Source organism: Macrosteles quadrilineatus, unplaced genomic scaffold (assembly GCF_028750875.1).
Source record: "Macrosteles quadrilineatus isolate MER2022 unplaced genomic scaffold, UCM_ALF_1.0 Scaffold_2__2_contigs__length_208266976, whole genome shotgun sequence".
In the NCBI taxonomy this organism is placed as follows: Eukaryota; Metazoa; Arthropoda; class Insecta; order Hemiptera; family Cicadellidae; genus Macrosteles; species Macrosteles quadrilineatus.
The window spans coordinates 25264431-25408609 of NW_026542595.1; the positions used below are offsets into that span (position 1 = coordinate 25264431).

The window sequence follows — 144179 nt, forward strand, 5'->3', positions numbered from 1 at the left end:
ATTGATAACTCATTAACTGTTTGAGCTACGGCATTGAAATTCTGTAAAAATGTTAATCTTATAGACCACTATATTTGTGCAAAATGTGAATAAAAATGCTTTACCATTAAAAAATGGCTGATTTTAAAAATATTTTGTAAAATAACGGTTTTTATAGAATTTGAATCAAATATTTTTAAAAGGCACCATTTTTAAATGCTTAAAGATTTTTTATTCATATTTTGCTCTAACATAGTGGTCTATAAGATAAAAATTTTTACAGGATTTCAACGCCACAGCTCAAACAGTTAATGAGTTATGAATATTTTTGTAAAAATCACATACAGAGAGATGGACCGAAAAGGGAATGAGATAGGACACATGTTATATGACATTTTTTTCACCACACTACAATGTTTTTAGCCGTTTCAAAAACGTTTATTTGAGTCAGAAAGCTACTTATTGCTGTCCAGTCCATTCCAGCTGTCATTGTAATTTGTTAACGAGCAGGTTTTTACATCCCTATGGCCGAAAATCAACTGCCCGCTTACTTTCTTAAAACATTAATGCATATTAAACCCCCCTCCTTTGCTGGGGGGTATTCCATACCCCCAGCCCCCCCAGTGACCCCCCCCCCAAAATAAATGTCTAGGACCGCCCTTGCTTCGTCTCGAGCTTTAAAACTATCTCGAGCCAGCAAAACCTCATTTTCGGCCCTAGGTACAAAATGTACTATTGTTTCTTTTGATACGTTGAATAACATGACAAAGTTTGTTGATATGGTTGCAAGACACTCTGTATAAATTATATATCTAATAGAAATTTATATCATCATATTCCTACAGTAAAATTAAATTCACTGATATTTGTTTTTATGTACCATTTATAAAAGTTAAACTAATAAACATTCATAAACTATAAAACAATTTTTTTCATCAAACTGTCTGGAAAACAGCTGCTTTTAGTTCTCTAAATCGTCCACAAAATCATCGTTTTCGGGTAACTTCAAATAGAGGGAACAGAAAAAAAAACATTATATGGGAATTTTTTTGGTTTGCTAACATCTAAATTTGTTCATGCCACATTATAATTTTGTTTGCTAATCAAAGGATATTTTACGTTATGTTTATAAACAACCAAAATGTAAACATTGATGAAGACTTTGTACAACCACAAATTATATGGTCTAATTTTGTAATGATTAGAGGATTATTTCCTAGACAGTATGATGAAAATAGTTGTTCATCAAACAGAAAAAAGTGTGTTTTTGGAACTTATAATAATTGTAAAACATGATTGCCTAGCAAAAAGAGAGCCACTTTTGCTCCTAGTGATGAAAACCACTATTTCTTTAGCATGAACAGGAACCTACAATGGACATTAAATTTGTTTGATGATTTTGAAAGATTTTATATACAGCTTAATTGTCTTGTGTATATCTGCCACATAATTAGTTTAAACTGGTTTTACAACCTTTTAATGACTAGGAGACCTGTCTGTAAACAGCATATTTTACATAGATTGCATGAATATGCCTAACCTATGCATGAATATGAAAATGAGGGTGCCTGGAATGCTGTTATGTATACAGTAGACTCCCTCTTATCCGGACACCTTTTAACCGGACATCGGTTTAACCGGACAACACTCGGCGGGAATGACATCTCTTTAACCAAACAATTTTTATCAGCACATCGGTTTAACTGGACTAGATCGGCAGGAAGTGGGCGGTACTGAAACGACTTTTCTCATGGGAAATATTTGAGACCAGTGATCACAATAACAGAAATACAATGCTCTCCTAAATTTAAGTCAAATATTTGGGTAACTTAACAAGTTTTTTGGGATGTCGGTTTAACTGGAAAACCCGTTATCTGGACTGGCCTCGGTCCCGAGTAGTCTGGATAAGGGGGAGTCTACTGTATAAGTGTACGTCCAACAGTGTAAAAAAAAAAAAAAAAAACATAAATGTCACATATTGTATATTGCAAGGAGTAAGTAGTAACACTTGTTTAACATTAAAGAATTTCATTGCATTTAGCAAAGTATATGTTTGGCAAGTTATAGACAGTGGCGGCGATAGCGGGCCTGGGATCTAAGGGGCCCGCAATTTTTGGGGAAATTTTTTTAGGACACTAGCAAAAAAATTGTTCTGTGTTTTCATTAATACTTTTGGGAGGCTGCGGACCATGTTGGTTTACTTAAAGTCAGGTAAAAATGTTACCTCCGGGTTTCGGTCAGGTCGCTTCAAAATAGGTTTGCTTTGGAAAGTGGTGATTTTTAATAGAGAGTATCGATTTTTGAGCCAACCTTTACAACCGTGATAGAATCGCCCACCTGATTTAAAGATTCACACTTTTGCTGCGACCGCGGATGAGAACATTCATCCGCGGGTGACGATGATGATATCTCCGCAGCCGCGGTAGAAGTTCAATATTTTGCTGTGATTGCGGAAGACGACAATGATGTTCACATGACCGCGGGAGAGTTTCAGGGTTTTGCTAAGATTGCAGAAGACGATATAATTATGTTTCGGTGACCGTGCAAAATATTCAAGATTTGGAAGCTATCCCAGAAGACGATGATGAGGTTTCGTTTACAATGGAAGATATTTAGGATTTTGCCGCAATCACAAGAAATATTGTTTTCTACACGACCGCAGGAGCAGGGTTTGGTTGCAGTCACTATGCAGACAATCATAATTTTTCTGTGACTGCGGGAAATTCAGTCACGATTTTGCCGCGGTCACTGAGAACTATGATATTTCCGTGACCTATGAAGGTATTCAGGATTTTGTCGTGATCATGGAAGACGATGATGACGCCTCGGTGCCTCGGGTGATGCCATGCCAAGTCCAAGTGCAAGCTTAGGTGGAAATACCTGTGATAATATTTATCAAACTTGCAGGGGACCCGCGGGTTCTTATAGCCGCCACTGGTTATAGAGTGTATCTATTGAGAAAAATGTATAAAATAATTGAAGTGTGAGGTTGGAATATGTCTACCTTGGTAGATTTTGATATATTATTGGCAAAAAGACATGAGATACTCATATCCAACAAAAGTGACTGCGTTGACAGGCAGTGACCGTAGTATAATGAGCCAGAAGCCTCTTGCAAACACTCCGAGACCATCTGTACGGTAGCTCTGTACTGCACAGTCCACCATACCTCTGTACTTGGGATGGGTCCGACTATCTGCCTGGATACGAGACTTGATAACATCCAATGGCACTATCACAGCCCAGGACACCATACCTTTAACAACACTCACGCATGTAAACACAGATTTAAATACATGCACAGTACACTCTATCCCTTTGGAATAACTTAGCACTACATTGTATAAACCATCAAAAGTTAAATACAAAAATAAATTAATTTTACTTTATAAAAGGTTTACAAAAAAAGTTTTAGAACCATACAGTATGAATGCAGTACTAGTACTAAAGTGTTCTACTAACAATAAGGTAAATTAGCTTGTGGGTAAAGGGAAGGGGTACCTGTGAATTTTCATGGGGGAAAGCACAAAAATTGTAAAATTTTTTTGGGCGTATTGTTCAAAATTAAAAAGACTATAACTTACTAAATTAAAATTGCAATCCAAATCTTTAAGAGTTTATGTGAAAACCAAATTATTCTGTTTTTAATGGATTTTCATGATAAAATCACCACTTAAAACCAGAATTTAAAAAATGGGAAAATTAAGAAAAACTGGAATATCATATGGATTAGTACCCATACCAAATCTAATCTAAATTGGAGCCCAAGTGCAGTCTGTAGCTCTATACATATCTACACACACACACACACACACACACAAGGACATCACTTCAAAAACAACTTTTTTATGTTAGGGAAGATTTGGCTTAATTTGTTGAGAATGAATATCACAACAACCACCTACACAATTTATTTATGAAGGGAAGGTCTATATATATATAAAACTGATGGCTAGTTTTATTGCTGAATCAACATTATTGTTACCAAGAGACTTTTAATGCTTTTACAAAGAATCATTTGTGAGCAAGCCTATGATATGCAAGCACAGTAAAAAGAAATACCAGTATTCAAATGATCGGTTGATCAACAAGAAGCGTTTTTTTTATGATAAAAAATGTGGCAAAATCATTCAGAATCAGAATACCGGTACTATTAAATTGTATGAAGCAACGTAATTGTTGTAAATAGCATGTTTTTAAAAAAGTGGCAAATTATCATTATCAACTACAGTACTTTGTTTTCAAATCATGAAGATCAAAGTTTAAAAATGAACTACGTTATATGATTTTCTTTTATACATACACTGAATACTGATTGTGGACGGTTACCTGCATTAGCCCCAGCCAACATGATGGCCCAGTGCTGCTTCTCTGATAGCTGCTGACAGCTGAGGGTGTACACCAACATGTAGACTCCTGAAGCTGTCACATCACTACAAACCACCTTTCCATCAAACACCACAGTAACACACTCCTTTGGTGTGTCAGAAAATACCCCCCTAGGTCTAGTCATCTGAGGGACCTGACCTAGGTTTGCAGTAATTTTACAATCATAAGTACTGTAGTTACTAAATTTTTTTTCAAAATGTTAAGATTACACATTTATGTAGTTGGCACAAAAACTCTTAACAACATTTTTCAATTCACTGATTTTGATGTAATTTGGATAAAATGGGTAATCCAACATATTAATACAGACAACCCAACACAAGTAGACTTCTAATTTCATAGTAAAATTTGAAGCTCGTTTTTCAAGTCTAGTTCATGTTGGTGACACTGATCGCTAAAGTCGACAATATTTATTTTCTATTATTTTAGGGTTAGTTTTATGATTAAAGAAAAATGAAAATGCAGTTGGTGCAGACGTAACACCCGAGTTGAAAACACTTCTTTAGACACCTACATCGACATTAAATGGTAAAACTATACAGGGTGTTGAAAATGTCTGGAACCAACATTATATCTGGTGAGTGGTTAAAGAAAAACAACTGATATTTTGTGTACGGATATACTATGGTTTTACCTATCTTTTGGTGCCTTATGAAATTTTTTACCACTTATAGGGAACGTCCTGTGGAGGATGCAGTAAAAAGTTTTAATGGAAGCCTATGGCAAATGATACATCATTTTAAAGGCAATTTTTTTCTGATTAAGGAGCCACAAGTTTCATTTCAAAAGGACCACCCTAGCAAAAATGGCGACTGTTTGAAATTTAAAAACCCACTTATAGGGAACGTCCTGTGGAGGATGCAGTAAAAAGTTTTAATGGAAGCATATGGTAAATGATACATCATTTTAAAGGCCATTTTTTTCTTAGTAAGGAGCCACAAGTTTCATCTCAAAAGGACCACCCTAGCAAAAATGGTGACTGTTTGAAGTTTTTGAAAATAATTGAAAGATGTTGCTATAATTAAATAGCAATGTTTTTAAATTTCAAACAGTCACCATTTTTGCTAGGGTGGTCCTTTTGAGATGAAACTTGTGGCTCCTTACTCAGAAAAAAATGGCCTTCAAAATGATGAATCATTTACCATAGGCTTCCGTTAAAACTTTTTACTGCATCCTCCACAGGACGTTTCCTATAAGTAGGTTTTTAAATTTCAAACAGTCGCCATTTTTGCTAGGGTGGTCCTTTTGAGATGAAACTTGTGGCTCCTTAATCAGAAAAAAATGGCCTTTAAAATGATGTATCATTTGCCATAGGCTTCCGTTAAAACTTTTTACTGCATCCTCCACAGGACGTTTCCTATAAGTAGGTTTTTAAATTTCAAACAGTCGCCATTTTTGCTAGGGTGGTCCTTTTGAGATGAAACTTGTGGCTCCTTACTCAGAAAAAAATGGCCTTTAAAATGATGTATCATTTGCCATAGGCTTCCATTAAAACTTTTTACTGCATCCTCTACAGGACGTTCCCTATAAGTGGTAAAAAATTTCATAAGGCACCAAAAGATAGGTAAAACCATAGTATATCCGTACACAAAATATCAGTTGTTTTTCTTTAACCACTCACCAGATATAATGTTGGTTCCAGACATTTTCAACACCCTGTATATGACTTGCACACAGCCCTAAATGTCGGACTGATTGCCGTTTTTGCGCCAAATTATGTGTTTTAGTGAGCTTTATCACGTTTCTTGACTTTATCTTTTCTTTTAAGAAGGCTCTATATAAAATATAGTATTTTTATAAAGCTCTTAAAACGTCCTACAACTTTTTCAAAGGTTGTTTCTGGTATATTAGACCAATAAAACGATATTAACAAAACATAACACATAAATATTAAAAAATACAGGTTTTTGCAAAATTACAAAAAATGTAATAAACATACAACAAATTTGTAAGCTGAAGAAAGATAGCAGGTAAAGTTATTTTTCAAACAAAAATGTTTGCCCTGATCCGACAAATAGTATGCTAATTACATACTTTAATACTCCCGCCGCAGCAAACCTGCCGACTAAGTGAATTTCCATTTGTCTGAATTAAGTTTCAATTAAACCTAATTAAATAACATTAGGTTTAACGAGTACCTAGGTTTGCTGCTACAAGGAAACTAATAAAGTGTTTTTTTTTATGAAATATTTAATAGCTTAGTACAAAATAAATGAATTATCCAAGTTTGATCAAAATATATCCATAAACAAGCAAACTACAACATTTTACAATATTCTCCATAAGAATAACTTGGGAATTTGAAATATATAATTTTTTTGAATTTTCTCCGTTACCAATAACCTTACAAAACACTTTGAACTAAATTATTTGTTTTTTTAAGCTCTTTAAAAAGGTCTAGAGAGAAATTGGGGAATTTTGTGTTTTCAGGGTCAAAAATGAGAAAAACCAATTTTTACCCCATAAAACCCCGTTCCCATGGTTTGATCATGCTAGTTCGCGAACTCATTCAAGTTTATCCCGCCTTACACCTTTAAACCAAATTTCATCAAAATCGGACAAAAATTACTCAAGTTATCACGTTCACGGACGTATATATATATATATAAATCTATATAAATATAAATATATATAAAAACATATATATATATAAATATATATATATAAACATATATAAAAATTTGAACGAATGGTGTTTTTGGCCTCTGGGGACATCAAAATGAAAAAGTAAATCGGTCCCGGGCGTAGGTCTTACCGTGCCACCTACGGTAATAGCTACTTCCCTATAGGGAAATTCGCTAAAAGAAAGGTCTACCAACCGTCTTAACTGGAGGAAAACATTAACGGATTGACGGGAAAATTCCGGTGTTGGTCTAAACGGCAAACTTAAATTTATAACGCTGCCAATCATGATTAAATAAATAAACAGTACTATTTACTGTTGCGTTTGATTCTAATGGTTTATTCTTGTAAATTTCCTGTCAATTTTTGCTGGTATAAATCCTTACAAATAACCAAAATCCCGCCAAAAAAATCTAGCCCCTTAAAAAATCTTGATGGCGCAAATTGAGCCATCCCCCCTTTTGGGCACCCCTGAGTGGGGCGATTGCCCCGGGCGCCGTGGTCAAGGGGGCGCCGCGGGTGCCACGGCAAAAGTAATACAACAAAATTGAAAAAAAAAATAACTTAGATGTAGGGTACATAACGTATTTTGGAAAGTTATGTATAGCTTAATTTTAAATATTACGTTGTATGCATTTATTGAATAAATATACAGGGTGTCCCGGACCTCTCTACCAAAATGTTAGAGCATTGTCCCTGAGTTAGAAACATATGTAAATACCATATTTAAATTGTCCGGAAGTCCTTATTTACTTACACAGCCATTTTGTTTTTTTCACATATTATTTTTTTCTAAAGAACGGTTTGACATACGAAATTGAAACTTTTCAGGAACATTTATGACAACCAACCAAAGCTAGAAAAAAATTATGAAGATTTTCCAAATTCATAAACAAAATGGTGGCCATTTAAAATTTGGTTTCTTAAATAACTCAAAACCCGTTGATTTTACAAAAATTTTTAATGGCTGCCATTTTGTTTAATGAATTTGGAAAATCTTCATAATTTTTTTCTAGCTTTGGTTGGTTGTCATAAATGTTTGTGCAAAGTTTCAATTTGGTATGTTAAACCATTCCTTAGAAAAAAATAATAAGTAAAAAAAAAAAATGGCGGCTGTGTAAGTAAATAAGGACTTCCGGACAATTTAAATATGGTATTTATTTACATATGTTTCTAACTCAGGAACAATGCTCTAAAATTTTGGTAGAGAGTTCCGGGACACCCTGTATATTACCAGGCATATAATTTTTAAGTAAGTACCGTTTTTCAATTTCTCCGTTCCAGTGCTGCAATTGGCATGTACATTTGTGTTGTGTATTTGCATCTATTGGCAAGCCTGCACTGTAAATTAGGCAACAATCGGCCGTGTTTACTTTTGGTTTCGAGCATTCAAAATGGTAACTCCAATTTAGATTGCCACCAACTGTGAAGTGCGCGCTGTAATTAGATTTTCAAGTGCCAAAGGTGTGAAAGCCATTGAAATTCATTGACAGTGACAGATTAGTGAAGTGTATGTCGAAAATATTATGAGTGACAGAATGGTACTCATCGGATAATGATGGGATCATAAACCGTCTGTTCTCTCTCACTTTTTCATCGACTTTATGCAACAATTCATCAGTAACGACAGATGGCCGTCCAGTGTGTTGTTCATCATGAACATTGGTGGGGCCGTCTTTAGATGCCCTTACCCACTTTTGTACCATCACGTCACTCATAATGTTCTCGCTATACACTTCACTAATCTGTCAATGAATTTCAATGGCTTTCACACCTTTAGCACTTAAAAATCTAATTACAGTGCGTACTTCACAGTTGGCGACAGTATCAATTGGCGGCACCATTTTGAATGCTAGAAACCATATGTAAATACGGCCGATTGTTGTCAAATTTCCGGCGCAGGCTTACCAATAGATGCACATACATACACAGCACAAATGTCTAAAATGCCAATCGCAGCGCTGGAATGGAGAAATTTAAAAACGGTACTTACTTAAAATACCCCTGCCGCAGCAAACCTGCAGACTAAGCGAATTTCCATTTACCTGGCTGGATTTCTAGTAAAATATTCTACTCTGAAAATTGTCAGATTTATTTCCTATTGAAATAACATAAATTTTAATGTGTACCTAGGTTTGCTGCTACAGGGAAGGAATTGAGGTGTATTTTCATTGAAATGTTGATAGCTTAGTATGAAGTAAACAAAATTGCCAAATTTGAATAAAATATATCCATAAACAAGCAAACTACAACAGTTCATTTATTGTCCATAAGAATAACATGGGAATTTTAAATTTAAAGTTTTTTTAATTATCTCCATAACCGTTAGGCATACAACAACGCTTCAATGTACAAGATTATTTCTTTTTCTAAGCTCTACAAAATGAAACATGAAACATGACATGCTGAAACATGAAGTGAAATTCACGATTCAATGAGCTGTTGACGAAAGTAATCTAGTCTTACAATCTACAAAATGGTCTAGAAAGAAATTGTGAAATTTTATGTATTTAGAGTCAAAAATGGGAAAAACCAATTTTTACCCCATAAAACCCCCCATAAACCCCCGTTCCCATAGTCCGATCATGCTGGTTCGCGAACTCGTTTGAATAAACGTAGGTTTACACGTTCCTACCAAATTTCATCAAAATCGGATCATTTTTGCTCAAGTTATCGCGCTAACGGACACATATCTATATATATAAATATATATATGAATATAAATCTATATACAGGGTGGCTGGTCATCAGTGTGACAAAATTTGTTTGGCATAAGCACAAAGTAAATGCAGTGTAATGATGCATATAAAAGGTTCCAAGTCCAAAAATTAGCTTCCCAAAGAATTATTTTATGTTTTTCAAAAATAACTATGTTTTCAAACTTAATACAGCTATTTCTCAATTACCTGTAAATGGATTTGAGTAGACAATGTCATTTTCGTGTTCTACATTAAATTTTGAATAAGAATAATAGAAAATGACGGAGGATCAGTTGTAAAAACTCTATTGTAAATAGATTCAAAGATAAAAATTAAGATGTTTGATAAAAATTTAAAAACATTGGTCTATTGTATTTGTTCACACCCTGTATACAAGAAAGTGGCCGAATACGTTAAAAACTGCGCCATTTTATAAGCTTTCCAACCATATGCTACACTATTGAGGTTTAGATATTCTGTTGTTTGTTTTAGTGGTTTGAATACCAGAAAACAGGGCGTCTTTAACATTTAAAACATAGAAAGCCGGCATGTATTATAAGCAAAAGTTGTCTTTTTGTTTCAGCTTGAACAGTAAAAAAGTTCCGTTTTCTGGTATTCAAACCACTAAAACAAACAACAGAATATCTAAACCTCAACAGTGTAGCATATGGTTGGAAAGCTTATAAAATGGCGCAGTTTTTAACGTATTCGGCCACTTTCTTGTATACAGAGTGTGAACAAATACAATAGACTAATGTTTTTAAATTTTTATCAAACATCTTAGTTTTTATCATTGAATCTATTTACAATGGAGTTTTTACAACTGTACGCAGATGGGAGCGCCATGTAGTTACGGCCTACGCGCTACGTAAACTACACGGCGCTCCCAGCGGTGTGTGCCAGAACCTATGGTAACCGCAGCACGGTTGAGGGTCTATATTTAATTCTTTTTGTCTTATGATAATACGGAGAACGATAAACAATTTTTGAATTGATGTAAGTAAATCATACAATTTAAAACCCAATACACAAAATTAATTCGTCTCAGTAATTTCTTAAAAGTTATAACGAGACAAGTTGAAAAAAAATCCTTTAACTTGCAATTCACGCTTAAGTTATTAAAACTTTACAATGAATCCCTTGAATATAATATTACAGTAGGCAGTTTAGGATGGGTAATAACACAACCTATAAATAAATAAAATTTAATCAACTTTTAACATTCTCTAAAATATTCTTTGCACAAACTCTTTCTAAGAACAAAGTGATATAAAAAATTCATAACTGACAAATATTACTGCGTTAACAGGTATAGATCGTAGAATGATAAGCCAAAAGCCACGGAAGAATACTTGGGGCCCTTCATGTCGGTAACTCTTGACAATGCAATCCCACATGCCTCTGTACTTGGGGTTCGACCTGCTGTCTGCCTGTATACGGGACTTGACCACATCAAACGGCACCACTGTAGCCCAGGACACCACTCCTGCATGCATCATAAACATGCGTGGGTTACAATCACATGCCAAGAATTAATAAAAGTACATTTAATGCCAACAAATGTGAAGGTATGAGCAGTGGCGGATTTACCTACGGTGCCGCCCCTAGGCCCGTCCGGCCGCCCCCCCCTTTGTGTTCTGCGATTGAGGAAAGGTTTCAGCGTAAAAGCAATATTAAACTTCCCGTTGTTGGCATGCTTATTAATGCATTTTCCAGGAAAACACATAGTCACTATATGAGTAGGGCCATGGTGGAAGTAAATAAGGTGTGCTACTGCGCATCGTAGCCGGCTGCAGGTGGTGCGGGGGAGGGGTATCGTGACGTCACCTTGGGGGAAAACATGCCTCGCGACCATATCGAGCAGTAACGCCGCTCTAATAAAATTGTAATTTTTAATAGTAAAACCGATAAAAATTGCTGAAACTTTGCATAGTCTTGGACTATTAACATAGGATGCTTATGATTTAAAATTTATTAATTTATTTGAATTAAAAACCATTCAACCACCGATCAAACTTCAAACTTTTTCATACTAACACAAAAAAGTTAGTCGGCTACCAAATCACGTATTATTTGGTCAGGTTTATGAGACCTGCGGGAAAGGTTCTAATTTAACTGTAGTATCGGTTGGATTTCGATAAAAGAATTACTTTTTTAGCTACGAAGAATTATATCAAGCGGCAACGGAGTGCGCGCTCAGCCGATGCCACCGTTTATTGGATAAAAAGCCCACGCATTTATTATCCAAAACACTGTAGCTATATGTTATAAGGATATACTTTGTATTCTACATTTTAAATTAACACGTTCACTGCTAATGACGCACTTGTGCGTCATAAGTATATTAGCAGATATATAATACATGATGTATATAATTACATAATATATTTTAATCCACAATTTATAGTATAAAATTTATTTAATTAAAGATATATTGTCACTCGATTAACATGATCATGTTAATGTTTATGTTTTTTAGCCATTTATAAAAGTATTACATATCATTAGCAGTGAATGTGTTAAATATGTAATATTAACATGTGAGAGATATAATAAGTTTTATATTAAAATGCGTTGCAACGTCTTCGTTTTTATACAAATTAACTCTCTTTGATAACAGTTGCCATAAAATTCGTAGGATCGGAAATGAATAACATTTCCTTAACCAAAAACATAGTTTATTACATTTTGAAATCTTATAAAAATATTTACGACCTGAAATTAAACATCTAAAAAATTAAACATTTCATCACCTCTGGATTTTTCTAAACTTTTTTAAGTTTCTTTAGAAATTTTCTTTTTTGCCACTAGCAAAATTGCATTGTCTTAGCCTCCTGTTGATTTGTTGAGGAAAACTAAAATATCGCACGTTTGGTTGCGTTTTCTTATTTTTCGAACTATTACAACAACCGTACACTGCACAATGGGGCATTTTTGTAGAAAGATGTGTGCCCTATGGAAAACTGACATCTACTGCAACTCGCGGTGAACACAGAAACGAAAACAAAACAAACAACACGTGATCTTCCCCGCACACACCCCCGCATCCGTGCCAAAGTTGCGACATAGATAACAACCCCAGTGAAATAGGATCCTAGCTGTCGAATTAAACTGGAATATCACATTTTATTATCATGGTATTGCAAGAGTGAAACAATTTTATATTTTAACCTGATTATAAATACAATGTTTAATCACCAACTTATTTTTTAACAGAGTACATTTTATTTTATTTACTACGTTAAATACATTCCTATGCGTTAATGATCATTTATTATTTAAACCACTATTTGCAAACTTTGGTTTTAACTAATCAACAGCGATTTGCAATACTTTAAATGCAATTTGGAAACGTTAACCCTATTCACCGAGGAGACAATATTGTATATTATCTGTGAACTATTACGAAATAACCCATATTCAAACGGGGAAAAACACACTGAAGTCAACCTAACAACAATTTTTCACATAAAAATATAAATACAGGAATACAAATATCAATGATACTATATTCATGAAACTACATTATTTGTTGGATGGCAATGTGTGATTAATACTTGGCAACTGACTCGACTCGCAGCACACGCTCTGATCACGCGCTCATATAACTTAGCATATCTCAGGAAATAACAACTCTAACGGTATATACTTTGAAGGAAAGTTAAATTTGGATCTTTATCTAAAACTTTCCCGCTGGTCAAATGCTTCTAACCAAATAGTACGTGATTTGGTAGCCGACTAACTTTTACATGTTTAGTTTTAAGAAAGACCAAGTATAAAGAGTGATTTCACGCTTAAGTTTTTAACAATTACAAACTATTGTTTCACAACACGCATCGTCCACTTATAATTGATGTCCATGTCAAGTTTCATAATTTTTCCTCAATTCTAACAGTTCAAAATGTTGATGTTAATAGAGCAGTGTCACGCTGAGCTATATACGTGCGCGAAGCGGTTTGCCCCCAAGGTGACGTCACGTCGCGATGTGCAGAACGGTCTCAAACTCGTCCGGCTGAGTAGCACACCTTATTTACTTCCACCATGAGTAGGGCCTACTTTATATTAAGTTGTATTAATAGGTTTTAAGAAAAACATTTTATATTTTGTTGTTGAGACAAGAATAAATATGAATATGAATAGCCTAAATTAATCGCCGAACGCATTGCCGTTCTTGACTAAATTCAATTCAAATGTATTCAGCTTAATTTGGTTTTGTTTTGGTTTTTCTTATAATTTCTATGAAATTATTAATACATATATATATTTGAATTGACGTCATTGAAACGATGACGTCATTACTTAATTCAAACCTTCACCATGGGTAGCGCTCTTAGCGCTTAGCTGTCTGCTAGCCCTGTAGCGAATCAGAATTCCAAATGTGGTACACCCATCGATATATAAACACAATGTTTGTTATATATCGATGGGTACACCAAATGAAAATGGCAAATAGATTTTTAGCGATTGGTTGGAATAAACGTTAAACTGAAAGGATTAAAGTTGTTCGAAGAATGATTGTTTATGTCATCTTATAATATGGAATCGTAATTATATAAATAACAACATATTATATGTAGTTGTAAATCTATCTATCTATCTATAGCTGTAAAATAACTTATTGGTATCCTATTTTTGAATAATTACTAGCGTCTAAATTCTCAGATTTATCTTACGATTAACATATTTTTAGTAATTGAAGTTATTAGGTTGAATAACTCATGATAAACCCTTCACAGGTTTATTCTCTGGCTTATGCACAAGCTGTTGATTCAAAATGATTTAAGATTAGATGATCAAAATAGATTCATGAAATCTGGAACTGCTCAAATTGTGTGGTAAATAAGTCCAAGATAAATGTTGTAATGAATTCTATGATATCTGTAGGCCAACTGGTTTACCAACCGAGAGCCAAGTTTAGTGTCACATCACCTTTTATAACATACAGATTACAGCTATCCTATGACCATGATGAGCTCATACCTCCTTCAGAAAATAAAGTTTTAATCCATAAATGTAATTAAATCATAGAAGATACCAATAAATTATTTTAGACTGATAGAGAAATCAGTAAAGCGTAAAGCTGGAAGTAAGTGATGATGTCATCGTTCCCGCTAAGAGCGCTACCCATGGTGGAAGTAAATATTTACTTCCACCATGGCGCTACCCACTGTGAAGGTTTGAATTAAGTAATATGACGTCATCGTTCCTCCCAGCTCCCCACCACGACTGTTGCTCCGGTGAGCCGACTCGTTGCTCTGAGTATCTAGTATACTAGTATAGTGCTCGCTACTGCTACTCGCAGTCTATATGTCTGCATCTGCACGTCGGGACATGAACGTGAGTCATCTTCACCGATCGATAATCACCTGGCGCCCGCCGCCACGCACGCCGCCCGTAGTCGCGCCGCCCGTCACGTTACCTGCTGCCTGCCGCGGCCAGGCGCCCTTCAACGGCGGGCCCTTCAACAGCTGGCACCCCTAGGCACGTGCCTAGTGTGCCTTATGGTAAATCCGCCACTGGGTAGGAGTTAACAGAGTCAGAAATTTGTTACCAATTTCCTGACAAAAATTCAATCAAAATTGTAAAAGATACTTGTAAATTCTCAATGTTTTACTGTTTTATGTTTTGAATCATGGTTAACTATTTAAAAAGGCTAAATTAATCGTATTCAATATACAAGGGCTCTCTTAAAAGTATCAGACATTTATGAATAAAAGATATGCACATTTGAAAATCTATTTTTACTACACACCTTTTGAAGGTAAACTTAAAGGCTATTTTATTCAGATGCTGATTTACTCAGCATTAAGCCATTTACTGTGACATGCAAGATTTTTTTAAACTACCTATCCTGGAGCTGTCAGGTAGGATATACCAGGTTTGGACTCGAGTTGACAAAGAAAACCCCAATGCATGGTTGCTTCATTCAGCTTTCACTTCCTTAAGTATACTTGTCACAACTTACGGGATTTTTACTTGCAGAGCTAATTTTAAAACCTCTAAACTCTGGCTGGGTACAGAACTAGAAAATATATAAGTGTCCTAGTGCCAGTGGCTGGTTGCATATTGTTGAATAAGGAAAGTTCTGCCACCATGTTAGCAGGGTTCTCCCCCCTTGATGTACCGGACAAACATGCTTCACATGGATAGTGCTTGTAAACATGGTAAAATTTGATTGCCCTATGAATGTAAAACATAGATTTTGTTTGTATAAATAAATGTTACCTACCTTCAATAGTTCGACACTCGATAGTTCGACACTCCTTGTAGTTCGACACGGGCTGAGGCTACCCGTCTAAACATTAGCGATCGATATTTTGTGTTGACACGTACGCCGGTCAATGACCGGGACTAGTTCTTTCCAGTTATCAGAGTGAAAAACAATCAAAGATCAAAGAAGTGATATTTAATGGTTACTATTGTGATGTAAGTTGACTTGAACATTAACACGTTCGCTGCTAAAAATATTTACATGGGTGCTCCTAAACTGTGGCGAGGCCTGGGCAGAGCCCCGGTGGGCTACTGAATCAGCGATCGCTATTGGCATTGAAATATATCAGTAAGATGAATCACCAAAGAGCAGTGGTGAGTGTACTGTGTCACTTCGAGAGTGGACGTAGTTCACTGAAACGACCAAAGGTAGCAGCACTGCCTGGATCAATAACCTGAGAGTCTTTGTAACATGGCTCGATTAGAGAAAATCCCCGAAACTGGGACAAAAGCATTGCCAGGCGGGATTTCACGGGAAATTTTACTACCAACCTAAACTAAAATAAAGCTCGCATTCTTAGCTACGGGAGCGATAAAAGCTGCTAGTACATCGCTCGACTGCTAGTCTCACACTGGTCCCTTTTACTAACAACGACACAGCGTTATACTTTTACAACGCTAGCTCCTGGCGCGCGGTAGGCACGTTGTAGAAATACAACGCCCGTAGCGAAAGTGTTAATTTGTCATTTATTGTTGACTTGAGACTAACGAACAGTGAAATTGTTAAGCTTTTTAGTATTTAATGAATTTGGGTGATTTCTATATAAAACTTGTATTTTTACTTTCCTGTATATTAAACTCCATTTACTCCCTATAGTTTGACATTTTAACACGTTGACGTTTTTTATAGTTGACGCGCCGACTTTACAGGCGCTCCCCAGTGGCGGGCGAAGCCCCGGCGCGCAACCGAATCAGTGAACGCAATTGGCATTCAAATATTTTAGTCTGACGAATCACAAAAGAGCAGTGGTGACTGTGCTGCGTTACCCTGAGAGTGGATGTAGTTCACTGAAACACCCAAAGGTAGCAGCACTGCACGGATCCGTATCCAGTGTCTTTGTAATGTGGGTTGAAGAGAAAAAATCCCCAAAACCGGGACAAAAGCATTGCCAGACAGGATTTTACGGGAAATTTTAGTACCAACCTACACCAAAGTAAAGCTCGTATTCTAAGCTGGCAGGCTGGCAACGATTATAACGTCTCCGTCTGAGGCTAAGCTCACACTGACTCAATATATTTCTGTTGGTCTGGTGCCGACTTTTGTCGGCGCGCGCCACCTGAGAGCTCTGGCGACGCCGACTAAAGTCGGCGCGCGCAGTCACATGTTAATAGTTCGACACCCCTTAAGTCCACAAAGTGTTGAACTATCGAAGTTCTGCTGTAGTACAAAATCAAAATTATGGGATGAGTCAGTAGATTTTTAAACCTTAAGTATTAGTGGAGTGTCCATTGCAGTTTTGATCGTTTGGTTTCTATTTGATTTTAGCTTTTTCAAATGTCAGTTGTTGGTTATTTTCTGTTTTAAATAGATCCCTACGGCTCATTTATAGTTTAGTCTGAGTTACATTTAAATCTGAGTCTACACTAAATACATTTTTTCCCTAATATAAAGTATGTTGTTTATGATGGTAGGTTTATCTTATTATAGGGATCATTGCAGTTAAAATTTGAGTAAAACTACTAATGAATGATAAAAAATGTGCGTGATGTGAGTCTATTAAACAACATTAAAATTAGAATTTATTTTAATACACTCATTACAACTAATTATGTAGTGTTGCAATGCATGTCTTGTTTGTTTCCCAGTAAAAACACCCCCTAGCTAAACAAACAGTATGTATTAGCTTCAGAGATCATACATTTTGAGTAACAAGCAATTATCAAGACTATAATCAAAGATCGAGGCACTATCATGAACATCTCAGATGATTGTGACAAAATTATCCCTTAATAAGAACCTATAAACCAGAACTGGTATTACTAAAACCATTGGTATCATGGCAATTTTTGCAGTACAGTATTATATTTGCAGGCCCCACCAACGTTCATGATGAGCAACGCACTGCGCGGCGTCATTACTTTCCCCAGTACTCAGTGCGTTGCTCATCATGAACGTTGGTGGGGCCGTATTTAAATGTCGTAACCCACTTGCGTACCATTATGTCACTCATAATGTTCTCGCCCTACACTTCACTAATCTGTCGATGATTTACAATGGCTTTCACACTTTTTGCACTTAAAAATCTAATTATAGCGTGTACTTCACAGTCGGCAGCAGTCTCAATTGAATTGGCGGCACCATTTTGAATGCTCGAAACCGGATGTAAGCACGGCCGATTGTTCCTGAATTTCCGTTGCAGGCTTACCAATAGATGAACATACACAGCACAAACGTCCAAAATGCCAATTGCAGCGCTGGAACGGAGAAATTTAAAAACAGTACTTAATTCAAAAACATGCCTCGTATTTCAGTACCTGCATTAGCTCCAGCCATCATGACACACCAGCTCTGATCATTGGCAAGTCGTCTGCAAGTGTCGACGTAAACAACCATGTACACTCCGTACGATCCTACATCACTACAACCAACAAGGTCAACATGTATTGCACCTCAATACCTCAACATATACTGGCAACAAACCATCCAGTGTGGGTGGCTTTTGGAAGATATTAAGTTGATTGGATTTGTCATATTTTTATTGCATTTTAAAATATTATTTATTATATAGATATTAAGTTGTAACTGTAACACTTGACCAGATAGGATTCTGGATAGTGTTTAAACTATTAATATTGGAAATTTTACACATTTTTGACTGTTGACAAACATAAAGAACCCCACTGAATGATTTTGACTAAAATAATTACAAAAGCATTTTAAATTTAATTTTAAACTAAATCAACAGTTTGTACCTGCTACAGCTCCACCCAAAGCTTGACTACAAACTTCCAAATGGTTGGATCTGGAGTGGAGGCAGAGGAACCCTTTGTATGACAGCATATAAAGTCCACAAGCAGGAACCTCCCTTGGACATTGAACCCAACAGCATGCAGGTAAAAGCACAAGCATATAGACTTAAACCAAACATTACTATATACTCAGAAAATCACAACTTCTTTTACCACCATCTGCAGAATCAAGCAATTGGCATGGGGAAAATGTCAAAAAAGATTATAAGGAAAGTAAATTCTTTTAAATTACTTAAACTAGCTATCAATCCCATGCACCTCAACATATTGTATTTTTAATTCAGCTGTGGGTCGCAGAGGGAGGGTTTATGGCCCGGGCCTGTCCCAGGTAGACGAAGGGTCAGGAGACAGTTTGGGTGTAGTGAACATCTTAGCAAATAATTATTTAGGACTAAGAAAAACATTGTAGCCAACTAGAGAGGATAAAGTGATAAATAACTATCAACTTTAAATACAGAACTTACGAGAGGAACTAACTCAGACTTTTAAGCATTTCTGTGGTAAGTTTGAGTTTAAGGTTTAATAGGCTTATAAACAAATATATGTTTGAGTTACATAAAAACTGAATGACTAAAACAAAAAAACATCATTAAAAATACAAAAGTTAGTTAATTTCTCACCGCCAAAGCAGAGGTATCCAGCCCTTGTAGACACCAGGGATGCCTTTCATTTTATATTGGTAGACAAAACATTCCCAAGGATTCCTGAACTTGTGCGATCGTTCAAACACCTTCACTTCTCTTTGTTCTAAATCAAATGAGTTATACAAAATAAATGGTATCAGCAATTTGGGGGGGTGCTGCACTATTTTCTTTAGAATTTTAAGGACGATATACAAACAAATTTCAATCAGAATCGGTTTTATTATAATCCTTTTTTCATAGGTTTGTATGGGAGAATAACAAAGTTTTATAATAACTTTTGAACCCTAATTTTTACAGCAATGGGGATTGCACTATGTTGTTAAGAATTATAAGTACTATCACAAACAAAATAATTTCAATCAAAACCGGCTTTTTATTCAAAAATACAATTTTTTTTCTTATTTTATGGTTTATTTTTCTAAATAGGAAAATAGCATAATTTATAATAACTTTTGAACCGTACTTTTTACAGGAATGGGAGTTCTACCATTTCGTTCATAATTTAGAGGCTACAACATATTAAATTTTTATCAAAATTGTTCAGGCCGTTTTTTAGAAAATCTGATTTTTCAGTTATTTTATGAGGTTTTATGGAAAAATCACCATTAAAAATCAAAATTTCAAAAAATGAAAAAAAAGCCTGGGGATACCATAGATTAGTACCTAACCTACATACCAAATTTCATCAAAATTGGACCACAGGTGTAGTCTGTAGCTCTGTAGTACCTCATTGCCTTCTTGGTCTTAAGTTTATAACCGCTGCCATGTATGATATTGTATGTCATGTGTTTGCCATGTTAATTTTTTTGTTGTAAATAAACATACTTTTACTATGACTTTAGAAACACACTGTGTTGCCATTTTATTCCTAATTATCATAAAAGAATCAATTATAAACAAGTGGTTATTGGACCAGTTTCGCTTTTATTGTAATACATGTTCTCTGTGGCATATTTTGAAAAATTTTAAGGGAAGTGTTTAAAAAATAGTAAATTTCATTGAATGAACACTTAATTTACTATTAATTACTATGATGGGAGACAAAGTTGTATACTCCACATCAGCCCCTGGAATTCTAAGTTAAAAGGGTCAGCCAACTATGCAAGTTGGAAATTTGATATGAAGATGGCTCTTAAGTATGATGGATTGTGAAATTGCATCGAACCACGAAGGACTACTACAGACCCAACCCGCTAACTGTGGATCAGGACAGAGATGAAAGGGCACTCGCCAAGATCACCATGCACCTGGAGGCAGCTCCAACACTACATGTCAGGGAGGTCTTGCTTACGGCCTTGTGCTCTGCCGATCTGGCATTAGCTTCAGGCTGGTTTCTGGCTCCCAGCTCTGCTTGTCGGAGCCCAAAGAAACGCCTTCGGAGTTCTGCGATCACAGGTGTCGACCAATATACTGGCTTCTTCCCATAGCATGCGGAAACTTAGGGCATGGAATGCTCACGCGCCGAAAAAATGAGATGCAGATGTCAAACGTATTTCAAGCTCAAATTCAAACGATTGTTACATCAATTTGAAAGACCAGAGAAGAGCGCTCTCAGTCTACAATGTCAAAAGTAGCTACATTCGAAAACTACAATGCCAAACAAGAAAAGTTTACCTACTTGGAAGAGTCAGTACTTGGAAAGGTAAAAGAAATATGAGCGAATAGAATAGAAGGATGTCCCGTAAACACCGCACACGTTTTTCCAAATGGACTTCATTTGAAATTTCTTAGATTTTCCTTTAAAAAACAGACCATTCCAGTTATTGGGGTGCCGGGTCACTCGGGTCAGATCCACTTTCATGTGATTGCGAGAGTGTGACTGACTTCCAATTTCCAATCTAAATATTGTTTTTATTTTACGTGGTAAAGATAACCTCTTTAATTTATTTATACCTAAGGTTCCGCATTTTGATAAAACTATGTGTTCTTACTTATATATTTATTTTATAAAGTCATTAGTTGAAAGATTTGATATACAAAACAATCCAAATCTATCTTTTGTATGCTATTGAAAAAGTTTTCTTCAAAGCTCTATTGCAAACGGCACTTACAAAATACCAATAATGTGACAAAATAATACGTAGTCTGAAAACAAATGATGATCTGTTTAGATAAATTTTCTTTCTACTAACTATGTTTATTGCTATTTCTAAAATAGCTCAAGTAGCAAGAATGGTTAGCAGTTGACAAACCACACATTCCTCACCGTGAGTTCGTAAATATCGCAATATCGCATGAAACTAGAAATCCAGACACAAACTTTGTGGATATCTAAAGCGATAAAAATTCCGAAATCAGAAAAGTCAACAACATGACAAAAAGTCACGAATGTTCAAAACTTGTATGATTGATAAATTGTTTAAGGGTTCTCTAAATATACGTTAAAATGCAATAACATTGTAAGCTTGTCATATCACTGTAACCTTGCAATTTTTGAAGATTTTTATTCACGCATGTTGACATCAATAAAACCTTTGCTACATTGTTCTCCTTTAGCTTAATTCACACAAGCAACTTGAGAACGTATGTCATCTACCTCTACTATTTGTTTGCGGTCCAGCAAATATGGCTTTAATATTGCAAGCTCTCTGTTATAGAAACCATAAAATCTCTAATGATTGTTTACCTGTCTGAGTCTGCATTTGTGTTTTGATGAGTTCAACAGGACAGTTGACAACGGAGCAGGCAAAGCCTCCGAGACAGCCAGCATACATGATATCCCAATACCACTGAGGGTAGGGTCTCTCCTGGAACCAGCTCATTGTTTGCTCCACTCCACGCAGACTTTGTAGTTCTCGCAATGTATTCCCATACACTCCAAAAAAAATTGAGTTTAATGCCCCTGCCGACAGTAGTGGAAACATCATCCCTTTGTAATAGCCTTTAACCTGGTAAAAGAATTGTATCAACATTGTGTTGGAATTAGAGATTCCATAACATAAATTTATATAAAGCTTTTAATTTGTATATTATAATAGCCCAAGAAAATGGCACTATAGAAGTTCTGACAAAGAAACTTATTTTTTTGTGGATTTCATAACAATAATTGGCATTATCATGTATTCCACAGAAATATGATATGTCTAACTTTCATTGAACCACTTTAACGTGGTCTGAGTTCCTGAGTACAATAAATAAATGTCACTTTGCTTGGTAGGTAAGTACAGTACTCTAGCTATTCTTATATTGTATAAGAAAGCAATTTTCACGATTAACATTGAGTACCTATCTACTTTTATTTAGCCGAGAACACACTTAATAATTTTATGTCAAATGCTTTTAAAACATTTTATAGTAAACATGCACAATGAAATTTCCGCAGTCATTTTTTTTTCAAACTTAGCTGCTACTGTTCAAATTAATATCAAGGTAAAGTCATTCTCTTGATTTGAACTAGATTTTAATAATTATTGTAAATGACAGTTCTATTTTTGTGAATCTTGTTGCAATTTTTATTGTATTGTCAAGACAATTTTTGACTCTTGGTTGCACAAAACGGTTGAATCAAGAAATGAGTTGAATTTGAAATCATACAATGATTTATTACAAATTTGCATAAGCTCTATAAGAATATTCTTCAATATCACTTACTCCTTCATGTTTGTATATAGTTGAAACAATTTTCATAGTACTTGATTTCTCAGGTAATGTCTGTGACCACACTTTTATAGTGTCTAAAGGATGTCCAACTACAAGAGCAAGTATTCCTGGGAAGAAAATAAAAATTAGTAAAAGTGATGTCATTCATACTATTCTACACTTATTACTTCAGAAACACACTTCTTGCTGTATACAGCGTGTATTGTTGTAAATGGGAATGCAGGATGAGTGTAGAATACATTGTGAGGCTGTTTTGTGCCTTTGTTGGATTCAAAATGACTGTTGAGCAACAAAATGAAAACCACTTTACATGGTAATGCTGATCAGACGAAAGCCTTGCAGAGACACAGTTAGGGCATCTTCAAATCCCTGACTACATGTTTCAGAACTTTTTGGAAGTGAGGTCATGTGTAAAAATATTTATACTTTCCTTGTAGGGCCTACTCATATATTTCATTCATATTTTGTAAAATTCGTATTAGGACCATTTCAAACTTTTATATTAATTCCAAGCAAATCAAATCTATAATATTAAAACGAAACAGTGTTTTTTTATTTCACGATTTTGAATCAACCACTCGACGGATTTTCATGATTTTTGTGTTGAAAGAAAGATAATTTGGAGAACTAGGGAATGTCGAAGTTATAATTTTAGTTTAGGGTCCCAGTTTTTTTAGAAATTAAGTTTTAATTTTTTTTTAAGTCTAGCAGCCGAAGCTAAGATTCTAAACTAGCTTTTGGCATAAAATAATTTGCTTAACATAACAGCTGTAAACATTCAGCTTTTGTGTCACAAATTCAGCATTTGGATAAAAATGTAAAGACATACTTAGGGTTGACTTATTTATACTATGTGTAATGCTAAACATTGATACGTTCAATTCTTCTGTAAGAGGATGACAGATTAATTAAATATACACATGTATTTTTTTATAATTACACATATAATATTTAATATATACATAGTAAAATACTAGGATGTTCAAATTATTTTTTAAAGCAATCTTTGTAATCTTCGATTTGTTTTAGAGCAATATAATTTGTTTTAACTAACAGCTGGTTAAATATAAGCTATGGAACTATGAGGTTATTTTATTTACTCTTATTTTGTTATTGATTATAGGAAATAAGTAAGATTAGTAGAGATAATTAGACCACAGTTTAAAATAGTTTAGACCAAAATTAATTAAACCACAGTACAAATCGAGGCTCTGTACACGAGCCTTAATAAAAAAGGATAAATGCAAATTATTTTACTGCTCCACTTTTCAAGGAAAGAATAGAAAAATAAAAAAAATTACATGTTTTAAATTCTTCATTGTAGCTTTTTGTTTACAATTCATGTTTGTCTGCTTTAACTTTGTTTGGATTATGCCCGGAAATATTGATGTCATAAAAAGAAGATCAAGAATAATCCGGAATCACGATTTTAAATTACCACCACAACCTCAGCCGGGTTTTATACAAAGATAAACAAATGGATGACATAGATTGAACACAACGTCAACATTGACCTAGGATACTGCAATTAGACAAACCATCCTTTTATGAAATCGTGTTCAGTTGTCGTTACGTTTGGGGGTGCCTATATCAGCGCCCCCAAACGTGAAAATATCACTTTTATTTAAACTATGAATATATTGTAGTTTAAATTAACTAATATGGGAAATTACGATGTACATTTATTCAATGAGGGTGGGTAATTATCAAGGATAGAACTGATAACGGTATGGATAATAAACATGGACAATTACGTCATTAGCTTTACTAGCGTGTTTACTTTTTATATTCCTGCTACATGTGACCAGTTCTTTTTTTCAAATGAATGTTATTTGAACCAAACAGCTGTTTCAAAACAAACTGTTATTGTTTTTACTTTTCTTTGTTTACACTTATTTATTTAGCAATTAATGCAGTGAAATTGATATAAAGGATAGGTGTGACGATTAGTTTTGATGTTAGGAAACCAAAGTTAAATTATGTGTACTATGAATTTTATTGGATATTATCGTTTTATTTTAGGTCGTTTCTATTCAGACCTACTGGAAATTGTGTATAGTAGTTGTATTGTGGTGATAATATTTATGGAAGAGGCAGGTATGCTATGGAAGGTGGTATCGTTGACTATATACACTTCTCATTTGACTATTACCATTGACTATTGGATACAGAAGTTGTATAAGATAAAGAAATGTTGTATTAATAGTCAAAGCTATTACTCTCTCTGCTGTAGGCTACTTATAATCAGTGTGCGTCTGTGCGAATCGGCTGAAAATCTCACTTCAACGCTTTTCACATCGTAAAAATTGCAGAATTGCTGTTTTTTTTTTTTTTTTAATTATCGGATTTAAAATGCATATCGTATAGGCCTATGATGGAATAAAAACATATTTGGTCACACAACATTTGTTTAAAGATGATTTTTCACATTAAAACTGCAAGAAACTTTGTCTTTATAAGTGTAAACTAGCTGATCTGAATTGTACACGCTTTTAACTGACTACTGAATTCCCGTACGTAGGACCGGCTAACACCTCGTATTAACTTAAATTACAAGGGACATGTAGAATGGCACTGCCAGTAGACAGGAAGTGTCATATTCAAGGTCCCGATGGGAAGTGTCAAATTCAAGGTCCCGACGAGCAGACAACAATACAGTGAACTGCTGATCAAAGTGGCAGCCAATCATAGCATAGAGGGCCAAATGGATCAACTGTGATTGGACACTGTAGACGGGTTTCATTTGAATTATGGTATATCAGAAAAGGAGGGGACAAGAGGAAAAAGATTTGAACAGTGTGGAAGAAGATTTCATAGGCTTAGGACGGGGCCGGATCGAGTAGGTCCCCTTTATTATCTTAGGATCTGTACAATCTGCCACCTAATGATACATCCAAGGCTAAACGACTTCACCAACTCAATCCACGCAGAGAGAAGAGGTTCCATGGCGGTCGTCATCGAGGACCAGTGATCAACCACAAGGTCGTCTGACAACGGAGACAAGGGGAGATCTGGACATCCACAGAACCCACGTGGAACCTCTTCTCTTGGCGTGGTTACCAAACCAACAGTCCACTACCCCACCACCACCCTATTACAATAGAAAACCAGAATAGACCCAAACAACAGACAATCTCAAAATATTACATTTAAACATACAAAGAGGTCTCCTAAACAAAATTGACAGTCTAATGGTTGAGCTCCATACGCATGCACCTGATCTAATCATATCGGAGCATGGACTGAAAGCTGATGAAATAACTGTTGTAAATTAAAATATTAGAGGCTACACTTTGTGTGCCAGCTTCTGTCGAACCCAATATATATGGGGGGGAGTATAGCGCTATTTAGAAAGAATAACCTTAGGACTGAAATAGAAGACTTAAACTTATTCGAGCTGGGTCTCTGCCGGCCAACTGAATTGGAATTTGAAACAATTGCAATCAAAATAAAAATAAAAAAGAACAATATTATCCTATTAGGCACCTACAGATCCCCTGCCTCAAGCACTGATAGCTTCCTCAACAAACTTGAAAATGTTCTGCATTCTTATAGTAAAACTAGAAGCAAAATTGTCATCTTAAAAGGTGACACCAATTTTAATATTCTGAGAGCTGCCAACCCACACGTAAAAGAACTCAACAACTTATTACTTCAACATGGATGCTATGCCTATCCCCTTTTAGCCACACGAGTCACGCCTACTACAGTCACTAGCATTGAACGATGCTAAACAAATATCCAAAGAGCGGACATCAAAGTAAACGCGCATAACAACATGATATCAAACCATCACCTACTAACCTGTGAAATTAATAGTAAATTGGAATACTCTGGTGCTACATACAAATCTGTACGAAGTTATTCAAAACAAAATTTAAATAGACTAAAAAATAAATTGCACAAGACTGATTAGAGCAGTATGACAAAGGAAACAACAATAGACAACACCTACAACAATTTTCTAACAACTTTTCAACTTATTATTGGTTACACCATGCCTAAGACACTAAAGAAGATGTCAACAACAATAAGGAATAATAGGCCTACAGTATTTTGGAATGACATCACCTACACGCTAAGAGACAATCTACAAGAGGCGCAGGATAGATACCAACTCACTGGTCTGATCCAGGATAAAGTAATTTTTTTACAGCACAAGGCAGAATATGTTCGTGATATCATAAATAATAGAAAAATGCAAAATCAAAACAGAATACATAATGCTGATAATAAGAGCAAAAAAATCTGGAATATCATCAATACAAAACCCAATAAAACAACTGCAAGAAAGATCAACATTACCCTTTATATTGACAACGAAACCATCTCCAATCATTACCACATCCGTAATATTTTTAACAAACAATTTGCCCTCTCCACTCCAAACCTGGATAGAACTTCAGATGTAACACAAATACCTGACCACACCAATGAAATACCAGCATTGCATTCCTTTCAGCCCATAATTGAAAAAGAACTGGACAATCTCTTCAAGAGCCTAAAGGCAAATAATTCATCAGGCTTTGACACAATAACAGGCAAAATGTTGAAGTTTTGCCAGGAAGAATTTAGGAAATCAATTAGAATAAATGAGTCAATATTACAGGCCAAAATTCCCAAAAAAACTTAAAATGGCTAAAATTTATCCGATATATAAGAAAGGTGAAGCTAGAGACCCAAACAATTACAGGCCCATTTCTAATCTGCCGGTTATCTCCAAACTTCTAGAGAGAGCAATATACAACCAAATTATCACGCACCTGGAGTCCAACAACCTCCTCTCCGTATGCCAACATGGCTTCAGGAAGACCCTCAGCACCACTACTACAACCTCAAAACTAGTCACTCATATCACCGATATCTGGGAAGAAAGAAAAATGCTCTAGAATCCTCCTTGATCTACAGAAAGCATTCGACACTCTTGATTGGGATATCCTCAGAACTAATCAGATACAGTGGCGGTATTTTTTTTTTTTTTGGGGGGGGGGTCGAGATTATTTTAAGGTTAGATTAATTTAAGTCATTTCAAGTAGACACGCCATGACTTTATCTCAGTTTTGCTACTGTAATTTGCGCTAAATGTGACCTTTACTTCACCAAGATTACTCTGTATCATTAAATTGTTTCATTAAATTATAACAATATATCTATTCAAGCCAAATAGAGAAAATATCTCGAATAAATCAAAAAAACATTGGTCTTGATGTAACAGTGTGTCATTCCATTTGTAAAGACTTATCCGAACCTAAGGAGTCAAATACGCGATTGTGATTATCATATTCAGAGGAGTTTCAACTACTGCATAAGTATTCTTTTGTGCGAATTGCAAAACGTTAACATTTCAGTACAACGTCGAACAGGTGTAAATAACAAACAATAACAATGGCTACCACTGAACTTTTCATTACTCCTCTCCCCTGTCGCCGGTAGATATGCTGGTCTCTAGTGGTCACCGCTGGAAGAGAAGATAGCCAGGTGATGGGCGGAAGCTCGATTTGGACTGAATCAACCCGAACTCGCACAAACTATCACTGTCTGCCAAGGCGATGACTTTGCACACGATTCATGATAAACAATTCATATTAAGTTATGGTACCTATTTTTATTCATATCCATTATTTCAGGGGGAAAGGCCCCCCCTAATATTTGCCCCAGAAATAGCCTATGTCAGCTTGTGCCTTTGATGCAATCCATCCTACATCTTGTCGCTCAAGGATAAAGGGCACAAGTATCAAAAGTAAGTTTTAAGTGTTACCTAGGTTTCGTGGATGCTGCCTAGATCACATATAGACCTACACACCTTCCAGTGTTGTTGACTGAGCCGGTAGCATCGTCCTGTAATCCACCTACTTGGAGGTCAAAAATTGTGAATATTTATAGGCATGCACTGTGGATGCGATAAGTTTACTCCCTTGGTAAGTAAAGTATTCCTGTTCATGTAAAATCTGTTCATAAAATAAAATTATAAATGCCAAAAATTCTAACAAAAGATGTACAGTTAAGAAAAAATGGCATTCAAAGCAAAATCTTTGACAACAAGTTGAAGTTAACGATGAGATTCAAACCAGAGACTTCATGCATATCAGCCGAGCACTATCCACTACACCACGAACACAGATGGCTGTACATCGTATTGTTGTGGTTATGGCGTTCCGGGTCCCCACAACCCGGTGACGTCACTGCCGGACACCTAATCCACGACCGGTTACCGGACGCGTATCCTCAGTGTTTTCAATAACCTTGCAAAGAAATGTGGGCAAAACATTAATATCAGACTCCAACAAATTAAGGCTAATTATCGAATGTTACAAAATTCCAAAACTGTTTTTAGAAAGTTTGGTTTCGGTTGGCTAAGTTTGGTTATTGGTAAAACTAAAACTTTAATGATACATGGAGTCAGTTATCAAAGTTTTGCCAAAATGTGAATCCGTCCAAAAGTACAGTAAGTTAGGTTTACATGCAACACCTAAGATATTAACCAAGAAGTAATTTTGAAATCTTCTAGTTTAGGCAGGGTTGCCAGCCTCCCTCGACTTAGATACTTTTAACCGTGTTTATGTTTCATGTTTTTTGTTTATGTTTTTGTTTCAAAATTCGTGAGCAAGAGATACAAGACTCCAGCTGGTAAAGCTGAACATAGTGAAAGTTTTCATAATGTTAGTACTGAAAACAAGGACCAGTCGGTTTTTTTTAGGGTTTCCCAGTCCGAAGGGGTAGGCCTAGCTTCAGCTTTAGCAGAACAGTCGAGCCCTAGTCTAGAGGGTCAGCAGGCTAATTTAAACAAAATATCAATATTTTATAGTAATATTCAAAATTTAATCAACAAAATTGACGAATTGGACATGCTGTTCAAGGTGCAACATTTTTCAGTATTGTGCTTTAGTGAACATTGGCTTAATGGCAGCAACTACGATATTTATAACCTTGACGGTTATAGCCTGGGGAGCATCTTTTGTCGCTCAAGCATTATCCACGGTGGTGTGGCAATTTATATCTCCAATGCTACGGACTTCGAAGTTTTGGATACATCCTCCTTCTGTATTGAACTTCACTTTGAAATATGTGCTGTGAAGCTAATTAACTTTAAGATTATAGTATTATCTAAAATGACTCTTATTAATTACAAAATAATTAATAACACAAAATCTAATTCATGAATGTTTACAAAACAAAAAAAACAATCGAAAAATATATGATAGTAAAATAGGTATAAATGAATTATTAACAGTCTTAGAAAAGACATAACAGTCTCCCCCACTATTTTGAACTTGCAGCGTATTATTATGAAAGCACAAAGTCCTTGTATCGGCCCGGCATTTGCCTTTGTCGCCTTGATCTCTCTTGATTCTCAGGAATATGACCATTGTTTGTTTCTGTTTCCTGAACTTCTGGAACCTCTGAATTGTTTGCTTTGGAAGTTGGCGGTTTTTCGGGAATTGATCGTCCTTCGGGAGTTGACGGTCCTCCGGGATTCGATGTTCTTACGGCAGTTGATGGTCTTTCAGGAGTTGACGGTCTTTCAGGATTAGCTAATTGATTATAAGGAGTAGCAGCCGTAGTGTTTCCTTTGGTGCATTTAGAAGCCCGTGGAACATCAAATATGTGGATTGGTCCAGCCCTAACAACCTTTGGTTTTGGTATCAAAGTGGACCGCAATTGATCAATGTGTCGTTTTATAAGTCGGCCTGACGTATCAAGGGAAACTAGATAGTGTCGAGTTCCCAACTTTTTATTTACCTCTCCAAACTCCCATACGTTCTTGTTGTTCATGAAGAGGCGAACCTGAACTCTCTCCCCCTCATTGAATGAACGTGCAGGAGGAGCATTTCTAGTTGAAGGATTTTGTACGTTAGGAAAAATGGCATCCATTCGTATTCATTCTTAACTTTCTGCGGAGGTAAAGTTCAGCGGGTGATTTTCCACATGCTAGAGGAGTTGCTCGGTACCGCATTAAGATCTTCTGGACCTTTATTGCCATTGGTATGTTTTCCGAAGCTGTGGACTTCAGGCGGTTCTTCAATGTTCCTGGAGATATGAATTTCTGGAAAACGCCATGCAATTTGCAATAAGCTTGGAATGTATCACTTTGAAAAATTGAGGCGTTGTCAGATACCATAACATTCGGGTAGCCGTGTGTAGCAAAGATCTGTTCAAGTAGATGTATGGTATTGGAGCTGGATGGTGCATCTTTGATTACTTTTATCTCCGCCCATTTTGATCTAGCATCAATACAGACGAGGAAGTTGAAGCCTTGAAACGGTCCTGCGTGGTCAATGTGTATTCTTTCCCAGTTCTCTTTTGGGATTTCCCACGGGTGGTTGGGAGCTTTGGGTGGATTTGACCGTGTTAGTGCACAATTTTCACATCCTTTCACAAGATGCTCAATGTCCTTGTCAATATTTGGCCAGTAAACATAGCGCCGTGCTAGCTGTTTCATTTTTGTGATTCCAAGATCGAAGATGTAATGATACTGTAAAGTTTGGAACGCATCCAATTTTTGGCTCGAAAATTGGCGCAAATTTTTCAAACAGTTCCTCAACTGAATTTACTGGTTGTAATTGAAGGGTAGTAGCTGGTTGGTTCATTTCAGCGTCAATTTCACACAGTTCAATACCCAGTCCTCGGATCCATTGGCGCCCTAGAAGTGCATCATGACCTGAAGGGACGATGTGAAGGTCACCTTTGAACTGTTTACCCTTGTATGATACAGAAACTGATACCTTTCCCTCTGGTTTGATTATGTCTCCAGAGTAAGAACGGAAAGCTAGTCTTGATGGTTTTACAGGTACGTTCAGATGTAGACGTTCAAAGTTATTCTTCGCAAGGAGAGAAAATTTAGCCCCACTGTCAACTTCAAAACATTGTAATCTTCCATTTATAGTGACAGAAACAATGTACTTGTCTGAATCATATCCAACTTCAAATAAATCTACGACATCAAAGTTCTGGTAGATCGAATCAATTTTGTGCACTCCGTAATCAGAAGAGTCGTCACTAGAATAATCGTCATCATTTGATCCTGAATGTAGGTTGTTGGTTGAATTTAACTTTGATGTTGATTTCTTAGTCCTTGACATCAGTGTAGTTATGCAGACCGCAGAGACATGTCCTCGTTTTAAACACTCCCCACTTTGGAGTTTATACTTGTGTCTGTTACAATTTGCAGCAATGTGTTTGTTACTTCCACATCTAAGACAGAGGCCTTCTATTCCGAGGGCATTGAAGTCAGGTCTTTTGTCATTTGAATGTTGTTTCCAGTTGAGAGATGTCTTGTTGGATGAGCGATTGTTAGAGAACTGGTGGGATCGTCTAGAAGATCTTGTAATTTTGTGCACTCCAGCCGAGTCCATATTAAAGTTGTTAGAACATGCATGTTGGTGAAATTCCTTGCTTTCAACCTTTGATGCTTCAAGGGCAATAGCTTTCTCTAGAATGTCATCAAACTTTGTGTAAACGGATTGTAAAAGGTGTTCCCTAAGCCAATTGTCCTCCAATCCTCGTATGAACTGTGCCCGCAAGAAAACATCAGCAATTGACACAGATGTTCCACATTCATTGTTGGAACATTCAACTGCAAATTCACATTCTTGAAGATCACGTCTGAGGTCAGCCACAAACTCTGAAATTGACTGGTTTTCTTTTTGAAAGATATTTAAGAAATAATGTTGAGCAACAACAACACTTTTCTTTGGAATCAATAGTTTCTTGAAGTCATTCAACAAAGTTTCATAATCTAATGATTTGAGTGGCTTGTCTGGGCCCAAAAATGCAGATAGGTTGTTGCAGATAATGTTCACTACCTATAGAATTACACAAGAGCTGAGCAATTTTCTTCTTATCAGTCAAACCTTTCATTGTATAATAGTTTTCAAAACGTTCTAAATAGCTGGTAAACTTTTCTTGTTTGGCATTGAAGTTTTCGAATGTAGCAACATTTGACATTGTAGATTGACAGCTTTCTTCTCTAGGTTTTCCAATAACAACTCTATAACTCTAGAGTTTCAGTTTTAACTCTCTCTATAACTTTATTACTCTAGGTAACAATTGTTTGAATTTGAGCTTGAAACATGTTTGACATCTCACGTACAAGTGCTTTTTGTTGTTCATTGAATGTGTTTAGAAGTAAAGTAAACTGTTGTGCATCCATTATAGTTTGAACTGTATAAAATATTAATGTATCTTGAAACTAGAAATTGAATGTAATTTTGAAAAGTAAATGTGTTGAATTTTACAGTGGCTAGTTGATTTTCACACTCGTCGCCAATTAAAATGACTCTTATTAATTACAAAATAATTAATAAATGCACGCATATTAACTCAACACAAAATCTAATTCATGAATGTTTACAAAACAAAAAAACAATCGAAAAACATATGATAGTAAAATAGGTATAAATGAATTATTAACAGTCTTAGAGAAGACATAACATCATCCCTATATAAATCTCCTGCTGGTGACATGAAAATTTTCCTGCAACAACTTGAGGCTACACTGAGTTATTTCACTAAGTTTGAAGCCAAAGTTGTTAAGTGTGGTGACGTTCAACGTAGATGTGCTTAAGAACGATTGTAATTGTTCACTTCTTCAGAATGCGCTTCAATTAGTCGGTTGTCGATGCACGGTCTGGGAACCTACTCGAAGACCTGCTTGCCTAGATAATGTTGTAACGAATGTGAAACAGTGTATGATTTCGGCGAATGTTGTTAAACTTCCTTTGTCAGATCATCATGTCATTCTTACTGATATGCTCTTTCCCAGTGAAGTTGACAAGAAAAAAGCAACTCGCCCTAATGTTATTGTGAGACCTATAACCTATAACAAAATGGAACTTTTCAAAGAACAGTTAGCCCTTATTAACTGGGAGAGCCTACTCTATGGCAAAAATACTACTACAATTTGTACTACAATTTTTAATGTATTAATTGGTATTATGAGCTGGTGTTTCCCCAGGAGGTCGACAAATCATTTATCTGCTCCTAAGCGTAAATCAGGCATCTGGTATACCCCCCAGCTTGAAGCAAAGAAGAACTACGTTATGTCCCTGTACATAATAGCAAATAATACCAAGAGTGCTACTGATCGAAGGGCTTACGTAGCAGCAAGAAACTTGTACAAGCAAGCCATTCAAAATGCCAAAAGGACATCTAACGAGAACTTCATAGAGTCTGCTGCGAACAAGACCAAGGCTGCATGGCAAGTGGTGAGAGATGAACTTCATGCTGCTCCGAGGGAAAGAGGTCAACCTACTGCAGAGGTTTACAGCAAGTTTCTCATGGAGGTCATCCCCCAGATACGTAATGCCATCCCTCCATTAACCACAACGGCTGAAGATCTTCTGAGAAATAAAGTGCTAAGTGTAAAGCAGAGCTTTGTGTGGCAAAATGTTGAGCCTAGTGGAGCATTGAAAGTGTTAACCAGCTTGAAGTCATCCAAAACCAAGGATATATATGATATGTCCAATGATCTCTTGAAATATGTTGCAGATGTTGTAATTTTGCCCTTAACTTTGCTTGTTAATTCTTGTTTGAGCGAAGGAATCTTCCGAGACGAATTTGAGTTATCCATAAAATCATACCTATCTATAAATCTGGGGATGTAAAGGAGGCAGCCAGTTACAGGCCGATATCTGTGGTTCCCGTAATTGCCAAGGTTGTGGAAGTGGTAATAAAAACTCAGGTTAGTGATTACTTTGAATCCAATGGTTTAATTTCTTCTGATCAGTTTGGCTTTAGGCCTAGTATGTCAACGGCCGACGCGGTCGGGGCCCTTGCTTCCTCAGTAATTGAGGGTTTTGAGCGAGGCTTAGCCACTCGAGCTTCGTTATGTGACCTGAGCAAGGCCTTCGACTGCGTTGACTGGGACATACTATTGAAAAAAACTTGAGTATTATGGGATAGTCGGTCCTCAAATCAAAATTTTGAATCCTATCTAACAAATAGGCGACAAAAAGTTAGTGTTAAGGGTTCAATGTCAGTCGCTACCCAGGTTGAGTATGGTATACCGCAGGGCTCGGTCCTGGGCCCATTCCTATTTTTGGTTATGGTTAACGACATAAGCCTGATAATGTCTCTGCTGGTACTGTCATGTTTGCTGATGATGCGACCTTTTTTAGAAGCGAGAACAATTTTAATGACATTTGTTGCACCATGAATGAAGTAGTTCTTAAAGAGGCAACTGAATGGTATGCAGCTAACAAATTTCTCCTTAACTTGAATAAGACACAGAATAACTTTCTCTCTAGACATAAGAGCACCGAAAGAGGCAGATGATGACAGTAGCGTTAAACTTTTAGGTGTCCATCTTGATCCTAAGTTAGTTTGGGATACTCATGTTACTAAGGTTTGTTCAAAGCTTTCCAAAGTTGTTATAATGTTGCGTCGCCTTAGATTTAGCCTACCTAGTCATTACTTAAGATCTTGTTATTTTGCTTTTTATCATAGTGTTCTGCTCTATGCTATTTTGTACTGGGGCAATAGTTCAAAAATAAGTGAAGTTTTAGTGATCCAGAAAAAGGCTGTGAGGATTTTATTTAATGTAGACCCTGATGAGCACTTTAGGCCCTTGTTCAAACAAACCAAGATTTTAACTGTGATAAATGTATATATTTTTGTGTATTTATGTTATGTTAAGAAGAATTTAGATAACCTCACTTTGTCAAACCAAATCCACAACCATTTCACAAGATCTAGGCCTAGTCATCATATTTATAGGCAACATTGTAAGTTAAGTAAAACCCTCAAGTCTTTCAATGTTTTTAAGTTAGTATTAATTTGTTTAACAAACTGCCTCATAGCACAAAAGAAGTTAGTAATAGTAAATTTGAGAAAGTTTTGTCAGATTGGTTAGTGGAAAACCCTATGTATAGTGTTAACGAGTTTTCTTGAAAATGACTTTCAACGATTCAATGTTACCATTCTGTGAAAGATCTAGGCCTATAGCCTACATCTGTTTATTTTTAAGTAGGCTAAGATATTTTAAGAATGTGACTTTGCCCATTGCATGTACATGTTTAACGGCAATAAACGGTTCTTATGTCGATGTTAATATTAAAGGAGAAGTGGCGAATGTCCCGATTTGTCCTTAACCAAAGGTGGTGAGGGTACACTTCCATATCTGTTGGCACAAACAACCGAATGAGTAATATTAATTATTCGATTGTTTCATTCGATATAAGTTATCGTTTGGTTAGTTAGGCTAGGTTAACCTTACCTAACCAACGAAACGATATATATCAAATAATCGATATAACTTAGGTATCGATAGATATTTTCATTGGGTTGTTTGTGCCAACGGATATGGAAGTGTACCCGGTGGTAACTTAACCATGAGCGCATAGGCCAGGTCGACTGGACAACTTTAGTTGCTAGCATAAAGCCAAGTTAAAGTTAAGAAAAATATAGCCTAATGATATTGATCATTAGAATATTTTAGTAACCTGTTTAAGTTATTGGATGTTTTCTTTCCCTTATTTTCATCCTTATCTTAGCCTAAGTTGTGTCCAGGAAATTTGTTTCGGAAATTGGATTTTGTGTAGGCCTAACTTCCGTGAGATGGAAAAGACAGCTTATGAATGGAAACAACGAAAGATTCACTAATTGATCATCCATAATTCATGTAGCCTAAAAAGGACTAGTAATATCTAATTTTGTTTATGTCATAAGCCTAACATAGTCTATTCCTGGAAAGGGGATTTGGTGAGAAATTCAACTTACCAGAGGCCCATCCTGCGATAAAGTCACAGCTTGAGAAAACAGAACTCATGGAAATTGAATTCAAGGGTGAGCTCAATTGATTAAATAACTCATTGTCATCGGTTTAGTTTCTTATCATGACGTTTGAACTTTAGAGATTCTATCTTTATCTTTTGAAAGTTCAAATTTCGCTTCCCATCCCACTCCCACTTCCTATTGTTTTTTCCGCCTTGATGTTATCGGCTCTTATCTATAAGCGTCTATGCAGCCAGTGCAACTCCAAGGATCGTGAGTGGATCAGAAAAAAACCCCACCACCGCTCCGTGCCGATGGTGTGACGTCAACCATTACCGACCGGCGACCGCAACGAATACGGAGTTGAGTCGTTGAGTCATCATGAACCTTGGTAGAAGCTCCTAAATCCTGACTTGATCATGCTAGGTGGAACCCTTTTGTGGAAGTGGTGGGGATGAAGGGAGGGTTGAAAAAAAAGTGCTGGCGCCAATCTGGCCCCGGTCCGGCCCGGCGCCGGCGGCCCGGTCTCTGATTCTGGAATCCGCCATGTTGGAAATTTGTGAGTCATGTAGGGGCCTAACATCGATTGAATTGTGGATGTAACATCTAAGTGAAATCTAAGTTAATGCGGTTTTGGCATTAAGTAAGATTTTGTGATAGTTTTGATACGCCAACTGTGTAATTCGTTACATGATTAAGGCTAATAATTCGATATCGGTCATTTCTTGATAGGCTAATTTATAGGTTAGGCATAGGCCTATTTAACCTAGACTAATTCGTATTTCTGCCCTAGGCCCTACACTAATTAAACATGGATACAAAGGCACGAAAAGAACTGATCAAAGTGTTGTGCCCAAGCACTTTTCAAGCCTTCCAGTGGCTAAAACTCAACAGAAATAGATGCACAGGCTAGGCCTAGCCTATATGGGCCTGTGATGATTAAGTTCTTGATAGATTTTTAACTTAAGTTTTTTTTGTTGGCGCGAGTTATATAGAAACAGGGAGTAGTTTCTTAATTGGGCTATGCTAATATCGATTGAAACTACTGAATTGGAAATATTGATTAATAGGCCTTAATCAATATTTTGAAATACAATATCAAATTAAACTATCATAACCTTACCTAACCAACCAAACTTGCTGATGGTGAAAAAATTGCATGGGTAATTATTTGGTATGTCTACAACGTGATATTATGTACTTTTTTGATGTCTACTTACAGTATTTTTCACGCTGAATCCAAAAATGCAATAAGTTTTTGTCGGAGAGATTTCTAAATGACCGTACAGTTAAATAATTAATATTAAGCTTCAGTTTTGTTGTAATATTCACATATTTGTGGTATGGACGAGTCCAAGTTCTAGTGGCGACTAACACTTAACCCTCCAAGTGTCCATAGTTTAGGCCTTAATGTCCACCTATTTTTGGCGCATTTGCAAGGTTTTATTAACGGATCTGAGAAGCTTAAAACAATGTTAATTCTAATGTTCTATATACCATTTTGTTTGGAAAATCATGGGCTTCAATATTATATATAAAACATAAGGAACATTTTTTCAAAAAAAAAAATTTTAGGTAAAAAAAATATAATTTCGAAAATATTCAAAAAAAAAAATAAGTTTGCGCTCAATGAAATTTTATAAATTATAGGCCTACAAATATTTGAAAATAGCCACTTTGTTCTAAATTTTATGAGGATTACAAATATATAATAATATACCTAAGGAAGTAGATTTGCAAATAAATAAGTTATGGGCAAAAAACAGATTTCAGTACATAGCGTTTAGCTAAGAATGCATAGCCTAACCATAGCTAGGAATCTGGCTGATAATTTACATCAATATCACTACCTACTTCTTCAGGATCATCAACCAGCACTTCAAAACCACTTAAATCTTCTTATAATGCAACACGTATATCACTACTTTTGATTTTTAACACTAAAACAATGATAAACGTAATAAAACACATCAGTCATCGGTCCGAGGGTAACCTAGCTGTTTACAAATACACGCACACGCACGTCAGCTGTCTGCTACAATTAATTACGATCGGCTCAGAGAACGTACAGCGCTGAGACAGACCTCTGGAGAAAGCTTAGAATATTACGGAAAGAACGATACCTAACTCGATCCAGTTCAATCCGATTCAGTCAGTCATAGAGCCTTCGCCGTAAACGATGTCTGCGTGTCGAAAAATCGACAAGTAACACTACACAAAGTGTGCTGCTTGTCGAATTTTCGTCAAGTAACACTGGGAGGGTTAAAGGGGAGGAAGGATTGTGGAGTGGAAACAGCTGTCAGTTGTTTACATTCGATAATAACAGACAAAACCACACACGACGCCAAGAGAGCCAAATCAGAGTTACAATATGCAATAACTAGATTTTTAAAAGAAAATGGACTTTGGTGCTGTTTAGAAAATACAATAAATCAACTACGATACATAAACTATTAATCACATCTACATAAATTATAGAACAAAATAGAATCTATTCACGTAAAATATCAGTAATAGAAGCAAGGCCACTGCCGACATGATCATCGTCCTCATTCCAATCCTGAACCATTGACTAATGCCTCAACGTCTGTTAATGAACGTGCCATAGTGCATAATCCCATAGCACATAATCCCATTGTGTCTAAACGTGCCACAGTGCATAATTTAATGTATCAGCAACTAATAAATGATGTTACATAATCTAATCTAATCTAACCTAACCTAACCCAACCCAACCCAACCTTAAAAGTAATGTTTAAATCGCATTTTATGTCAGAAAAGGCATGTGAGGAAGATAGGTCGGACTTTATGCGGATTCGTGACTGTATTAAGTCCTTTGAAGTGAGGTTAGATTAGGTAAGTTAAAGGTTAGGTTATAATGAACCGACACATTAATTTATGCTACTTCCAGACTGTTTTTGCACAATTGAAATAGTGGGTGAAACACAATGAAATAAAAATATCAAAAATGCTTACGCAGTCCGTGAGTGTTCGCTCTGGTGTTATCCGCGGTTATGCTTACGCAGTTTGCAAAAAATTGTGCAAAAACAGTCTGGAAGTAGCATAAATTAATGAGTCGGTTCATAATAACCTAACCTTAACCTTCCTAATCTAACCTCACTTCAAAACACTTAATACAGTCACGAATCCGCATAAAACCCGACCTACCTTCCTCACATGCCTAAATAAGAACTGATTCTGATTATCTCTGGTTTCAAAACGAATTGATTTCATTCCGCATTAAGTATCGAGTACAAACAGCTGTTTGCTCTCCTCCTCACTCAGTCCTCAGTCCACATACGGACCCGTCCAGACCACGCCATATTGCCATCAGTATAGCTCAATGAACCTTAGATTCGTAATGTTGACCCTCGTTTTACGATCATTTAGGAATCTCTCCGACAAAAACTGATTGCATTTTTGGATTCAGCGTGAAAAATACTGTAAGTAAACATAAAAAAAGTACATAATATCGCGTTGTAGACATACCAAATAATTGCCATTGCATGAAGGTTTACTAATCGAATCAATAGTTTCAATCGATATTAGGCCTAGCATACCTAGTCCAGTTAAGAAACTGTACCCGAAACAGGTCTAGGCTAAGTTTAGGCTATTTTGCAGGTTTAGGAAGTTGTTTACCGCATCTAATTAACTGTGTGGTCTAACTTAAATAAATCTGGTAAGGGATCGGACTGACTTAACCCTAGCAGTGGCCGATTGTCATCTGGTGACGATCTGACGTTGATGCTTAGAATGGCCAAAGTCGTCTGGTGACGATCTGGGCCGATATTTTTTTAGCGGTAAAAGAAACACTTACAATCAACTCAGATGAGAATAATACTTACACCATTCGAAAGATCACATTGTGAACTTTCATTTTATTACATAAACAAACCCTGTAGCAGGTATATAACAATGTCACGACGATTAGAAATCAAATGAATTTTTGGCGCGGCACGACTTTTGTAGCCGACACTTGGGAACTGTCAAAACACGTCTTGTTTGGCATTACCCTGCTCAGATAATTTTCGTCGTGGGATGTTGCGGGTGGTACCACTGGATAGCCATTGATTTTATCTTTATTGTGGTAGTAGAAAGAAATACCGTATTGATTGCACAACCGGTACGATTTTATGAAAACAGCTGTTTTCAAAATTTTTAACAAATGGCCAATGGTCGTCAGGTGATGATGTGGAAAATACGAATTACATACACTGTAAGTTATTATTACTAGTCATATAATATGTCATTTTGAAGGGGAAGAAATATAGATTGTGAGAGTGGCAGCCCTGCTCAGGGTTATTTACGTCTGCTCACATATGAAGAAGATGGAAGTGAGTCATTACTGCTACAGCTGTCTTGTGTATTCGTCTTTGTTTGTTGTTGCCGTGAGTGTTCGCTCTGGTGTTATCCGCGGTTTATTACTAAATACGTACGTACGTACTAAATAAGAGATGGACCTTAGTTCGCCATGCTATATAATGATATACCCAAGGTGTTATACATTTTTATAAAGGTAAATGAATACACTACAACATGTTTTTATTGGTTTGGGTGTAAAAATGTGGTAAAAAAGTTATATACTAAATACTGTACACTCCATTTTCTCGAAATGCGTAAAAAATTCAAAACATTCTGAAATTGATACATAATCATAGGTGAAAATAACTTTTTACCATCATACTAATGACTTTTTTGGATTCCTTACTTCATTAGCTTTACAATATGTACATATCATCAGCCTACATAATGTTTTACAACACAAACAAACACTGTATCAGTTTACACTTATTTGCGGTTTTGCGGTTATTGTATTATTATGTCCCTATTACGTAAGTACCTACAAAAAAATATTTCTAACATGTTATACATTTTTATGTAGGTAATTGAATACACAACAAGATTATTATGTTAGTTTGAAGTAAACAAATTTGGTACAAAAGTTGTATACTAAATACTGTGAATTTTTTTTCTCGCGAAATCGCTAAAATATAAAAACATTATTTTATATACGTATGTTTATAGGTAAAACATTATATTTACCATAAACTTTATGACTTTTTTTATTCTTTACCATACTTCATTAGCTTTACAAACATGTATATATCGTTATTAGTAGCCTATACACATATATTATATAACTTTTTACAACATACCTAAACTAACACTGTACGGTTTTCAATTTTTTCGGTTCTCCGTTTGTCATTATATTTCGCCCCAAAAACTTATAAAAAAAAATATTTTTCTAACATGTTATATATTTCTGTGTAGGGAATTAGATTGTCTACAAAATGTATATAATGAATTTCCCATGAAAAATCGGTGAGGCCGCTTTTGAAATTTAAAAAAAATTCTATTTTTTTTTCACTTTACCGATAAAATACACTTTCTAAATCATTATGATATTACTATTTCTAGATTATCCTGTTCTTTCCGATCTTCGGCTAGGTTTACTTGTACGGTTGAATTTTTACGAATTTTCAATAAAAGGTCTGCAAAATCGCCAAAATGGGTTGGCTATTCCCCACTTCTAACATTGGCCACTGCTAGGGTTAAGTTAACTTTTAGACCTATTATAGCATGTTAGGAGATAGGCCTAGGCTACTTAGCAGCCATAATTTAGTTCTATAGTTTACTTTGAATGATGGGCCTCTCAAGTACAGAACAAATGTACTTAACTTGTGTTGAAACCTTCCTATTGTTAAACAAGGCCTTAGGCCTAGTTGCCCATTTTCAGAAGAGGGCCTTTACTAGGCCTATTTTAAGTTTCCCTTAACGATTAAATTGTTCTCAAATGTGCACCACCTGGTATTAAGAGAGTCATAGGTAAGCCTAAATATCGCCCTCTGTGCATAGGTACCATGTTCAGTCTTCGGCCGTTAAGTTACCTCATCAACACTGTTAATGCCTAACTCATCTTGCTGCTACCTGTAAGTAGCCGAAACGGTACTTTCCTGTTAACACGTTCGCTGCTGAGCGCTAGATGCCGGGGACAGACGGAAAGTACGTCCCCACTAGCTGCAAAGAATTATAGGATGCTCGTGACGAGCTGGCTGATCCATGGAAACGTTAAACAACAATGAAATTGGCAACGTTCCGTAACGTTCCTAGCTCCTGGCGCTGTGGCCCTGCTGAAGTTGCGGAACGTCCGTAGCAGCGAACGTGTTAAAGGGAACATTCATTATTACCGATGATTTCTTTTTGATATATTGATTTTTTAAATTTGGTATAGGCTAGGCCTATCGATATTAACAAATTGAAACTTACCAGCTGACAACGACAATAAATAAATATTGTTCGTATCAACTAACAATAAAAAATATTATATTGAAATTAAACTGTTCTAAACAAACCAAACTTGTTGTAACATTTCAAAATTCCGTTCGATAATCTAATCCCCATATGCCTTATCTGTTATCAAATGGAATTTTGAAACAGTAACTTAGCCTACAGCAAGTTTGTTTAGTTATGTTAGGTTAATTTAAAATAGTTTCATTTCTTTATCCAATAGGCCTAGGCTTTATACCTAGGCTATTATTTTTGCCTAAACAAGATTAGTTCTTAATCCTATTCTCTAATACAAGCTATAACTTAATAACTCGGTTATTGAATCAAGTATTACGTAGACATTTGCTATGTCTGTTCGTCTGTCTGTCTGTAATTTAAAGATACCATATAACATAGTAATAACAACTCCGATGACGTTCGGTATGGGTAATATTTTATTCATTGAATGATCAACCAAATTTGGCAACTAACTCAATTAATATCATTATTGTTTTTACACCTATTGGTATTACTCTTTGAACAATGCTAAATGTTCAAAATATGTATATTTCACCCAATTTATCGCAGTTGGGTGAATTAACGTAAGCCTTGAAAGTAACCGTTGATTTCGACGGGTTTCACCTAGTTCTCTCAAATTAGTGGAGACAAAGTTTCCAATTGAATATTTAGATTCCCCCATGTTAATCTTATTGTAGAAAACCCAACTTTGATGGAAGATCCTGCCTGAACTAATTAAGATTTCAACAAAATAAAAACAATACTACAGATCAGGGCCATTATTTTGACACTAATCATAAAAATTGGTCCAAAAATGAGGGAGGAGTTCTGTTTACAAAAATCGGCTCCAGCGCCGTCCTTAGGGTGGAGCGAGTGGAGCGGCCGCTCCAGGCCTCGCGCCGGAGAAGGCCTGACCGGCGAGGCCTGACCGGCGAGGCCTGCCCGGCGAGGCTTGCCCAGCGAGGCCTGCCCGCCGATGCCTTACTATCGCTAGAAATAAGTTAATGTTTTGGAATGAAAATAAAAAAATAAAGGACAGACAGATACATGTGCCTAAAATATGTCTTATTTATTATGAATTAGCCTATATCAATTGTTGTATCGATTAAAAACCTACGAACGACATTTTAAACACAAAAGAATATCAAACAACGTTTGACAGCTCGGCGGCGATGACGGAACCAGAGCCTCGCGGCAGCCACCCCGGTGAATGTGAGTGAGTCATACGCTTGCTCTTACTGGTACTGGTGCCATTAAACTTTTATAAAGACGGCTCTGATCGGCTCAACATATTATATATACTGTATAGATTCTTTCCATTCCCAAAGTACCCATGAACATTTGAGAAAACTACAAGTCACAACCCCATAAACCATATACTTAACCCTTTGAGTGCCAACGTCCGGGGAACCGGACGTTTTTAAAACGAGCCAAAAGTGCCGACGTCCGGCCGACCGGACGTTTTTAGAACGAGCCAAAAGTGCCAACGTCCGGCTGACCGGACGTTTCGTAATGATCGAACAGTTGTCATAACAACCGATTGGATACTCGGATTCTTTTAACCCATATACATTGAGTCGAAAGTTACTAGATGCGATACATCGATTTTCGTTGGTCGAAATATCGAAAATTCTATTTTTACGAAATTTTAACCTAAAAATCACCAGATTGTGCTCGGCATTTTTAGCGCGACCTTCGGGAAAAATCATCGGCATTTTTTGAGCGATACTTTTATTTCTCGCCTGGCACTCTAAGGGTTAAAATGTTCGTCATGACGATAAACCTTGTTCAAAACTATCCATTAATGCATAAATTGCCCTTTAATGTCGTAATTCATTTCTAAAGGGAACTTTCCATACACCTAATGTTAAAAATACCTCAGCTGTTCTCATTTGCATATTATTCTCTACTTTATTTTAATCAGGTGTGATTATTTGTTTCTGTTACTTTATTCTGTTTTAATTATTTAAGCTTAACTCAAACTAATCAATAGTTTTATTAATAGGCCTGTATTTTTATAAATTAGAGATAGGTAGCTAATTTATGTTAGATAAAATTATTTTGTCCTGTAATTTTGTTATCATACTTTTTAAATTATTGATAAAAATACTAATGGTTTTAAACCAACACTCCATTTTCTTCTATTAGTGGTATTTGGATGTCACAAAATCTAGGAAGGAGTGAACACTTTTAAACTTTGTTAGTGTAATATTATTTGTAGGCTAATACTAATTTTTTGCAATATTTCTGTTTATAGCCAGTACCAGTACAATGGGGGAGTTGTAATTAATATCCTCCGACATTGGATGATTCAGGGGAGAGGCTGAAGAATAGGTAGCAGAGGAACAGTAGATGGGGAACGAGGCGAAGAAAAGACTACCTACTAGGTAGTGTAGAAGAGAAATAACTTATGGTAAGTTTTGCCATTTCCTCAATTTTAATACTTATCAATCCTGGATTTTATTTAATGTAGGCTGTTAATAATTCATAAGTAGAATTTCCCCTTGCGAGGCTTAGCTCACACTGAAGCAATGTTGTAAGGACAAAATATCCCGCCCGCACCAGTGGTGTCGGTACCGTGGGGCAAGAATTCCCGCACCTTGCACTCATAGTGTTAACCCTATTGAAATAATATATGGTTTAACAAGTTCAGCCAAAAGTGGAAATCCATAGACATATCAATTTAATAGCCATAATAATACTTTTTATATTATAATTAAGCAGCACATTAGTTCAGAAAGCCAAAAGTGGAAATCCATAGACATATCAATTTAATAGCCATAATAATACTTTTTATATTATAACTAAGCAGCACATTAATTCAGAATATGGTCATTAATATTAATTCTTTTTCTGTATCTATTTCAGGCCTGATGATGGGTGGATAGCGATGAGGGCATGGAGGATGAGAGAAATGGGGCTGATTATGTTGATTAGGTTAATATTTGTTTTGAACATTAGTATTCTTATATTTGAATTTTGTATCATTAACCCTTTGAGTGCCAACGTCCAGGGAACCGGACGTTTTTAAAACGAGCCAAAAGTGCCGACGTCCGGCCGACCGGACGTTTTTAGAACGAGCCAAAAGTGCCAACGTCCGGCTGACCGGACGTTTCGTAATGATCGAACAGTTGTCATAACAACCGAATGGATACTCGGATTCTTTTAACCCATATATTAACATTGAGTCGAAAGTTACTAGATGCGATACATCGATTTTCGTTGGTCGAAATATCGAAAATTCAATTTTTACGAAATTTTAACCTAAAAATCGCCAGATCGCGCTCGGCATTTTAAGCGCGACCTTCGGGAATAATCATCGGCATTTTTTGAGCGTTACTTTTATTTCTCGCCTGGCACTCTAAGGGTTAAGATAATTTTATGTTTTTTAATGAAGATGTTTTTTTTATTTTTAATACCTACTTTGTTGTACTACTGCCTAGTTTTATGAATAAACTGTTTATTGTGTTTGTTGAAGTTATTACTTTCACTAACTGACATTGTCAATTAAAATAATTAGGTCAAAAGAGATATCTTGATATTAATTCATCTTTAACATATCCTTGTTGCTAATTACTACACAATTTTCATTAATGTAAATATTTTATTGACAAATAACTTACAAACAGCTGGTTAAGATTTGCAAATCATATAGAAAGTATGTATAACCATGTATAACTTTGTCTGTTCCAAAATTCAAGTTTACACTCTTACCATTGATTATAGAAAAATATAATTAACACTTTTTCCCATGTTTTTAGAAACAAAAGTCAACTGTAAATAGCTTAGTTTTAAAATAGGTATTGCAATTGAAACAGCTGTGTAGCTAAACACTATACACCACTAAATTAATCGCAACATATAAAAAAATATGTCATGATCATGTTTAGTGAAAATAAGAATACAATTTTTCCAACAACAAAGCACGCAAGAAACTTAGATTAGAAGAGACTCGAGATATAATTATGGGATATAAAATGTACACTTCTGCTTATTGCAGTATCAAAAGTCAATCAATATTTACTTTTTATAACTCTTAACTCAAAACTTTGAACGCACACAGGGCAGAGTCCATATAGTCAATATTGAAATGAAGTCTTCAGGGGAAAGTAGTTGAAACACTTTTCTACATTCAGGTAGTTACAAAAAAATCAAACTGGTAGTTAACACACAAAATGGTTGTAGCTGCCGGGTATCGAATGCCAACACAATTGACATGGCTTTTTGCAATCATCTGCTTATTCTACTCTCATAATTATTTTTATGCTCCTAATTATTACGGTACATTTACTGTAGCTGTGTGACACCTTAAAAGACGCATTTGGCGAAGAGTTCTTCGGACAAAACCCATCCAAACAGGCGTACAACCTCTTGCTGCAGCAACAGAAGCAATTTTTTTCAGCACTTCAAGACAGCAAAGCTGGTCTTTTGCCTTATCCAGTTTTTAGCGAATTTCCCATATAGGGATTAAGCTATTACCGTAGTACTCATGGTAAGACCTGGACCTGGGACCAATTTACTTTTTCGTTTTGAGGTCCCTAGAAGCCAAAAACTAAACTACAGTATTAACATTTTACAACAAAAAACACTTTTTTACCCTCCCTGTTGCAGAAAACCTAAGTACTCGTTAAACTAATTTTATTGAAATAGGGTATAAATGTGACATTTTTAAGAAGACATTTTAGTGTAAATCCAATCAGGTGAATGGAAATTCGCTAAGTCTGCAGGTTTGCTGTGGCGGGGATATTATTGTTTTGCCTTAGCCAGTTTTTATTAAGGAAACAAACAAAATGTCTCTACAACATCAAGGAGGAACAGAGCAATGGAAGAGCAGGTAGTAATCAAAACTACGATACACGTAACAAAAATAACTTCGTAATTGGATAACATATATTAGAGCTCTTAAAAAAAGACTGTCAATACAGGAGATGATTTTTTTTTTAATTTATTCCTTTAAAAATAAAAAAGAACAAAAACCCAACATTTTTAAAACACGTCTCAAGGAATATTAAATGGACCTGTCCTTTCACTCTTTAGACAAATTGAAAATGGCTTAATCATAGTTTTAACTTATTTGACACTATTCTTGTACAACCACTATGAATAAAGATACTTGACTATGACTATAGATAAATATATAGTGGAAGAGCAGAAAGCCATCACAGAAGAGGTGCAGCATTAAATTTGAAATTAAAATATCAGTTCAGAATTGGTTCCTTACCGATCCATTACAATCTTTGAACTTTTTAAGCCCTTCATGTTTTAAACTTATAAATCAATGCGAAATAGAAAACTTTTAGGCCTATCATATAGGTACTGTATCGCCGTATCGCTAACTGTTGTCATTTCACGCAACAGTGAGCAATCCTTTCAAACTGACAAAGAAGGAATTTAACATAAAACTTACTTTTGCCATGACTATACTGTAAACAAAACATGTGGACACTGGACCGACTCTAGCAAAAAAAGGATTGTTAGTGCTTGACCCCATTTTTTAGCATAAAATTTTGTGGCGTTGTCAAGGGTGCACATTTTTTAATGAAAACTCTGTGCAAAAGGCCATAAAGACAAATTTGTATACACTAGAACCTTGATAACAAGACTCTCATGGGGATTGTAAAATTAGACTTGTTATCAAGGTTTGTAATAACATGTGATTAGGGGTAAAATAGTTTTTTAGGGGATTTGAAAATGACACTTGTTATTAAGGGCGACTTGTTATCGAGGGCCTTCTTATCAAGGTTCCCCTGTACAGCCATAACATCGCTTCAAACATATAGAGTTTTCAAAAAGAGGTTTTGTAAACATATAAATATAACTACACGTTATGTTTTTAAAAATATTACTGATCCAAAATGTAAACTCATGCCTATTTCTAAAATAAGGACCCATGCCTAATCAACGACTCAATGTATTAAGATGATGTATTAATCCACACAGTGCAGTATTAACTGTAGGCTATGTGTACTTCAATTAAGTGGGATTTGAGGAGATGGTGTGAATTTTCGTGGGTTTAATTGTTTTAGTATTTCTAGTGTGTTTTATAGTAGGTATCATATATAATTCAGTTTTTTTTTTTATATTTGTTGAACTTAACAAGAACTTAGGTTTGCTACAACAAGGAGGGTAAAAAAGTTGTTTTTTTCCAAATGTTAATAGTTTAGTAAAAAATGAATGTTTTTTCCGAATTTGATCTAAATATGTTCATAAAAAAGTAAACCACAGTTGACTTATTCTTAAATCTTGAGGAGATATTTGTTGTTGTTGTATGTACATTACTTTCAAAATCTATACGCTTTTTCTGAAGTCCAAATTAATATTGAATATTTTTGTATGCACAGTACTTTGTTAATGTTATTATCTGTTATTGTTGTTACGTTGTTGTCTTGTTATTATTTTTGTTGCAATGCTGCTTTGTTCAATGGTCATTATGTAACGTATCTTGTTATATTTTTATCTTTTCATTCTGCTCATGTGCTTAAAACACGTATTATTTTGTAAATGGTGTATCGGTTGATATGAATCTATATAAATAAAATTAGATAAATAAATAAATAAGTACAGTACAATTAATTAATTAAGCTTTTTGCCACCGTGTCGGAAGACACAGGTTCGAACGGGAAATTTAGTTCCCGTTCAGTACTGACTACATCACTGCATTTACGTGGCAGTGTTGCCATTCGGCGGGAGGAAAGTTAAATTCAGGGGCGTATACTCGCTGAATTAAATTAGTTATTGAGCCAAACCATCTATGACTAAACTATACGTGTGGCATTTTTTGTTCTATACTGGCATGTTACCGGTAAGTTAAACTATAATTATAGGGTCTTTTTTCATATTTTCTTGCCCCAAAGCTGGTTCTATAACTAAATTGAAGTGTTACATTCGTCAGCCAGCTCAGCCCCTGTATTGTTAGTATTGTTACGGCCGTTTCAGCTTCATTGTGCTATCATCAAACTGTTCGGCCAAAAGGCGTTGTTATAACACAAAAACATTTCCACACGAAACACACACATAGGCAAAATTGGTTAAAAAAAGGCCTGTTAATAAATCGACCGCAGAGGAAGGTGGTATTCTGAAAGAGAAAGAAATTTTCTACAATTGCTAGGCATTTCTTGAAAATACTTAATAAAGGTAGGAAAAAGTTTCCTCCAAATAAAAAAAAACGTGTAAAATACAATTGTTTTCTATTTATTATGGAAAACAGGGTTTTTTATTTATCACCATAAACCATAACTAAAACAAACTTTCATAATTCATTATTTGCAAATCTTAATCTCCACGAATCAAGCCATCAGTCCAGTGAAACTGTATATTATATATTAACAAAAGTATACCGTGCAGATAATAACAAAAATATTCAATATCATCATTAATTTGGACTTCAGAAGAAGCGTATAGATTTTGAAAGTACAACAACAACAAATATCTCAAGATTTAAGAATAAGTTAACTGTGGTTTGCTTTTTATGAACATATTTTGATCAAATTCGGAAAATACATTCATTTTTTATTAAACTATTAACATTAAAAAAAAAAAAACACTTTTTTACCGTCCTTGTTGCAGCAAACCTAAGTACTCGTTAAAAATTCTATTTAAATAGGGAATAAATGTGGTATTTTTAAGGAGGCATTTTTAGTGTACACCCAATCAGGCAAATGGAAATTCGCTTAGTCTGCAGGTTTGCAGTGGTGGGGTTTTACATTCAAGTTTTATACATTCAAGTATAATACTATTTGAAACGATAAAAAGTGGGGCGGGGGATCTTTACATAATAGTTTTATGATTATAAAAACTCGTTGTAAGCTGAGCGCTAAAGACGTTAGCTGGACTTCAAGCTCAAAATAACTTAAGATTATACTAGATACAAAAAGATGTTACATGATCTTGACCATAATTGTTGGACACATTATTTTACATCGTATGGCATTATTTAATTTTTTGTAAATAATTGATTTCGGAAGAAAAATTAATTAATTTAAGTTGTTCGACTTTTTCATTGCACAGCAGCCATATCTAATTGTTGGGAAAAGATAGTGCATTGTGCTTTAGATAGCTAGAGTCCATAAACATGGATTTGTTGAAGTTATTAATACAAATATGAAAGACCTGTTAGTAAAAAGATTCCTGTGTGTGTCATGTGAATGAAAACGGCAAAGGAAAAATATTATAGGACCAAAATTATTGTTGGGTACCGGTACATTATTTTACATCATATAACATTATCCATTTTTGTGAATAATTAATTTTGATACAATCAGAAGAGTAAAAAAGAAAGAGTGTATGATGAAGCTATCAACAACGGGGAAAATACAAAAAACTCCATAATTAAAAATGAATTCCTTCCCATCCTCAAATTCAAATGATAATAGGCCTACTGTACGCATTTTGTTTTCATCCACCGTTTTTACAGCTTTCTCCATTCCAAATTTTCACTGTAGGAATATTTCATCAAACACTAAACGGTACGATGTTATTTCTTGCCTAAATTAGATATTTATGTCAAGTAAAGAAGGCTCCTACCAAAATAAAAACTTGTTTTATCCTACAAATATAACAAAGCAAACTCAAAGTTTCAGAAATATTTTGATCAAATACTTTTCCTCGTAAACAAACGCATCATGTGTACGTATTCTGTTCATTTAAGCGTTTCTTAACTATTAAATTTCGGTTAGTTTATTAATTATATGAAATTTTAAAACAATATTTTAAGCCTTCGTCTGAATTTTACACTCACAGATGTGTAGTTTTGATTCCTCACAACCTAAGATTAATCAAAAATCAACCATACTTAATCAAGATATAAAAATTGTGATCAATGGAATAAAATTATTGTATTTATATGTTGCGTACGTTGGTATTGTACAAGTAAATTGCTCGTTTATGTTATAAAACTGTGAAAATAAGTTTCTCTATGGATTCAATTCTGTGCGTTACTCTATGCTATATCAATTTTCGTCTTTTTCGCTGTTGCCCTCCCTCCATCCCCACCACTTCCACAAATGGGGTTCCACCTAGAAGGATCAAGTCAGGATTTAGGGTTTAGTAACCTTGGTAGTGTAGTGGATAGCGTGTCGGGCTGATAATCTGAAGGTGCCGGGTACGAATCCCGCTGGTAGTACTAACTTATTGTCAAATTTTTTTTTCATATCAGCAAGTTTGTTTAGGTTATGACTGTTTAATTTTATAATTAAAAAATTATAAAACTGAATTTTAGACATTTATAATTTTATTTTTAGAACAGAACAATTTTGTCGATTAGTAAACCTTCATTACCGTTTTGACAGCGATAGTGATAACAATTTTCCGCGAATAGTAATAGTATGCGCCGGTATGATTCGGAAGCGTACGACATGGTGCGGTGGTGGGGGGTGTTCTGTTCTGATCCACGATCCTCAAGAGTTGCACTGTATGCCTAGACGCTTGTCTATTTTCTTTTGTAGGTGGAAGGAGGTCGGAAGGCGATCACGTGACATAATCACCCTCCGCCAACCATATACCAGGTTCGTCGATGGTGCCATGGTGCTGCGTTGTGTTGGCACGCCAGTAAATATGAGTAACACAAGTAGTAAAACAAGAGTAAGCGTAAAGTTACGACTCACTCACACTCGGGGCGGCTGCTCGGGTACCGTCACCCCGCCGCCGACGCTTTTAAACAATGTTTTGTGCAGTAATCTTTAAAATTCGTTCGAAGGTTTTTGTTAAATCAATACAATCCGTCTGCCCTTTATTTTATTATATTGTGAATTTACGAAAGATTGGTTACTGGACTATGATAATATTGACTCCGCTTTAAAATGTACAGATATAGATTTTTAATTAATATTGTTTTGGTTTTCTATTCTGTATTTTTTATTTTCAATATTTTAATAAATTTATATTCATGAATTTAAATTTAAATCAATAAAGTGCGAATTAATGAGCTAATGTCACCTGTCTGCCATGTTATCTTATGGGACGTCTGTCACTAAACAACACCACTTGCGACACTGCCAATTCTAACAGGCCGCGGCCTGTAGTTAAAGGTGGCCGTGATTAAATAATTAATTGTTTGTTTTTTTTTTCAATATCCCCACAACAAAAAACTTATCCATCAACCGGTTGCGGAACCGGTGCCGGTTCCGAATCCGAAAACGTTGAGTTGAGTTGCAGTCACTGAGCTATAATTCTAACTGGAGGTAGCACTGAATGTCAAAGATGCTTGTCGCCAGCCGCCATGTTTGCGTGAGGTGTGAGTTATAAAGAAGCCATGTTATTGGATGAAAAAACTCACTGCTATACAGACCTAGTTATAGAAGCCATGTCATTGGTTAAAAAAAACTCACTGCTATACCAACCTAACAAAATCAGCGACAAGCTCTTGACAGACTTCTGCCATCGCAGTGATACCTCCAGTTATAATTTTAGCTCAGTGGTTTGCAGTTCAGTCTTCAGTCAGTTCAGTTCAGTACAGTAAGTAATGCAGTTTGCACTGCGTGCAGGCGACAGGGTATTTACTCAGGGGAAGTATAGATGAGCTTACAATAACAGCGCTGTGGGCTTCTCATTAACTGAGGAAACACTATTAGCATAGACTATGTTTTATCATAGATAAAACATACTCCCTTAGTAGATTTCTCATCCTTATGGAACAGCTGAAGACAATTTTATTGTTAGTTCTGTACGGTTTTCTGTAGAGGTCGTGTTTTATTTACAATTTGTTTCCCGTTATTACAGCCATTTAAAACCTCGTTTAACCAAATAATACGATCTAATCATAAACAATAACTTGTCCCCTAGTTATATAACCAAACAGTAAAGCACAAATCAAGAAATTAACCCTAAAATAATAGAAACAAAGTTTCGTCGACACTAGCGCCCATGTGTCACTTACTTGAACTAGACACGAAAAACGTGCTTCAAAATTTACAATGGGATGAGAAGTCTACTTGTGTTGGTTAGTCTATGGTTTTATCTATGCTATTAGTCTATGCTATTACCGTAACAATACGTGTTGCAGCATCGGTCTCGGTGGTCTAGTGGTTAGCGTCGGTTAGGTGGTTAGGTGCCGGGCTGATATGCTGAGAGTCCCAGGTTCGAATCCCGCTGGTGCCACTAAGTTTTTGACTAAGATTTTTTCATTATCAAGTTTGGTTGGTTTGGTTCGGTCATGTCCGTTTAATTTTATTATTAAGTCATTATACATTTTTAATTGAGCAATTTCTAGTTTTGTTTAATGAACAGAATTATTTTTTCTAATAATAAACTTTTTTATATTATTTCATTATCAGCAAGTTTAGTTAGTTCGGTTAGGTTATGATAGTAATTTTAAAATAAAAAAAAATATAAAATTGAATTTGAGGCATTTATCATTTTATTTTATGAACAGAACTATTTTTGCGATTAGTAAACCTTCATTGCCAAAATGCTCTCTTCTACAGCGCTGTTCACGGAGGAATTTTGAACTAATGCCTCAATCGTACCTCCCCTAAGTCAGGTCAGACGCAGTCGACAGTAGAGTTAAAGCAGACTAACCAACAAACCAACATATTATGGTTGAAAGTTAGAAGTAAGGTCAGGTCGATCGATAGGTTATGTTTGTTTTGTTATGTGTTTTGTTTTGACTTAAAAACACATAGCCTAAGTTTCAAGGTCTGCAACTATAGACAAATTTGTCTATGCTACAACCCACAATCTACATCTCTGTTTGAGTGAGTCTTGTCTGGTTTGAGCAAGTTTAGTCGTTTTCGTTTAGTTTTTACTGTTTAGTGTTTAGTTTCATTTAAAATGATGACGAACTCTCAAAACATGCTCTAGTGCCGTGCTTACATTAATTATTAATTTATAGCTGATGCCTGTAAGCTGATCTCAATTTAGGCCTAGCAATAAGCTTATCAATGATTAGGGAAAACTAAAAATTCAACTTTTTCTAATAAATAAGTAACTCATGGTGTAGGCTTATAGGTTAGGTACAACTGAATGTCATCAAGCTTGATAAGCTACTTGTATTTATCACCAGGGACGTACTGTCCGCGAGAGTAAAGAAGTCCCCTGAGCTCCGGCCTAGGCCTATTCGTAGTTTGAAGGCGTTACGCTTGAACGTTTAGCGCGACAATTAGAGCCGTCTTCACTCTGCTCTGCTAGTTGTTAGGCTTAATTTTTGTATGTAATATCTGTATGAATTTAAAAATCTATGTCATAATATTTTTTGCATAGTCATAAAATCGATGGAAACCCATTTTCTAGTGTTACTAAGACAAATTAATAACCTTTCTACTTTATGATTTTTTTTAGTTAAATGTAATAATACGTTGAACAATGCCAATAAATGACTATGACTATGACCAATTACTATGACTGAATTTGGCGGTAAATTTAGCAATACACGTTGCCTAATCCATTTTTCAAAGTTGGAAACATTCATTTGGCCATGATAGTCACCACCTTTGGCACTGTTTGCCGTATACATAAGCCAATCCCCCTGCAAAAACCCTTTGTTTGACCCAATGTCTGACAGAGCTGATCCAGAGCTACAAGGACCGTCCAGAACAAAACAGAACTCACTACGCGAATACACGAGACTGCACTGAATCAAATGATGTGACCACATGATGATAATCCACTTACCAAAACAAAGATATGAGTAATTATGTTTACAACAGTTGTTTACAGACAGGCGCCCAGATGCTTAGCGCCTGCAAATAGTGCGCGATACCATAGATAAATCATACTCCCTTGTGTTGATTAGTCTATGGCGATACCCTCCAAACGTAGCTGCGTATAGCTTTGGCTCAAGGGACTTCTTTACTCTCGCAGACAGTAACAAGGCATTGGCCGCAGAGGCCCCGCCAAGGGCGCGGGAAGCAAAATTCTAAATAATTGTAAGAATATTTCTAGCTACCTAATTCAAAGTTTTAACTTAAAAATGGAATCATGGTAGGCTACTTACTAGCCTATTGCTGCACTTAAGTTTACGTCCTACTTACACTCATTGGTATGAATATATCGATTGATATATCCATTATTTCATTCGATATAGCCTATAAAGTTTGGTTAGTTAGGTTAACCTAGTTCAGTTCAAAAAACTGAGAAAAACACTTCAAATTACTTTTTCAAAAATGCTTGCAAGCATTTTTGAAATAGTAATTTGAAGTGTTTTTTCTGGATTTTAATTTTACAAAAACAGTCTGCAGGCGACATAAACTAACAACTCGATACATTATAACCTGAACTTTAACTTACCTAATCTAACCTACCTTCAAAGGACTTAATGCAGTCGCCAATTCACATAAAGCACGACCTACCACCCTGACATGCCTTTTCTGACATCAAAAGGAGTTTGCTTACATTCTAGAGGTTTGGTTAGGTTAGGTTATGTTAGAATAGCACCATTTTATTATGTAATTTCCAAACGGCGAAATATAAATCAATAATGTATTAATAAGGATAAAATACTGGTAACAATAATAGGCCTACATTAATAACTTATTGGTCTTCGAAAATGAAAAGTGTAACTTAATCAGGTGATTTTCATATTGCAGAATCAGAGTTAGCTAATTAAAGTTGTCAGTTCCATTTGCTTGACTATGATTGAAAACAATCAGCTGTTGGTTTACTTAACGCATAGTTTATTCCACTTGTAAATGTCATCCATCCTACCTTGTTTATTGTAATGTTGTATATTATTACGGCGATATCTTGAGAAATATTCATCAGCTGTGAAAAATAATGGTATATTTGGATTCAGGAGGTAAAAAACTATAAAGTAAGATATCAAAATTAAAAATTTGTTTGGAGGCACCTATACGGAATAATTACCCACAATTTTTTTTTTTTAATTTATTTATCGCACACTAGCCTATGGGGTTACTGAAACTTTTAAATCAACACTCACTACTTAATTATGACATCTTACGTGCCATTTATATTTTATTACCTTCAGAATAGGTAGACTTCCGTATCTGTTGGCACAAACAACCGAATGAAAATATTGATTACCGTATTCGATTGTTTCATTCGATATAGCGAATAATCCATATATCGAATAAGTTTCGATATAAGTTATCGATGGATATTTTCATTCGGTTGTTTGTGTCAACAGATACAGAAGTCTATCCTTCAGAATACATGACGTTATGGTGAATCTTCAAATAGCACCTGAATCACTTCAGAAGGGCTAAAAGTACAATAACCACCAGAAGTAAGGTACTTTGGTATTATCCAGAGGCCACCTTTATACAGCGCGCTGCGGCGGTTACGTTAGGTTGGGTTATCATAAATATGTTAGTAGGAGCTTCCTTGTTTTGTTATGAATCAACAATACCAGATGAGTCATACTTTCGCACACAAAATCCCCTCAAGTAGGCCAAGGTCAGGTTGTTGATCTGAATGCGCGCATCACCTGTCACCGCCTGTATCTGGGGTATTTGGCGGGCTCATCTGGTATCTTTCGATTCATAATGAATTGAGGAAAATCCTACAAACATTTTGATGATAATCCAACCTAACATAACTGCCGCAGCACACTGTATCTAGGTACTTACTTGGCGGAGTAAAGCGGCAGTGACACATTCAACTCAATCCTCACCGACATCACTGCCTTCTGGGAGGCAAAACTCAAAGGCCGCTACTTGTAATCATGTCAAATTTGGACAGTACTGGTAATTCAATTAAAGTATGTGCTTTCCAATTATGTAGCCTAGTTATTTTTGGTCTCCGGTAAAAAAATCTCTATAAATAAGTAGCCTCCGGATAATACCAAAGTACTAAAGTAAACATTAAAATTAAAATAATATAAATTAAACATAAATTTTAAAACGAGTCCTTGACATCACAGACAAAAATAAAGGTTAGTGAAACCCACAACAATCTTCGTAAATAAATAACACTTCGCCTTAAAGCATGTCGTTCAAAAACAGTACAGTAAGGTTTATTACCTATGTTATTCATATTTCCTCTCTGTTTTGACATCTAAATCATTGTTTTTTAGATGGAAGACTCAAAGAACAGCCAAAATTCAACAAGTAGTATGGAAAGTGATAACTGTTCTAATTTAGGAAGGGAAGAAACTGTTAAAAGCTTGTCCCAGCCCGTTTGCTTGATTGTTCTTGGAATGGCTGGTTCAGGAAAAACTACATTGATAAAAAAGTTGACTTCATATTTGTATTCTAAAGAAAATCATCCGTATGTTATAAACCTTGATCCAGCTTGCAGAGAAGTACCATATCCAGCAAACATAGGTAAATATGAATAGTTTATAAGTTTGTAGCTTAACTACCGGTATATGTTTTGTTTGTACTAGCCTATTCATTCTATGTCAATGTCCAGGGGTTTTTTGGGGAGTTTTATGGGAGCAAAATTGGTTCATTTCCTATATTTGACCATCAAAACATTAAGTTTTGCGATTTATTTGTAAATCATTTTTAGAGCTGTAAAAAAATAGTTTAGTACAAAGCCAATATTGAAGCGTTGTTAAGATTTACAAAATAGTTTACAGAGAAAATTCAAAAAAATGTTGATGTTTATCAAACAGAAAATAAGTAAACGATTGTAGTTTTCTTGTTCGTGGATACTGTTTTATTTGCACTTAGGTATTAAAATAACTCACTTTCTTGATAATTTAAACTGGATTTGTTATGATGGCCGTGAGTTATTACCCTCCAAGTGTCCATAGTTTAGGCCTTAATGTCCACCTATTTTTGGCGCATTTGCAAGGTTTTATTAAAACGGACCTGAGAAGCTTAAAACAATGTTAATTCTAATGTTTTATATACCATTTTGTTTGGAAAATCATGGGCTTCAATATCATACATAAAACATAAGGAATATTTGTTTCAAAAAATTTATTTTGGTAAAAAAAAAATTATTTTGGAAAAATTGAAAAAAAAATAAGTTTGCGCTCAATGAAATTCTATAAATTATAGGCCTATAAATATTTAAAAATAGCCACTTTGTTCTAAATTTTATGAGGATTACAAATATATAATAATATAAGGAAGTAGATTTGCAAATAAATAAGTTATGGGCAAAAAACAGATTTCAGTAGGCCTACATAGCGTTTAGCTAAGAATGCATAGCCTAACCATAGCTAGGAATCTGGCTGATAATTTACATCAATATCACTACCTACTTCTTCAGGATCATCAACCAGCACTTCAAAACCACTTAAATCTTCTTATAATGCACCACGTATATCACTACTTTTGATTTTTAACACTAAAACAATGATAAACGTAATAAAACACATCAGTCATCGGTCCGAGGGTTACCTAGCTGTTTACAAATACACGCACGTCAGCTGTCTGCTACAATTACGATCGGCTCAGAGAACATACAGCGCTGAGACAGACCTCTGGAGAAAGCTTAGAATATTACGGAAAGAACGATACCTAACTCGATCCAGTTCAATCCGATTCAGTCAGTCATAGAGCCTTCGCCGTAAACGATGTCTGCGTGTCGAAAAATCGACAAGTAACACTACACAAAGTGTGCTGCTTGTCGAATTTTTGTCAAGTAACACTGGGAGGGTTAATACCTACCTAAGTACACAACATGGCCTGATACAACCTATACAACATGGCACTGTGAAAAAAAGAACATTGTGTAAAGTGATGTGTATTGAGTGGATAACCTCACATCAAGGTTAGGTTTCTAAAAACCATGTGACCAAAATGTAGATTTAGTTAACCCTTTGAGTGCCACACAATGATATATTGTTTTGTACGGAACATCCGTAAAATACTTCACAACGATATCATCATTGGTAGTCTTACCGAAAAATACATTGCAACGATATATGGGGCCGGCGGGACTTTCGATCATGTGAGTTTTAATAGACATATCGGTTGACTCGGTTGTTATTTTAAAACAACTATGTTTTCATTCGATTTCTTATGCAATCGAGGCACAATAGGTATATCGTTCCTTGGCGCTTTCAGGATGAAAATTTATACTTTTACTAATTTTTATTCTTGCATACTACACTTTGCCCCTGCGGCAAGCCTGGCACTTTTCTGACATACCTAGTAAAAAAAAACTGGCACCCAAAGGGTTAACTAGGCTAAACTGTAGGTCCCTTAGTTGCCATTAGCTGTATGGGCTATTAATTAACAGCTGTGTCTAAGGAACATGTCGGCCTTAGTCACTAACAAGACTACAAGATCGCGCCACTCATCCTACACTCATCCTTCACTCATATTTGGGTTAAAATACGCACATAGTGGCGTCCCCATCTTAAATAATTGATATATAATTGATATAATTGATATAATATAAAAGTTTTAGTTGATACCTCAGATCACAAGGATGGCTTAATTTTAACCTTGACCTTTAATATTGACAGACCTAAGCTGTAAAAAATGGAGTTTAGACCCCTGAATTCTGTTTAAGGGATTCAAGCAGAGTTTTACCATTTTCATGAAGGCTTCTGAGCACGAAACCAAGACCTCCGAAATAAAGTGTGCCATGCTGCTTAAGGTGTGTTGCACACACAACAATTTTGGACGACCGATTTTTTACCGGCCGTCCAAATTCCAATAGTGAACCACAGGTGGGAACGGGACCTAGCACACACGCTGACCGCTGATCGGCGCCGGTAAAATGCCGATGAGCAGCTGAGCCGGCCACTGCCAATGCATACCGCCGTTGCCAGGGATGTGCTTGCTAAATACAAGCTTGCACACGCACCGATTGTTTTCCCGACTGTCTCTGCAGTTCTTGCTAAACCATCCTCCATTCCAGACAACTGCTCTACTACTACTTTTAGTATTCTGATGTTGGATTTAATTTTTCAACTTATCGTGGAGTTTGTCAAAGGATGCTATTGACATTCTGAAATACCTAGTTGAAAAACTTACTGCTATCAAGCCTTAGTTCTTTCAAAAGTGGGTGGAATGTTCCCGGTTCCCATGTTTTCTCTGCTTTAATTGGATGAATCCAGAACTTACGTTTAATCCTACTGTGCTTAATACGTCGATACAATAACCATATAGCAAAAACTCTTTAAGGATTTGTATTCAATAATCTCGTCTCGTCCTCGACACAACAACAAAGCAACTGATCATTTCGCCGATAAAAATCTGGTATGTTTGCAAGCACCATACACCGATAAAATATCAACCGGCTTTTTACCGACCGTCCAAAATCGGTGTGTGTGTGCAAATAGCCTAACTTAATAAGGGAAGAAGGGGTTGATCTTTTCTATACCGTACTTTTGATTTATCAGAAGAAGATAGAAAGGGCTTTGATAAAGTCATGAAACCATTCAAAGACTATGCCAGTCCCAAAAGCAATGTCGTAATAGAAAGATTCAACTTCAATATAAAGAATTATAATGTTTAATCCTCCTAGATGTAGGCATGCCCAATCAAAATTTACCTATAACGATGCAAATGTTAACCATTCTTTTAATACTTTTCCCGAAATGGCGACCATACAAAGTAGGTATTTTAGGCCAAGTATGAATGGAGATGAGTGAAGGATGAGTGGCGCGATCTTGTAGTCTTGTTAGTGACTAAGGCCGACTTATTCCTTAGACACAGCTGTTAATTATTAATAGCCATCTTAGAAGGTGAAGGGCAACTAAACCCCCAGTAAGGTATCAATAAAAAATAATAAAACAATTTAAGAAAAGGGAGATGTTGTATATTAGTGTTATATTCCATATTGTTTTAAGTGTTATTATTCTTTGTCTTACATTAGGCTATTTGATTTGTTGTGTTGGTAACACTATTTTTTTGGAACCTATTTTGTACATTGGTTACTTCCATGCTGCTGTAATTATGATACACAACTACTATGACTATGTTTTGTGCTGTACCTTTATCATAATAAATCCAGTTTAAATGATCAAGACTGTGAGTTATTTTAATAGAACAGATATATTTTGGATGAAATTTGGTAATTTTATCAATTTCATATTAGGCTAATAATATTTTGCAGAAAAACTCACTAACAATTCCTTGTAGCAGAAACCTATAAATAGGTACTGTACTCATCAAACCTTATTTTTTTTACTTCCCTTGATGTGGATGATCAACTCTTGCAGTACAGACAGAGTATTATTAGCTGTATGGGCTATTAATTAACAGCTGTGTCTAAGGAACATGTCGACCTTAGTCACTAACAAGACTACAAGATCGCGCCACTCATCCTACACTCATCCTTCACTCATATTTGGGTTAAAATACGCACATAGTGGCGTCCCCATCTTAAATAATTGATAATTGATAATTGAGTAAAAAAAAACTAATGTTATTTTAATAGAGAATAAATCTGACATGTTTAAGGAAATGTTTTAGCAAAAAGATCAGGCCAATGGAAATTCACTAAGTCTGCAAGTATGCTGTGGCTGGGGTATTTCTTTATCTCACTAATTAAGCAGCTATAAGTTAAACCTCAGAGCCATTATTGACCATTGAGAATATCCTCCATGTTTGTATTTGATAACTTATGCCTCTACATGTACATGTTGTTGCACCTAGGCATACAAAAACACCAATTGTTCATATATTTATGTTAATGATGTAACATTTACAGAACATAACTTACAACAATTCTTGCGATATTATTAGAGATTTATTTTAAAAGCAAGCACAACAAGTAATTTAATGTGATTTTAACTTTACTAATTGTTTTCTGTTTGTATCATTACAGATATCAGAGATACTGTGAATTACAAAGAAGTTATGAAGCAGTATGGATTGGGACCAAATGGTGCCATAGTAACATCTTTGAACCTGTTTGCCACAAAGTTTGATCAAGTCATATCTTTACTTGTCAAAGCCTCAGAAAAACACAAACTGTGTATAGCTGACACTCCTGGACAGATAGAAGTGTTTACTTGGTCAGCATCAGGAAATATCATCACAGAAACCCTCGCTTCAACGTTTCCTACTGTCGTAATCTATGTGATGGACACCGTAAGAAGTGTGAACCCAGTAACATTCATGTCAAACATGCTCTATGCCTGTTCCATCTTATACAAAACAAAACTTCCTTTTATAGTAGCTATGAACAAGGTAATACTAATGGTATTTTTTTACTTCTGCCAAGACAAAGTAAATATGAATGGATATTTTCATTTAAGTGACATTATTATAATCTATTTGTTACTTGAGTCTCAAAACTCCAAGTTGATTCTGTTGTACAGCTCAACTTCAATAATAGACATGCAATTTTTTTGGAACCTAAAGGGAGTGGGATTACAATAAAGTCGCATAGCCAAAAAATAAAAAAAATCTAGCTATGATCTAAGAATAGTCAATTTATGATGCCTTGCTCAAAATACTACTATATCAGACTATTTATGATGCCTTATTAGTTAATTACTCATACTTAGTTTAGTTTGTAATAATCAGTTGAGGTGTCAGTAATAAAGTTCATTAAAGCTTAAGAAACATTTGTAAAACATAGTCTAATTTAAAATGTCACTTGTTTTTTTCATTACAGACAGATGTGGTGGAACACAGCTATGCAGTCGATTGGATGAATGACTTTGAAGCTTTCCAAGAGGCGTTGGAGTCTGAGACAAGCTATGTTTCCAACTTGACACGCTCCATGTCCTTAGCTCTGGACGAGTTCTACAGCGGACTCAAATGTGCAGGTGTCTCAGGTCTGACTGGAGCTGGGCTGCCTGATCTGCTCAAGTTAGTTGATGAAGCAGCCATGGAGTTTGAACTGTGAGTGAACCATTATGTTTGTACTGAAGTTAGAATTATGTAGGTTTTTTTTGTTTTGAGTGTTTTTTACACTGATGACACTTTATGTTTTTCAAAGGGGGTAGTCTAAACCCTGGACTTGTTTCCATCTAACGTAAACCTATTAATTCGTAGTCCAATGTCATCTAGATCCAAAATCTATCCTGTTTGGGACTGAACCAATAATCTTGAGAATTTTTGTAGCCGAGCATTATCAGGGAGGCCATATACCGGGAATTTTAGAAAAACCGGGAACTAAGTTAAGCTTAAGGCCCGCCGCACATTGGAGCGAGGCGTGGTACAGGCGACGCGCGGCAGATTCTGTAATACACATATTTAAATGTGCTGCGCGCAGCCTCCGCGCAGCACAGCTACAGCCTCTGTCAGGCCTCCGCAGTGTTGTAGTTGGAATACAGTTTTCCTGCACCTCGCTCTCGCCTGCTTTGGTTTTCTAGTGTTTTGTGGGTGAAAGAAATAGTAATGTAGCATTTATTTCAGATGGCTATATGTTGCTGAGCATTGCATTCCTTTCCTAATGTCACTTTCAATCAACTTATGGATATCGTCAAACTGTTGTTTGTTCACACAAAAATATTGTCTAAAAGACCGACCGGTCTGATAGTTCAGTAGTTAAAAAATACTCTCCATAGCTTAATATTTTTTTCGTGTACGATAATCACATTTCCCAAAACATTTTTTAAACAGTTTTTATATTTTTTGGATAGCCAATAGAGTAAAACTACATTTTAAACTCACAATCAGAATCAAAAAAGGTCCAAAAAATTTTCCTCCTAGTCACGACAGAAGAACCAAAGCTAGGAAACCTCTGTCCCGCCTCGCTTCAATGTGCGGTGACATGAAAAAGTCTTCACTCCCGCCTGCACCTAGCCTGCACTTTGCCTTGCTCCAATGTGCGGCTGGCCTAACTTTGTTGTACCAGAATAAAACTTGATTGTTGGCATAACTTGATCATGAACATTGACAAGTTCTACGGCTACCTCAGTCAGTGATGGGTCGTGGGCGGTATTCACTTATGAAATAGGGCTAATCCTTAACTAAGCTACTCCAGCAATGCAGCAGGGCGCCACCCAGTTTCGGGATTATAGTCTAGATGATAAATTTGGAACGTTCCATCCCCAGGATGGTGAAAAGTTTTTGCAGATCTCTGTATCTTAATTTTTGATCTAATACACCATGGGAGTAGACAAGGCCATAAGGATCTAGGTTAATTTAAGCGATGGAGTTTTTCAAATTTAGAAAAGTTTTTGAATTGTATTTTGTAATTCCATAGGTTGACCCACCTACACCAGGCACTATGGTACTATGACACATTCCAACACTGGTCTTCAAATAATAAAACAACAATTTATCTCAAGGTTTAAGCGATGATTTAGTGACAATTTAACTCTCTGCACAAGGATATATCCTGACTCAAACGACCATTACTAAGCAACAATCGAAAGCAGGAACAAAGTTCTCCGTTAATTATTCTTAAGTCAATAATGTAATTGCAACTGCAGTCGCCTTGCTGGTCAAGTCAAGATTTTTTTGTTAATCTGCTTTTAACACGTATATGCGACGCTGCGATCATTGCCACGTACCAAGTTACCTATATAATTTAATCTTACACTTAGACCGGCTGTCACTTGGTTATCAGTACACACAGACCACAGGTGAAAACCTCTTAAACAGCGATCATTTACTTTGTAATACACTGCAATCGTGTATGTAAATAATATATTATTTTTTAAAATATTTTTGATAACCTTTTGTAATGTCGCATATTTGCGACTGCCCGGTCTATAGCGAAGACAATAGTGAAAATTATTATACAGGGCGTTAATAAAAGAATCATCAGGTTTTAATGGCATGTACCTCACCCAATTCTTGTCCCGCGTTGATATTTGAAACATGTGCTTAAAAAGCATGTTTCCAAGTTTTATAATCAGTTGTTCAATAACCAGTCTTGGTTTTTTATTGGACGTGTTTGCATAATTTCAAAATGATTAATACAAGAAAAAACATCTTTACAATAATTGACTTGAACCTTCTCAAATGGCCCCCTAGATCTCCTGATCTTATGGTGTGAGTGTTTTTTTTTTCTATGGGGCTATGTAAAAGACAAAGTTTATGTACCGCCAAATTGGATGAATTCGCAATGTCGTAGAATTAATCAACCCTGCAATGCTAGCCGGTGTATGGGACAATTTAGAGCATAGATTGGAAACTTGCACCACGGCTAATGTATGGCACATTGAGCACTTGTAGGGGTATCTATGAAAAATTTATGAGTTCTCCTTTCTGTTGATATATTTTATATCCGTATGTGTTTAATATTAACGTCAATAAAATGTATTAAAACCTGATGATTCTTTTATAAACGCCCTGTACTTTTCTTGAAATAGCCCAAACTCCGCATATATGCGACAGTTCATTTTTGTTTATGTTTTGAGGTGAAAATAAGTAAAAATAAAACAGATTATTCAAGAACAGTTTATAATTGAACAAATATAAACGCTACATAGGATAATGCAGCATACCGGTACATACTGCATACATACATACAGTGATGCAGAAAAGTAAAGACCAGTTTTTCCAACTATTATATGACGTCATTAATAATCATATCCACAGACCAAGCGACGCAGTTGTGCGTCAGACATCCCTGTAGACCACTGCATAGAACTCAGTGCCTTCAAATCGACCGTTCCAAAGATATAAGCCTTTTGCTAACATTGGAACACCGACGCAAATATGCGTCAGTCTGTTTTAACGTGCCTAGCCGTCGCATATATGCATATATATGACGGCAGTCTGTGGGTTGAAACCATCCCTCGCATATTTGCGTCGCTGGTCTATATGAATGAAAAATTTGGTACTATTGCGGAAGCAAACGTGTTAGCTTTTCACACAGCCCGTAGTTTTAGCTTTAGATTTTGAAATAATATATACAAATGTATTATATTATTGACGCAGACATCTTTAGCACAAAAATGTATTATATTAGAAATGACACCATATTTATGTTGTCCTGTTAAATTTAAAGTGATTTCATATAAAAAATCTTTGTTAGGGGGGGGGGGGGGCAGAGACCTGCCGTGTGAGTCACTACTGCCTAACAGAAATTTAACTATCATTTTTTAAATTTTACCTTCCTTATAAAATCTGTTAAATGCTTTTTTTAACTTCAGCTCAAAATGTTAAGTAAAATGATACAAAACAATATATTTTAAATGTTACAAATATTTTTTTTACAATTTCTTTTCACAATAATTTTTTATTTGGACTCATTTTTCATGGTATTAAATATAAAATTTACTAACATTAAGCATTTTAGTGTATATCTTAACTTAAAATGATTTGCGATTTTGAGGTATTATATACAACAGATTTATATTTCTAGGTAGTGAAGGGGATCGGGGCTTTCAGGCAATTAGGGTGATGGTGAGTGTGCGTGCATGAGTCGGATCCCTCGCAGGTAGAGCCAAGCTTCAGCCGCTTTCCCTTAAAAATCAGACTATATTCATATTTCACTCATAGAAAACTCTATAGGAGGCTTTGATTTAACTATCAGTTGTGTTAAAGATTATATGTGTTGGTTGTTATCAGTGTATAGTCAGAGTATCAACAGTGTATTATCATGTTTAGTAGCACAGTAATGTGTGGGAACAGAGTTCGCACTCTGCTTTTTCCAATAATCCTGTATTTTAATAAAGAACCTGTTTTTCTTTGACAGTGGTGAGCGCTCCCATACTAGGAAACTTATGACTACAACACTGATTACTGTTTATTTTTTGTTGTATTTGCCATTACATTTTAGCATCAATAAATTATTTTATTTTTGTTTTTCAAGTAATTCTGATGATTTTATTGAATGCAATAACGTTTTTAATTTTTTTCAGGGATTATAGAAAGGAATGGGAAGAAGTTAGAAAGAAGCGAGCTGAAGAAGATGAGAAGGAGAAGAAGGAGAGACTAAAGCAGTTGGCAGGGGATGTAGGTGAGGGAAAAGCTGTTCCTCTGATAGGAGAGGTGAGCGCTGGCCGAGAGATTGTGGACATATATCTCAAACACCCTGCGAACGAAAGCTCAGACGATAGTGAGGGTGAAGAGAACGTACCTCAAGTATCACAGCAAGGTAATCAGATATGTCCGGTCAAATCACTTCACTAGCTTATTGTTGTATTATATGCAACTACAGTATAACTAAGTAGGAATAAAGAAAGTTAAGACTGTTTTATCTATCAGGCTTAAATCCCACACATCCAACTGTGAATTTGAACCGAATATCAATCTTTAGGATTTAAATATTTTTGGAAACAAAATTTCAATTTACAGACTTAAGACCAAGGGGCATTGGTGGTATTAACACTTTATTTGGGTAATCACACACTGTCATCATTACAAGGCTTTGTATTGTGTTTCAAACAGCACTATAGGACTAACCTATGATGACAACTTTCTTGCCATGCTGTCTCTTTATTAATGTTTTTATTCATTTACTTGTATTTCTAGTTTATGGCCATTTTTACATTTTTTGTAAGGTAACGGCCCCAACCCTGCTCTAGTTACTATCTAATGCCGGACCTTTTGTAAATACAGCATCACCAATTGATAAACCAATGACAATGGCATTTGGGTGCGAAAACAATCTTGCTTGGAATTGAACTAGGGACCTTCAGATTTGAAGGCAAGCACTATAACCATTTGTCTACCCTGACATTTGAACACAACACAGCTCACTATGCTGAATCATAAACTCCACATAGAGGTATCATTTTATACTATTTAACATTGGCAATTTAGTTTAGTGTCTTTGGTAATTAATATCGTTATTTTATTTTATTTCCAGATGAAGAAGAAGTTAAGGAAGGAGCAAGTTTCAAAGCTTTCCTTGACAAGCATAAACAATCGAGCATGGATAAGAAACAGGATAAATCTTCTGCTCCTTCATCTTTATCTTCATAGTTAGAGGACAGGTTTCAAGTGAATCTTGGTGTTTCAAAACTGATATGAAATTTTAATGCTTAATAATATGTTTTATTAAATTTAACTTAGTAACTCTAAACAGTTTTCCTAATGGCACCATCGAATTGTTGCCAACTATCCACTGGCATAACAAAGTATGCGAATGTTAAAATTAGTGATGGGTCGGTACCACTTTTTCAATGTCGGTTCCGTTACCGGTTCCTAACCAAATTCGATTCTCGGTTCCTAATTTTAAATTAGGCTACTTAATTGTTTTATTTTAAAAACAAAATAATATTCCTATTTCAATCTTTAACTTAAAACAGTTTTTTTCATATGTTATTAAGTGGTTAAGAAAATAAAACTTAGGCCTATTTGTAAAAACAACACTTTGACAACCAAACAAATTCAAATCAAAACCAAATATACCATACCAGAAGTGTTAAATATAGGCCTACCGTATTTGTTGAAATGATTCACTGTTAAACCAATAAATTTAACATAGGCTACTAACCTTGGAAATAAAATGGGCTCTGGATATTTGTTAAACTAAGTTAACTTAACTAATATAATATATAAGACTTACCGTCTTGAAGCAATCCAGTTTTTGTACTCAGTGTACAGCTGTTTCGGCTTCATAAAGCCATCTTCAGCACATTCTTCTAGAGGTCAATTCATTATAAGCTGTACACTGAGTACAAAAACTGGATTGCTTCAAGATGGTAAGTCTTATATTATATTATTTAAAAAGCAAATCCTGGTCAGCCAACCACAAAGTATATATATATATATATATATTAACTTAACTGTTTGTTAAGTTGTAGCTAAATATTATGAAGGAATCCATTTTGAGTCATTTTTTACCTATTGCCTGCATTAAGTTACTTTTAGGCTCCATCATTAAGGGAAATATAGAAGAGAAGTATTTATGGAAAGGACGTTTTGAACTAAACTTTTTAGAAAATAGGCCTAAGTACATATTCATTTGAGGTTACAGTTTAAGGTGGAGGCTTGTTGAAAAAAAAGATTTAACCAAGACTTAGTTTGGTGACTCGACTGTGATGGTTTTTTTATAGGCCTAGTGCCTGTACCGGTATTGTGGGTTTAGGTTTAAAGTGCTTGTAGACCCCACCTCTAGAGATAATTATTTCGCAAAATCTGTTGTTTGCTTCATCAGTTTTAATCAAATACTTCCAAACTTGGGAAGCCATTATAAAGAATTTATCTCAAATTAGTATATAAAAACAACAACTTAAGGTTGGCCAACTTCTATATTCTTGTAATAAACTAATCCAATTTCACTTATTATTTACAGACAAAACAATATTAATTATTCACAACAACATATACATTTTATTTCAGAAATCCGACGGATGAAGCTAAACTACATTTTAAACTCTAACCTCATTTGACATTTGGAGAAAGAGAAAGACAAAAACAATTATTAAGTACGAACCACCGAACATACAAACAATAACAAATAAAAGCCCCTTTTGGTTTGCTGAATGAAGGCTTGGCTGTTTGTCATGTAGCCATGTAACTTAGTCTCATCCATCAATAAATAAATTTTACCTGTTAACTTTAAATTTGAAGTATTGGTCTTGCGCAATGTGCAGTGTTGTCATTTGTGACGGTGGTCACAGATCGAAATCATGACTCATGAGTACCCCAATATTAAACCATTGGAAATAAAAATAAATATTAATTCAGCCACTGACTGGACTAGACTGAGTCAAACAGTTATAGTGAACTTGATTGAGTTTGAGGTTCGATTTGTACATTCTACAAAACAAAGTCAAATAAAGAACTCTATGAATTAAATAAAATAATCTTGTCACTTGTAACTATTGTAAATGTTACTAATAATCAACATCAGATAAGAAAATTATGTTTTTAAGGTGAATAATAATTTTGTTGAGTCAAAACAAATAATTTATTTGATGATTTGATCCAGTCTTTATTAAGTTCGCCTTCTGTCTTCTGCTTGAAGATGATGGAGCAAGTTGTGTTGATGATTGAACCACTCTATCAGCTGACGATAGTGAGACAACTTAATTAACTTACAATGAAATAATCATCCTATAGCCTACTATTGATAATATTTTATGATAAATATTCCCTTTCAAATAGCCTTAAGTGAAATAATCATCATCGTTGACAAATTGAATTTTTTAAATGAGTAAATAAACCTAAAGTGAGTAAATAATATGAGTAAATAATATAACCTGTTAACTTGGTACCAAAGGTATCGGTACCAACATTTCACCATCGATTCTCGGTCCCGGTACTTTTCCCAAGAACCCGTGGAACTGACTTTTGACGTTAATTACCGACCCATCACTAGTTAAAATTACAATGTTCATAATATATTTTAAATTTAAAGAATTCCCACAGTAATTTAATTCGAATTCAGTGTGATTGTTATGTTTGATAGTTTATAATATTGATTATTACTTAACACTTAGTAATAAGTACTGGCGACTCAGCTTTGCTCGGTAGAATAATTAGTATATTTGAGAGTCAGTGAGTATGTGATTCTACTACTAGCTGCCCTCTGTTTTTACTGCTATATGCAGTTATGAGACTGATGCGATAGGTATTTTTAGTTTATTATTTTATTTAAGAATTAAATTATATAAATGTTAAATTAAAGAGTTAGAAACACAATATAAAAAATTAAACTCATTATATTTAGCCAAATTTTTGTATAACTTAACTGGAGGTGGCCAACTTTTATCCGTATATTTACAACTTTTCCACTGCCTATTAACCATAGGTACCCTCTCTCAATTATAAAAGAGTAAATGCAACAATAATTCCAGATTCACTAATTGAACATAGATAATTTGCTTATTGTCTTTCAATTTGCGCTAAGTGCTCTTACTTATTAAACCCTTGAAGGATTTTAGAAAAACTGTTTGAGTTTCTTTTTCATTTGCCTTATCACTTAAAGCCTTGAAACTTGATATTATCGTCTCTTAGAAGTAATAACTCAATTAAATCATTAGTGCCCATTTTATTGGCTATGTTGTTTTCAAATGTCTAACAGATACGTCTATATTTAACTAAAATAAAAGTAAAAATCAGTGCCCTCCTCTAGAGTACCGTAGTGTAAAAAAAGCAAAATTGGTGTTGTCCAAAATCCTACTAAACTTACTAATTCTGTCAACTTCCACCCCAGCAAACACAGTTAATAATTTAAGTATGGCCTTCCACAAGCCACAGATTAGATTAAGCTTAATATGGATTGTACTTGTACGGGAATTGAATATACTCTCATCAGTGCAAAACATTTGTCATGGTTTTTTTTTGCAAATCAGCCTCCATGTCACTGTTGGACTGCAGGGATGATTGCCAGTAAATCATGAAAGCGACACAATAGTACTCACAGGTGTAATTCAATAAATTTATTTTTCTTACAGTCACCCGACAAATTTGGCTTCCTTGTACTGTTTATAGTACAGAAAGCTGCTAATTGCTGCACATTTATACTTTGTCGTACGGTTTATACTTTGTCATACGGTTTATACTTTGGCGCACATCAGGATTCCAATGAAACAACACAAAACAGCGTGGTTCTATTATGCACGTAATCAGTGTACGCTTGGAAATAGGTTGGCAACACTTAAAGATAATAATACTATGAGCAGCTGATTGACTATTATAACTATGATTTAACCTGTAATTTCCTGTTTATAGTTTCAGTATTTCTGAATTTTCTGGACGTTTCTTTTAAACGTTAAAACATTCCTACGATCTTAATAAACAAGAAAATACCTTTAAAGCATTTTTTTAGGCGCGGAAACCCCTTAAAATTACAAAAACATACGGACTATATTCTCAAGTCGCGGAGCACATTTCTTGCCGAGGAAAAATAGCGTAGTGATACGGACCGGGTACTACTTTCTCTAGGGCACCTATTTGTGTTGCCAGCTGAACCTACAAACGTGTTGTATAGTGTTTGAAAGACTAATTATTTATATGCTTTATAGTGACTGTATAGGAAAAATATAATGTGTAACACGAGTGCAAAAGGCCTTTGCTGCACTCGAGATCATTACGCAATGTTTACGAGAGTAAACATTGCTCTCGTGTGCAGCAAAGTGCCACTTTGCCCACTAGCTACACAAATAACTAGCACCAGAGCTACTGGAAGCAAAAATCAGCAGGTACAAGGTGTCACCTCTTTTAGAGACAGTATGTTAAACAAATCCTTTACGCTTTGTGTACAATCTGTAAATATTGTAGCATATTAGAGTTTCAGGAGTTTATTAAATAACATTTTTATGTAAGTGTTTTTCTCTTCCTACAAACCTAATCCAATGTTTTTTAAGTTAAATTTGATTACACTAACACTTTGCTAGATATTGTAGAGACATGACACAAATGTTGTACTGCGCTGAGTTGGAAATGTAGACCAGGAGAAATTATTTTTTTAGGACTGTAGTTTAGTTGTAGTCATGCTACTGTACTGTTAAACTATGAAAATATTACAAGATCTAAGATTAAATATTACTCAACCAATTGCATGAAAAATTTCACAGGATCCACAGAATGTAATTAAACTTTAAATCAAACTTGAAATTGTGGACATTATTTTTGTGTTAATAATTATTTCATAGAGCAGATCTATAGAACATAATTATCCTCTTAAGCGTTCACTTCCCGTTGTGAAACACGGGTAAGGTGACTAGTTAACATAAATAAGGGCAAAGTAGGAGTGTAGAATGGAGTGAGATGGCTTGTGCAGCTTTGTTACTGACTATAAGAATATAGAGGGTGTTTAAAAAAGAATCATCAGATTTTATCCGTTTATAATTTCAAAATTAATGTTCATATGGACATGAGGTAAATTTTAAAGGATAACTCATAAAGTTTTATTACATACCAACAGGACGGTTTCTCACCATACTGGAATCTTCATGTGTACACAGTTTATATCCCTCCAACAACATTGGTTAAACTGAAGAGTTGGAATTCATCACTCAAGACATGCTAGATAAGGTGTGGGACGAATTTGAATATTGCCTAGAAATATAATGTACATCTAAAGGGGGTCATTTTGATAATTTAAATGTTATGTAAAAAAACCTTATGAGTTATAATTTAATATAAGGGAGAAAACAATTTTTTGGAACAATCACCGTCCTTGTTTGAGAAATGAATTGGATGTGGTTTAAACTATTTGTTTTTAATTGAACACAACGCAGAATACACTGTTCATTGTAACTGGGTATCTTATTTTGAGTAAAATAATTTTGTATACATGTTTAATAAATATAAATCCCGGAATTGTAACGCCGGTCGCACGTCCCCAGCACAGTCTTGATTCACTAAAATATCCGTTTGTCCTAATTTGATTTAGACAATAAACTTTAGTTGCTTATTATTTATCAAAACAACGCATCCTAACGTATAAACATGAGTATTATACCATGGATAATCTGTAAACTTACATTTACATTAAGTTATAATGCTTTATAACTTTGTCTCCACACTGTTAAGTAGCGCCGGTCGCAAGGTACATAACTTAATTTTCTAGCCGTTATATGGCAGGTCGAGCGCCAGTTCCTTGTCAGTTGTGAGTAGGATGTCAGTGAAGCCCATTGTGCGTGTCAGGGCCGTATTTCCCTAACGGCGGTTGCCGGGGGCCTAAATTTTTTCTTGGTAAATTTATTTCACCGATAATTTGTTTTGCGGGAGACCTTAATGAAATCAGCACCACCACAAACTTCACTATTTAGCCGTTATCGTAGGAGTTGTTACTATTCATCCGTGAACGTCGAAGCTGTCCAGGATTTTATAGCGACTGCGGGGGTTGAAGATCGTGTCCCCGAAAACTCGGAAGATCTTCACGATTTCATCATAATCGAAGATGACGTCCCCGCGCCTGCGCAAGACGCTAAATATTTCTCCGTGGCCACACAACATTTTCATGATTCCACCGTGTTCGGAGAAGATTTTTACTGTTTCCCTTAACCACAGGCGACATTCATGATTTCGCCGCAATTGCAGAAGACGAAGATGATTTTTCTGCACCCGCGCAAGATGTTACCTCTTTCTCCGCGGCTACAGAACACTTTCATGATTTCACCGTGATTGAAGGAGACGAAGATGACGTCTCCAAGATGCTAATTATTTCTTTAGGACCATAGGAGACGTTCATGATTCCACCGTGTTCAGGGAAGACGAAAATGATGTCTTTGCGATCGTGCAAGATGTGTACTATTTTTTACAATCACAGGAGACATTTCATGATTTTGCCGCGATTGCAGAAGACGAAGAATATGTCTCTGTGATCGCTCATGATGTTCGCTATTTTGCCGTGAACGTAGATGTTCACGATCCCTCCACGACTGCGGCAGATGTCCAAGATCGTACTGTGACCGCAGAAGACCCTTACAATTTGGCCGCGATTCCAGATTTTGTATAAACTGATTATAGTATATCAATATATTATATAAATGAATTATTTCTGATCAAGATTGTTTACTCAACCCTTAAGAAATGAAAAATGTCTGGCCCCAACCTAAGACCCCTGATATAGTTTTAAAAAAATAATAGACATTATTTTATTAGCTAGTCTCCTAGGTCTTTTTGCCGATCAGATTGTTGAACACAAAAGATTGTCCATGGAGTTGAAGCAATACCACGTCCATTTCTACCTTTAAGTTCCAACCTTCCGAAGAATCAGAATATAGAGGGGCCTCTCTGGTGAAAGCCGTCGGGGGCCTAATTGATTTTAAATACGGCCCTGGTGCATGTGCTCGAAATTCAGCTATTTACTGGTAAGTAATAATTTATAAAATATTGTAATAAACAGGTGTTTTATGTTTCATACCGTAGCATCGCTCACAAAAAGTAAAGCCACAATGATTAACAGTCAAATGTTGATATTGCTTCACTAAAATATGCTGTTTGCTATTTTAGAAAGACAGGTTTGCTAGAAACTAATATGGGAGATGCTGCCATTTTGGGTTATCTCGTAAATAATAATTTTTTATCATGACTCAGCACTGGTCAAATAAACAAGGGACCTTCTTTTGTAATAATTGATGTGATTGTAAGTCATACAAAAAATCTAATCTATACTTGAGTAAAAATTTTGAAACGTATGTTATTATTTCCCTGGCCTTTTACTTCGAAGATACTGAATATGTAGTTTATCATTATGTGTTGTAATATTTTTTGGGACGGGGCCAACATGTTACACACAATTATTTGGCTTTAAATAGGTTCCAGGTATTTTTTTCGTATTTTTAAAGTCTCAAAACTCACGACTGTCACGTGTCCCTAGGGTACATTTTGCAACTTTCATGCTGTTTTTAGAATAATTATTCATGCCGAAATATTTAATGTCATATTTTTATTACATCAATAGTTATTAAACTTAGGTCTGTCCCTCGATTTGACGTCACGACCATTAGGGAGAAATTTGCAACTTTGGAGCACGACAGTGGCAAGCCTGGCATCGATGGAGTCAGTTAGTTTTAGAGACTAGTTCGGGGTGTACGTCAGGATTGTAGTGCCGATCGTTTCGAGTTGAAAGGTGGAATTACAAGATTAATAAAGGCAAGTTTGTGTTTTTTTGTAATTTTGGTGTGTCCATGACCGTACGTAGTCATTTGATGAAGTAGACATGGTGTTAACTTTTGTTTATAAGATATTTCAATTGCTAGATTAACCTAGAAGTCCACTTTGTATCCTCGAACATGAGGTGTGTTGAAGATCAATTCTAATGTCCATGGAAATATTGTTCAAATGTATTTGAATTAGAACATATGGTATTATTTCATATGTTAAACATTATTAATAGTGTTTGTTCCAATGATGTAAATAGTTGTTGGTTTCAGTATCCCATTTTTGTAAGTATAAAATTAAACCTTTAATTCCAAGACTTAAAGTTTCCTACTAATAACAGGTTATGGGCTACTAATTTGAGGATAAGGTTGACTTGGAATGGCAATGGGAACTCCAATTTTGGTATTAAAACCTTTTGATGGACACAATTTTAGTAATTGGCTGTTCAGATTAGAGTTGGTATTGGAACAGTATAAAGTCCTAGATGTCTTGACACAAGAAATTCCTGAAGAAGAAGGGCCAAGGTCTGCCTTCATGGAAAAAGATGTCAAAGCAAGAGGTCTGATAGTACAGCATATCACGGATGATATCATGTCGACCATCAAGGGCCAGAAGACAGCAAAAGGGATGATGAATCTCCTCAAGAGGACGTATGGAACGACTGGCATTGGAGAGCAAGTACGAATAAAACAGGAACTGGGTAACTTAAAGTTCAATGGTGAGAGCTCATTACTGTCTTATTTCACAAAATTTGAATCTTTGGTAAATGACCTTAAGTCTGCTGGTGGAACAATGGACAATCAGGAAATAATAACGACACTTTTGTCTTCTATGCCCTCAAATTATCAAACAGTAACTCGTACTGTAGATATTTTATTTCACCAAAATCCTGATGCAATTACTTTAGTTTTTCTTAAAAATCAGTTGTTATCTGAAGAAGTACGCATGAAAGGTGAGTTTGGTTCAGTGGTACACGATACTGTTGTTTTTGTTGGACAAAAGAAACAAAAGTTCTTTAAGAAATCTAAATTTTCGGTTAAAGAAAGTGAAGAGCGAAACAAACCGTTTAAATTTAGATGTTATGAGTGCAATGAAAAAGGACACCGTAAAGCAGACTGTCCTAAGTTAAAAGGTAAACAGTTTAGATCTCATATAGCAGATAATGACGCATGTTTTGTAACTGAAGATGACGTAGCTCAGAGTAGTATCCATAGTAGGACTCTAGTGAATTTTGTAGTAGATTCTGGATCAACACATCATCTTGTTGATTGCAAGACTGGTGTTTTTCTTGAAAATGTTGAAGATGTTGACTTTGACATTCAAGTTGCCAAAAATGGTCAAACTCTGAAGGCTACAAGATGTGGTACCTTACGGTTAATTCTTCCAAATAGGAACTACGTGACCATTGAAAAGGTAATAGAGTGTCAAAATCTCACAAGAAACTTGTTATCTGTTCGTAAAATTGAACAAAAGGGTCACAATGTTTTATTTTCTAAAGATAAGGTTTTTATCAAAAAACCAGATGGAAATGTACTCTTGACGGGTCAAATCAATGGAAATTTGTATATGGTTGAACTTGGTTTGCCATGTGAATCACAAGCGCGTAGTATAAGGATAAGTGGTAATGATGACGAGCTGTTAATGCACAGGCGAATGGGACATTCGTCAGTTTATCCTTGCAAACAACCATGTGATGTGTGTCTCAGGGGAAAACAAACTCGAAATACGTTTTCTTCTTTACCTATTGCAAGAAAACCTAAACAAATTTTTGAAGTAGTTTCCAGTGATGTTTGCGGTCCCTTTGAAAGTCAAACACATAATGGTATGAGGTACTATGTATCATTCTTGGATCACTACTCTCATTTCACCCAGGTCTATTTAATGAAAACTAAAGACGAAGTTTTAGACAAGTTCAAGTTATATGAAGCAACAGTATCTGCTCATAGTGGGAGCAAAATTGATCGTCTTAGGTGTGATAACGGGGGAGAGTACATGTCGAATGGGTTTAAAGTTTTTTGTCAGAAAAAGGGAATAACTTTGGAATACACTGTACCGCGCAATCCACAACAGAATGGTTGCAGTGAACGCTTAAACAGAACCATCTCTGACTGCATGCGCTGCCTTTTATTTGATTCAAAGATGTCAACCGAATTTTGGGGTGAAGCAGTACTTTCTGCAGTTTATATTATCAATCGAAGACCAACTACACATTGGGCAGAAATGTTACACCTGCAGAAATTTGGTACGGATATAAGCCTGATATCGCAAAAATCAAATTGTTTGGTTGTGTGGCATACTGTCATATCGATAAGGATCTTCGTAAGAAACTTGATGATCGAAGCTCTAAAATGATTATGATTGGCTATGCAAGCAATGGATATCGATTGTGGGATCCTTTAAAAAGAAAGGTAGTCGTTGCTAAACATGTGAAGTTTTTCGAGAATGACTTGTATTTTTCTGAGAAAGATAAACAAATTACTCAGCCGTTTGAAAAAACTGAGCAAACTATCTTCATTGAAGAACAAGTAGAGGACACGTTGCCTGATAGTGATAACCAACAAAACTTGCATGCTGAGGAAGATCAAGTCATACAGGAGCCAGGTCCTAATTCTAATGAAGCTGAGCCGGACAATTATGGGAATGACCTGAGAAGATCGCAAAGACAGAAAAAGATTCCATCGTGGATGAATGATTATGATGCAAATTTTTCTACTGCTTTATTGGTGGATGAACTTCTACATGAAGGTCCGAACTCCTACGAGGAAGCGATTCAAGATAATGGATGGAGAGAAGCAATCAACGAAGAACTAAAAAGTCTTCATAAAAATGAAACTTGGGAACTGGTCGAAACTCCAAAAAGTGAACAGGTAATTGATTCTCGTTGGATTTTCAGGGAGAAATCAGTTAATGGTGTTACAATAAAGAAGGCAAGATTGGTTGCTCGTGGATTTCTTCAGGGGGAGAAATCTTATGAAGAAATTTTTGCACCTGTCGCAAGGATGGTAACTATAAGAACTTTATTGTCAATTTTGGTTGTACATAACTTATTATTTTGTCAGTTGGATGTTAAATGTGCTTTTTTGAACGGGGTATTAAGCAGTCCAGTATTTATGAAACCCCCTAAAGGAGTAGAAACTAGAAATGGACTTGTTTGTAAACTTAAGAAGTCTTTGTATGGTTTAAAAGAAGCTCCTAAATGTTGGTATTCTCGGTTGAACGAATTCCTAATTGGTATTGGTTTTGAACGATCTAAATCTGACCCATGTTTTTATTTCACGAAAAATGTATATATTGTAATTTACGTTGATGATATGATAATTTTTGCTAAAGAGAAGAAAGATTTGTTAAGTGTTAAATCTAAGCTGATCTCCACTTTTGAAATGAAGGACTTAACTAATGAAAATCACCTAGAGTTCCTAGGTATTTCTATTGAGAAATGTCACGAGGGTCTTAAGCTCCATCAATCGAAGTTGATTGAGAAAATAATCCATAAATTCGGGATGGAAAATGCAAAACCGGTATCTTTGCCAATAATACCAAAACTTCAGCTGGTAAAAAGTGACAAATGTTATACAAATTTGCCGTACAAACAACTTCTTGGAAGCTTAATATATCTAATGCTGGGAACCAGACCTGATCTGTGCTATTCAGTTACATACTTCAGCATTTTTCAAAATTGTTATGATTGCACACATTGGAAGCATCTGAAAAGTATTGTAAGATATTTGATTGGAACAAAGGATCTCTCTCTTATGTACACTAAAGAACACTCAACAGGAAGGGATATACAATGCTACTGTGACTCTGATTTTGCAAATGACGTTGAAGAGAGAAAAAGTATCAGTGGCTACACATTTAAGGTGTTCGGTAACACAGTTGCATGGAAAACAAAGAAACAACCTGTTGTTGATTTGTCTAGTTGTGAAGCTGAGTACATCGCTCTTGCAACTTGTGCTACTGAATGTGTTTTTATCTCCCGCTTGATGTCTGAAATGTTGTTTATAGAAATGTCACCAGTATTGGTTTATGAAGATAACCAATCATGCATCAAGATGGCCACAACTCTGGAAACAAAGAGGTCAAAACACATTGATGTACGATTTCACTATATCAAGGAACTCATAGCAAAGAAGATTATTGAAGTGAAATATATTGCAAGTGAAAATCAAGTTGGTGATTTTTTTACTAAAGGGCTATCACTTGCCAAGTTTAAAAAGTTCAGAAAAGAACTGGGACTTTTCTAAAAATTTGTTTAATCAGTTGTTTTGTTTAAATTTGAATTGGATTGAAGAATTGTGGGGGAGTGTTGAAGATCAATTCTAATGTCCATGGAAATATTGTTCAAATGTATTTGAATTAGAACATATGGTATTATTTCATATGTTAAACATTATTAATAGTGTTTGTTCCAATGATGTAAATAGTTGTTGGTTTCAGTATCCCATTTTTGTAAGTATAAAATTAAACCTTTAATTCCAAGACTTAAAGTTTCCTACTAATAACAAGGTGCAGGGCTACCGCCAGAACAGAGCCAAATAACACGAAATGTCACGACCATCGCGGGTTGTTTCCACGACCAATCCAGCCTTATGGATTATACTGTGTTTGGTCGTGACAATAACTTAAATATCATTGTAAACAGTTTAGTTCAATTGAAACACATATTTTTATTATAACTAACAGTATAATTGAAGGATTGTTTAGAAAGATTTAGATTATTCCAGAAAATTCACGACCGCACCGCTTGTCCCTGACCATCAAGTTTATGATTTCTATTTCTATCATAAAAATTTCAAAAATTAAAATATCATATTTCAATGTTTTGTACACAAAAGAAGCACACCTCTATGAAAACATAACGATTTTTCGGGTATCAGGTAAGTTTTTTCGGATTTATACAAACTTAAAAAGATATTATCGGCTTTTTTTAATTTTTTGAGTTTTTTAATTTTTTTCTAGAAAGACCAAATAATACCAAAATCTTAGTGAGCTGTTTATTGTATAATGGCCCTAAAAGTAAATTAATTTATAGCAAAACATAGTTATAAAAATAATATTAACTATTTTTAATATTCAGTTTTATGGTCGTGACCAAATTTTGTGTTTTTCCATCAAAGATGCTCTATTAATAAAAAATAACCAAAGATATTGCGTTACCATGGACATTTTATAAAACTTCAAAATGTTAATGAAATAAAAAAATAATAAAAGTTTCAAAAAACGGAACAAAAAATTTTAAAAGTGCTTTTCCTGAAAACGTAAGTTTCAAATTTTTCACTCACTTATTTAATACGCTAGCAGGATTTTTGTGAAAATTAGTCTTCTGAAACTACTGAACCGATTGACATGTTTTTTGTGTCATTGGAAAGAGCGTAACATAAAGTTGTGCAGGAAACATTCTTTTTAGGGAAATAATTAGAGAGTGAGGCCCTGGGGCTCTTTAAAGTTTTGTATTTTTCCATAGGATTAACATGGGTAACAAACATTGTTATGAAACTCCAGCTGTTGTCAGAAATTAAAAGTGAGAAGAACAACTTACGTTAATTGTAAACAGTCAACAAGTTTGCTAATTTAACAGTTTGCTGTTTGCCAAAAACATTTACTGACTTGGTTGAAATGAAATATTCACTATTTGAATTAGGGTTGGCGTAAATATTACAATAGAAAAAAGCGAGAGAGCCTGGATAATTGGATATACATAAAAGAAAAGAAAACTTAATCAACACTGTGCTGCATTTCTTAGTAATCATTGAAAGAGCCGATTTGCAAACTATTGAAACATAGGAAAGTCATAGAACACATCCAAGGAGAAGAAATATAAATAATGATTTTTTTTTTAGAATTTTAAAGTCGTCGGAAGTTATGACTGTTATTTGTTTTAAAATAACACCTGTAATACTTAGCAACTGCTCCAATTCGAGCAACAGGTACACTAGAATATCTATACATCTTATATAACTTAAGAGTTAATCATGTATCACCATAACAAAATTTCAAAGTACTACTGTATAACTTAAATAAATCCTAGATGCATGGGACTTGCACCAAGTGATTCAGAATTTAATAAGGAATTCAAATATATATATAGCTCAAAATAAAAAATTCCCGACAAGAGGTCCCTATTCGCTTTCCACATCACATATAGAGGTAAGAACTACTGTAAAGTGTTTTTGTTTCTTAATCAAATTTGCCCATGTTTAGTATCGATGAATTAATTTTTTGTGTACTGAAAAGTTACTGAAGCTAGTGGGAAAGCTTTGATTAATTAGGCCGAGGGGCGCAGAGTTCGGGCTCATATGCCCCATGTGGATGCAGGGTTAGGAGACAGCTTCCATCATACAGACTATAATAGTCGTGTCAAGACTATAAGAGTTGTGATTACTGTATAATCAAATAAGATAATTGTTTTAACTTGCTCTAAGTTAGATATGCTGAGTAGTTAATTATTATTGTACGTGTAAGTAGATTGTACATACAATTAATGATCATTGTACAAGTTTTTTTTAAAAATTAATTAGGAATAATATAATATAGTTTTAGAAAGTATATAAGAAACGTGTGATAACCTGAACCAAGGCCAACATGAAATGGCTTTGTGGTTAATTGCTGCAGTATGTGTCCAAATAACTTATAGTGGGGCAAGTTGTTCTTGAAAACTCTAAAGTTTCTTTCTTCGGTTGTTGTCATTTGTGGGAGTGGCTAAGTAGAAAGTTGGATTAAATCTTGATCCAGAAATTACTGTGTAAATATTGTAGGCCTATGTCTAACAAGTACATTACACCATCAAAAAATTTTGAAATTTTACGTTTTAAAACCCTTAACAGTAGGGCAAAATACACCTAACATGATGACTCAAAACTAACAGATTGTTAACAATCTTCTATATATATAATATGCTAAGCCGATTTTTGTAAGCAGAACTCCTCCCTCATTTCTGGACCGATTTTAATCATTAAAGTGTCAAAAAATGGCCCCAATCTGAAGTTTTGCAAAGTGTTTTTTTATTTTTTGAAATCTTTATTAGTTTGGGCAGGATCTTCCATCAAAGTTGAGTTTTCAACCAAGATTAACATGGGCGAATCTATATATTAATTTAAAACTGTTTTTCTTTGTGACAGCTAATTTGAGAGAACGGCTGGGCCTATAGAAATTCGGTAGAGGTGTCTAAAGAAAGGTCTTGGTCTGTAGATGAGCCATCAAAAGAGAAACTAGGTAAATTCCCTTTGGGCTCTGCCCCAGTGGCCTTTAAAATTCCATTCCCATGTTATTCTTATGGAGGGAAAACTGAGTTCTTGTCACAGCTAATTTGAGAGAACGGCTGGGCGTAGAAACTTGGTAGGGGTGTCCTAAGAATGGTCTTGGTCTGAAGATGAGCCATCAAAAGAGAAACTAGGTAAATTCCCTTGGGGCTCCGCCCCAGAGGCTTTTAAAGTTCCCTCAGCAGATTTGTTTACATTACGGCCCTATGGATAATTTTACACTACTTTTAATGAACCAGCTGTTATGAGCATTTACTGAATCTGTCAAAATGAAATGTTTACATTATTATTTATGACTAGAGGACCCATGCTGCTCAGCAGCGTTAAAATAATTATTATATCCGAGAAATAATCAAATTTATAATTTTTGATTGAGTAATACAGTATCTTGAGCTTAACTAATTCAAACGATCAATATCTCAAATTAAATCCTATAATTTACTAACAGCTTATTTTGTGTCTAAAACATATAGAAATACATGAACAATACTGGTTGTTCTATTGATTTTTAACCATATCAAAACCTTATGAAAAATACTTTTTATATTGGTTATTCACCTTGTGTTTGCTTGAAACTCGTCCAATTTGAATAACTAATAGCTTAAATGAAAGCCAGTATTTAACTGAAGGTTCTTAGACTAAAATATATAGGATTATAAATTTATAACTGTTAAAGGTACATCTTAAATTGAAGTAAGAATTATAAAATAAATCAAATTATGTGTTCTAGTCGTGTAATACTGTAGGTAAATATTTGTTGATGATTGATGGCAAATTTGTGAGTGCATACCTTTAATTTGAGACCTCAATCATGAAAATCGGCCGGGCAGAAGAGGCAAAGGAACTCGGCAAAGGAAAACCAAATTTAACTTCTATAAGAAATACATGGGGAGCAAATTTCATTTGCGTATACACCGAGTGGGATTATAGATAAATATATGCCGATGGTTGATGGCAAATCTGTGCGTGCATACCTTCAATTTGAGACCTCAATCATTAAAATCGGCGGGTAGAAGAGCCCAACGAACTCGACAAAGAAACGCCAAACTTAACTCCCATAAGAAATACATGGGGAGCAAATTTTGTTTACCTATAAGCCGAGAGGGATTATAGATAAATATATTCCGATGCTTGATGGCAAATCTAGCGATGTAGAAGAGCCAAACGAACTCGGCAAAGAAAAATCAAATTTAACTCCCATAAGAAATAGGTACATGGGGAGCAAATTTCGTTTACGTATAAGCCGAGTAATACTATAGATAATTATATGCCGATGCTTGATGGCAAATCTGTGCATGAATACCTTCAATTTGAGACCTCAATCATGAAAATCGGTCGGGTAGAAGAGCCAAACGAACTCGGAAAAGAAAAACCAAATTTTTTTAATATATAAGATTTATGTTTTTGATTGAGTAATAAAGTATTTTGAACATAACTGATACGAACGATCTATATCTCAAATGAAAGCTTTTATTTCTAGGAGTATTTTAAGAACAAAACATATAAAAAAAAATGGGGTTATTGATTACTGGTCGTCGGTAAATCCCAAAATAATTTCATTTTTTATTGTTTGGAATTCAGCAGCGCGCTTCAGGTACGTCCGATCTTAATAATCAAGGGCTCAAATGAAAGCTGGTATTTCACTGAAGGTTCTTAGACCAAAACATATAGGATTACGTAATTATAACTGAGGAAATATATCTTCAATTGAAGTAACAATTAAAAAAAGTCTAATTTATGTTTTTTGGTCAAGTAATACTGTAGATAAATGAATGCTGATGCTTGATGGCAAATCTACGCGTGCATACCTTTAATTTAAGACCAAAATTATGAAAATTGGTCGGGTAGAAGAGCCGAACGGACTCGGAAAAGAAAAACCAAATTTATGTCCCATAAGAAATGTACAGGGAGCAAATTACGTTTGTGCATAACTCGAGTAATACGTCTTATAAATGAATGCCGATGCTTGATGGCAAATCTACGCGTGCATACCTTTAATTTAAGACCAAAATCATGAAACTCGGTCGGGTAGAAGAGGTGGACGGACTCGGAAAAGAAAAACCGATATTTTTTAATATATAGATTTTAAAATAGATTTTCCACTGCATGGCAAGTTTTTTATAGTTTGAATAAAATGATGAATTTATGATAGGTTTGTTTTATTTTTTTTTCAAAAATCTATGTTTTAATGCATTTATAAAATGTTGTGAAATCACTGGGACATATCAATTTCAAAGGAACAGATAATTATTCCTTATCGGGTTAGCTTATATTTATTGTAGTGCTTGCCTTTTTTGGTATACACTTTCAATAACCATTTATCAATACATTCAAGAAAGAACGTCAGAGGTTTGTGAGATTATTAGCATACAAGTTTTTGATAATCAGGTAGAAAATTTGTCATATAAAATAAAAGCCATGCAAGTGTAGATGAGTACGTTGAGGATGTGAGCTGTGTTCAAGTTTTTACCACGGAGTATGTTTAATCTATCGTTTTGGTGACGTAGGTGAATTGAAGGCAATTCAGGTATTAATTAAATAAAACAGTGCCATCACATCTCATCTCTTTTGGATAATTTGTTGCCAACAAAGCCGAACTAGGTTATGGATGTGGTTCCGTAAATGTTCAAGATTTGTGTGCAAATTCACTTCAATTATGGTCCATTCCATCCACAAAAGACATGCACAACTTTATGTGATCCATACGGCCAAGGCAATTGACCCTCGTATATCAATAAAGTTCAAGTTTGACAGCAACTTCGTGGCACGATTTCACAAAACTACACCAGAATCTAATCAATTAGGGAATAAGTACATTTAGATTGAATACATTGGTTGATGTGGCAAGAGAATGAATCAAAATTGTTAGGACACCCATCGAAGTAAGAATGTTACTGCTTTCTGGGGAATCAGATATTTTTATCAAATAAAAAAACAGATTTAATATGCCTCCCGCTGATAAAATTCTGTATTTTTATGACCAAAGATGGGGATTCACTTAAATCTACAATCAAAATACAATCTGAATGATTTTCCTAAAGCAGATGGAACCAGCTATTTTAGTAATATTATGACTCTTTCCGTCAGATGACAGACCAATTATATGAACTCCTTTCCCCATATAGTAAACAAAAGAGGTTTTAACATGAACAAAAGTCATGAACAAGAAACAATTGTAAGACTCCTGAAAAGCCTTTTGGGTAACCTAAAGCCGATGAAAGGACAGAAAATATTGATTTCAACGAATTCATTAACCACATTTTTTAAGGTACACAATCCTCTTACTCATAATTATGTTCATCCTCCCTTCATTTTACTAAGATCTTAATAACTTCACTCTATCCATTGCAGTTAGCTGAATTTACCTAAAAACTCAAGAGTAACCGTCGATTTCGACGGGATTCACCTAGTCTAAATATTTAATTGGAAACTTTCTCTGTGTCTCCACTATTTTGAGAGAACGGCTGGGCGTAGAAACTTGGTAGAGGTGTCCAAAGAAAAGTCTTAGTCTGTAGATGATTTATCAAAAGAAAAACAAAGTTAACTCCCTTAGGACTCTGCCCCAGAAGCATTTAAAGATCCCTCCACAGTTTTGTTTACGTTTTGGCCATGTGGATAATACTTTTTAATGAAACAGCTGTTAATTTTTAAATTGTAATTTAAACAACACACATTTATTGGGAGTTACTGAATTGTCCAAAAGAAGTAGTTGCAATGTTATTTTCTGATTTTAAAATGGATTTTCTTCTGAATCATGTCATGTTTTGCAAACGTTCTATTACGAAATCAGTGGAAAATCCTTTATCACAGTAATCCTAACAATTATTTCTTATTGACCTGTCTGCCTTTTTCACCACTTTTGCCTATCATCATATTATTCTAGAAAGATCATCATTGGTTCATGAGATTATTGTCATACATGTTTTCAATCATTGGAAAAATCTTTGATTGTGTAATACAATACTGTACAAAATAATACAAGTGCAGAAGGGCACAGTGCCCATTTGAGCCATGTCCATATTTTGTTAAATTAATAGGTAGTAGTTTTCAGCAACTGAATAAAACTTTTTACAATATTTATGTAGAAATATGTGAATGATTTAGTATGTCATTAAGCTGGAAAACTGCAATATACTGCAGATTTTTCAGAGACGTTACTTCGATGTATTCATTCAGCTTAGTGAAAAAGTAATATAGATATGTATACAAATAAGAACTTGAACTCTTAGAGAGCCTTTGAATGTTATTAGACTAACGAAAAGCCTGGTTTTGCATCTTTACTAGCGATACTCAGCAACAAAAACCATTTTACTATCTCTAAAAAATATATTCTTATAGTGCACTGAGCAGCAGCTAAAAAAAATCAATGTAACTTACCCATATAGTTACAAAATGCTCAAACTCGCATTGTGAAATTGATAATTCGGCTTGTCTTTCTCCAACAGATAATTCATCTGCAGAAGTTTATTCTGCTCTTCTTACCGTGTCTAATAACATCCAAACACAGAAACCCTGCCTAAAATGGTACCTATCTTGACAAATTGTTTGCAGTGGCCTATATTACAGACCGTAGCCCACTGGGTTGGTAACATTATTGAAAATAACACAACATTTTGGCTGTAAACAATGGCACAATGAGTAAATACTATTTAAGCAGCTACTGTCTTGACAGAAAGGTCATATTCCTTTTAAACTAGATCACATCATCCTTTATAAGATACGTTGATAAAAAATGCATGTAAATGTCAATATTTACGTAACAGCCAATTTACAGTATTTTTTGCTTTTTGGAAATGCCACATTGCTATTTCATTTGCATCATTTGTTGCCAATGAAGCCGCACGACCATATAAACGAGGAGGCCCCTATCAGTTCAAGAATAAAAGCCAACTTCACTTCAAGTATATATTCCACTACACCTAACATTCTGTAGAGAGATTATATTGAAAACTTTATGTAATTGATAAGGCTGAGACAACTAACTGTCATCCCCCATCAGTAACCCCACAACAAATTAGTCAAAATTATGATAGAGGGTTATTCATTGGCACAGAAGTACGATATGATATGAACTGACGCAACGTGAGAAATGAGAAATCAAACTTACACTACTGTAACGGAAATACCTCCCTTTGAAGTTAGAACGTGTCTTCCCAACAAACAGATATTTTTTTTTTCAAATAAAATCATAGATTAATCTGCATTACACTGATGAAAACGCGGAAGTGTTTAACTGCAAAAGATCCATCAATACGATTTTAATACTATTTAAAGGTTCTTCCAAAGGAAGAGATACCAGATAACATAATAATAATAACTCCGATGACTTACGGTATGGGAAATATTTTATTCATTGAATGATCAACCATATTTGGTACCTAACACAATTGATATCATTATTGTTTTTACACTTATTACTCTTTAAACAATGCTAAATAAGTAAAATATGTATTATTTCACTCAATTTATCGCAGTTAGATGAATTAGCGTAAGTCTTGAAAGTAACCGTCGATTTTGACGGGTTTCACCTAGTACTGTAACAAAGAATTTGTAAACAAATTACAACTCATAATAAAAATAGGCTACTAAGTTTACAACTCCCATGAAAGATTAATTAATTTTATTGTATGCCTATACTTGATTTAGTCTAAAACTAATTGTCAAAGCTAAACTTCTTCTAAATTAGTTCAGCAGTAGGCATAAGGTACCAATTTGACGGAATAAAAATAGTCTGTAGGCAATATTGGCTTCTTAAATTAAAAAAAAGCCAGCTGTACAATAAGAATTAAATATAGACCATCAGCTGTGCTGCGGTTACCATAGGTTCTGGAGCGCCATGTAGTTACAGGAAACGCGCTACGTAACTACATGGCGCTCCCAGCGGTGTGCGCCAAAACCTATGGTCACCATGGTAACCGCAGCACGGCTGACAGTCTATATTTAATTGTTTTTGTCTATTAGTACAGTGCAATTAGCTTAGAAAAAGGGCAAACCGGGACATCCAAAAAAAAGTTCCAAACCAGTGCCAAATTGTTAAATACACTTTTCCCTCAATATGTAAAAAAAAAGTTACACTGATTTGAGTGTCGGGTTTGGGGGGGGAGGGGCTGAAAATGGGGTGAAAATAGGACTTTTTTACATTTTCGCAAATAACTAAAAAACGGTGCGTTTTTCTCAAAATATAATGAATTACAAAAATAATCTACATTAAATTTTGTACAAAATGATACCATACAATACCTATCTACTATGAACGGTTCAGGAGATATTGGGGGGCAAATGTGAATTTTCTTAAAATTCAAAAAAGTAGCTTTTTAAATGGAGGAAAACCATGGACACCCATAAAGAAAGTTTCTAATGAGTGCTAAATTGTTCAATAGACCTCCCTTAACATTTGTAAAAAAGTTACACTGATTTGAGTGTCGGGTTTGGGGGGGGGGAGGGGGTGAAAATGGGGTGGAAATAGAACTTTTTTTACATTTTCGCAAATAACACAAAAACGGTGTTTTTCTCGAAATATAATGAATTACAAAAATAATCTACATTAAATCTTGTACAAAATGATACCATACAATACCTATCTACTATGAACGGTTCAGGAGAAATTGGGGGGCAAATGAGAATTTTTCTTAAAATTCTAAAAAAGTAGTTTTTTAAATGGAGGAAAACCATGGACACCCATAAAAAAAGTTTCTAATGAGTGCTAAATTGTTCAATAGACCTCCCTTAACATTTGTAAAAAAGTTACACTGATTTGAGTGTCGGGTTTGGGGGGGGGAGGGGGTGAAAATAGGACTTTTTTTACATTTTCGCAAATAACTCAAAAACGGTGCGTTTTTCTCAAAATATAATGAACTACAAAAATAATCTACATTAAATTTTGTACAAAATGATACCATACAATACCTATCTACTATTAACGGTTCAGGAGATATTGGGGGGCAAATGTGAATTTTTCTTAAAATTTTAAAAAAGTAGTTTTTTAAACAGAGGAAAACCATGGACACCCATAAAAAAGTTTCTAATGAGTGCTTAATTGTTCAACAGACCTCCCTCAATATTTGTAAAAAAGTTACACTGATTTGAGTGTCGGATTTTTGTAGGACGGGGTGAAAACGGGGGCAGGAAATTGTATTTATAAGTAATTTAGTAAATTTTGTTTTAACACTTTTTACTTTTTCTTTTAACGCTTTTTGAAGAATTGCTCGCTCAAATTACTTTGAAATTTTACTTTCGTGGCATACAAAAATCAAATCACAAGTAACATTATGTTTACATTAATAACTATACAATACGCTTTAATGTTAAACTTGTTTAACAATTGTTACCATGGCATCTTCACAATTATAATTTTTGCATCACTTATGTGGTTTAACCAATTTACACTGGCTAATTAATTTATAGTTGTCTTTCAGACATCAAAACCAATGAATTTTAAAGTAACCGTCAGTCATAATGTAATTTGTTTTCTGTTCTCTGTCTCTAACAAAAACAATGACCAAAGTTGATCCAAAAATAACATATGATCATTTTAAAATAAAAATATGACAGTTATGTTGCTAGGTGACCCACAACCAAGAGTGAGGTTACCCAATATTTTACTTAAATTTAGTGTTTTTAAACGTTTTAAATCGTAATATTTTAAATATAACTTAATGTAGGAAGCAGTTTGTAATGAAAGCTTTAAAGTTTATTTCATCATGAAGTTGGAATGTTTTAAACTTTGTCCTTATGTGTTTTAATATTGTTTTAATATATACTGTGTTTCTGTATTTTTAATTGTGATAGTGTTTATGTTATGGGAGAGTGTGTGTTGCAACCTTGCAGGGACAAAGGTGGCGAGCTTATTTATCTTTCTAAAAAAGCTGTTGACAAAATAATACTGTGTAGCGAAATTAAAAAGGACAAAGTAAAAGAAAACATTTTGTATGATGCCTCACCCAAAGTACACAGTAAGTGTCGACAAAGTTATATATTAAGGCCAAAGCCACCTAAACAGGATGCAGTTCCTCCTGCTAAGATATCACGTCAGTCATTTGACTTCAAAACTTTGTGTTTTCTGTGTGGTCAATTATGTGTGGATGTATCAAAGTATAGAAATTTATTCCAAGAAAAATGGAGTTTGGTGCAAAAGCAAAGTGTTATTGACAATATTCGAAAGGATGCAAACAACAGGCATGACCTGTGGGGAGATGAGGTAAGTTGCAGACTCTCTCAAGTTACAGATTTCGTAAGCTGTGAAGGGAGATATCACTGGTACTGCTATCAGCGATTCCTAAAGCCAGGATCTTCACAGCCTGACAAAAGAGCAATAACATCTAAAGGTGGTTCTAGTGTTGATTCCATCAGAGAACTTGCATTTGAAAAGCTGTGTGATTACTTGGAAGAAAATGATGAATGTCAGTACCTATTCCTTGGAAGAATTGCAAACTGTATTTCTGCAACTCAATCCCGAGGTAGAGCCATACACTGACAAGCATTTAAGAAGGAAACTGGCCCATCATTACGGCAGCAGTTTGCATTTTACAGTGTTGCCTGGAAAAAAATGTATAATTTGCTTTTCCGGAACAAATCATAATATTTTATCAGACAACTGGTATAAAAACAGAAACATTGAAAATGAAATTCAAGAGGAATTACGAATCATAAAAGCAGCTGCTATTATTCGTCGTGAGATCAAGTCAAAAAGCTATAACTGCTCACAGTTTCCAACTATCAATGAAATTAGAACTGGAGGACTTGCAATGGTTCCTGAAGTGCTTAAGGTTCTGATATCTGATATTATCCAACCTACATCAAAAAGACAAACTCCACAGAAAATTGAAAGGACGAAACAAATTATTGACAGGAAAACTACCACGATATGTCACAATATAATAAGTGCTGCCCGACCAAGATCTTTTTTGTCCCCTGTTCAACTTGGTACTGGTGTATCATTACACAGACAGTTTGGTTCAAGGATCTTGATTGATGTCCTATGTAACATGGGTGTCTGTGTACCCTATAAAGAAGTTTTGAAATATGAAAGGTCAGTTACTTCCCTGGAAAGTAACAGAATTGAGAAAGGATATTTGCAGTTTGTTTTCGATAACGCAGACTACAATGTGCACACTTTAGATGGCCACAATACGTTTCACGCCATGGGTGGAATCGCTTGCGTGACGCGTAAATCTGCTCTTCAGGTCGAAGAATATGTTCCTCGATCGAATGTTAGTTCTCACGCTATTCATGAGCGAGGCTTATTTGCTGTTAAAACTTACAGAGCCCAAAGTAAGTCTGGCTATTCCAAAGTAGTAGCTACAAACATTCCTCCCCATGAAATAAAACCATTGTCATCTGAACACGACCAGACATTGAATTTTTTGTGGTTGAGTGGTACCTGGCTAGAAGGTGCAGAAGAGTACAAACCCGGTTGGAGTGGCTGCATGGAAATGTTGTATGCAACGAAAGAGTACCAAACCTCCGCTGTCATCCCTCTTCCATTCATAAACTTAGCTCCGTCAAACCCATCAACAATATACACGGCCCTTCTTCAAGCTGCCGAAAAAGGTACTGGCAATGGACAAAGCCTCACAATGGTGACATTTGATCAGCCTTTGTACGCTAAAGCGTGTGAAATGGTAGGTGCAGCACCTGATGACAGCCCATTGAAGTCACTCTTTATTCGCCTTGGAGGGTTCCACCTGTTAATGTCTTTTCTGTCATCATGGCAGGTAGTGGCTTGGAAGAGTTGTATTGCACAGTCTATGCTAAAAACAGTGTTCAACAAATGATGAACGGAAAAGCTTATTCTAGGGCTGTTCGAGCTCTCTTCTTAGCCGAGGAAGCACTAATTACCGTATTTCTGAAGACCAAATCATCTTGCTTTATTGTTGATAAAGACCTGCTGTACATTTTCTATTCATCTCTTAAGCACGGAAAAGCATCCGCTGAAGATATCACACAGTCAACTACTGTAAAGAACTTTGTGGAAATTTTGAAGGACCAGCTTCAACAATCCAAAGAATCAGGGCGAACACAAAAGCTATGGATTCAGTTCATAGAAATGGTTGAACTAGTTAGAATGTTTATTAGAGCAGAAAGAAGTGGTGACTTTAACCTCCACTTGTATTGTGTCCACCAAATGCTTCCTATTTTCTATTCATCAGATCACCTAAATTATGCTAAATCTGCATTCGTGTACCTAATAAGCTCATTAGCCCTTAAAACATCAATGAATCCTGAAGAATACGAACTGTTTGTCAATCGTGGTTATTTTACCTTCAAGCGCACCGAAAAGTTTTGGTCTGGAGTGTGGAGTGACATGACCATTGAACAGGTTTTGATGCGATCCTTAAGTAGTATTGGTGGCTTAACCGGGGGCAGAGGAATCACAGCGGCAACTATTGCAACGTGGATTAACTCCATGCCGATTTGCTCCCAAGTCGTCGAGGCAGTGGAGGAGTTTGCAGGAGTGCGAAGCGTCAAATCAGAGCAGCATGTAGAACTACGAGAGGCAAGACAAAAAAGAAATTCTAAAGATTTGCAAGCGTTTATTTCTTGGCTTGAGGAGCATAACCCATTTTTGAAATCCAAAGAACTTTCCTCGCTCTCAACAGGAGCTGTCGCAGATAAAAATGTCAACTGCGACCAAGCATTTGAAATTGGATTTTAAGCTATGAAAGAAATTGAGGGTAAACCATTTAGTCAGTTACAGCTAAAGAGAAAGGTAGCTGTGAAGTCTCTAGCCTCTATGACTAAATCGGTGAGAATAAACAATGACACTGTTTGTGTGAACTCTAATACACTATTACATCGGATGGTTTGCACCGTCAGGAGTGACGCGAGGCTGGCAGAAATATTTAAATTTGAACTTTGTGCGTATCCTCCATCCCTATTTGACGAATCTGGTTTAATGAGAAAGGGTAAAAAATCTTCATTTGTAACAGTCTTGGAGACAGAAGCAAAAGAATTATCGCCAATCCCTCTCGAAGATGAAAGTCCCTATATCATTGACGGAGGTCACCTGCTCCATCGTGTGGTCTGGCAACGCCCAGCTCACTTCAGGGAGATTTGCAACCAGTACACAACATATGTCTTAACTCACTATGGGCAAGGTACTGTTGTTGTATTTGACGGCTATGAGGAGGGAAACACTAAAGACGAAGAACACCTGCGTAGGTCACGGGCAACCATGAGTATCGAGGTTAAAGTTGAAGGCTCAATTATTGTGAACTTGAATCAAAATGAATTCCTCGCAAATCCAAAAAACAAAATGGGACTGATTTCCCTCCTCATGGTCCACCTAAAGAAGACTGGCTGCGTAGTATATCAAGCACCAGGGGATGCAGACATAATGATAGTGAATACAGCGCTGAGAGAAGCAGAGAAGGGGCTTGGAGCTTCAGTGGTAGGTGACGACACAGACTTGTTAGTCCTATTAACTGCCCTTGCACCACCCAATAACAATTTGAAAATGGTGTTACCAAAGAAAGGCAATAAGGAGAAAAGGGTTTACTACATTTCAAAAATTCAGCAAGCCATGGGTGAAATGAAAGAAGTCCTGCTACCAGTGTACGCATTCACAGGATGTGACACTGTGTCAGCAGTATTCAACAAAGGCAAGAACACACCCTTTAGAAAGGTGCAAGCTAACAAGGCTCTCAAATCAAAACTCCTTGTTTTTAATGATCCGAATGCAGACCAAGATAAAATTGCTGATGCTGGAGAAATTTTTTTTGTAGCAGTATTTGGAGGAAAGATTACTGGAGGGTTGGATGCTCTTCGCTACCAGTGCTACTTACAAGCAATATCAAAGCAGCCTTTGCATTCAATGATCAAGTTAGCTGCTCTTCCTCCCACTTCAGCAGCTGCTAGGCAGCACACATTCAGAGTGTACCACCAGGTGCAGCAGTGGCTAGGGGTCAATAAGAATCCACTTGATTGGGGTTGGAAGAAGGTTGGGGAACATCTTAGACCTCATACCACAGAGAGCTCCTCCTGAGCTACTATCCCTAGTCATATGCTCATGTAAGGATGAGTGTGTGCGCAAATGCGAGTGCAGACAAAGCGGACTGAAATGTTCGAATATGTGCTGCGGCAACTGCTCAGGTTTAGGGTGTGATAACCAAGATGCCATCACTAACGAGGATGCAGCGGAAGAGATTGATATGTTCGGAGAGGACTGAAAAGGAAATTAAAATAGGATGAACTTAACTGGATGTATGTACTTACCTGAATACGAAAATTTTACTAAATATAGATTAAATACCTGAAAAGACAACCCGACCTTGTTAGATACAAAAAAACAGTGAACATTCTACCATTCGATTTCTTGTGTATTTTACCATAACAGTGAACATTCTACCATTCGTTTTCTTGTGTATTTTATCATAACAGTGAACATTCTACCATTCGATTTCTTGTGTATTTTATCATAACAGTGAACATTCTACCATTCGATTTCTTGTGTATTTTACCATAACAGTGAACATTCTACCATTCGATTTCTTGTGTATTTTACCATAACAGTGAACATTCTACCATTCGATTTCTTGTGTATTTTATCATAACAGTGAACATTCTACCATTCGATTTCTTGTGTATTTTATCATAAGATATGAAGTAAATATCTGTGTTAAAAATAAATAAACAAAATAATTTTATCAAACCTGATGAAAGTATTAAAGTATGATATTATTTATTCGTTCAAACTTATTTATACGGGAGGTCTGTTGAACAATTAAGCACTCATTAGAAACTTTTTTATGGGTGTCCATGGTTTTCCTCTATTTAAAAAACTACTTTTTTAGAATTTTAAGAAAAATTCACATTTGCCCCCCAATATCTCCTGAACCGTTCATAGTAGATAGGTATTGTATGGTATCATTTTGTACAAAATTTAATGTAGATTATTTTTGTAATTCATTATATTTTGAGAAAAACGCACCGTTTTTGAGTTATTTGCGAAAATGTAAAAAAAGTCCTATTTTCACCCCATTTTCACCCCCTCCCCCCCCCAAACCCGACACTCAAATCAGTGTAACTTTTTTTTACATATTGAGGGAAGTGTATTCAACAATTTGGCGCTGGTTTGGAACTTTTTTTTTGGATGTCCTGGTTCAGGTCTAATTGCACCGTACTATATGGTATTAGTCACACTTGAAAATTAACTACCTATAGCCTGTCCACAAGATTTAGTTTAAGGCAAGTTCCCTCATAACTTTTCTTAATATATATGTTGCAGATGATTGACGTCTCAGCTCTTGAGCTATTATTTTAAAGATAGGATCAAGTGGAGGAGATAGATTTCTTCCCCTAAACTGCCTAAATTTTGTGATCAGAGTATAGTACAGTCTTAGTTAGGTAGGTTGCACTTCAATAATACACCATAAAATATATAGAATAATAAGTTTAATTACCATAACACTATGACTAAAATAAAATAAAATATATAAAAAACTGTACAACACAATTAATATGTAATTTTTGATGGAACCATTTTAATTTTGAGAGGTGACAAACATTTCTTGTAAATATACAGTGCAAAACAAATTGTTGGTATGGGATTCTTAAATCAAATTTTAAAAATCTGATTTTGAAACCTTGGGAACACAAATTTTAATGTGTGTTTAAGTATGGTTTAAATATGAGGTCAGTAAACAGGCATTAAAGATATTAGCACATTAGAGACAGGCAACCTACCCTACTTGCCTTGTGTAAACACCTGCCAGCCTATTGGCATGTGCAAATACGGCTATACTAGATGAATAAAGATTACAAACATGAGTCGGAACGTTGGAAGATATACTCTAATTAAAGATAGGCTATTCAGATCACCCTTAGAAAATAGCTGAAAATAATAATACAAACATTTTATCTACTGCTTCTTTGGATTAAGAATTATTTTAAAAGAAATTTAAGCTACTTAGTGATTTGGAATTAATACAAAATAGATTTGAGATAGGTTTGAAGGCATCGCTTAAGTAAGCTATCATTTTTGGGTAGCCTAATTACTAGAAAAGAAAAAAGGAAAACTTATTAGTTTGCCATTCACATTTGAAGCCCCTGAGCTGTTGGACATAATGTAAGACTAAATTCCTTAAACGTAATTCCGTCACAGCTCAACGAATTTGGCCATACTGTATTAGGACATGCTTCGGTGTTAAAACACCATCGTCAGCTTCAAGTACTTGGTAGAGTTGATTAGTTGTTGACATCGTCAAAGGTTAAACCCAATACGGCACAAACAAAATTACAAAAAGTACCTACAAAAACACATTGAAACATTTAAATACCCCTGCTGCAGCAAACCTGTATACTAAGCGAATTTCCATTTGCCTGAATTGATTTTCAAATAAATCTATTTTGATAACATTAAGTTTAATGAGTACTTAGGATTACTGCTACAGGGGTAATAAAGTGTGTTTATTTAGTAAAGCATTAATAGCTTAGTAAACAATTGCCAAGTTTGATCTAAATATATCCTTTAACAAGCAAACATACAACAGTTTACTTCTTCTCTATAAGAATAACATGGGAATTTTAAATTTACTATTTTTTGTAGTTTCTCTCTAACCAATAACCGTACAAAAACACTTAAATTTTTTAATCTCTTCAAAATGGTCTAGAGAGAATTTAAGGAATTTTATGTTTTGAAAGTCAAAAATGAGAAAAACCAATTTTTACCCCATAAATCCCCTATAAAACCTCGTTCCCATGGTCTGATCATACTGGTTTTCGAACTCGTTTGGATAAACGTAGGTTTACATGTTTGTACGAAATGGGATCATTTTTGCTCGAGTTATCGTGCTAAGGGACATATATATTATGAACTAGAACGGATGGTGTTTTTGGCCTCTGGGGACATCAAAACGAAAAAGTATATCGGTCCCGGGTCCAGGTCTTACCATGAGACCTACCGTAATAATAGCTTATTCCCTATATGGGAAATTCGCTGAAACAGGCCTGTTGCAACAAAGAGTGACAGTCTGTCCCTTGCTTTTAGTACGGTCAGTAACTTTGTTACTGTACAACAGGCTTGTTTTAGCGAATTTCCCATAGGGAATAAGCTATTATTACGGTAGGTCTCATGGTAAGACCTACCTAGGTGTAAACCTAAAATATCCCAATTTCTCTATAAATTATTTTTTTGAGAGCTTAAAAAACAAAAATGTAGTAACTTATATTAAAATGTTTTTGTATGATTATTGGTTTTGGATAAAATGCAAAAAATTGTAAATTTAAAATTCCCATGTTATTCTTTTAGAGAATAAGTTAACTTTTGTAGTTTGCTTGTTTATGTACCGAATATTTTGATCAAACTTAGCAAATCTATAATCTTTTATACTAAGCTATTAGGCTAATGTTTTACGAAAAAACACACTTTATTACCCTCCCTCTAGCAGCAAACCAAGGTAATCATTATACCTAATGTTATTGAAATAGATTTCATTGAAAATCAAATCAGGCAAATGGAAATTCACTTAGTCTGCAGGTTTGCTGCGCCAGGGGTAGGCCTATTGAAATGTTTCAATCTCTTTTTGTACTTTTTGTAATTTTGTTCGAGTGCCCTATGTTGTTTAACCTTTGACTAAGTTATATCTAAAACTGATCAACTCTACAAGTAAAAAACCTGAAGGTGACGATGGTGTTTTAACACCGAATCTTACATATAATGTAATTTAAACATTAAGTGATTAATCGAGGAGCTACCATCAACTCCTTAAGTGATAATGCAAAATGACAAGATAAGGGAAACTTAATTTTAAAAGTGAAACAATTATGCTATATCTGATGAGGTTTTTTTTCATTGGTACTTTAAATTCAATATTAATAGGATCTACTGGCTCTAATCTTAAATACTACTTTATTGTGACAAAACTTAAAAATTTGTTATCCTTACATAAACACAAACTAAAAAATAGCCTATAGGCGTAAGTAATGTTGCCTATAAAAGAATGATTTCATAAACTTCTAATAGGATGACAATGGCTTGTTTGTGACCTCTATAAAAGTTAGATTTGATTAATTTATCAATTATAACTCACTGAAACAAATTTCAATTACTAACCTAAATCAAACAAGAAACTACCTGTACCGTAGGTGAAAATTGAGACTTTCCACAAAATTACAAAAATACTAGGCCTACCTATTTACATTAGAAAGTCTGTCAAGTTTTTTACACAAAAAAAAAACAGGGCTTGATTAGAGGAGCACAAATGGGACAGTCGGTATAAAAAATATCTAAGTTTAATAATGAACTCGCAAAATATAGGCTACATCCACTAACTAACTTATTATAAATATGATACTTCTAGTGAATTATGTTACCCTATGTAAGTTTACTTTGGAGCAGGAAATGACAAAGTAGTAGATGAATGTGTGATGCTAGTAGGCTCAGCTCCGGCTACCCGTAAAAAACTGTGACAAGAATAGGTAACCAGTTTCAAGAAAATTACTTAGGCTAAGTTACACTAGCAATCACTTTGAACCTAATTAATTTTACAGAATGAGTAATTAAGTAGCCTAGAAGTTACTTTCTTCATAATAGGCTAAGTTATGATGGGCCTCTACGGTCTTAACTCTTTTTAACAAATGACAGCCTGTATAAAATTGAATGTTGAGTGGTACAAAATGGTATCGGTAGGGGCAAGCATGTTTTGTTAAACAATAAGTTCTCCAACTGGTATCATGTAGCAAAGGTATGTCACGGTATCAACAATATTAAATCAGTTTATATACAAAATCATTTAAACTTAAATTAAATAACATTTTACAGAGTTTGTGTTAACAACATTTAGTTGCAGCTTTTAACATGTACATGAAACACATCCCCATCTTCTACATCCAAATCTTCTAAGACTTCATTTGGCTCAACATGCTCACCATCAAAAGTAATTTTTAACTGACCCTTGTTACACTTCAATTCTTCAGCACACTTTGTATAAAGAATGTCCATTTTTTGACGTTTGAAAACCTTGAATACCAATGTCTGCTTGGATTGTAATAACAATTTCACTTGAATGCCTCCAGTGGGCCCAGAGGATTTTTCATCATCTACTTGATTAATTACATTGGCTTTGTTGTGATTTACTTCTACGGAAGATACTGAACCTATTAGAGCACCGTAAAATTTCAGATTCAAGGATGATGGAGTATCCATAGGACTGACAGATTTAAAATCATACATCAATAGAACACGGTTTGAATTGATATTTTCTAGTTTGGACAGCTCCTCAAACACTGACTCCAATTTTTGATATCTACGGATTTTGAAATGTTTGAGGGTAGTTGTTTTATTATTGTTCCACTCAATAGTTAGTGTGACTAAGTCATCACTTTCAAAATCATCCTCATCATCTAAATCAAGATTTATATTTTCTATTGATATGTCTTTGGATGAAATAGATTTTTTGTTAGAACGGCTATTAAAATCTATAGGGGGAAACGATCCAACTACAAAATCTAAATCATCGTCTAGTACAACTACATTACCGTTTCTCGCTGGAGACATACCGGTAGGCCTTGACGTTTCCCGATTTCTTTGCTTCCTAGATTTTCTTCTAGATCTAGGCCTTACCTGCAGTTGTGGGGAGCATGGAATTTTGCGTTTTTTGTTCCTCAGACTTCGCCTTAATTCAGCTAATGGTATATCATCTTCAGAACTGTTAGGGTCCTGAAAGCTGTTGAGGCTAACATCTGCATCCAATGAATTATCGACAAATTTTGAACTATTAATTGCATCCTCACCGTTGACGAGAAAAACATCTGCATCTGCTAGGACTAAGTCTTGGTTAACTGTGTCTTCGTCTTCTAGTAGTTTCCTCTTAGACTGAATTTCATTTCTCTTCTTAGTAAAATGGTCTGCTGTTCTAGTATATAACTGGCAATCATCATCGTCGGAATCCGATGATATTTCCATGAGGTAGCCTAGCTGAAATAATAAATTATGAACTCCTAGCTAGTAAGTTTATTTAAGTAGGATTAACAACTTTAAAAGCGGCAAAACATTAACGTAACCTCAACCTCACATTTAAGTCACTATTAGATTGAATTTTTTGAACCAAAACCAAAACAACACGAGACCTTGCCGTCAGACCGTCACCGCCTTTTTTCGTCTGTCTAGAAACGGGACAGCGGAATTGAAATCCTAACTAAAAATCTGACCGCGGGTTTCTGCTTCTGTCATTCATCACCGAGCTTGTTTTAAATTACGCGGGAACAAAGTACAGTAGCCGTTTAATGTTAAATATAAGTCTAAATATGTTAATTGAAAATTATTTCTAGAATAATTATTAAAAATTACAAATAGCTATATAAGTCCAAATAAAGATGAATTACATAAAAATCCTAACTATTATTACTTGTTGTTTACACTGTTTAAATAACAAAAGTATAGAAAGAAAAAGTTTAATTCCATGTCATTCTAAATTATAGCTTACAGGTAGGCCTATTTTCAGCTGTGAACATTTTAAAACTAGTAACATACCTCGTGTTAAAATTCCTGGTCTTCGTCTTCAAAATAAATTCTTCTTCAAAAGCGACAATTTAACACATATTATATTACACACTAACACACACAAATAATATTTACATTTATTTACAACATTTTCTTCATCTTGGAAACTGTAACAACAAAATGAACATAAAGATTAGGCTATTTTAAATGAGAAATATCTTATTGTGAATTTTCTATAGGCCTACTTGTTTATTTTGTTTGTTTGTCAGTGTCACAAGTTACTCAACATGGGTCTACGTTTATGTTTGTAGGTTCTCTGTGAAAATATCTGGGATGTCAGTGTGTGTGTTCAAGTTCAAAAACTTTTATTTCAGTAAAAGATTTCACTAGCATACCACTGGGCCGAGTGAATACAAGTACAGCAAGTATTTACTTGCGAGTAAATACTTGCAAGTATTCATCGTTCAGGTAATCTCTTGTGAATAAAAGCGACTCTTTACTTGCAAGTAAATCCTATACTCTAATACGAGCAATGTTTGCTTGTATGTATGTATGCTTGCACCAAGATCTCGAAAACGGCTCCGACGATTGTCTTCAAATGTTGTAAATAGTTTATTTTTGGTCTAAAAACGAGTTTATTGCAGTTAGAACTGCCAACAAAATTCTAATTACGTAGAAAAATGAAACTGAAAGACTTATGGGTTGCTAAGTAACCATGTTAGTTGAATTGAATAACAAGGAAAAAGTAAACAAAAGACTTGTTAGTAGTCTATCCACAGTATACTAGCAATAATTGCTTATAAATAATCATACTAATATTATAAATGAGAAAGTTTGGATGTATGGATGTATGGATGTATGTTTGTGACAAGTGAACGCGAAAAATACTGGTCGGATTGGGCTGAAATTTGGCATGATGGTAGCTCACATTCCCGATTAACATATAGGCATATTCTTATTTCAAAAATCCTTTTGGGCTCCGCCCCAGTGGCTCTGGAGTTTCCCATGTTAACCTTATGAGAAATGGAATTATTGAATCTTGACAGCTGTTTCAATTAAACAAGTTGGTTCTGGTCTATGATGTTCAATAGCATTAAAGTTACAAGGATTACCAACAGGGTGCAGCACTCTATTATTTCTTTTACATTTATGACAACAGCTAATTTGCAAACAAAAGGTGAGTGAGCGTAGCGAACGAACTTCAACCTGGAGGCGAGTTAGCGTAGCGAACGAGCTAATCTGAAGGCAAGTGAGCGCAGCGAACGAGCTCCAACCTAAAGGTGAGTGAGCGTAGCGAACGAGCTCCAACCTAAAGGTGAGTGAGCGTAGCGAACAAACTTCAACCAGGACGTGATTGAGCCATGCGAACGAGATAATCTTGAAAATTAAGAAGTTAAACGGGGCAAAGCCCGTGGGTTACAGCTAGTTATTACATAATTACATAATTATTAAATAATTATTACAAAATACAGTACAAAAGGAAAAACATCAGTTGTTACTATTGAGCAAAGATGATACTGAAGATTACTGGATACATTGTAGGAGGACTTTTTTTATCAATAATAGTAAAGGCTAGCAGTGTGGAGTGTGGGAACTGTTTATGACGATTAGATTAAGGTATCTGCAATCCTCAAATGCTATGGGAAGGGAGGGAAACAGGTCTGCGACGTAGGAAGTGGTGAAGGGAGTAGTAAAGGTGAGCAGTCTGGAGTGTGGGAACTGTTAATGGGGATTAGATTAGGGTATCTACAATCCTAAAATGCTATGAGAAGGGAGGAAAACAGGTCCATAACGTAGGAAATGGTGAAGGAAGTAGTAAGGCTAGCAGTGCAGAGTGGGGAACTGTCTGTGGCATTTATAGATCTGCAAATCTAAAATGAGGGCAAACAGGTCCACAACGTAGGGAGTGGTGAAGGAAGTAGTAAAGGTAAGCAGTGTGGAGTTTGGGAGTGGATTAATGTATCTGCAATATTAAACTGTTTTCAGAGTAAACTAATGATTTTCCCCGAGCAAAGCTTGGTCCCCAGGTACTACTTCCTAAATGAGATGGTATACTGATCTATCGGATATGAGGGTATACTTGCAAGTGTACTCCATTTTAAAGTAAACATTATACAGTACAAGTATATATATATATTATAGGCTATATATGATAAATATATATATATTATTGAAGGTCTAAGGCCTTCATTTAAACATGTAAAATGTGAAGGTTTTGCATTATTGAGACTTGTGGATGGATTTTCATTAACAAATAGCTTGAACATAACGAAGGAATACCACAAAGGTTCCATCTTCAACCCAAGCATTATTTTGTGGAAATCACTAGAGTCATACATAATTTAAATAAGTGTATTACACCATACTGAATGTGTTACATGCATTTATCAACAAGTTAACTTAAACAAGCATGGGTTACTGATAACTAGTTGAAAAACAAGTATTTACTCTTTAGGCAAGTATTTGCTGATGGTTATTCACACCAAATTTATAGGTTTCTGAGGGTATATACTTTCTTGGAAAGGCTTTTTAGAAGTACAAGTAAATAGTCATGCTTATTCAATTCTGTTTAAGTAAATACTCAAATTATGAAAATTCAAGACAAGTAAAAAAATTTGAAGTACAAGAACTTTAACTTAGAAAATAAGAATGTGTCAGCTGTTACTATTTCATTTAATTTATAATTGATGGTTGATTATTACCTAATGATTAAAAATTATTAAATATATTTCTTTTACAAAGTTTTATTGGTTTTATTTACAATCTGTTTTAAATTAAATGATAAGTAAATATGATGACATTTATATAAATTAAATAAAAATTGGGGGAAAAATGTATTATTAATAATAAGACTACAGTTAATACAATAATGTATTACTGTTTAAAGTTATGGATTAAATAAACTAGTCTTAGTATTGATCTTAGCCTACCTGGTTAAGCAACTCATGGAGTTGAAGGTTCAACCCCTGTACTGAGCAACAATGCTGTTAAAGCAATGTGCTGAGATTCTTCTCGTGTAGGCCGGGAAGTTGCTTTCAACCCTTTTTTCTTTTTGTTTTTGGTTGAAAAAAAACTCCTTTGAGGCTCGATTTTTATCTTTTTGGTCTTGGTTCTTACTTTTAAGGCAATATTCCTCTGTTTTATCCATTTCAACTTTGCATCTAGGTTTTTCAGGCATTGATCAGCTACTTTTAAACTCTCCGGGTTGTCAATTTTATTTAAAATTGACTCAACACGTTGCCTTAATAGAAGTTTGTCAGTAGATCTCACTCTTGTGGGCATAGGCCCACCTATTGACAAAAGTCTTATCGCAAAACTGGCACACATTCATTGTTGACAGTTGACACCACGCGACCACGCGACAGACAGCATCGAATTTGACGTTTAAGTTCGGCACTGCTCGGTAAGATTCGGAAGCGTTCGGCACAGCGCAGTAGTGGGGGAAGCGTCGTTCCGATTTCAAATTCCGCTGTCCCGTTTCTAGACAGACGAAAAAAGAGCGGTGACGGTCTGACGGCAAGGCCTCCTCAAAAAACAACCGCACTCACTGGCATCATCGGGATAGCAGAAAGAGAAAACTAAAACTAACAAAAAAAGACCGTTTGTAGTCAATTGTTGCCATCACAAGTAAGGAAATCTAAGCCTGCAAAAAATATTATACCAAAAATACATAGTAATAATTAATGTTAAATGAATAGTAAATTTAATCTATGTCGAGGTTGAAGTACTGAAATAAATGTATTGCTGATTGTATAATAACACTGTTTGCCATATGGAATCCTATTATAAAGTCACGTTACTGTGGTATCCGACCGAGGTAAAATTGACTGAGCTAGATATACAGGGTAACAAAAAAAGTTGGTCAGATTTGAACTGCCTTGTACCATAGACAGTACTTATAAGGGGGGAGGGGGAAAGGGTCGGGTCCACTGCTTTTAAGCACAAAGTCGACCAGGGAAAGCGTCAAGGCATCACAACGTCAACCAGCCACCACGTCAACCCTCCACCAAAAAGAAGAAGTTTGAGGTGGCGGGTTGACGTGGTTGCTCGTTGTCGGGGTGGCACGTCGTGCATGGTTGCGTGCATGACAACCAACCTTGGATAAATGTGGGGTGGCGGGTTGTCGTGGTGGCACTTTGTCGTGGTGATGCATTGTTCATACCACGGCTACCTTTAACTACAGGCAGTGGCCTGGTAGAATTTGCAACGTCGCAAGTGGTTTTGTCATAGATAAAACCATAAACTAACCAACACAAGTAGACTTCTCATCCCATTGTAAATTTTGAAGCTCGTTTTTCATGTCTAGTTCATGTACGCCACACTGGGCGATAGTGTCGACGAAATTTTGTTTCTATTATTTTAGGGTTAATTTCTTGATTTGTGCCTTACCGTTTGGTTAAATAACTAGGGGACAATTTATTGTTTATGATTAGATCGTATTATTTGGTTAAACGAGGTTGTATTAACAAGAAACAAATTGTAAACAAAACACGACCTCTACATAAACCGTACAGAACTAACAATAAAATTGTCTTCAGCTGTTCCATTAGGATGAGAGGGAGTATGTTTAGTTTTATCTATGATAAAACATAGTGACAGACGTCCCATAAGATGGCAGACAGGTGACATCAGCTCATTAATTCGCACTTTATTGATTTAAATTTAAATTTGTGAACATAAATTTATTAAAATATTGAAAATAAAAAATACAGAATTGAAAACCGAAACAATAATGAATTAAAAATCTATATCTGTACATTGATATAGTCACAATAATATAGCGGAGTCAATATTGACATCCAGTAACCATCTTTTGTAAATACAAAAATACCATTAGCTGCTTGAAAACAAAACAGCTGTTACAACACCACTTGCGACGTTGTCACTTCGAAGGCCGCGGCATGAAGTTAAAGGTGGCCGTGGTTCATACACGTCAACCAAGCGACTACGTGCGAGGTGGTAGAGGGTTGACGGCACCGAAAATTGAGCGTAGCGTACACGACAACGCACCACTTCGTAAAAGAGTGGTACCGGGTTGACATGCTAACATGGGACGTACGACAACCCGCCACCTTCGTTCGCAAAAAGCGGCCGTTGTCCATGCATTATAAAATGCATCACTTTTGCAGTCGACATGACGATTTTTTATCCAGTTTACAAAGTACTGGTGGATGTAAAAGCATTAGTTATTGTTAAGATACTAATTTCGAAAGTGGATTTCCTAAAAAAAACTGCCATAAAATCAATTATACGCATCCAAGCAAGACATTTTTTTTCTTTTCATTAATAACGATTATTGTTAACAAACTTGTAAGATAAACTGTTATAAATGTTATTTTTCACATGCTTTTAAACCGTTAAACATTATTAACTCGTTTATTGTTACATATTCTGTCCAATTTAAATAAACTTCGGGAACCTGCCTAAATTATCTACGTATTTATAGATATAGATATAGTAATAGCAGTCCAGTTATTATTTATTATGGATAAAACAATCTATACCCACACAACACAAGAAGATCCATAGAATGTCCTGGGGCGAGATATCCCAGTGGGATATGGAGAATATCCTCTGTATATCCCGCGAAGTCCTCAGAGTTTCCTGGGGAACTCCCTGGGATATCCCTATGTCCGCCCAAATCCTGATCACTGGGATATCAATCAGGATATCATAAATAAAAACACAAAACAATAAAGATTTAGTCTGAAAAGCACTTTTATCAGTTGAGTATTTCGATTAAATAGTTCATAATAACAAACAAAAAAAGCTAGACACAATTTTTATCCCCAGACGGGTCCCGAACCGGATGCCTTCGACTTATGAACCTCTTACCTTACCTCTGATCTATCTATGATTGTTGAGATTAATAGTTTTCAAGCCGTTGTAGATGAGCCGACAGCTGCAATGGTTGCAATACAGTACTTAAATATTTGTAAGTATACTATGTTTTTCTGGGAGTTGAAGAGTTTAATGGTATGGATTATAATTAATTGTTATATGATTAATTAATATTTCCCCTTAAATTGCTCAACTAATAAATTTTCTGAAATAAGTTAGAATTTAATTTAAAAAGGAAATATTTGCATTATTATTATTATTATTATTGTTGTTTTATTATTATTATTATTATTATTATTATTATTATTATTATATCAGGTGTATTGTATTGAAATCCTTTTTAATTACGTTTCTCAAGCACTTGTAACTTGGAAAAATACATTCAATACTATAAAATATAATTTAATGTAGGTAGCCTACCGAGAATATCCATATGAAGTCCCCAGGATATCCCCAAAGTGCATTTTTTGTTTGTGTGGGATATTTGCAATATCCTCTAGGATAGTCCCGGGGATTTCCCAGGGATCTTCCATGGATCTTCTCAGCATAAGAACGAATATATTTACCATACTAAGTAATTACGTTAAAAACATTATCGTTTAAAAAAAAAATTATAAACATTACCTTTAAAGCAGTATTCTGTTGCATATCTCCAAAAATACTTGAATTCTTAGTGAATTAGGCCTATACAAATGATGAAAAAATGGATATCATGGATATCATGGATATTCTAGGGATATGCTAAAGATATTCCCGTCCATTGATCAAAACCGTAAAAAAATTAAATTTATTACTGTAAGGGGCATATCCCAGGGTTATTCCTATATCTCATGGGATTTTGGGACATTTTTGGGAACTGTGTGGGATATACATTACAAAGTTTAAAGGTTTACCAACAGGGTGCAGCACTATTATATTTTTTGCAAATTGCAACAGCTAATTTGAAGTAAGCAGCATCAAAAAGCTGTGATACACAATGAGAACTGTCAAAGTAGGATTGTTTACAGTAATGTTTATGTTTTTAATTTAATACATAATTTGTGATTTTGTGTGAATGTTTGTTAATTTACTTTTTTATATTGTTTAGGTGCAGTTGTAGAACATAGTGGCTATGGTGGATGTGTATTTCTATACTGTATATTATACATACATAATTCGTGATTATACATACATAATTAACGTAATTTACATAATTACACAATTTACATAATTACATAATTTGTGATTTTGTGTGAATGTTTGATAATTGCTTTTTTAAATTGTTTAGGTGAAGTTGTAGAACAGAATGGCTATGGTAGATGTGTATTACTATACTGTATATTATACTATACTATTGAGATGCAATAGTATAGTAATACATTATTAGTATTATTATTATACATTATTAGTAACACATTATTTGCCCTAATTGAGATGCAAGGGATGCAAGAAAAGTCCATTAGTTATTTTATAATATTTATTATACCAAAATACCATTAATTTATTTTAAGTTATTCAATAACAATTTTATTTATTTAGTTCCAAAAGAAATTTATGTATTTAAGTGTTCTGAGGTAAAGCAATCCTAATAGTAAACTTTTCGTGTATTAACTCATATTATATCTCATTCAAGTAATTTTCGATGATTAGATTTGTATGGTTTGATTAATAATTGCATAATTTCATTTTATGTATGTAAATATTAATTTATTATTTAAGTTATCAGGATAGGCACGGGCAGGGGGGCCTATGCGGGACGATGATTGGCAACATAGATGAAAATACACCTTTTGAATACGATTCTTGCTTGGAGCTGGATAATGTTTTTGAAAGCGAAATTTTTTTTAATAAACCCCCAATAAATAGTAGTCTTAAAATATTTCACACGAACATCAGAAGTTTCTCAAAAAATTTTGACAATTTATCAGTGTATTTACAGTCTTTGAATGCTAATCTAGATATCATCGTCTTATCAGAGTGTTGGTTGAGCGGGGGGGAGGTGGGTCACATGGACGGGTTTGACTGTACAATGACAGATACACAAAACAACAAAAATGACGGAGTCATTGTTTTCATCAACAAACAACTGTCTGCTACCGTAACACAAGTAAACATCAACAGAGTTTTTGGTATTTCTTTGGAATTCAGTCTTTTTAATAAAACATTCAATCTGTTAGCTGTTTATAGGACTTTTGATTGTGAAATTGATCATTTTATATCTGGTTTGGAATGCTATTATAATCGCATAAGTAAAGATACTAACTGTATCTTTTTGGGTGATATTAACATCGACTTACACAAAACTGATGCAATAACGGATCTTTACTTAAACACTTTACTAGGCGCTGGACTAGTCCAGTGCATCGACAAGCCGACCAGAGTGACACACAACACATCTACTTGTATCGACCACATTTTTGTCCGTTTCCAAGATATGAGACGAGTCAAATCTGCTGTCATACACTCTCATATCACTGACCATTACAGCACTGCTCTTACAATCACTAACACCATTCATACACCTACAGGAACTGAAACTCAGTCACAGAACCAATTTCGCACCTACATTGATCACGCTACATTAACTGAACATATTACAAAAACAGACTGGAGTCCAATCATGAGCAATCACGAGGTTAATCAGTGCACAGCATGTTTTTGTTCGACACTGAGTAACTGCATCAAAGCCTCAACTAAAACAATCAAACATCACTCTACAAGATTTAAAAAAATAAAGCCTTGGATTACCGTAGATCTCATAAAATTAATTCGAAAACGAGACAAGCTAAGTAAAAAGATCAAAACCCAACCGTTTAATTTATTACTACTAGATAGATTCAGGGCCCTGCGCCTATCTTTAAATCAAAACATAAAAATTGCAAAGAAAAATTATTATAGGGGTAAAATTTCAGAATCTAACAGGGATCCAAAATTATTTTGGGGCATAGTTAGTGAAATATCAGGCAGGAATTGCACTAAGGACCATTTCCCATTTGAACAAGTTTTACCTGGTTCTTCGAATAATGCGAACATTAAGATTAAAATAGCAAACGATTTCAATAACTTTTTTACATCAGTAGGATCTAAATTGGCCAACTCAATAAATTCAGCTGGGGCTCCAGTCGTAAACGACGCTGACTTCTCACTTGACACGAATTTTACATTCAACACGGTCACACACGCTGACATAGAACGTTACGTCCAGGGTCTGCGCGGAGGGTCTGCACCTGGCCATGATGGTATCTCGGCCTTTGTTCTTAAAGAAAACATCCACTCTCTATGTGCTCCTCTTCTGCACATTATCAATATTAGCCTGACATCTGGTATATTCCCAAACGAGCTGAAATTGGCCAAGATCATTCCATTGCACAAATCTAATGATTTCACAGACATGAATAACTATCGTCCGATTTCTTTGTTAAGTGTAATTGCTAAGCTTTTAGAGAAAATTGCCAAAGACCAACTTGTTTTTTACCTCCACCAGTGCAATATTTTAAGTGAAAATCAGTATGGTTTCAGGAGTGACAAAAATATATCTGATGCTTTATTTGATATTAATAAATACATTAACGAGGCAATTTATGGCAACAAACGAAGCATGTTAATTTTCTTAGACTTGAAAAAAGCTTTTGACTCAGTGGACAGAAGTAGATTGTTGCGTAAACTTGAGCTTGTCGGGGTGCGTGGCACCTCGCTCGCTTGGTTCAGCAGCTACCTCTCTGATAGGCTACAAACTGTCGCACTTGGTGAAGTGGCAAGCGATGTTTTGCCAGTGGAGTATGGTGTAGTCCAGGGTTCGACCCTTGGTCCTGTTTTATTCCTCATTTATATTAATAATATTTCTAAAATTCAAACAGAAGGAAAATTAACATTATTTGCTGATGATACTCTAATATTTGTAACCGGAGCATCCTGGGAGGAGGTTAAAAACAAGGCAGAATCAGACCTCTGTTTACTAAAAAAATGGCTTGATCAAAATGTTTTGTCCCTTAATATATCTAAAACAAAATTTATGCCAATTTCATTACGCAAGATAACCGAATACAAACTTGATAACCTAACTATTCATGTCTGTGGAAATCATTTCAATAACTCTTGTTTTTGTAGCAAAATTGAAAAAGTTGATTCATACAAATATCTTGGTATTGTTTTTGATTCAAAGATGAAATGGTCGGAACATGTTGAATACCTAAAAAATAAATTACGTAAATATATTTATGCATTTAGGCAACTTAGTGATATTCTCGAAGAGCAAGAAATTAAAATAGCATACTATGCATATGTTCAATCATTGTTGTCTTTTGGAATTATTGCTTTTGGTGGTGCTTACAAAACTATCTTGCAACCTGTTTTTGTTGAGCCGTGACTATTTCCACCGGGCGAATGTCACGACTCATGATCAATGGTTCAAGTGTTTTTTTTATAGTAGGCTAGTTCAGTGTTTCGTTGTCACTCCACGGCCCCCCGAACAAGGCTGTGGATTTTGTTCTTATTACTCTTTTTCCGCCAGCAACTCATAGGTTGTGTGGCGTTGCTCGACTCCGGGTCGGCTCATTTTGGTTATCCGATTTCATCTTAAAGTTTGTGGCATGGTTTTAATGTTAATTGCCCCTATTTGGTTCAAGAGGAGACAAACGTCGACCATGGAATAAATTTATCGCGCCACGCGCGCCTTTTGGGGCCTGTGAGGAGGACATGAAGCAGACCCGAGCTATTTTGGTGGAGAGGAAGTTTGTTTCGCCTTGCTGTCTCTGGGATTATGGCCTACCTCTCCGTTCTGCTCGTTTTCCCCTCCCGTGCTGCTCGCCTAGGAGATGGACCTTCTACTGGTAGCAGAGAAGCTTTTCCTACTTGGGGCCAATCTTTTGGACTTTGGGATGCCCCCTCTCTGCCCAGTTTCTTCGCCCCTCCACCTAGTGACTGAGATGCCCTAGACAGTTACCGCCTAGTTACCGCAAGTTACTACTGTTGTTATTTAGTGTCATTTATTGTTGATTAATTTTAGATGTTTATATCAAGATTTAAAGCCTATTCATTGTTATTCCTTTTAAATTTTAAATTCATTAGCCTATTTGTTGATATTTTAAATTTTATTAATTTTTTACATATTCTATTAAATTTCAATTTTGGGGCCCCTAAATTTTCTATAGTTACCATGAAATGAATTTATTAAAAGAGTCATTAGATATTTCATTGTTGTAATTTGTTAATTTAAAGGTTAAAACTGATTAAATTTACTTTGACTGAAATTAGCCTATTTTGAATTTTTTTTTTAATTAATGTTTGTAAGTGAGTAGGTCAGAGTGGTATCAGAATTTTTTAAAGTTTAATTGAGAGTATTTAATTCATGTATTATTGTTAATTATTGTTGTTGTGTTATTCTTTTAAATGGTTAATTACAGCTCGTTTCTCTCAAATGGCGTGTTGTTCTTGAGCCTCCATCCATGGTTCTCATTTTGTTAAGTAAAGTTTTGTGAGCCGCTCCTCGGGCCTGCGCATGGATCACGCTTCCATTTCGTTAGTCTGGGGGCAGGCTCGAGGGCATGGTTCATCTGGTAGCAGAGCGTGGTTAGTGGGTTGCGTCCTGGGTGCCTTGTCGTGAAACTTGGTTTCACGACTCGGATACTTAGAGATGCGATCACTGTCCGCGTTCTGTTTTTTGTTTTGTTTTGAAGAGCCGTGGATGGATTGGTTTCTTGGAAATGTTCTGGCCTGGCAGTTTTGGAAAAAGGTCGTGTTGTTGTTGTGGTGGGGCGTAAACACATTTTATTAGGAGCTCGCCCTTTGGCCGAGGCACCGGGTGGAATCGGTGGTAATGACTTGCATCCTTCGGGAGCAAGAGTGTCAAAAGCATGGTCATGTGTCAAAAAAAAAAAAAAAAAAAAAAAAAGGTTTGTGTGTACACCCCATCACACAAGTGTTAGGTGTTGTCTAGTGTATGTATCGGTGTATGTTTGTGTGTGTGTACGTTTGTGGGTCATTTGTTGTTGTTTTCTTGCGGTACTTGCGGTATGAATGGGCAGGTTCTTCTTTTGGGCCCCATCAGGTGCGTAGGCATCAACGTCCAGAAGCCTTAGGAATTAAATTTCTGTGTTTGTTTTGTGAAAAAATTTTGTTGTCTGTTTTGAGTCAAGTACTGGTTGAGACTCGGTATGGCGTCAATTGTGCCGGAATATTTGAGGAAGCCGGAGCTGGTGTACGAGGTGCGGTCCCGGGGGGAGACTCCTGGAACTGATGTACGCACTTTGCGTACACAGTTCAGACAAATTGCTAGCATGCCTCAAGCTTGGGTTGAGTCGCTCAGTTTGGATGAGGAACTGGAGGCATGTAAAGAGAGGATGGAAGAGCTAAGTGGGGAAATTAATAGTTGGAGTAGTTTGCCTATGGGCTCAGCTAAGGGTTCGGCTATCACACAGCTGACGCACTGGCGTAAGCGTCTGCTCTTGGTTTCAGGGCAACCTGAAATCCAGGATGAAGACAAGAGTTGGGTGGAGGCCAGAATCCTTGAGCTGGAAGGTATTTTGGAGAGTATTAAGGCAGGAAAGTCTGTCAAGGAGAAAGTTGAAATTTTTGAAGACAACCGTTCTTCGGAAACTTCAAACGAAGTACCAAGGTCAGTTGATGTGACTCCAGTGGGTACCCCCCAGGCTCCGCCTACGCCAAGTACACTGCTCCAGTTGCCTGCAAATGTTCAAATGTCAAATGCAAATGTCACACCATCCCCCTCTCACACGTCCACCTTGGCTGCGGCTACGCTGAATGTCCAGTCCCCATTTCCCTTTCCTTCTCAAGTTCATAGTTCCCCTTCCATCTCTAACTCCTTTGGCAAACTTCCCCATCCCCTTGCCTCTGTCCTGAGTGGTTTCCGGCCGGTGGACGGGTTAGATGTGAATGGTCTTTGTTTTTTTCTGGAGAGTGTTTTGCGCATGCGTGAATACCCTGGCATGTCAGACGCAACTTTGATGGAACTCATTGCTCCATACTGTCTGAAACCGTTGGGGGACAGATTGCTTGATTGTTTGCGCAGAGGCGTCACCTTTGATGTTTTTCATAAAGAAGTTTTGGAGCTTTTCATGCCCCGTCGGGTCATGGAGAAGCTGAAAGTTGAGAGAGTTTTTCGTCCTCAGCAGCCAGCCGAGTCTCTCAGCCAGTACGTGGGGGACATTCGCACGGTGGAAAGGGTCTTGCGTTTGGGGATCAGTGAGCTTGAGCTCATTGACATTGTGCTTCAGGGGTTGAAGCCTGAGGAACGCTCCCGTTTGGTTTTTGCACCACGACCTTCATCTTTTGCGGATCTGGACAGACTTTCCATCCTTTCGAGATCTGTCCAGGACGCTGATTTTCAGAGAGACCAAGCGGCGGGGCATCTTCCCCTAGCTGGTCATCATGCTGTCGTAGCACCCGTGGGAGTGTTGGGTCCTGAACCGCCGCAGTGGCAGAGGCAACCTGTTGTTTGTTTTGGTTGTGGGCAACCAGGTCACATTCGGCGGCATTGCCGTCAAGGTGGAAATTTTGGACGTGGTCCAAAAAACTAGTTTGCTCACAGGAGGAAAATTTGCCCAATCCTTCCTGTGAGGTTGTTGGTGATAATGTAAAGGGCAATAATTCGAAAGTTTTCTCAAGTAAGTCAAAGTCTAAGTTAAAGTCAGTTAATGTTTCTGTTGCCTCCCCTTCTGGGAGTGTTGTGCCTGTGACCGAGCCTCTGCTGCGGGGGATTGCGGGCCTTGCTTCCATGGGCGTGAAAGCGGCGCGCTCAACTTGCCCACGTCTCAACATCTTCATAGGTTCCACGGTGCAGAAGGCCCTAGTGGATTCTGGGTCAGCCCGTTGCCTCATTTCCTTGTCCCTTTTTGAAGAACTTGAATCGTCTGGGCTTATCAAGCAAGTTGAGCGAAAAACCCCTATCTGCTGGACTGCGTCAAATTCACCCCTTCCCATCATCTATGAAGCCCGTTTCAAGTTCAAAATTGAACATTTTTCTTGGGTTTGGAGTTTTTGGGTGGCTAAGGACCTTTGTTTCCCTGTCATTTTGGGAGCGGATTTTATCAAGCACACTGGCCTAATTTTGGATTTAGGCAGAGGTCAGTGTTTTTTCCGATTTGCGAGACGGGTATTAATATCTTTTGCTGATGAAATTGGTGGTGGTGCTGCGGTAGTCGAGCCTGAGATACCCAGCAAGCCAACAATTGATCCGTTAGGGCATCTGACTACTTGCGAGGCTGAAGCCATCAGAACCTTGTGTTCTCGTTTCCCAGATGTGCTGACGCCAAAGCTTGGAGTCACTAACCTGTTAGAGTACGAGATTCGTCTAACAGATACCCGTCCCGTTCGCTCTCACCCATACAAATTAGCTCCACCCAAAATGGAAACTCTCAGAAAAATCATTGACGAACTTCTGGAAAATGGTGTCATTGAACCTTCCCGTTCGAGCTACGCTAGTCCAGCCTTTCTCGTCCCAAAACCCAATGGCAAGTCCCGAATGGTTTTGGACTATCGCAAATTGAATGCGCAAATTGAAATCGACTCTGTGCCTCTCCCCGATTTGCATTCTGCGTTTGATTGGTTCGGTAAGGCCAAGTTTTTTTCTGTTTTTGATCTGAATCAGGCCTATCATCAGATTCCTTTGAAACCTGAGTCTCGACCTCTCACTGCTTTCTGCGTTCCGTGGAATTTGTATCAGTTCACAAGAGTTCCGATGGGTCTTGCTGTGGGGGCCCAGACTCTCACCAGACTCCTTGATTCCATCTTTCATGATGTCAAGTTCAAGTTTGTGTTCAATTACCTCGACGATCTCTTGGTGTACAGTGAGAGTTTCGAAGATCACCTGATTCATCTTGAAGAAGTCATGAGTAGATTGAATAGGGCTGGCCTTACCGTGAATCCTGACAAGGTTAGTTTTGCAAAGCCGGAAATTTCGTTCCTTGGTCATCTTATCTCTCATAGAGGCGTCTGCATCGACCCCGCTAGAACCCAGGCTATCAGGGAGTTTCCTCCTCCCAGAGATGTCAAGGGTATTGCTAGGTTCATCGGCATGGTAGGTTTTTACCGACGCTTCATACCCAATGTTGCTGAATTGGCGGCTCCTCTCAATGAGCTTCGGAAGAAGGGCGCCAAGTTTGTCTGGGGTGAAGCGCAGCAGACGTCTTTTGATCTTCTCAAGGAGGCTATCATGCAGCCCCCTGTTTTGGCGATGCCGGATTTCAATCAAAACTTTGTCTTGCAAACAGATGCTTCCTCCGTCGCAATTGCGGCTGTGTTGTCACAAGAGGTGGATGGTGTTAGGCAGCCAATTGCGTACGCCTCACGCACCTTGAGTCCCTGCGAAAAGAAAAGCTCTTCTGTGTATGAACTCGAGTGTTTGGCTGTCGTGTTTGGAGTCAATAAATTCAGACGCTTTTTGGAGCACAAAGAGTTTTTATTGGAAACCGACAACCAGGCACTCTCGTGGCTTCTCGCACATCCACGCCAGCTTGGGAAAATTGGTCGTTGGGTTGTCCAAATATCGTCCCTTAAGTTCCAAGTGCAACACGTTCGAGGCACACAGAACGTGATTGCTGACACACTATCTAGGATGTACCATTCACCCGACGATCATCCTTCTGACCAAGAGCAACCGGGTTGTGCCGTGCTCTTGGAGTTTCCACTCGCCTTTTCTGATTTCATTCCCCATCAGCTGAAGGATCCTGAGCTGGCAAAGATCATTGGTGAGCTTCAAAATGGGGGAGCCCACCCCCCATATTTTCTGTCCCAGGGTGCCCTTTGCTGTCGCGCTCGGCAGCGAGGTAAACCTAAAGTTGTGCTGCCTAGTCTTCTAATCCCTATGGTCTTTGAGTATTTTCATTCTTCTCCTGTGGGTGGGCATCTAGGTATCCACAAGACCATTGCAAAGGTTAGGGAAATGTTCATCTGGAAGGGTATGGATCGGGATCTTGCTGCTAGGGTGCGTTCTTGTCAAACGTGCTCACTGAGCAAGCCCGCTCAAAACTCTAAGTTTGGTTTGTTGTCATCTGAGGTGGCGGAAAGACCTTTGGAGAAGGTTTTCATTGACTATGTAGGGCCTCTCCCGCGTAGCAAGTCAGGAAATAAGTTCCTACTTGTTTGTGTGGATGCCTTCTCCAAGTTTTGTTGGCTTTTCCCCTTAAGGAATGCCACTGCACAGCTCACCGTGCAGGTACTTCGAACTCACCTCTTCCAACATTTTGGAATACCCGCCACCATTGTTTCCGACAACGGAACACAGTTTGTTTCCCATCTGTTCAAAAGAATGTGCTTTGGGCACGGAATCCGCCATGTGACTACTTCCCCTTACTATCCACAGCCTTCTCATGCTGAAAGGTTCAATCGCAATCTTCGCTCCGCTCTCATAGCTTTCCATGCTGACAAGCAGACCACCTGGGATCAGGAACTCCCTTGGCTTCAGTTTGCTTTCAATACTGCTCACCATGAGAGTCACAAGGCGGTCCCTTTCGAGCTGTTTCTAGGCTATCCGCCTAACAACCCGTTAGCGAATGTGTGGGGAATTGGCGACCTTCTGCCACCTCCTGGTGCGGCTGATGTCAAGGCAACTTGGCAAGCGGCCAGGAGAAACTTGATCAGAGCTAGGGAATTGGTCCGGAGGAAGCACAATCGTGGTAGAGTAGACAACCCTTTCCAGGTGGGGGATTTGGTGTTTTGTAAAGCTCATCCAGCCAGTTCGGCTGTGGACAAGAGAGCTGCAAAGTTGTGTCATCGGTGGTCAGGTCCCCACCGCATCCTGAGGTTTTTGACGCCTGTCACGGCGGAGCTTGGAGATCCGCGGACTGGAAAAGTGTTCCGGAGGGCGCACATTTCTCATCTCAAGCCCTTCCGCGGAACTCTTCCGTAGGCAATTTTCTTTCCTCTTGTGTCTGGGTGGGAAGTGCACTGGGCCAGAGAACCTGATCACTTCTCCTGTCCCCTGTGTTCTGCAAAGGAATTTCCCTCACAAAATTTTCCAGCTCTGGCCAGAGCAAACCCTGGGGGTGAGTTTTCCCCTCAGTTTGGAAGTCCCTTGGCGTTCCCCACCACAGACACCTGAGTTGTCTTTCAGGTCAATTTCTTTTCAGGAAGTGGGGGAGAGGCTTGTTTGTTTGTCCCTTTTGGAGAGGAGTGTCCTCTTTTGGGGAGGGAGGTTGAGCCGTGACTATTTCCACCGGGCGAATGTCACGACTCATGATCAATGGTTCAAGTGTTTTTTTTATAGTAGGCTAGTTCAGTGTTTCGTTGTCACTCCACGGCCCCCCGAACAAGGCTGTGGATTTTGTTCTTATTACTCTTTTTCCGCCAGCAACTCATAGGTTGTGTGGCGTTGCTCGACTCCGGGTCGGCTCATTTTGGTTATCCGATTTCATCTTAAAGTTTGTGGCATGGTTTTAATGTTAATTGCCCCTATTTGGTTCAAGAGGAGACAAACGTCGACCATGGAATAAATTTATCGCGCCACGCGCGCCTTTTGGGGCCTGTGAGGAGGACATGAAGCAGACCCGAGCTATTTTGGTGGAGAGGAAGTTTGTTTCGCCTTGCTGTCTCTGGGATTATGGCCTACCTCTCCGTTCTGCTCGTTTTCCCCTCCCGTGCTGCTCGCCTAGGAGATGGACCTTCTACTGGTAGCAGAGAAGCTTTTCCTACTTGGGGCCAATCTTTTGGACTTTGGGATGCCCCCTCTCTGCCCAGTTTCTTCGCCCCTCCACCTAGTGACTGAGATGCCCTAGACAGTTACCGCCTAGTTACCGCAAGTTACTACTGTTGTTATTTAGTGTCATTTATTGTTGATTAATTTTAGATGTTTATATCAAGATTTAAAGCCTATTCATTGTTATTCCTTTTAAATTTTAAATTCATTAGCCTATTTGTTGATATTTTAAATTTTATTAATTTTTTACATATTCTATTAAATTTCAATTTTGGGGCCCCTAAATTTTCTATAGTTACCATGAAATGAATTTATTAAAAGAGTCATTAGATATTTCATTGTTGTAATTTGTTAATTTAAAGGTTAAAACTGATTAAATTTACTTTGACTGAAATTAGCCTATTTTGAATTTTTTTTTTAATTAATGTTTGTAAGTGAGTAGGTCAGAGTGGTATCAGAATTTTTTAAAGTTTAATTGAGAGTATTTAATTCATGTATTATTGTTAATTATTGTTGTTGTGTTATTCTTTTAAATGGTTAATTACAGCTCGTTTCTCTCAAATGGCGTGTTGTTCTTGAGCCTCCATCCATGGTTCTCATTTTGTTAAGTAAAGTTTTGTGAGCCGCTCCTCGGGCCTGCGCATGGATCACGCTTCCATTTCGTTAGTCTGGGGGCAGGCTCGAGGGCATGGTTCATTGTAGTGCAGAAAACAATACTTAAAGTTGCTTTTAAAAAACACTTTAGATATTCAACTGACGATCTTTTTGTAGAATCGGGAGTTTTGACAGTCAGGCAGTTATTTTTAAAATTTATTTTAGTTCACATGTACAAAAACTTTGATAATATTTTTGTAAAAATTACTCATCCCCACAATACGCGCTTTTCTCGAAATGTTGGTGTAAGTGTTCCACAAACTTTCAAATCATTTTCAAATACGAATTGCTTTCACTTAACCCAAATCATTTATCGTAACATGTGTAACAGATATCAAAATGTCAACATTCTAAATTCACCCTCTCTCTCTCTATTTAAGAAGCATGTTGTGGGGTGGCTTGTTGGACTGAGTACAGAGGACACCGAGGCCGTTATCGCGTTGGGCGGACCTGACCGTTGACCCTACACAATCACTGATTCACCACCTTCACTGACTGACCAATACACCACACTCCACCTCTCCTCTTCAATCTTCACCAGATATTACAAATTACCTCTGTTTGCACAAAGAGTTTTTTTTTACCGTCAATTTATTCCAGAACACTAAAAATTCAGCTTCAAGCAAGACAAAAAAAAAGTTTAAATTATACGATTTTTTTTCTCCTATATTTTTTACTTCCCATTTAAATTAATCTTTTCGCAACTCGAGTCTACGCACAGGCCCTGCCTATGTAGACTTTTTCCTTTCTTATAGAATGTATTTTTTTTAACACTTTTATTTACTTATTTCTACAGTATATAATTTTTGTTTTGTTATCTAGTTAGTAATATTTTGCTGTTTCATATTTAAGAAAAGAAAAAAATACAATGTACTTGTCTGTAAATAATTAATGGGAAATAAAATATTATTTCATTTCATTTCATTTCATTTCATACTATATACCCATATATAGTATATTATACTATGTACTATGTACTATGTACTATATTGTACTATGTTAGTATTTATACCCATATATCTGTAATACTATAACATGCCGTAAGTATAAAGAACCAAATGTCAAGCCTTATCCTCCCTCATTGCAAATGCAAAGCTAGAGTATAACTGAAATAAGCATTTTATACTTATACGCCAACCCCGTAGGCCTTCGAAGAACGGGTACTCTGCTAGTAGTTCATAACAACAAATTTAAAAAAAGTATAAAAAAATATCATGGCCAGATGGGCCTTGAACCCGGTAACTTTGGTATATGAGCCTCGTACCTTACCTCTGAGCTAACTGTGATCGTTGATATAAAATGTTTTCAAGCGGTGAAGAGGAGCCGGCAGTTGCAATGGTGGCAATACTTAATTTTTTTGTTATTTTTATTTTCAATGTTCTGCTTATGCTTCAAGTAGTTGAATTGTTTTTTCTGGGAGTTGGAGAGGATACTTTTGAATAATTGGTATTTTAAATATAGATTGATTAATTACCATTAGTAATGTTATTATACGATTTATATGAAATATTAATCTGTCCCCTAAAATTGTTTAACTAAGAAAATTGCTCAAATAAGCTAAAGAATATAAATTTAAAAAATATTTGCATTATTATTTATTATTGTTATTGTTATTGTTATTATTATTATAATTGTTGTTGTTATTATTATTATTGTTGTTGTTGTTGTTGTTATTATTATAATCATATGTTAAGTTGGTGTTCCACTACTGTAGTATCACAACTATCACAACATCATCTGACTACATTTATTATAGATCCAATTTTCTCCAAAATCGTCTTATATTCTACTGCCGTAGCATTTATTTTCTTATTTAATAAATCAATTTGTTTAAATGTGTTTTAGAATGTTTTATAATTAAATCCAACAAAGGCCCAACGATTCTATCCTTTGTAGGGTCAACGAATACAAGTCTCCGTTGGGCCAACGTTGGCAAGGCTTAAAACTTCCACCCACCATTTCCCAACTGTGCCGTGCCCCGTGCCGACCATTTCCCAACGTTGGACCACCAATTGGTGTTACTTGGATATAGTCTGATTTTGATTAAATTTAGTATCTATGTTATCCATGTTATCTAAGTGCGATTTTTATTTTTTCGAAATTTAGATTTTTAATGGCGATTTCCCCATAAAAACCCTTAAATTAGAAGAAAAAATAAAATTTTCTCGAAAAGACCCAAACGATTTTGATACAAATTTAGTAATTTGCAGTTCTTTTAAATTCTGAAACGTTATTGTAACTTATGTTATTTTCACATTAAAAACCATAAAATAATAGAAAATCGGATTTCGAGAAGAAAGCCGGTTTCGATTGAAATTAGTATGTTATGGTCCTTGTAAACAAAATAGTGTAACCCCCCATTGTTGTAAAAATTACTAGTCAAAGGATATTGCAACCTTTGTCATTTTCACTAGACAATATCAGAGTTACTCCCACCGCTTACCTATGATATAAGTTGTTGACAAGCTAATGGGGGAAAGTATGTGTCAGATTGCTGATAACGTTTATTTTCGTTCTAACATATTGGGTAAGTGTGGGAGGGACTTTGAAGTTCTAAAGAATGAACATCATACTATCTTGAACAGGACACTTGACTGTTCTGTGATAAACAGTGTAAAAGAATTTCCCTTTGGAGCAATAGGTCTCACAAATTGCCGCAAGCTGTTATTGCTTCTTTCTCTGAAAAATAGGCTTAAGAGTCTGCAGGACCGCCGACCCATCTTGGATTTTCAGCCCATAAAAGCAATAATGTAAATAGTTGAAGCATATTATGGCAAAATTTGCAAAATAGCTCATTTTAAAGCTATTGAAACCGCGGATGTGATTTGCTATCTACATTTTAATTTTAATTGTTATTATTTTGTCAAACTACATAAATATATTGACTTAAAGTGTGATTGTTTCAACCTCTAAAATATAAGTTATAAAAATCCGGAAAGCAATTCACATGGAAAATATATTTATGAATCACATAAAATTTCCTGATCGCTAATTAAGCTTACGGTGCATGATTAATATGCTTCAACGTGAACTCATGTTTTTGCTGATCGGCGCTCGGACAACCACACCGTTTTACCTGGCATCTGGCGGTCAACAACAATGCAAATTTATGGACTCCTACCAATTCTTAACATTATAAGCAAAGATAGTCTAAGTAAAAATGTTGCGGTCAACACATGGTTAAAATTCTAGATTGATCGAGTCCATGATCGAGTCATAGTCAATTTCAAAACATGGATTAAAAATAAGTGTTTATCTTTTAAATGTTGTTTTACCATATCAATGATATCAGGGACGCCTTACATAAAGACTAGAAAAGACTGTGGCGTCGTCCTGTAATCAAACTACTATGAGGTCACGGATTGTGGATATTTATAGGCATGCACTGTGGGTGCGATACTCCCTGGTGTGGATTGACGTCCGCACTAGTGAGTAGGCCTCCTACGACTACCCACAGTGCTATTCTGATAATTAGACAAATTCGTTAATTACAAGGCAAAAATGTGGATTTCACTATAAACTGTAGGTCCATTATGTTCATCAATCTCTATTTCGATGCTTATATTGAAATTATTGGCTGAAAAATTACAGTTAAATTTATACAGTTTATCAAACATGCAATTGGAAACCGTAGGAGTTATGGACTTAATTCTTTAAACCGAGATTCTTGTATCAATTATATTCCTCTATAAAATGTCATGTTTGTCTTGAAGGCCACATAGCAAGTTTAAACGTTTTCATATGTAGCACTTTGAATAATGAAAACAACGATTTCTATACTTAGGGAAGGAAAGGATTTTCTTATTTCAGTTTCTCATAAAGGGGATTGTTTAATACAGAGTCTCTACAAGAAAATGAGAAAAGTTGAGAAGAGTGATTATTCACACTGGATTGGAGCACCCTCGGCCAATGTGAGTGCGGGGCTGTTTACAGCCTAACTTCGCTGGCTAATTGCATTTCCAGACATAATTCTTCATTTTAAATGAAGTTTGATTCCTCAACGCTTGTTGTGCCAAGTTTGCTTCAACCTTTGACTAAGTTACAACAATTAAAGCTGGACTTACACTAGGCACATTACAATATCAAAACGCGTTTGATGTAATGATGTATTGGTTGCAGTCAGAACAAAATAAAATTCTTCACCCTACTCTGTTACAATTTAGATCCATATCTCTGTGTGTTAGATCCATCGTGTAGGGGTAAATTTTTGTAAAAAATAACTTTGTCTAGCTTTTGGCTAAGACGAATCTCATTTCCAGAGCAATATTTTTACTCAAAATTACTTTTGATTGATATGTTATTGAATTGTGCAGCAAGTAACCTTAAAACGACAATCTAACTGCTCAACAAAAATGAAGACCGCTTAAAAAAACCATATTACACTTGATCTTTTTATTAAAACTCTCACAATAAGGTCATATTGTGGTTATCTATTTTAGAAAACGGTCTTCTGTGCTAGTGTAACTTGAAGATCAACCATAGATAAGTTTCTGTTCTTTTATGCTCTCTCTGTTCTTTAGTTCACTTAAGTGCCTGGCAGAAAATTGGTGGTGGTTGCTACCTTCCATCTTTACATAAACACAGGTAGGTTTGTATGGATATTATCAATTCATCAAACGTTAAGGTAGAGTAATTGGATTTCAAAAACCTCCTTACTTATCGATTGCTGGATTCAGTAAAAAGGATGGTAAGTTATTTAATTAGCGTAATAATTTATATTGTCAGCCTAGACCTAAATTATTGATTATATGATGATGCACTTGGCTAAAAATGCTAACTGGTAGGTTACTTTCCATATTGATGCAGGCACTGCACTGGTCTTACAATGCTAATTGGTTGGTTACTACCATATTGCTGCACTCACTGCACTTGTCTTACAAAACCAAAGCTTATTGTTTGGCAAATTTCAACCTGCGCCTGTTTACAGTTTACAGTGGTTTCATCACTATCAATCTGAAGCTAATTTGTCTGTTGTTTTGCAATTAGTTTTATGTTTGCAAATGCTTTGCCATTATCACTATGGAGTCAACGCGTTGTTTTGCAGTGCCAAATGATTAGCCTATCACCCTGAAGTCAACCTACGCGTTGTTTTGCAATGACAAATGCTTAGCTTATCACTCTGAAGTCAACCTACGCGTTGTTTTGCAGTGCCAAATGATTAGCCTATCACCCTGAAGTCAACCTACGCGTTGTTTTGCAATGACAAATGCTTAGCTTATCACTCTGAAGTCAACCTACGCGTTGTTTTGCAATAACAAATGCTTAGCCTATCACCCTGAAGTCAACCTACGCGTTGTTTTGCAATGACAAATGCTTAGCTTATCACTCTGAAGTCAACCTACGCGTTGTTTTGCAATGCCAAATGCTTAGCTTATCACTCTGAAGTTAACCTACGTGTTGTTTTGTAATTTCAAAAGCTTAGCCTATTTTTTCCAATTTTTTTTCTGATGCTTGCCTGTATTTTTCTAATGTTGGGTTTCTTTCCACCATCATCTTTAACCCTTTCTTGGAGAGTTCTACCGCCACCCACTACTACGTCCCTGTATGTTGTCTCGTGTTGTCTAGCCACGAGATCCCTACAGTTTTGCGTGTTGGTTGCCGCTGTCTATCCACGAGCCACCTCTAGGGCCTGCGTGTTGTCTGGTGCCGCCCATCTTGCCTCACCTCACCATTATTAAACCCGAATCAAACAAGGTTTTTGGCACCTCGTTGGATGAAGTCATCACCGGTGTCAGCCATGGGAACCCGATTATTACGCCTTGACGCGACGGCCACGCCGCATTACCCCGTCAGGCTTTTTGGAATTTCTGAATAGAATGCGTGAAATTAACACATGGGTCTTTGTGTGCTCTCGGTTAAAACGCTCATCACAGACGGTGATAGGTCCGACACAATGGCGCAGGCGTGTGATTACCTACCGGCCACTTGATACAGATACTGACATCCTCCACACACCACACGCCACTTGATACAGATACTAACAACCTCCACACACCACACGCCACTTGATACAGATACTAACATCCTCCACACACCACACGCCACTTGATACAGATACTAACATCCTCCACACACCACACGTCACTTGATACAGATACTAACATCCTCCACACACCACACGCCACTTGATACAGATACTAACATCCTCCACACACCACACCCCACTTGATACAGATACTAACATCCTCCACACACCACACGCCACTTGATACAGATACTAACATCCTCCACACACCACACGCCACTTGATACAGATACTAACATCCTCCACACACCACACGCCACTTGATACAGATACTAACATCCTCCACACACCACACGCCACTTGATACAGATACTGACATCCTCCACACACCACACGCCACTTGATACAGATACTGACATCCTTCACACACCACACGCCACTTGATACAGATACTAACATCCTGCACACACCACACGCCACTTGATACAGATACTAACATCCTCCACACACCACACGCCACTTGATACAGATACTGACATCCTCCACACACCACACGCCACTTGATACAGATACTGACATCCTCCTTACCTACTGGCCACTTGATACAGATACTGACATCCTCCACACACCACACGCCACTTGATACAGATACTAACATCCTCCACACACCACACGCCACTTGATACAGATACTAACATCCTCCACACACCACACGCCACTTGATACAGATACTGACATCCTCCACACACCACACGCCACTTGATACAGATACTGACATCCTCCTTACCTACTGGCCACTTGATACAGACTCTGACATCCTCCACACACCACACGCCACACTGATTAAGGGAATCTCTTTGTGTAAAACGGTATAACAGCTGATTTAGGAACGGATGAAACGAAACGGCTTGATACGGAAAGAGGGAAAATCATTATGATCACTTATTTACAATCCTCTATTTTTTATCCTCTGATTGTTCAAATCTCAGGGTCAAGGGTGAAAGGTCTTTACTTCAGACTATTATTTATTTTGATTTATGAAAGGGCTCAAACACTATTAAGCACTATCAGCAAATTGTAACAATCTTATCTTGTTGAACACGGAGTTTTAGACGTTTCATAATAGTTTTTATTGCACTCATGTAACACTTTGGAATCATAACCGCCATCTTATGATCAGGAAACTGAGTTTATATATTGAGGATACAGGAGTGGTTACATTTCAAACACCGTTGTTTTTTAGGGCCTGCAGGGGTTCAAATTGACTGTTGACATTAAAAGTACTCTATCGTATTAGCAAAAAATGTGTTGACAATAGTTATGAAATAGACAAATTTGCTATAGCTTAAATTTACATATTAATCATAGAGCAATGTAATAGTAACGTGTAAATATAACAAAGAAACATTTATTTATTTGATATCTAAGATTGGTTGAAACAGTTTACTTTCGAGGAGATTCAGATTTTAAAACTACTCTCTCACGTTTCCAACATTAAAAAAACCACTACGAAGAATTTACAACGATTAAACCGCTAGGAGAATCTTCAAAACAAGATACTATCTTCTTAAACAATAGAAGATTATATAAAACAACAAGTGAGCATAAAAGAGCGCAGAGAGAGCGGTGGGAGAGCAGAGTGCAAATGTTGGGATTTGCATAATTGTAGTCTAGACAGAATTGAGTTGTCCAGAGAGATAGAAATTACAGAGAGCAAAGCTGTAAGCAATTTGTCCAATATACTAGTGATTCTAAAAACATGGCAGGCCACGCACGAGCTGGACGTACGTTACTATACAGCGGCTGTCGTGAGTCAGAATCAGTTTCTTAAAGGGGGGGGGGCTTGTATGGCCCTCACTACAAGTGACTTGAAAACCTAAATTGCAGTTGCTGTAGTGTTTTAAGGCATACTGGTAATGGAATTAAAAGGCATGCACTCAAGAGGAAACCGGGCAATCAAGGGAAAATCATAAACAAGTTTCAAACTTAACTTCTTCTTTGTGAAACATTTATAAAATAAAATAAATAGATCATCTGCTCTAAAATCACAACCATGATGCAAACCTATACCGCTTGGCCATTGGTGAATGACAATAAATGCACAAGTACAGTATTGTACACTACTGAAGAATATAATTTCTTCATAATGCCATTTCGGGACTTCCATTTTATACATTAGCACTCTTATGACACATGAGAACCTCAATACTATTATTATGGAATGAGTTAACTTATGTGATATATTATAAAAAACAATAAAACCCACCCGAGTCACACTGTTGTAGATAATGTGCTGGCATACATTACAACTGAAATACACGGGCGTTTCGTAGTTATGGGAATGTTGACTTCTGCCCTAGACTACAGTAATGAATGGGACAGTGGGACAAAATGTAAAGTAATTCCCATCTAAAAGCTTTGAATTGCTTTTTCTTATGTATCTCACAACTAAAAAGCCTGCTGAATATGGTTGGAGGAAGACATTTGTAACGCAAGCTAAAGACGTCACATTAAATACGATCTGGCCGGCGAAATGGGATCGCAAAGCCGCTTACGGGTGTATTTCTGAGGTGTCCGACGTCCTCGCGGCCCCTTATTGCCTTATCCTGCCTCCCGCTACTGCTAAGCCTGCAGCCTTATTTACCTGGTCCTCATTTAGTCTTCCGTAACAATACAAACTGTAAGGTCTACATTTGGAGAGGTAATTGTTTCATCTAACGTTTGTGTAATTGTTTTGTTGACTAGTTTATGTAGTTCAATAATTATTTTTAGTAAAACGTTAGCACTACAACAACTTTGTCAATTAATTGTTTACGGAGTCCAATACTGATAAAATATTAAATTATAAAGATGCCTGGTACGTTCGTGTTTATATTTACTTAATAGCACGAATACTAGAAAAATAATCGTGCTAAAATAGTACAACATAACTAAATATGTAAAAAACTAGCCTATAGCAACTAACTAAAGAAACGACGTCATTACTCAAAATTTATAATCCTGTTTCATAATCAAACAGGTTTTACAAATTGGTTTTATCTTAAAATAAAAATAGTAATTAACTATTTTGAGCTATGATGATAGTGAAAATGGCTAGTTAACTTCTGTTAGCTCATATAGTACTGTGCAACTAGCAAAAAAAGGTTCAACCTCAACATCCAAAGTGAAAGCTTGACAAAAATAAAAGCTGAAAAAAATGAAAGCTTGACAGGTGAAAGCAGGTCTGTTCAATATAACCTTTATACTGTATAGTAAAAAGTTACATCAATTTAAGCGGCTAGACCGAGGGTGGGGGGGGCGTAAGGCTTAATGTTGGAAAATATATAGTTTTTTGGTTTTAATTGAACTTTTAGAAATCCATGCAGTATAGTGGAAAAATAGTTTACTATAAATTAAGTAATGTTCTCTTCGTGGTCTTTACAGAGTTACAGAAAGTTAAAACCGGAACTTTGACGAAAACTGGGTTACCCTGGTTTTGGTCTAATTGCACTGAACTGGTATGCAGTACAAAATGTTTTGATAAATTGGGAAATTTTATCATTGATAAATATGAACTAGTGACTTGAAGGGACATATATCGTGATAAATAGTTTAAGGAAATATTGTGGTTTTTGACACTCAAAACAAAATTTCCCAATTTCTCTGTTAACCATTTTAAAGAGCTTCAAAAACAAATAATTTAGTATATTGAAGTGTTTTACGGTTACCCAATTGGTTACGGAGACAATTTAAAAATAGTACATTAAAAAATCTTATGTTATTCTTATGGAAAAACAAGTGAACTACAATTGGTTGGAGCAAATTAATAAGACCATTATGTCAACAGGAATTAAAATGGCCATTGGAGCCCTCCTCTGCAAAATGAAGTGCGTCACAATGCATACAGGTGTGGTCACAGACAATATAATACTAAGTCCTAAGCTATGTGACAAAACAGTCAAAGTCAAATCATTATGTAATGGCCTTCTGAATAATTATGGTAATACTTCTTCTTGCATAATTCTTCAAGTATATTCATTATGAACTCTATTCCTTATTTAAATTATGGTCCTTAAGAACTGTCCCAGTGCGTGGAACAAGCAACATATTACCTAGTAATCTTTCACTTCCGGAGACCAGCACCATACTTTGGGAATCGACTTAATACATCTAAAAGAGTGAAAATCAGCCGGGAGGCAAGCTTTAAAATAATTACGTCACGGGCAGTGACGTCATCAAAATGGCCGCTCAGCTGATTATAAGAATGCCGCATATCTCGGCAACCGCGTAACCGATTTTGACGCATGACATCTTATTTGAAAGGTCTAATCATTATCTATAAAAAAGATATTAACACTTATAGCGATTAAGCCAACGGTTTCTTTGTATTTTGTAAGAAATTAATTTTTTACCCCCCACAAAATGGGTTTTTTGGATTTTTCATTTGGAAAAATTAACATAATCAAAATTTACTTTCCACCCATGAATTCAGCTTAAAAAAATGAACAATTTAGTATTTTTAATCATCATTCTATGTATATTTGTTACCGAGATATTGAAAGTGGTAAGTAAACTCAGAACACTGTTTCCCATGTTATTCTTATGGAAAAAATAAAATTCTATATTTCGGATACTTTTTAACATATCTTAATAAATCTCGGTATGTGGCTTCACCTAGTTGATCTACTTGATAATGACTATTAATTAATTATATTTTACATTTACATGGCAGCAGACCTGCGTACTCATTTTCCGAGTTTTTAGTATTTTGTAAAAATTTTTTCTTAAATATTTGAAATGTTGATGTATCTAAATTAAGGGTAATAATAATATGAAGTAAAATTAAGTAAGTATTTATTGTTAACATATATTTCATTCATATATACACAGCTAACTATGTGTCCATTCTTGTACAATGACCTTCGCAAGTACATAAAAGAGTGCAACGAAGTCCCATTTTCACACAGCGGCACTTGGTACATCGTTCCTTACACTTACATGAAACGAGTTCTTGGCAGTGTACACTAACGTCTGGAATCGTTGTCCAGAGAGGTGTGAACGTGGTGCCATCATCCGTTTTCCAGCCCCACTGACATGGATCGATTACTGTTGGGCTTTTTGTTAAGCAGTTTCTCCAAACGTTACATTGAAGCATTGAACGTTTTAAATGCTGCAATAGCGCATCCGCCGTTGGTGGTATATGTTCTATGGTTCTATTCATTTGAGTAAAAAGTATTCTGCGTGCGTGGTTTACATGTTCTGCAGTACATGCAGGGTGGTACATTGAAACCACAAAACGTTCAACTAAGGAAAATTCAATACTGTCAGTCGTAACACTTGTTGCTGAAATATTTGAAAACTCTTTGAAGGCTACATCAACATCACGAAATGCCATCCATGTTTTCCAAGCAATTTTTTTCCCAACGCCAGAAAACGATGAAACCGTATCACAACCTGTGAATGAGTGGAAGAATGGTATAAGCTCGGACATACCACTGGGAAGCTTTGAATGTAATTCATGAATAGGCACATACTGTAAATGCTTTCCTGTTCCATATTCAATCCATAGTTCTTCAGCTTGTGTAATGTAGGGAAATGCAAATAAAGCTATGCAAACTACATCAGAATCTACAGTTTTAATAATTATTTGGTTGTGTCCATGCATAGCAGCATCATTTGCATGTAAAAGAAGTCGGGCATCTGCTTCCTCGTGCAAAGATGGAGAAATTGATTGCACACTCTCTTGACCGGTTGATGATAGTACTTTATCTTTCAAAGTGCAAAATATTTGTTTGCCAGGGCTGTCAATTGCAACGATACTGTTTGCCAGCATACTAAACAATTCTTCCTTGTTGCTGTCTTCAGACAAAAATTGTTTAAAATTGCGTGGTATCTTTACTCCAGGTTTGACCGCTATATGATTACCACTTCCTCTGGACTGGCGAGTTTGGGACTTTAAACTTCCTTTTCTGTATTGGTCAAACACCAGGTCCAATCTACTGACAGTCTCTAATCTTCGACTTATATAAGGTATTACAACAGAGTCAATGTACTGCTAAAAAGTAATTGCAGACCCAGGTGTCAACATGTGAATGAGGGCAGCTCCGTCGATTATTAGGACAGACACATTTGGTGTTTGGGCCATAGCTTCGCTTGATAAACAGCAAGTTTTTTTAACACAGGATACAATATCAGATTTACATGAAGGGAGTCGAAGCTCACCGGACTCAGAAATAGATTGGGGAAACGTACTATTTTCATGAGAAAAAAACTCTTCCACATTTCCTTGTCTAACTTGGCTTGCAACGTAAAGTCGGCAAAATACATTGGAATCCTTTCTCAAATGTGCTACCTGATTTTTTTCTTTTGACTTAAGGGGAACTTTTTTCTTAGAGAACAATACAAGGTTGTTCCGTTTTATTACATCATGAATAGATATTTTTCTACAAACTATACGATCATTTACGTAGGTGGCATATTGTTCTTGTCCTGTGACGTGGGCTTCAAGGACAGATTTTGCGGCTATATCGCTCATGACTACTTTACTGCTGTTAACGGTTGTAAGGTATTTCTCATCAAATGGATTAACATTCTCCTGGTACACTTGAACTAAATCACAAGTATTTTGTTGAAAGCGAATCTTAAATGATTCCTTATCTTCGTGGTGTTTGCCTGACTCCAAAGAAGGCTTTTCATCCAAGTTGTTGATTTCTTCAAAGTCATTGTTCATACGTGAAATTTCTGGGCCAGCAGTCATCCACTTTAGAAGTGCATCTTTGTTGCTCAGTAGGGATAGTTTTTTACCGTCAAGTTTCACAAGTTTGTTGTTTTGCTCATGAATTTGATCGTGAGACAAGCATGAGAAGTTGCGCAGTGTTTTACAGCCTACAAAGTTTCCTTTTAAAAATTCTCTATACACTGTCGGGTGAAGCTCTGGTAAATTCCATAGACTGTGTATGAAAATTGGCAACCATCTAGCGTAGTTTACACGGTCAAGTGCAAACATCCAAGGGCATATATTTTCAAGCACTGAAATGAAATCTTGAAAGTTTCCCTGAACGACGGATGCTGCGAACAAAAACTAAAAGAAGACCTTCTAATTGCATAGTTGTTAGCCAGTATTTGAACTGAACAGATTCTTGTTGCATCCGGTTACACCAATCAGTTTTATTTTCTGTTAATGAAGTTTCATTGCTATCGTATGCTTGCTGCAAAAGAATATTAAGGGATGCATAGCTCACTTCATGAGCATACCGACTTCTTTTAACGTGAGATGCGTTGAGGATGCCCTCAGCCCTTCCTGAAGTTGTAACATTGGCTTCTATGAGATTTTCAGTCCAACCAGAGCCTTCTAGCCATGAACCAATCATAGAAATTATGGCCATCTCAATGTGAAGTCCGCCTAACATTACAAACATTTTGTCTTCTCCGTACAAATCAGGATACCTCCACTGAATTTGCTTTGCGATCGCATATACTGGTTGGTCTGCCGTGATAACTGGAATTTGATCTGAGTTTATATTTTTCAACAAAGTTATAACAATGTTCATAGAATGACGAACCATAGCTGGTGAGTTGATGTCTTCTTTTAGGAGTGGAAGTAGAGTTGATGTGCACTTTGATTTGTTGATATAAGCATTTTCTTCCTTACGAGAGTGAAATACAGCCCATGGTAGAATGTTCCCTTCAGCATTGGATTTAACCTGATCCACCCATTCTTTTGTTTCTTCAAAAACATTGAAGTTGGAATTACCATACGAGTCATTTATCACGGGTAAAGGGTTGTCACAGCTACATTTAGCGGTTGGTATAACTGATGTGAACCACTGAGGTAGAGAAATCTTACTGTTGTGTACATTGTTATTTAGCGATTTCATCACGTTTTTCTTGTGGTGGTCTGAGGGATATTGTATTAGCGATATGCTTGTACCGTGAAATGAGTCGAGTGACTGATTAGAGGATGTATTGTGGTCTATGTTGTCTATCGCCGCACATGTAAATACATCTTGTGTAATATTGGGCGGCACAACAGTGTCCTTATTCTGATTGTAATACTCGCATACACTAGCGGCAACAGAATGCTCTACTTGTTGAACTCTCTTATAGGATACGCTCAAGCCAAGTTGATACATTTTGTTAACGATCTTTTCCCCCCCTGTATGATTGTGAATCATTAGCCCTAAATATAAGGGTAGAGGAGTTTCTTGGTCTATGTTATGACGTGTGAACTTAGCATCGGATTGTCGTTTTCTTTTTATGCTATTAAATCTAACCAATTGTGCAATAGTCACAGCTGCAAGAGGCAACTTCTCTTGTTTCTCAAACGATGCTTCTTCTCTAGTTATTGGTTTTCCAGTAGAAATGCCTTCTAATCTATCTATACTATTATAAAAAAGAGGTGGTGTCTGTGTGTGTGTATGGGAAAAGTAAACGCGAAAACTACTGGTCGGATCGGGCTGAAATTTGGCATGATAATAGCTCACATTCCCGATTAACATATAGGCATATTTTTATCCCAAAAATCCTTTCGGGCTCCGCCCCAGTGGCTCTGGAGTTTCCCATGTTAACCTTATGAGAAATGAAATTATTGAATCTTAACAGCTGTTTCAATTAAACAAGTTGGTTCTGTTCTGTGATGTTGAATAGCATTAAAGTTACAAGGATTACCAACAGGGTGCAGCACTAGCACTATTATTTCTTTTACATTTATGACAACAGCAAAAGGTGAGTGAGCGTAGCGAACGAACTTCAACCTGGAGGCGAGTGAGCGTAGCGAACGAGCTAACCTGAAGGCAAGTGAGCGTAGCGAACGAGCTAACCAGAAGGAAAGTGAGCGCAGCGAACGAGCTCCAACCTAAAGGTGAGTGAGCGTAGCGAACGAACTTCAAAAAGAACCGAAATTTCTTAAACCATGTCCTCACTCATAACTGCTATAAGCATTTGATACTTATATGCCAACCCCGTACGAAGGACGGGTACTCTGCTAGTACCATTCTAAAAAACATTATTGATTTCTTAGACACACAGTTTACACTTGTAAAGGGTTCTGTAAAAGAACCGTCAAACTTAGGGTACTCAGCAAACATATCTTCACGAAGAATATTTGCAGCACGCGAAAGACACATTCCATCACTTAAAGAATTGAAATTACAAGCATCAAATATGGCATTATGTACATCTCCTTCAAAGGTAAGAAAAATGTCTCGACCAACTCTGTCTTCGCGAAGACCCGGTACAAAAGCAATCAGTTGATCTTTTAGTCGAGTGCTATTTACCACAAAATCGGTGAAACCCAATTGTTCAAGCCGTTCATCAACAAGCTTCACAAGATTTGCCAACCGGAAAACTGGGACTGTATCATTGTAGACGTACATGTCTTGCAAGTAAGTTACTAGTTCATTTACTACCGAGCCAAATGCAGTTTTTGAAGGATCGCTATTTACATTACACTGTGACCTGCTCTTACTTCGAACTTTATTTAATAAACCTTTGTAACAAGACTTGTGGTATTTTGCTCCTAAAGCAATAAAATCTGTTGAGTACAACTTTGAAAGAAATTTTTGGTCCTCAATTTGCTGCGCATATGCTAATATACAGGGTGATTTGTACTCAGTGTGACAAAATTTTTTTGATGTAAGTACAAAGTAAATGAAGTGTGATGATGCATATCAAATGTTCCAAGTCTCAAAATTAGCGTCCCAAAAAATTATTTTATGTTTTTCAAAAATAACCATGCTTTTAAACTTAATACAGCGATTTCTCAATTACCTGTATATAGATTTGAGTATATAATGTAATTTTCGTGTTCTACATTAAATTTTGAACAAGAATAATGGAAAATGACGGAGGATCAGTTGTAAAAACTCCATTGTAAATAGATTCAAAGATAAAAATTAAGATATTTGATAAAAATTTTAAAAACAATGGTCTATTGCATTTTTCACACCCTGTATACAAGAAAGTGTCGGAATATGTTAAAAACTGCGCCATTTTATAAGCTTTCCAACCATATGCTACACTATTGAGGTTTAGATATTTTTTTGTTTGTTTTAGTGTTTTGAATACCAGAAAACAGGGAACTTTTTTACTGTTTTTACTGTTCAAGCTGAATCAAAAATACAACTTTTGCTTAATACATGCCGACTTTCTATGTTTTAAATGTTAAAGACACCATGCTTTGTAGTCTTCAAACCATTAAAGCGTACATAAGCAGACATAAACCTCAATAGTGTAGCATATCGTTGGAAAGCTTATAAAATGGCGCAGTTTTTAATATATTCCGACACTTTCTTGTATACAGGGTGTGAAAAATGCAATACACCATTGTTTTTAAAATTATTATCAAACATCTTAATTTTTATCTTTGAATCCATTTACAATGGAGTTTTTACAACTGATCCTCCGCCATTTTCTATTATTCTTGTTCAAAATTTAATGTAGAACACGAAAATTACATTATCTACTCAAATCCATATACAGGTAATTGAGAAATCGCTGTATTAAGTTTAAAAACATGGTTATTTTTGAAAAACAAAAAATAATTTTTTGGGAAGCTAATTTTTAGACTTGGAACATTTGATATGCATCATCACACTTCATTTACTTTGTACTTACACCAAAAAAATTTTGTCACACTGAGTACAAATCACCCTGTATTTGGTCCAATGCCAAGTGTTGATGCAGACACAAGTTTTTCCTTGTGATCATCAAGTTCGCAAAATATGCAGGTGGATTTGATATCAAATGGAGTGCAACTTGATCTAGTCTTGAAATAGTTCTTGCCTTCAACTAAACTATTTTCGGGATTTTTCTGTGGCAGATTCTCATCCAAGCATGTAATATCAAGGCGTGGCTTTTTTCTCAGTCTTTCAATCATGCGCCTATTATATTTGCTTCTGCATGTTTTATGATACCTGGCACTATTTTGAACAATGGCATGATGAATCTTTTTCTGCTGTAAGTGAGACGGGAGGGTTTCATATTTTGCATACTCATTCAAATGTTCACTAAGTGAATTATATCCACTTTCTGTTGGTGAAATTAGAGTCTCTTTGTTTTTAATTTGGCATAGGATGCACTTTTCCCACGATATAGTCGGTGTTACAAGGCTTGCATCAAGCAATACAAACTTCCGCTTCTCTTTTTTGGACATGCCCACTTTGGTTGTTTATATTAAAGATCATTAATAAAATTTGTTGAAAGGAAATAACAGAGACGTCAAGCCGTATTCTATACTAATTATAAAGATTATATAAACAGTCTAATTCTATGTTTAAGTGAAGAATCCACTGTCCAAAGCCTGAAATGCTAAAATATTCTTCAGGTAACCACAAAAAAATTCATTACTATGTTTTCATCAAAAGATTCTTACCAAAAAACAAAATTACTATGAATACTGTACTATCTTCTTCAAGTTACCACAAAAAATATCGAAGAAATCTAAACAATCTACAACTATGTTTTAAAAAGCAAAAAACACATCTGTCCCTAAATTTAAATTACTAGAACAATCTAAACTCAAATGAGACAAAAACAAACATGTTATTATCACGCTTCTTGGTCAACAATGTGACAAATGACCCTACCAGCTGTTAGGTCTTGTTAACCATCAAATGTCTCTTGGGTGATCAGTCTGACCAACCCAGGAAAAAAATATTTCCAAAAATAAAATTACTGATATTTATAAAAACCCCATTACAAGCAAGACCTGCATAGTCCTAGGTGCATAGTGCAAGGTGGAGTAGACCTGCATACTCAGCGAATTTCAAATTTTTCGATAATTAATTAAAATGAAGCCTAACGTTAAGTTTTTTCAACATATGTTCATATATAATCATGCATAAATATTCGCCTTACGAATTAAATGGAAAATGAGTACGCAGGTCTGCTGCCATGTAAATGTAAAATATAATTATTTAATAGTCATTATCAAGTAGACCAACTTGGTGAAGCCACATACCGAGTTTTATTAAGATATGCTAAAAAATATCCGAAATATAGAATTTTATTTTTTCCATAAGAATAACATGGGAAACAGTGTTCTGAGTTTACCACTTTCAATATCTCGGTAACAAATATACATAGAATGATGATTAAAAATACTAAATTGTTCATTTTTTAAGCTGAATTCATGGATGGAAAGTAAATTTTGATTATTTTAATTTTTCCAAATGAAAAATCCAAAAAACCCATTTTGTGGGGGGTAAAAAATTAATTTCTTACAAAATACAAAGAAACCGTTGGCTTAATCGCTATAAGTGTTAATATCTTTTTTATAGATAATGATTAGACCTTTCAAATAAGATGTCATGCGTCAAAATCGGTTACGCGGTTGCCGAGATATGCGGCATTCTTATAATCAGCTGAGCGGCCATTTTGATGACGTCACTGCCCGTGACGTAATTATTTTAAAGCTTGCCTCCCGGCTGATTTTCACTCTTTTAGATGTATTTAGTCGATTCCCAAAGTATGGTGCTGGTCTCCGGAAGTGAAAGATTTTTACACTTGTTCCACGCACGCTTCATTCATTATACAGTCATCTATAACACGCAGCATCTCTGAAAATTATTATTTAATTATTTTTTAGTTCGCTTTAGCATAGTTAATTATTTTTAGGCACCAAAATTAATCAAAATTTTTTGTCGATTAGTAAACAAACTTAACGCACTCTAACAACAGAATTAAAAGTAGAATAAAAAAGCTTATACATTTGTAATCACATGTTTAATGTAAACAATAATTAATTGTTTACGTTATTCCACTCCCATTTTTAAATAGAAGACATTTTTTGTTATATCTCATTTTCTGGTAAATTTGGACATAACCTACAAATTTTCCTGACCCCCTGTGACCAGGACCTTTAATTTGAGCCCTCTCCCATTATCCTGCGAGCTGTCGAACTCCCAAAATTTTCGATTTAAAAAAATCGCTTACATAAATAATGATATACTTTCTTTTAAATGGCGACCATACAAAGTAGGTGCCAAGTATGAATGGAGATGAGTGTAGGATGAGTGGCGCGATCTTGTAGTCTTGTTGGTGACTAATACCGACATTCCTTAGACACAGCTGTTAATTAATAGCCCATACAGCTAATGGCAACCTAAGGGACCTTCAGTTTATAGTGGAATCCGAACCACTATAGATAGAAGATATAGAATATAGATAGATAGGCGTAACTTATTTCAGGAGCCTACTGGTTTTAATAATTCAGGATGAATCACATATTGCAATCGATGTCATGGTAAGTATTTATTGAAACTTATATCGCAATATCTTCAGTTATTAATTACCTTTACCAGGCATGTACGGTAACGAACGTGTGCTTTGAGGTGACTAATGATTACTTTAATTTAATTTCTTTGACTACGAATCTTGGAACAGTTGAGCAAATAAAGACAATAGTCAGAGCTTCTGACGATGTCGTAATTGTGGGACGATCCGTCAAAGCTATGCTCGTTAAAACCAGCATCTCACAATTAAAACCCTTTAATTACTGTATCCCCTCAACAAGTGATGGTTAAGAGATAATAAGAGTTACCTCATCGACAGCGGAGATTGTGCAATTTATCCACAATTTGCTGGTGAAATGAGACTCATCGAAAAATATGTGCTTCAAACACGACTATAAGTGAACACTTGTGTGTAAATGATGGGTTTGCTGCCCAAAATGTGTTACTGTGTCACTGTGCCTGACCTTTCAAAATAATTTATCAGATAATTGTGTGAGAAAGGAGCCTGAGGATTGCTAGTCGGTGCCACCAAATTGAAAAGTAAGCATTAAAACCTGGAGGTTTGATGCAATTATCTATACTATTATAAAAAAGAGGTGGTGTCTGTGTGTATGGGAAAAGTAAACGCGAAAACTACTGGTCGGATCGGGCTGAAATTCGGCATGATGATAGCTCATATTCCCGATTAACATATAGGCATATTTTTATCCCAAAAATCCTTCCGGGCTCCGCCCCAGTGGCTCTGGAGCAAAGGTTCCCATGTTAACCTTATGAGAAATGGAATTAATGAATCTTAACAGCTGTTTCAATTAAACAAGTTGGTTCTGTTCTATGATTTTCAATAGCATTAAAGTTACAAGGATTACCAACAGGGTGCAGCACTAGCATTATTTCTTTTACATTTATGACAACAGCTAATTTGCAACCAAAAGGTGAGTGAGCGTAGCGAACGAACTTCAACCTGGAGGCGAGTGAGCGTAGCGAACGAGCTAACCTGAAGGCAAGTGAGCGTAGCGAACAAGCTAACCTGAAGGAAAGTGAGCGCAGCGAACGAGCTCCAACCTAAAGGTGAGTGAGCGTAGCGAACGAACTTCAAAAAGAACCGAAATTTCTTAAACCATGTCCTCACTCATAACTGCTATAAGCATTTGATACTTATATGCCAACCCCGTACGAAGGAGTGGGTACTCTGCTAGTAAATTATAAATCAACCGCCGCAGCATTGCTGCCTTCTATGCGAATTTCCATTCGCTTGAATTAATTTTCAATTAAACCTATTTAAATAACATAAGGTTAAACGAGTACCTAGGTTCGCTGCTACAAGGAAACTAATAAAGTGTGCTTTTTAGTAAAATATAAATAGCATGGTTGGTATACAATAAATAAACTTGCCAAGTTTGATCAAAATACATCCATTAACAAGCAAACTACAACATTTTACAACATTCTTCGTAAGAATAACATGGAAATATTAAAGTTATAATTTTTGGAATTTTCTCCGCAACCAATAATCGTACAAAAACACTTTGATATACTGCATTATTTGTTTTTAAGCTCTTTAAAAAGGTCTAGTGGGAAATTGGAAATTTTTGTGTTTTGAGGGTCTTAAAAATGAGAAAAACCACATTTTACTCCATAAAACTCCCCGGAAAATACCGTTTCTATGGTTCGATCACGCTGGTTCGCGAACTCACTCAAGTTTATCCCGCCTTACACTTTAATAATTTCGTAAAAATCGGACAAAAACTACTCAAGCTATCACGTTTACGGACATATATAAACATTTGAAAAAGTTGTGTTTTTGGTCTCTGGGGACATTAAAATAAAAAAGTAAATTAGTCTCAGGCCTAGGTCTTACCGTACCAACTATAACTTGTTAAAAATTAAAATTATTTTGAAAATTAGGCTGCTACCCCTTGAGTTTCTAACACAAATAGTTCAGTTTTGTCTTCACGCGATTGAAATTATGCTTGTTCATATGTCAAATTTCCTAATAAAAGTCGCAGTTGTTAGTTCATGTTTGGTGTTAAAAAACTAGCAATAACATAGTTTCAATTTCGACCAGTCTAGTTCTAAGGAAAATACTAGTTAAATTAAGGGATTTCCTCTGGTACATACGATTTAACTTGGGTTCCTACCAATAAAATCAGAGTTCACACTTATATCGACGATAAAAAAAACATCTTTCAAATCATTATCCAAAGATATCCTAGATTATAACCAGCTGAGTGGTTAAAGTGCTCGCCTAACAAAAGGTGGCCGGTTCGATCCTGAGAAAAGTCAGTAGCTTTTTGGTGGCTTATGAAACTAGACTCTGCTGTTCCAGATCATTGGGCTAAGTGATCCTGACTGAAGACATAACTTAGTCAGTAACAAAGCTACACATATAATCTCACAATATTCTACACCCATCATCCTTCACTGATATTTGGGTTAAAATACGGACCTAGGTGGCGACCCCATCTCATAATGATGAAAGGTAATTGCACTGTTCAACCTATTCATACAACCACTAATGGCATATGTAGTATATGTAGCTATTCGCCAGGTCATGCTAGACCAGTGACCAGTCGCGTGTCGTGTGTCACGTAGCAGAATGTTGTGCAGATCACTGATGTACCCGAGTACGTGACGATAATCACCTCGCATGACCGCCATATTGGCTGACATCACGCAACCTCGGACGATGACGTCACGATATCCGGTGAACATCCGTCACTTTGAAATAAAAGACTGTTCCATGAAACTTGAGGACGTGAAGTGGCCGGCTTACATCAGCAATTCATTCAACTTAGTAATTAGCCTTGCGCATAATTAATTTTCACCTAAGAAACGAATATTTGTTGTAGAATGAAAACACGCCTGACGGTTTGGAGATACCATTGGTCTGCGTCTTTATTTTGTGAAATTACTCTTTGATGTTAACAGTTTAAAATTAAGGCAGTTTCTTCTGTTTCTATATACCTAAAGAGGAAATTATCTGGGTAAAAAACATACCTAATATCAACATTAATCTAATAGTTTTTAAATTTAACGTTTGACATGGCTTTCTTACACCCTGTATGAACCACTTATTAAAATAATGGCCCAACTGACAATAGCTTTCATAATGGTAAAACGTGCGTGAACGGGTACAAAGTCACTCATTATTTTTAATGAACAAGTTGAAACCTTCGGAACAAATTGCATTTCGCTTTCTAAGTTGTTCATCTGTAATCTTAAACTGCTTTGATAATCTTATTGTTTTAAAATTGCTACAGTTTTATGTAAAAATTACTATTAGGCCTACTAAACCGTGTCTTTAAATAATGTACTGAGTATTGATTTCATATTAAAATTATAAAAATATTATGTTATTCCTATTTCTTTATATCTTTCCGATCTGTAATCGCAATGTACGAAGTGGTTATAATTTCCACGCGCTTGAATGTTACAACTCGGTTGCATCCAGAGCGTCGTTAGTGTATATAAAGTATTTCCATATACATCTTTATGACATGTAAAGTTTTAGAGTTTAGGCTACATTTAAAATATAATATGTGGTCAAATCCATTTTAAACTATTGTGCTATAACAAATGAATATTTAATGCGATACTGGAAAAAACGTTCACCTCATAGGTCTAGTAGGTTTGGAGATTCTAGAAATAAACATTGCAAGCTATACATATTGTTAAACCACAACCGCCTAAAACAACCTGAGGTTAAGAATCCAGCAACTGACGTAGAAGCATGTGATATAGTTTTAAACGCGGGTGTTGCCGTGAAGCAGTGTCGGATAACCGATAAGTCGGTCTATGTCACGATGTCGGCCACTCCATCACACGGCGAGAAAACTGGTACAACCCTCATAGTTAATTACTGTTCACTACACTGCACGGCTCACGCACACACAGACACGCTAGTATATACTGTAGCACACTGTTACACGAGTAAACCTGGTGTGCGTGCAACAATGAGCCACAGCGAACCTTGCCACTGTTGAAGATTATTGCGGACATTTTCTATCACGATAAGTAAAAAAAAATATCCCCATTGCAGCAAACCTGCAGTCTAAGCTAATTTCCATTTACCTAAATTGATTTTTCAATTAAACCTATTTAAATAACATTGAGTTTGATAAGTACCTAGGTTTTTGTTACAGGAAGGTTAATAACGTGTATTTTTTAGTAAAATATTAATAGCTTAGTAAAAAGTAAATAAATGTGCCAAATTTTGATTAAAATATATCCATAAACAAGCAAATTAAAGCAGTTTACAATATTCTCCATAAAAATAACTTTGGAATTTTAAATTTACATTTTTTTGAATTTTCTCCGTAACCAATAATTGTAAAAACCCTTTGTTAAACTAAATTATATGTTTTTTAAGCTTTTTAAAATGGTCTAGAGATAAATTAGGAAATTTTCTGTTTTGCGGGTCAAAAGTGAGAAAAACAAATTTTTACCCCATAAACGTAAAACCCCGTTCTCATTGTCCGACCATAATGGTTCGCGAACTCATCAAGTTGATTCCCTTCAGTTTATCACCTTCAAACAAAATGTAATCAAAACTGGACAAAAATTACTCAATTTCACAGACACATAAATAAATATATATGTATAATAAATAACATTTTGAACGGATATATACATATTATCTTACAGCAGTAAAAACCAACCAATTCTATACAAAAGATAAACTCTATTTTACTAACAAGAAAAATAACAAGCCTCTGGGGTGAATATCACTGAAAGTGGACTTAGGTTTAATTCGGTAATAAATATATTCGGATACTAAATTAATAAACTA

At 35.9% G+C, this 144179-nt stretch overlaps 3 protein-coding genes across 5 annotated transcripts; 1 reads left to right on the forward strand and 2 right to left on the reverse strand.

Moving 5' to 3' along the window:
• Nucleotides 1–688: 688 nt before the first annotated feature.
• Nucleotides 689–37116, reverse strand: LOC128987753 (solute carrier family 25 member 45). Of its 2 annotated transcripts, none has more exons than XM_054408764.1 (6): nt 36890–37116; nt 23165–23280; nt 22200–22461; nt 19550–19676; nt 4309–4412; nt 689–3235 (listed from the first exon to the last, which is right to left on the reverse strand). In XM_054408764.1, the coding sequence occupies exons 1-6, from the start codon at nt 36936–36938 to the stop codon at nt 3003–3005; spliced, it is 891 nt and encodes a 296-aa protein (XP_054264739.1). In that variant the 5' UTR covers nt 36939–37116; the 3' UTR covers nt 689–3002. The 2 variants fall into 2 exon arrangements, with proteins under 2 accessions (XP_054264739.1, XP_054264738.1); XM_054408763.1 differs by lacking the exons at nt 689–3235; nt 4309–4412 and adding exons at nt 10879–11175; nt 18435–18538 and having other exon boundaries at nt 36890–37105.
• Nucleotides 37117–54697: 17581 nt separating this feature from the next.
• On the forward strand, nt 54698–73103 carry LOC128986141 (GPN-loop GTPase 1). 2 transcript variants are annotated; one of them, XM_054406309.1, is made up of 6 exons: nt 54698–54858; nt 58137–58386; nt 62801–63165; nt 63596–63825; nt 67746–67981; nt 68696–73103. In XM_054406309.1, exons 2-6 carry the CDS (start codon nt 58137–58139, stop codon nt 68809–68811), a joined length of 1197 nt encoding a protein of 398 aa, XP_054262284.1. In that variant the 5' UTR covers nt 54698–54858; the 3' UTR covers nt 68812–73103. The 2 variants fall into 2 exon arrangements, with proteins under 2 accessions (XP_054262284.1, XP_054262283.1); XM_054406308.1 differs by lacking the exon at nt 54698–54858 and adding an exon at nt 54925–55004.
• Nucleotides 73104–97040: 23937 nt separating this feature from the next.
• On the reverse strand, nt 97041–101659 carry LOC128986884 (DNA repair protein Rad60). The gene has a single exon (XM_054407478.1). It carries the CDS (start codon nt 101551–101553, stop codon nt 100429–100431), a length of 1125 nt encoding a protein of 374 aa, XP_054263453.1. The 5' UTR covers nt 101554–101659; the 3' UTR covers nt 97041–100428.
• Between the last annotated feature and the right edge of the window lie 42520 nt (nt 101660–144179).

Bases quoted from the DNA above. Each gene is read 5' to 3' on its own strand.
- LOC128987753 (XM_054408764.1), bottom strand. From the start codon at position 36,938: ATGAGTTCTGTTTTCTCAAGCTGTGACTTTATCGCAGGATGGGCCTCT. The intron at 23,281-36,889 runs GTAAGTTGAATT...TTTTCTTCCCAG, and splicing joins TATCGCAGGATGGGCCTCTG to GAATACTTGCTCTTGTAGTT. The intron at 4,413-19,549 runs GTGAGAAATTAA...GGTGGTTTGTAG, and splicing joins TGGATACCTCTGCTTTGGCG to TGATGTGACAGCTTCAGGAG.
- LOC128986141 (XM_054406308.1), top strand. The intron at 58,387-62,800 runs GTAAATATGAAT...GTATCATTACAG, and splicing joins ACCATATCCAGCAAACATAG to ATATCAGAGATACTGTGAAT. The intron at 63,826-67,745 runs GTGAGTGAACCA...AATTTTTTTCAG, and splicing joins GCAGCCATGGAGTTTGAACT to GGATTATAGAAAGGAATGGG.
- LOC128986884 (XM_054407478.1), bottom strand. From the start codon at position 101,553: ATGGAAATATCATCGGATTCCGACGATGATGATTGCCAGTTATATACT.